This window comes from Larimichthys crocea, chromosome VII (assembly GCF_000972845.2).
Source record: "Larimichthys crocea isolate SSNF chromosome VII, L_crocea_2.0, whole genome shotgun sequence".
Taxonomy (NCBI): Eukaryota; Metazoa; Chordata; class Actinopteri; family Sciaenidae; genus Larimichthys; species Larimichthys crocea.
Window position 1 is genome coordinate 8457470 of NC_040017.1, and position 124520 is coordinate 8581989.

A 124520-nucleotide genomic window follows, 5' to 3' on the forward strand; every position below is an offset into this window, starting at 1 on the left:
TTGTTGAATTCAAAGGTTGTTCCAGAGGACCGGGTTGAGTTACACAGTCTGTGGAGAGTCCTGGAGATCCCCTTTGGTCCACAGCAGAAAACCCCGACTCGTTTACTGAAACCACAGACAAAGAAAAAGAGAGTCAATAGATGTAATAACAGTGGATTCATACTTAGCCCCTGGATATCCTCACTCTGCTTACTGCTTATTGGTCTTCCCAATCTCATCAAACAGTAACTTCCACCTGGGTCGACCAACTAGCAGCCTGGAGGTGAGTGGTTGGTACTTCTCCTCAGACATGCTCTGGAAAAGAGACAGATAACAACAGCGTCTCAGTTTTTATTAAGCTGCTATGACTAATTACATTTCAGAACATTTCCAGAACACTGATATACTGTAAGTCTGATGACAGATGAACTTGTTAGAAGTGTAATTCCAGCGGGAACAGCAACATTATAATTCATTTGGAGTCATGTTTGTGTCTCTGTATGGATTTGTATTCACTCTCTTATAGCGTCGATTTTGGTCTCATCCAACTTTTGAGGGAAATATCTGTCCCTTAAGCTGCTAAATGCTTCACTGTGTTCAACAGATAATTACTAACTGTTTCACTCTGCCATTTGGCGCTGAGCAGGTAGCATACAGTGGGTTTTTATAGCTATTTCACTGCCTGCCTCAACCAGCTGCCTGCTGTGGCCAAAAATGACGCTATTACGGTGGTGAGAGTGGTACAAAACAGTGAACAGCTAAACAACTCACTATAAAGCTGCTAAATCCGAGTGGTTCTAAAATGGTCATGTTACCATTGCCACAGGAAGAACATCCATGCTGTTTGCAATTGGCAATTGTTTTCTGACAAATCACAGATATAGTCAATTTATGGAATACATTTCATATCTTCTTTACTGGAGATATCTGACCAACACAGCAGCAGACTAATGACCAAACCTTTTCTGTCAGAAACACACTGTGGCATCAGGTCAAAAAGATCCCAGTGTGTCATGACAACAGGATCTCCATGTTCCTTCAGTTCCTCCACTTACCTACGCTCTATTGCCGCCTGTATTCTCTATTTAAGGGCCATTAGGGGCCATTATCAGCAAAGTAAATCAAATTCAGGGAGTGACAAGGTGAAATTAAGTAAAAATAATACTAGTAATAATGATCAGCTGCATTGATTGTTTGTGTACCAGCCAAGTAATTAACCTTTTTATTGTTTATCACAAGTAATTCAAATGAAAAGTATTTTAATTTGCCCACAGGAAACACTGGATCCAGGATAACTTTAATCTTTATAGTATATATTTTATCATATATTATATATATAGTGAGTGATTTCTTCATCATTAATAGTCATACATTATATTTTGTTACATGTTGTGTAAGTGACAAAAGATGTGTTGTAATGAAGGAGATTTTTACAGAAACAAAAGAATGTTGAAGAAGACTTTAAGCCTGCTGGTTTGTGTGCTAGAGACTGACTCATTACATATCTTGAGCCATTTTCACGGGACATGGGTGTGAAACAAAGGTCAGGCAAAGCGACATCTCACTTTCTTTTTGTGGTCTGATTTTTGTAGAGGGCTAAAGCATGATTCAATAGTGTTATTATTCCTGCCTTTATTAGGGCCTGTCAACCAAGATCACTAAACCTAGATGTCCGTTTAGAGTAAGAGCTGCAACCTTCGCAAATCAGGAACAAGAAAACAGGTGCGGAGTGCTTTGCATAGTTCACTCACAGTTGTTTTGCTTCCTTTGGCAGGCTGGTGAACCATGACAGACTGGTTTTACGGCTACTTGTAAATGCAGAAGTGAGTCTGTGAACCAGCAACGTGCTTTGAAAAGTATAACTCTCCCCGTCGGGGAATTGAACCCCGGTCTCCCGCGTGACAGGCGGGGATACTCACCACTATACTAACGAGGAGCTGCCCACAATGTATCACATGACCAAAAAAATACTCACACAGCCACACAGGCCATATTTTCAATAGAGGGATATGTATCTGTTTTTTTGTTGTTGTTTTTTTAACCACATATAGATCTGACATTATAAATAGTTTGGGATCTCAAGAGATCTTAAGGACATGAATCATTTTATTCATTCTGGACCTGCTTTTAATCCTTGTACAGATAAAATGTTGGTAGAAATAAAAACTATTGTACCCTGATACATCCACTGTCTCTAACAGCTGCTTGCCACATTAAGAGTGTAGAGAGATTGAACTTTATAGAGGCACACATAAACCAATAAAAAAAATAAATACTGTATAATTCAGAGAAGACAGTCAACACAAGAGCAGACTTTGGATTCAAGTGTGTGTGTCTCTGTCTCATACTGCCCTCTAGTGGGGTTTATTTTTAAAGCCTGACAAACTATGGATCAATAAAGAGAAGACTGGCTGGACAGACAATGAAATATAACAAAATAAAACACTAAACACAGAGTTAAACTGTGTGTGTATGTTTGGTGTGTGTGTGTGTGTGTGTGTGTGTGTGTGTGTGTGTGTCACCTACCTGCAGGCTGTCTGTGTTGCTGACGTACAGTTTCAGGTTAAAGTAGTCCGGTCTGTTTTCCTGCCAAAGCTAAATAACAAACACAGACATAGATGTTTCATTGTTTAGTGGTGCTGTGATATGTTTGGTCTAAAGTAAAGATAAAATGCCACGTTTGTTCTTTTGGTTTCCTTAAACTAGGAGCGGTATAATTACTAGTAGCCACAAGATGGCGTTAAATACAACAAATCTGAAACTGATAATTGTCTTGTTTGTCCAGAGCCTTGCATTTTATTATTAATCTGGAGCTATGCAGAGGTTCAACATCGTCCTAATGACTGCTTTTATTTCATCAATCCATATATTTTACACAATCTTTGTTTTAGTGCAATGAGACTTTAAAAGCACAGGTGCCACAGTACAGCCTCCCCTGCTCATCTGTGGACCTGTAAGCTTTTAACCTCTGACCTTTCTCTTCCCCTTAAATCTGGAAACTTTCTTTGACCTGGCTTAGAGCCAACACACACACACACAGGAATGGAAAGTTGCTAACTCCAATAGCCTGTGGCAAGTGGATTATCTTTGCTGGTAAACTAGCTTAACTTACTTTTTTTTTTTTAATAAAGTAGGGGCATGTACAGACATCCATAAAAAGTGGCTGAATGGCCAAATAGCTACTTAAGACTTCTCAGAAAATGAATCTTCTGTCCAGTGCTGACACTCGAGCAATCAAAAACACTGGATGCTGGTCAAACAATTACCAAACTCTGCTTATGAACAGTTTTAATCCAATTTAAATGGCTATAGCATGCAGACTTTGCACTGACCTTGTGATGCACGGCACACAGCAGCTCAGCAAACCAGTAGAAGGACTGGAGCTCCCTGCAGACCCACACAAAATACAACCTCTGCAACCTGAAACCCGTCCAGCCGTCACTGGGTGCACAGCAGGGAGGAAGGAAGGAAGAAAGAAAGAAACAGTCAACACTCAAACTTCTCATCATTTGTCAGTATGTGATATTTTTTTATAACTCACAGCAGAGCATGCAGAATGCAGGCAAATGGCGTGACTCCTATTCCACCCGCAACACAAACACTGACGTCATAGTTAAACACTTCCTCTGATGGACTTCCAAAGGGACCGTCCACATAAAGCCTGAACAATGTGGATAAAAACAGACAATTAGCCATGAAACCGGACAAATACAAACACATATACTTATACTGTCCCCTCAGGGTCAAACATACAAAAACAGATAAACATCCTGCATTTAAAATCCCACAGTCTGGATGTGTGTGTGTGTGACAGCTATCCCCCCAAACCCACACACACACACACACACACACACACACACACACAGCCGTCATCTTTACAACAGCTGCTCAAACACTTGTGTCATTGAGAAAACACACACACACAGCAAAATCACTACATGTCAGTCAAACCTAATCATTTCTCTGCATTAAGAAATTATTCCCAAATACACTCACAAAATGAAAACTCAAAAACGAGCCCAGAAAACAGTTAAAGTAAAGTTACAGCAACCCTTACACACCCCAACGCCGTCCACAGGGCCAAGTGAGGCTTGGCTCGGCATTGCTGTCACATAATCACAAGCACTGTTAACTCAGTAACACTTCAGATAATTTTTCATTCATGATCCAAAAACCACAATGGAAAAAATATGTATATATATCAGTTTGACAACTTTGCAATTCTTTTTTTCCAAACTGTTCCCCTGATTCTTTGTGCTAAGCTGGGCTAAACATGTTCTAAACCTGTTTCTGTGAACAGAGATAAAACTGGTACCAATATTTTTCAAAACGCCTGACTGACTTTCTCCATAAAAACATTTTGGGGTAGTTCATTTGTCAATACCAACTGTATTAATTTTTTCACTGGTAAATAGTCAGTACTTTCTGCTTTTATATTATCTTGTTAAAATAATCAGTTAAATGAAGAAGCTTTTTGCCTTTTTTAGAATTTATTGAACAAAATATGCACTGTATTGCACATGCATTGTACATTACTTGCAGTGGAAACTAACCGTAAGCCTTCTGACCATAAGTGGGCGGTCTTGCACACCTCAGCCCTCTCCACAGGAGGGAAAGTGGGTGTTAATAGTTTGTTTAGTTCTGGTTTACTGTCACAAAACAAACTCTCGTTTCCCCCGACTTCACATCTCCCTCTCTATCTCTGCCTATCTCTCTCTCTCAAACACGGGGCAGGAAGAGCAGAGGGTCAGAGGTCGGGAGGTCAAAACCTCTGACCCTTCTGTGATTCTGAACCTTCATGAGAAATCATGTCAGCCACATCACACAACACAAACACACACCGACACGTACTTGGGGTATCTCCTCTGTTGCACCATGGGAAGGATCTCCAAGTCTGTCCTTGGTTCAGGAAGTAACAGCTGCGTGAAGCGGTCTGAGGAGGAGAGGGGAGGCATGGCAATTTCCCAGCATGTTATCCACTGATCTAACTCTCTAGGAATGGACATGGTCATAAACATTTCTATGCATATGTTGGGTCTGTACTCATGTTTAGAGGAGCCTATACATTACAATTCAGTGTTTTCCTTACAACATGTGGCTATGGCAGAATAAGGGCCAACACAAACAAACCAACTTCCCTTCCCATGTTCTGAAAACGTGTGTGCATGCGTGGATTTCTACAGTAGCAAGTGGAAATGAGTGTACATGCTCTTGAATGTCACACGCTCCCAAAGGCCACAGCTTCCTCTTGCAGTGAGTTCCACTTTGAGTCCGCTGCATACAAATGCAACCGATACAGTGACACATATTGTCTGACATGATGTATGTGCACATAAAGCATGCATGCTTGTGTCTTTCACACAGCAAGTTTTGGAAGTCAAACAACAAAAATGAATCCAGTTTTCCAGCTCTTTAGTTTAAGTTAAATCCTACAAGCTCTGTAAATGTTAATACACTGTGTACCGTGTCTGTGTTTTCCAACCATAAACAGTGGGGAACATGCTATCCTTAAGGTAAAGAACACACACAATCACATAAACACATAAATGAAGATAGTAAAAACATAAAACACACACACACACACACATAAAAAATGTAATTTCCCAGAAATGTCTCTCCCTGAAGAGAATGAAGGGACAAAACAACTTCCATCCAGTCAACTCTGATAGGGGAAAAAAAAGCCCCCTATCTGTGTGTTTCCACGCACGTGTGTGTGTGTGTGTGTGTGTGTGTGTGTGTGTGTGTGTGTGTGTGTGTATGTGTGTGTGTGTGTGTACCCACCAGTCCAGTCTCCCACGACTCGAAGATGGATGCCAAAGGTTTCCTTGTTCTGTGTGGGACACTGCAAGGAGTTACAGAACAGACAGTGAGTCACGACAAAACATTCACACACACACAGAGACACATGCAGTACATGCACACTCAGTTGTTGGAAAGTACAAGAAAACACGTGAAACTAATACAAAGACACAGACACACACAACCCAGCGCACACATACAGTCTGTAGCTGAAACTCTTTTCATTAAATTTAACAATGTGCACACACACACACACACACACATAGACATGGACACACACAGCCTTCCTGTTGGCAGACGGCATTACTAGCCTCAGGGGTCTGTCTGCTCTCTGTCAGTGTGATTCTCTGCCCTCCTCTTCAAAACTCCATAACACACCAGCAAAGGCACGCACATACTGTAGTGTGTATGTGTGTGTGTGTTTTTCTGTGTGTGCGAGTTAATCCATGCTGTCTAAACATAAATTTGCTTCTATGTCGTCAGCTTTTCGTCTCATACAATCTGGACTAAATCTGCAAACATCAATAAACAATGTGAAACAGTATATCACTGGACAACGCAGCTGTCACTCAAGTGCCAGCCAGCAGTAGAAGGGGCGGGATGTTGAGAGAGACAAAGAACTGCATGTTCTTTGCCAGGAGGAAGAAAGTTTCAGAAACTATAAAAACATATGTGTGTGTGTCTGCGCGTGTAGAGTGTTTTTGCATTGTGTCATGCGCGAGGAATGCGTTGCATAAATCTTACCGTTGTTAGCGTGAAGGGGTGGTTCTCAAATGAAGAGACACCTGGACAGTTTAGAACAATATACTATGAAAGAGAGAGGGATGGAAAGAGATGGAGAGACAGCAGGATGACAGAGAGAGGATTAAAGAGGAGGCATGTGGAGAGAAACAAAGGCGGAAGCACAGGAGAAAGAAGTCAGCGGATGTTTAAGAAAAAAAAAACACAGTTTGTTACAGCAGCGGATTTATATTCTCCTCACAAACGTCATATGATTTAATACCTGTCCAGGACGAGCTTTGAAGTTCTTCTTCAGCATGCGCAACTCGATGACATTACACGGGTGCCTGATGACTGTCACTATGGTAACAGGGTCACAGCTCCGGATGTAGCGGTAGAAACGCTCAGCGCAGTAAAGACAGAGAGGACCGGACACCCAAAGCCATGTCTACAAAAACAAATGACACCAATTTGTTATTACACTTTATTAGACTTTCTACATCATTATGTTAACAGTTAATCACATGAAAAATTAAAGGTGGCAGTTCAAAAGGACAAAGTGATGTCGTGTTTGTTGCCCCGCTTGTAGCAATTACTTTGGTGAGTACATAGTTGCAGTAACCAATGGCACAGCTACAAAAGTAACCCAAGTTGTACCAAATCATAGTTTGTCTGCACATATATGATGTGCATGCACACAATGTAATTTGTACCGGCCATTCAACTTGTTTCACACGTTGAGATTTAGTTACCTGTAACACTCTCTGCACAAACTTGCAGGGAGGTCACAGTATTCATGGATCATATCCGCTGAAGTCAGGATGGATTCTTCCTCTGCAGATCGTGCAGACATGCCTCAGCGAGCGAGAAATTATTCCACATTCACGTCATTTTGGAAGGGAACACCTCTGTTTATTCAAATTGAACTCCGCCAAAGAGGATATATTCATGAGAATACATGGGAAATATCTCTCCTTTTCTATCACAATGTGTGGCGTCTCTGTTCTCTCTGTTGGCATTTACCTGTAGCAGACTAATTGCTCGCAGGTCCCATAAAGCCTGCAGAGCACAATCGGGTTTAAGGGGGATTTTATGGAACCAGCTCGTTGCTTAACGACCATGTGCAAACACATAATCACACACGCAGGAAGAAACACACACAAAAACAGGCCTTGATGTAGAAAGAGGATGCCTGCCCCTCCCTCATGGCACTACACCTCTAATAAACACGAAAAACTCCCTCCAACACTTCCCAAATACTCAACACACACGCCCACTACAACACAGACACACACTTACAGGCACGAACAAACATGCACACAAATAAATGTAAATGCCAAGTTACACGTAATAGACACACACCACCCACACACACACAAACACAGACCTGGGGGTAATGTGGTTGGAAATGAGCCTCCTCTCTGCATCTCCTCTCTTCATCCTCACCCTGCTCCAGCTCCTCACCCTGCTGCTCTGTGCCGCTCTGATTGGCTCTGAGGCAGCCAGGAGGGTGGGTCTCTATGTTGGTCTGATACTTCAAAGCTCCTCTGGAGGAAAATATAAAAAGCAAGGTGATGTCTGTTATTTTAGTGTAACCTTTAGGATTGTTGAGCTATGGTTACTGAAAAAAAGGCCATAAAGTACTGAAAGTATCCAATAAGAGTAGAGTAAGAGTAAGAGTATATAGTATATCTGTTTTTACAGCCACATGTACAAAAATACAGAAAAACCCACAATTGTCAATATTCTTGTTTTTAATGACACTGTGCATTAAAGGTCCAGTGTGTAGGATTTAGTTGCATCTAGTGGTGTAATCACTGCATTGTAATCTCCTCACATCACCCTCGCCTAGCTAGTGTAAAGGAGAAACAACACTTGAAAGGCTCTGTCTAGAGTCAGTATTTAGTGTATCTGTTCTGGACTACTCTAGAAACATGGTGTGTTCAAATGTGGAAGAGGACCCGCTCCCACTGTAGATATAAAAGGAGAATTTTTAAGTAACAAAAACAAAAAGATTCTTATTCAGGTGATTAAAAACATAGTTATGAATACCATATCTCATATCTGCCTTATTCTGAAAATAGAAGCCCCCAATATAATAAATAATGCCAATCAAAATGCACAAACGCATGCAGATCACGTGTGCTGGGAAATTTAAGCCTGTAAAGTAAAAGTACTTGTGTTTGTATGCTTTATGTAAATACAAAAGTAGCACAATAAAATAAAAAATACCATCAAGAAAATATCAAAAACAAATACTCAATAACTCAACCACACTAAATATAACAAGCAACAAGCAAACTCTGATTCTACAGTTGAATGTCAGTGGGTAGGTAAAGAACTTCCCTCTTCCTTCACTCTCATTTTGTCAGAACGACAAATAAAATGACACTTTCTGTCGAGTAAGTGATGCTATATTTCATACAGAGTAAGTCAATAGCGTGACATGTTTTAAATGAGGTCAGTGAGTAAAACTTTGCATGGTTTCTTGAGATAAAAAATGAGAGACGTGGACACGAAGAGAGACGACAGTGAGTCTCAAGATGCTGAGTGATATTTAGAGATGTCTCCAGTTGTCAGTGGGAGTCTTCGATATTTGCTGACATTCATACATGAAGCAGACTCTTATCTTGTCTTCTGGACTCACCGACTCATGCAGAGATAAACCCACATACCCATTTACACACACACACGTAGATTTAGTGCTGCCATCAGTGGTCTGACACCTACCCGACCATGTGCACCATCAGGATGATGTAGAAGATAATGAAGAGGTTGTGCGTGTACCAGAAGATTTCATAGTTGGACACTCTGAAAAAATGGATACCAAACATGTTTTAAAAGAGACATAATGTACAAAAATAGATTTAAAAATAATAACATGGTAATGTGATATAAGGAATCAAGAGAATGAGAGACAAAAATGAGAGCAGAGACAACAAAAGAAAGCAAGTTTGTTCAGGACCAGATGCTCAGAGCCTGAGTAAGCAGGACATCAGAGGTCAATATTAAAGGGGTCATTACACATGACGACCCCCACATAAATACTACAAACAGTGAACACCATCAAACCCTGTATTCATCCCCTTTGACTGCAGCTTCTTTCATGTTTTCTGGGGACAAAACATCGACTGAGAAGCATGGTTCATTCTAAATCAAAATATATGCACTGCATCATAATCCAGTGTTACCTCAGAAAATTGACAAAGATTTGCTGGCGATGTAATAAACAAACCAATAGACTTAGCCCAAACCTCAATGAACAAATATAGAAGCAAAAAAAAAAACAGCTTGAGGTGTTCATTTTTCTTTTGTCCATGAAGAGTTTCAATGAAAACACATTTTATGGCTTACATTGAAATCCCTTCAATTTATAACATATGTCAGAATTAAACCAAGTTGTTTGTACTTTGCTTACATGGTTTGAAGTGTTTTAAACCAACAGGAGACAAAGATTACCTTTAGCTGTCCAGAAAGCAACACATTATGTGTAAGTCATGAGTAAGTGGAGGGTAATTAATCTTAATGATGTTCTGTGGGAAACCTTGCCAAATAAAATAAAGAAGTTAGAAAAGGCTAATGTGATTTTGATTCATAGCATTTCTTCTTTTTTGCTGCTTTTTTTTGTGAACACTATGATGAAGTGAACCATTATAAACCAGACAGATAAAGCTATTACAGCTGAGAAAGATGAAAATGTGAACTATTGCAGCTCAATTTTCACTTTTTTAAAAGAACAGATGGATCATTTCGACTCATTATGTAGATATTCTTCTGGTGAGCGGCCGCCTTCATCCCACCACTCCAGCCACTTACCCAAACTCTTATCTAAAGCCTCAAGGGGTCTGGAAAAGCCTCTTATCTTCTGTTCAATTACTGAAGAAAGCAATAAGAGCACATGCACACACACACTTCAAGTCTTACACACATGCAGAGTGGGTGACCCACTACGACCTGAGTAATGACAGAGCTGTAAGTGGAACACTTAGTGGGGATTTGCTCTGTAACAGACCTCGGTTAGCATGTCTCCCCATGGTTTCCATCATGCATTTCTCTCTCTCTCTCTCTCTCTCTCACACACACACACACACACACATAAGATAAACACAGACAGAAAGACAAAGGCGAACAGAGATGACACAAAGAGAGACACATGGAGGCAGAGACACGTAAGCACAAAACAAAATTTCTATGAAGGTTGTTCACACAGCGATCATACCCAAAGGGTTTTCTCTCACATGCACATGCATCATTTAGATGATTTTAAACACATACAAATTGATCTTCCAAACTGCTTAAAGAAACTTTTACAGATGTCTGTGTATGTATACACCTTGCTTAATACATCCATGACACAACACAAAGTATGATGACTGTGATTGTGGATGCTGCTTTGGTTGGACCTACCGTACGCAGTGGGAGGAGGATGTGAACATCAGGAAGAGGATGAGAACCAACAGGACGCCTGTGACCCCTGGGACTGAAGACAATCATCCAATCAGAGAAGAGAGACAAGTTAACATCCCGGGATATATCTTCAAGGTGAAATGTCTACTGCACATTATACTGCCACTTAATTAAATTTAGAAATACTGAAACCAAACATTTAACTTCAACTGGCTTACTCACTAAGAATAGAAATACAAGGAAGATGTTTAAAGAGAGAGAAAGAGGGGAATAAACACAGCATGACTTCCTGCTCTCATCTGGGCATAAATTCACTCTAACCTGTAACACATTTACCACCTTCACTGCTGCACATGCAAACATACCGGCATACACATATGTACAAACACATCTGGTCTAAGAAAGAAATAGTAGTCCTTCTTACTTGTGGTCAAAATGATCAGTTTGGGGTCCTGGGAAGGAAACACAAGAAACAAAAAAATGTTGGTGTGTATAATCTATTTTGGTGAGGACTAATACGCTCAAATTAGTCCTCACAAAAATGTGATGATCAGGTCTCACAGCTGCAGCCAGATTACAAACTATGGAGAGAAAACAGTTTGCAGGCTTTGTTCCAACAAATCTCTTTAGCAGGTGATTTCATTGCTAATTTCCTCCTCCTCACTTCAATGCATGCTAATCTCCATGGCACATGGTTGGCCACCCGCTGCTTCAAAGTGAGGCCTTTTTTGGAAGGTGGGGACACTTTCCTTACTTCTTAAAGGGGGGAGATTGACTTTTAGGTTTAAGTTTAGAGTTAAGTTTAGGTTGAAGGCATTAGTATGAACCCTTCTCCCCTCACACCTGTCCAACTTCAATATAGGAGGACCTCTCTGAAATCGGGCAAGCACCTCTACTTGGGCAAGGTGTGCAAGATTGATACTGGGTCTTTTTTTCATACTTCAAACAGCTACTTAATTTACTCTGAGTGAATGCCTCTGAGGAGATTGTCCGGAGTTCTAACCATTTTTACAGCTCATCGCATCTTGTTTGGCTTTTGCCTTCAAGTGTTGTGAAGACTATGGCTTTCAGATGTGGTCAGATACGATGTTACAAGCATGTTTTAGTTTTGCTTCAAGCATATTTTAACATTAAGGAAAAATCTTACAGTTAGATATGACATGTATGATGGTTAAGGTTAGGTGCCAGGTCTTCACACAAGTGAAAAGTACAAGTTTGTGTCTCACCTCTCCTCTGTAGCGAGCCAAATTGAGAGCGGGAAAGTCGTCTGAGTAGCTTACACTGAAGTTTACGACATTCACCAGGTGGGCAGACACATGCACAACTACAGGAGAAGAGAAGAGGTTACACAATACTGATTTGAAATGCACATTTTTGTGCACAGACACTAGCAGACGCAGGGAACATCTAGTCTGCTTCAAGGACAACCAAAAACCTAATTATAAAGGTCAAAATGTACTGATAGAGGACACTCGTACAAATATCTCTTTGTCAATTCAGCAGAAAGTCAGCAAAACATCCTCCTGACTCATTGGCACGCACACACACACACACACACACATGCACACACTCCTCCCTGACATCATAGACTAACCACGCAGCCACTCGACAGCTGATGGAATTAGAGGGCGTAATCATGAGGCACAAGGGTCCTTTTTTTCTCACTCACATCCTTTCTCACTCCCACTGCTTCCCACCCCTCTCTCTCTCTCTCTCTCTCTCTCTGTCTCTTTCTTTCTTTCTTCTTTGAGTCTATGTCTCTCTTCCATATCTGCTGTCTCTCTTTCTTCACTGTCATTTGTTGTCTCAGGACTTTGGAACTCCGCTATTAGAACATGAGAGCTTTGCCCAAAGGGAAGAGGTGTGTGTGTGTGTGTGTGTGAGCGAGTGAGTGTGTGTGTGCACGCCTGGTGTTGAGAAGTTAACGCTATTGATGAAAGGGGGCTGAGAGCTGGAGTTGAGAGTTGGCGAGAGTTGGTATTGACTAGAGTTAGTTGGATTTGGTTTGCGAGTGGAATTATTGATATTTGGATATTATACATTGTTTGATAAATGCTCTTGTCAACGCTACCTAGAAGAAGTGGTTGTCCTCAATTTGTCCCCCAGCTGCTCAGGCAACTGAGAATGGCTTACAAATAATGTAATAGTTGTAATAGTTTACATATTAGGGCAGCCTGTGAAAACAAACGTATTATATCTATCTTCATAATGTAACATCAAGCCTGTGTTACCAACTGGACAGATTAAATAAGGGAATTCACCATGCAGATAGCATCGAATGAAAGAAGATCTAATGTTTTTGGGGTTTGCCCACATGAGAGTCTGGATGACATGACCTCTGTTGACTCACACACATGTATGGAAATAAATGTCAAACAGCAGAAGAATCCTGTTACCATGCTCTGCATGTTAATTCAGAGGTTCCTGTGAAAGATTTCAGACTGCGAATGGGCAGACAACAAAATGATTTGTCTCCACAGGCCACACTCATCAGACACTGTCACGATGTGACTAGTCAACAGATCTTCAGAACAAAACAGGCCTCTATACAATGACTGGATCCCTGCAAGGCAGAGCTCACAGGATGTGGTCATATATAGGTGGCTAGTGCTGACTTAGGTCGTCTTTTTCCTGAAACAAAGAGTCACGTGTTACTTGACTGATATGAAGCCAGACCTCTCAGATGTGAATGAATTAGAGAAAGAAGTGAACACACAGCTGCTTGTAGCTCCCATGATGTCATGAGAGGAGACTCAATTAGACAGAAAAAACACACATGACCAGCTGGACGCACATCACAGCTGGTACGCCAGGAATGCTGAGCCAGCCTCGATCCATTTAACCACACTTCACACGCACGCACGCAGACACACACACAGTGACACGCGCACACAGTGTGATACATAATGAGATATGAGCTGTGGTGATAAGTGACGGTTTTTACCAGAGAAGATGCAGATGGCAACTCCACAGGCCACATGAAAGGTCTTGCTCTTGTCCAACAGTCTGCGAGTCTTTCTGCTCGATACCTGCATGAGGGTGTGAAAACAGTATTATCTTTGTGGCCGGGGATCTTTATCAAAGCTGTTTTCTCACAAGATCACGTTTCTGAACAAATCCTACATTCAACTGTCTCTCATAAAACCTTCTACTTTACATCTGACATAAGAAAAAACTTGGTGTAGCTGCACATTTTTCTCTCCTTCGTCTAAAACAGCCTTGTGACCAAAGTTTTTTTTTTTTAAGAATATGAAACAGCGGCCAGCCTTTTTTTTAACTCAAACTTCAAATTCAAACCTTCATTATTCCTCAGTAGTTGATCACCAGTGAGACAAACATGACAACAAAATGAAAGTAAAACTGACAAATTCAATCTGTTCTTCCTCCCTCTTTTCTCACTCCACTCCCCTCAGTCTCTTTCTTACCGTGTGGGTTCCTCGGACAAAGGTGAGCAGGGAGCGACACATGGGCAACAAGACCAAGCTGCAGTTCAGGTTCAGTACAGACGCTGACGCCCTGCTGATGCACAGCCCCAGCTGGGAAAGAAACACATAAACATACACCCAAAGTTAGGCAGGTTGCAGAATTGCTGACTCAGTGGATGTAAACGGTCTGGTGGGTTAAGATACACACTTTTCAGTGAACAATTCAGTGAACAGACTGAGAGCTTGAGGCATGACTTCCCTGCTACACAAGGTTAATTAAAGCCATATTTGTCATTCTCAGTATGGAGAGATAAACATTTCTTTTTGGTGTCTCTCTGTTGAGGCCTTGCCGTTAAATAGAACACTTTAACTTAGTATTGTTAGCTATTTTTTGTTAGCTATGGGTGTACATTTTGACAGTGAACTCAAAAATGTGATAATCCTGGAGTTTTAAGGGTCTTTCAGTGCAAATATGGACATTTATACAATACGATGCAACATTAACAACATCCTTAGATGCTGCAGCTAATGAACATGTTGGTAAACAGGCCAAATCAGCAGGCCTAACTACCTTAACTAACTTACTGTTGTATTTACCTGTTACTGTTATCTCTGACACAGTGAACCACAACATCCTCCTGTCCACTATATCTGAACCAGGCCTCTCTGGTACAGAGCTACTCTGGTTTGAGTCCTTGAAGTCATTGAAAGTGTCATTGCACCACTGGGGTACCACAAGGATCTGTGTTTGGTCCCCTACTCTACTTTCCTACTCTCAATATATGTTACTTCCTCGGTCTGCATATTCACTCACATGTTTTTTGCTACATATGCTGATGACACCAAGCTATACCTGACCTTTCTGGCAGATAGTTGACAGCGTGCACAACAAAACCTGAAAATAGTGCAAAATGCAGCAGCATGTCTGGTCTTGATCAACAAGCCAAAAACAGCTCATATCACCTTACTTTTCATTACTTTCCTCAAGTCACTATTGTTCACCTACGGACTGGTTACTGACAGGAAACCAGCCTCCTGAATTCCTCCTCCTTGAAGACTTACCTCTTCTTTAGTACGTGCTCACTTAATATACTTTTTGTCGGTCTCTCTCTAACTCTTGACCCTTTTCTAGCTCTAGCTTTTATACGCCACTTCATGCACCTGCAAGCCTTGTGGCACTTATATCAGGTGTATAACGCGGAATTGAATATTGAGGCACTTATTCTCAATGGCTTCTTCTTGATCCACTGTGACTTAAACTGCACCTGATTTGCACATGCTTTGGATAAAAGCATCTGTGAAATGAATAAATGTAAATGATACATTTCTTCTACATCTAAACACACAGATGATACAGCATCCGGCACCAGGATGAAAAGAGTGCAGGCTACCTGAAGTAACATAGGAGGATATCTGATATGTAATTTGACTTTTATGCATCTCAAGCTATAGCTCAATAATCAAAGCTGTTTCAATGCAGAAGAACAGGATTTACTTAACTCAGCACATTCAAACACTTTTTTTGGCTGCCTCTGTGAGCACTGCTGGTGCCGTCTCTTGCGATTATCCAAAAGAAATTGAAAAAATGTGTGTGTGAGAGATGAAGGTGTGTGAATGTGTAGATCAAAGAGAAAGAGAGAAGGGTCCAACCTTTGAAAAGATGCACCACAGTCCACCCCAATTACTAAGTTATTAAGATTGCACCATATAGAGCAGTGGTTAACAAAAGATCTACATATATTTCTCCTCTCTAAAAGCACATACCATTATAATTGTTTCTGTTAACTCTCTTTTTGGTAATTTTTCCTAACACAGTGATTGAACAATGAATATTCAAAGTTCAAAATGGTGTTAAAATGGTGTACAGCTGACTGGAAAAAAGTACAAGTCATACTGCTCGGTTTCTGAATTAAAGTGAAAATCTACATATAGCAAGTCAAGGTTAACACAAGGTGTAACTACATAAAAGTCTGATACCTTTACCCTTCAAAAACTTCCCACACACACAGATAGAAAAGGAGCTGACGGCAGACCACAAGCATGAGATCTGATATCCTGATTTCTGTACATCCCCAAAAAACCAATCAACCAAAACACACACACAAATAATATGCACATGTACATAAACCATACATGTCAAAGAGATAAGATGCTTTTTGAAGTTAAATCTCAATTCCCTTCAGCAGCATGAAGGCTTCGAAATACATCTTAGTCTTGTATGTGCACACACACACACACATGCACACATAAACTTAAGCCCTCTGGTTAGGCATTCAGTCAAAGCCAGAGGCGTGCCCACACTTGCCCCTCTCTCCCTTGTGCCTCCCACTGTACAGGCTGTGCATGAATGGCTCACACAGGCTGCTCGCAGCCATAGCTTATTTTTTCCTCTTATTTCATACAACGCACATCTCTCTTTAAATCAATTTTAATATTGTATTTCACTGACTCTAAAGCTGTCATTTATATAAATACTCACTTATCATGTTCAAATTATCAGCTTGTGGTACACCATTTGCTATGTTATCTCTGCTGCTCCAATAAAAAAAATCAGATATCATGGAAATCCTCCCACATGGTGGCTGGTGACTCACTGCGCTCTTCTAGAATACTGAAGAGTTAGGATAGGATGAAGGATGTGCCGCTGTTATGACGCTGACAAGACAACACTTTTTTTCTGTAAAGTAATCACTTACATGAAAAATACAAGTATAGACAAAAGTTTGAGCGGTGCAAACTGTGACTTGCTTCCACAAAGCTGCCATTTACAGAATATGGTAGAAATGGAATATGATATAAATAACTATGTTTTACTGTGTAATCATCTGAAAACTAGAATCATTATGTTTTTGTACCTTAGAATCTTTTAAATCTCTTTTTTTTCTCTTTTATGTCTATAGACATCACAAGTCCTCTTCCACAGTATCTGTGATGTTGAACCGCCATGTTTCTACAGTAGCCTAGAATGCACAAACTAAATGCTGGCTCTAGATGCAGTGATTCACAGGCTTTGCAGCCACCAGAAGATGAGTGTGAGGCAATGGCAACTACACCACTCGATGCCACTAAATCCTACACACTGCCCCTTTTAATGACCAATTATGTGACAATAACCAATGAGGAGCCAACTACTGTGAATACAAATGCAGATTTTGAACATCAGGGAGTAAATAGTTAATTGAGAGCAACAGGGAGTGCCAGAGCTCAGAAAGATGTCTGAACAGTTTTGTCAGTAGCATATATATGATTTTCAAGGGAACTTTTCACTGGCACAAAAATGTACACACACACACATACACACACACATACACACACCAACATGAACTTGTGACAACAATTACACCAATGCTCACATGAGTCAACAAGCATCAAAATCTAATTCCTGATTTTCTATGTGTGTGTGTGTGTGTGGGTGCCAAGTCTCGTGTCACTAATGGCTGGCTGCTAACACACACATAGGTGGCTAATTGCTGTGACACAGTCAACTCAGACTGCACGTGACAGTCGACTATCCATCACAAAGCCTGCTCCGGTAATATAATATATAGAAGTTTCTGAAGCAAGAAGCAGCAAATTTCTGGAAAAACAACGCTGATTTAGTATCTGTATGATTGTTGTCATCTGAACAATCACTAAAAAGTGTCACATAACCACTTTTGCCAGATCATACATCAGGGTGCAACCAGCAAAAATCTAGTGAACACTGAATATATTCTTTTTCTTGAAGTGTGACTCCTCCATCTGAACTGCTATTTCATGAGTTTTTGTCAACAATAAGACATTACATATGCCGATGAGTCAAATCTTAAAGTCCCGGCACACCCACAACCATCTGATCAAGCACAGTGGGGGGAAAACACCTGTATGAGTGAATCACAGGTGTGCAGGGGCTTTAAGAAGTCCCAATAAATTACACACCATATGACAAATAATACTGTGTCCACAATCACTCCTGTGTTCATCGACCTAATACCACCTACAGTAGTTTACTCTATAGTGACTGACACTCGAGAAGCATTGTAATTTTGTGTCATCGCCAACAACAGTTGTTTCACACAGCTGTAATTTTTGCATCCATAAAAAGTTATCATGATGTAGAGTACATGCAGACATGTTAATAAATGGTGGAGGTTAAATATATAAATAGTATAAAGGCAGTGATTTCATGTCTTATTCACAGCAGACATGTTGATTTGCCTTGGCATAAAAAATACAGGTGTTATTAATAACATTATTGATGGCTTCATGCTATTCATGTGTCCCAGTTAGTCATGACAGTGTGACAGTGAAGCAGAATGCACAATAACAGGAGCTACATTAAATTCACTCATCAATTATTTTATCTTTCTCACTGTGACGTGTCAAAATGTCTGCCCTAAAAAGTTGTCTAAGCATCTTTTTCTTCAGCACTGTAGTGGAAGATACATATCAAATTGACATGAGAGGAATAAATGAGCATGACAAACAATATGGACTTAATATTTGAAAGCTTCCCTTCTCTTTCTAATCATACATGTTGATATTTAATGGTCCAAGTATTGTGTTGTTTGAGCATATTCACAAATATACACTAATGTATATACCTCTGTACAATATATTTTATTTTATCGTATTTACTATTGCTTTTTTGATATTTTATTATGTATAGTTTGCTTTATAGTATATTTTTATTCTTATGTTGTCACTTGTCACTTTGTATAATGCTGCTGCTGCACTATAATTTCCCAGCTTGGGATAAATAAAGTATATCTATCTATCTATCTATCTATCTATCTATCTATCTATCTATCTATCTATCTATCTAAAGTTTACTTTTTTGTCAATTTATCGGTGTAAACATTAGGCAGTAGATGACTCAGTGTGCAGTCTGTAAATGTGTCAGGTCTCACCCCGAGCATCTTGTAGAGGTAGTGATACTGCTGTCCAGTGGAGTACATCAGGTAGGTCTTGATGAACAGCCAGGTATTCACTCCCAGCCACAGCATCTACACAAGCACAGGGTGTACAGTATAGTCTAAGTTACAGCCTTGTGTTCATTATCAACAAATAAACTAAATAAAAACAGCATCTCTAATCATTTAGGTCATTTACATTTGTGTTTATCTGAGCCCACCAGCCTGTAAGCATGCTGCAGATTAACCAAAACAAACTCACTACTGAGCATTGACAAACTGATAAACAGTCAGTTCGTTTAATGCCTGTTTTAGTGACTTTTTTCTCTGGTGTAAAACTTCGTGAACAAACTTTTAAAGTTGTCTTTCACATGTAAAACAAACAAATGCATTAACAACTCACGATATGAGTGGAGGGGGAACAGCTTTTGAAAAAAAAAAGTCTCTTAACAAAAGTTTGCCCACCAGGATTAAGTGCTTCCCTCCCTCGTTGGCGACCCAGCTCCGCACCGACACAACCATGATGTCTTCACTGGCTCGGCAGCTGCCCAAACTTTTTTTTACGCAAAGCCCCGGTGTTGGAGCTGAAAGGTGAAGACTCGTCCTCCCCGCAGCTCTGTCTCTGTCTGTCTGTCTGTCTGTCTGTCTCTGTGTCTGTGTGCACACAGTGTCCGCAGACCGGCCGGTGTCTGCTCAGTCCTCCTCCGTTACGCCGCTCCTGTCTGCTCTGAGCGCATTTTGACTTTTCATCCCCCCACAAGTCTCCACGGTGAAGAAGCTCCGTCTGAAACACGTACCCATCTCTGCCTGTCTCCTCATGTCATGTCACTTTACCTCACAACAGGACTGGATGTTTAAGTGAGCAGCCCAGACAACTTGAGTAGTAAAAAAAAAATAAAAAAAACATGGGAGTGGATAAAGTGAACCAACAAAACATGCAGGAGAACAATAAGGACTGCTCCACCGCTCCGCACCGCTCCTCTCTGCCACTAGAGGGCGCCACAGTCTAACATGTGACGATGAGGAGCGCCTGTAACGTCTTTGACTTTGATTTAAGGTGAGGTAACACCGGTTTTAAAGCATCCTTTATAAAAGGGTTGCATGTTAGTATAACTAACATCTTTATTAATAATGAATTCTCTATAAATAGTCAGTTAAAACCCATAATCAGGTTTTTAAAAATGTTTTTTGACTGACTTTGTCTGTGTCCCAGAGGCCATGTTGATGCTTTTAAGACACACATTGAGACCCTCTTTTATCCTCTGGCTTTTAACTGCGTTTAAACTATATATTTTTTAAATATTTTCTTATGTTTTTATTTGTGTCTGTCTTTGTAAAGCTTTTCTTCTCTTCTATTGTAAGGTTAGATACATCCTTTGTTAATGACTTATAGACACATGTAAATGCAGATGTGATGAGAGAGAGACCAGTGAACATTTATTTGTATTGCCAACATTATACAACAACACAGTTTTATCACCAAATTAAAAGCATAAACTCCTGTCAAAGGGATTTGAACAACCTGCTTGCTCACAGTGAGTTCAAAACTGATCAATAGAGCATTATTAAATAATTTATGAATCAACAAATTATAATTTATAAATCAATTTAAATGATCCCACATTCGAATGTGGCATTAATGAGAGTACAATCAATGCTTCAATGTGATAGTGTTTATTTAAAAAATCAGGCATATGTGTTTATCTCTGATATTGCTGCAGAGCTTATAAATGTGTAGATAAATTATCTGATCTTTGGGGAACAGAGCCACATGACTGCAAGTTAAAGGTCCAATATGTTAGGTGAGTGAAATGTATATATACACATACTATGGGTCCTCTGTCACAGAGTGTTGCACCATCATGTTCTACAGTAGCCCAGAAAAGACAGACCACTGGATCTGGATCAGGCCACTGAACAGCCACCATAGCTTCTCCTTCACACTTGGAACAGGAGGGAGGTTTGCAATCCGCAACTACACCGCTGGATGCCATAAATCCTACACACTGGTCCTTTGCGCTAAGTACATCTCTCTGGAATGTCAACGCCATCTCGTGTCTTTAGTAAGAAATGCAGCTGAAGCTGTGTGAAAGATTTCTATTGGACCAGAGATTTATCTCACAAACATGAATAAACAAAATGTTGTGTCTACATGAAACCTCAGTCCAAATAAGTGAAGACATCTGGTACACTATATAACCAAAAGTATGTGGGCTCTGTACTGGATTCTTGTTCTTAGAAACAGCAATAGACAAAACAATCTCACTTTCAATTTAGTAGCTGTTTTCGAGCTTTTGATAGTATTACATGAAAAACGGTGAAACTCCAAAGTACTAAATTGACTTTTGGGTCAGACTGTTTTTTTTATCAATTTTAGCTTCCAACTTTGTGTCAACAGCATGGGGAAAGGTCCAAAAGGAAATGGTTTTCTGAGTTTGGTTTGGAAGGACTGGCCTGCACAGAGTCGTGATCTCAACCCCACCCTACATTTTTATGAAGCGAGCAGCAGACTGATCTTATCACCCAATGTACATCCCACAGACAGTTTACTTCATCCATAGAAAGTCTTCCCTGAAAAGCGAAAGCTTTTGTAACAGTACATTATTGCTTATGTTTTTTTTTTTTAAATTAAATGTGCCACAATCATGTCTTCACTGGTTATACTTGTAATACTTGTAATACTTGTTGTAATAGCCCCATTCAGCAGAAAGCCGACTCAGATCAGGATTGTCCCAGCTCTGCACTACTGTGTGTTTCAGAACTTTAAAACTTTATTGAGTCTTGAAGAGTTTTAATCAAATTTTACATTCAAAAAGGCTTAATCTATGAACAAGACGTCCTAAAAAACATTTTTTATCTTTAAACATTTCTGGATTTGTTTATTTCTCAGTGGGAAATAATACTGACAAGCACATAAATAAGTCAAGCATGAGAGGTTTTCCTACTGTGTCATGCCTAGATACACATATACACTTTAAGTCACACAGCTGGTATATCCTTAAACATCACAAAATATAAGTCTGTTGTTTCATTTTATTATTTAATCATTACCCCGAGTCATGGTCATTTGATTGTGTAAAAGTAATAACATCCAGCACTGGTTTTAGGACATACTGTAGATGAACAAACAACACATTTCAAATTAAATCAAAATCAACCTCCCTGTAAGGCTGCAGGTTTAATTGAAGTTGTCTCTGTAGATAAACAGTGTGTTAAGGATGAGGCAGAGCTGAGGTCTGTGTCCTCCCCACATTCCTCAGGGTAGAGATCCTCCTCCTTTCCGCATCATGCTCCAGCCTATCGCTTGAAAGAGCCGTCGTTCACCCGACACAGCTGTTCACAAAACCAAAAGAGATCAAGCGCGACCATGACCCACTTGACTTATAGTGTGGGAAAATAGATCACGCTGTCTATAGCGATATGCACCAGTGCGGTAACCTGAATTTCCTGAATTGAAACTGAGCTGAAAGTGAAGTGAACCAAGCTTTAATAAGCTGACTTATTCTATACTAAGACAATAGAAACACTGTTTGGTGTCTGTTTCGGTGGGTCAATTGAGGCTGCGGGGGCTGACTGGCTAAGTAAAGAGACTCTACAATATGTTTACCACAAAACATTTCAACTGAATTTAGTTAGTTAGCTATCGTTTAACTCAATATCTCATGATTTGAACTTACTGCGAGTATTCCTCTTATATTAAGTCTTTCGTGTTTTTTTTCTTTTCTTGGCAGAAATGAGCTTCCATACTTTTGTGATTAGTCTAATTTTCTACCTTTATATATAAATGAAAGCTTCTTTATATTATATTAAAGCTTTTATGCAGCTACATTTTAGTGTCACGTAGACCTGTTAACTTCAATAGTTAAGAAAATTACAACATATACAAATCGATCACAAACTAAAGGGTAAACAAACATCCAGTGAAGTGTTTTATTAAAGTTTCTATCCACCATGACCCACCAGAAAAGGTTTCAGTGACTAAAGTCTACTAAAGGGATGAACAAAAGACAAAAGTCTACCAAAAATATCCTCAGTTGGTATTTCGATGATAGTGGTAAGGAGCACTCTCTGTCATGTTGGTTAAAAATGTATCACATGTTCTGCTTACTGTGAAAGCCATTTCACATCAACATTATCATCATCGTCGATTTCATCCTCACCACATCACCCAGGATGTATGCATTGTTTTGTTTGTACAGTTATTTATCCTCTACCATGCCTGTAAATAGGATTTGAGCACCAAAATCTATCTGTCGTCTTTTCCACATGAGCTATGTATCTGCGGATCACATCTCCAGGCATGCTTTTGAAAAAACCTCTAAGTGGACTGTATTCTTGGCCATCAGGTTGGGAAATACTGAGTCAGCACTGAAATGACCAAGGTGCACAGTGCATAGTCATCGAGTCTACTGGCCAAACATAGGACTAATGACTAGCTTCCTCATTGTATTCCTCTCCAACATTTCACTCACTGCCTCTTTTTGTATCCCCCTCCCCTCTCTCTTTCTCTCTCTATCTCTCTCTCTCTCTCTCTCACACACATACTTTGTCTCACTCTGCCATGCCCCCACAGTGCACTACTTAAACAAATTACCCTCTATCTGTGTGAGCGTCGAGTCAGACGTGTCGTGTGTGAGGAAGCCTCTGGGACATACTGCTTTAAAATGAGAAAGGAGAGCAGGTTAATTCGGTGGATCTGGTGGATTGTGATTGTGACCGCTTTGTTTTTCCTGGGCTTCATCATAGGTAAGATAACGTAATGGAAATTTACACTGCAGAAAGGTAAATCAATAATCCGCAACAAGTGGCAATGACTGTTGTCTTGTAAAAATTAAAATAATAGGTGGTTGACCATGACATGAATGTAAAAGGATGAAGGCAGTTGCTGAAATAACATACATAGATACACGACATGTCTCAATATAATCAGTGTTTTTTGCATCACATCTACCCAGTGCTGTATCAAAGGTGCATTGCAGTGTGTGTGAACTTTAGTTTGTCACACCTCTGACACATTTCACATCTGTCTGCTCACAGCAGGTTGACACATGCTGTCCATAACCACAAGTCCATTTAAAATATCATCTCTCACATAATATGAAGCTTTTGCTAAGGTTTAACACAACCGGACAGTGAGTGACAAACAGATATTATGTATGTCCACCCTGTTGTTTTTGGTTGAGGTCAAGTTAGTCACAACATGAAGTCCAACGGTGGTAAGCAGTCTGAGAAAACTAACACTGTTTTTGTCTCTACTGTGTGTGTGTGTGTGTTTGCTTTAGGCTGGTTTGCAAAGCCCACATATCAAAACACTGCAAACAACAATGATTCCAAAAAGTATCTGAGGGAGTTTCTGGATGAAATGCAGGCAAACCAGATCAGGGAGCATCTCAGGTAAAACCACAATAACTGTCCTCTACATGAGTACAAATAGCCAACAGGCATAGCAACAACTAGTAACCTAAAACCGAAATCCCACTGATTTACTAGTGGGTGAGTGATTACAAAACCATTGCTATGTAGCCAGACATTGTTCAGATCCACGGAACTTTATTTTGTGTACTTTCCAGTGGAGATCCCAAAATTGTGCAAAGATTCAATGAAGATCTGGAATAAGCTGAAAGACAATATACATGACACTACGAGACAAAATTATTAAAGCTTTTCCTAAAGGGGATAAAAGTAGAAAACTGGGTGTTAACTACAGTGTCACACTGTCATGGATGACCTGGACGCTGACAGAACCATTGTCAGTGTTATTAGTCAAATGTTTCTTACTACTGAAAAAATAATATTCAGATATTCTGAACATTCAATCTGAATCCTCTCAGGTCTCAAGCCATGTTCATTCTGCAAGCAACTATTAACCGAGTCACTCACTGTTGATGTCCTCTCCTCTCCAGGAAATTTACACGACTTCCCCACCTCGCTGGTACAGAGCAGAACCTGAGATATGCAGAGCAAATCAAGACAGAGTGGCTTGAGTTTGGACTAGACTCGGTGGAGATGGTGCCCTATGACGTCCTTTTGTCCTATCCCAACAAAACACAGCCGAATTACATCTCAATAGTTGATCAACTTGGCAATGAGGTATGGTGCATGCACGCAGGAGTCATAAGACACAAGTTAGTCAATTGTTCATGAAATGTAGAGCCTCACATCCAGTCAAATGTGCACATCAGGTGAAGGAAAATGAACATTAAAGGTAAACATTTTTTGACCACATATAATTTCGACCTCTCTGTAATACACGTCTTGCAATAACCTCTGTACTTTTTGCTGGTGCATTATTGTTATTACTGTTTGCTCCCATCTATTATAGCATTAGGGTGGCAGTCATACCCTGTTTATTACACACCTAAAAGTTATATTATTTAACAGAACATTTGCATGCCTTGTTTTCACAGTGATAACCCCAGTTTAATGTATGATTTTGTTAATGATTCCCAAACATTTTTGTTATACTACTACACCCATTTTACCACTTCAAGCACTCTCCATTCACCACACTCAACCCCTGGTGACTCAAATTTCAAAGTGATATTGTGATTTTCTCATGGACATGAACAAAAACACTAATTCAGTCCAAACCCCAGGCTACTTTGCAGTCTGTTTGGGGAGATAACAAAGTTACAGTGTGCACATGGAGCTCACACAGATACAACACAGACACCAGCTCTGCACTTTTCTGCTGTAAGTTTACTCTTCAACATTGCAAGACAGCAGTCCAAGGTCCTTTTATAGTGCTTGTTGTGAGATAAAGCTGTAAATAGAGATAATGATACAGCACACAGGCAAACAAGAGAAAACAGCCCATTGTTGACTACATGGCCATACTGCAGGATGTTGCAATAGAATGCATTCAGGAACTTAAACGCAGTCAGCGTTTACATTCCAGCTAATTGAGCAATACATTTCCACTAATAGCCATTCACATAACAGCACACACATCGCGCAGTGTTGGCCTGACACATGCAATGATCTGGTGAGACATACCGTACATAGTAGTAATAAAAGAAAAGATAAGGTGGCCTTTGAAAATAGTTCATTTCATTTTGGTATATAGTACCATTAATGTGAAAATGTCTAAGCAATTGCAGCGTGATCCCATATTTACAGTGAGAAAATTTTATAAATACTGTGAAAAAATACTCAATTGAAACTAAGAGTCCTGCATTAAAAGTCTTAAATGCAGAAAAATGCCCCCTGTGACTGGAGCAGTATTTAACTTTAGTTGAGGTGCAACTAATTGTTAACACTTTTATACAGGGCTGCAACAAATGATAACAAGTAATAATTGTTTATTATGTATTAACCTGCTGATTATGTTCTTAATAAATCAATCGACTGTTCAGTTTGGAAAACTTCAAAATTACCCAGAGCACACAGTGGCACCATTACATTGCTTGCTTTGACTACTGGACAAACTAAAAATATAAAATGACCTGTAATATTTTATATAATAATTCATAATTCCCCATGTTTTATATGTAAAACCTTAACTTATAGCATGACTAGTAAATATAGCAGTCAGATAAATGTAATGGATTAAAAAGCAGAATATTTACATTTAAAATGTACTGGAGTAGAAGTATAAATGCTAATGTAAAATACAAGTACAGTATGTGAATAAAGTAGTAGTAGTTATATACTCGTGTTGTTTATTTGCAAGAGACTTGATAATGGATACATTACAAATAATGAGAATAAGTATTTCATTTCATTCAGTCTGACCTCATTTCATCTTCTCTCACAGGTTTTTAACACTTCCTTGGCTGAGCCAGTTCCAGTTGGTTATGAAGATGTTTCTAACATTGTGCCACCATACAGTGCCTTCTCTGCCAAAGGACAGCCTGAGGTACAAACACACCACCTCATCTGACAAGAAAACAGATGTTTAGACACGTTTCACTGCAGTAGTAAAAAAAATGACATGGATTTTAAATATTATATATTTAAAATATATATTATAAAATATTAATCTAGCTCGCTCTCTCTTTCCGTTTTTCTCTCCAGGGGGATCTGGTGTACGTGAACTATGGTCGTACAGAAGATTTTTTCCAATTAGAGAGGGAGATGGGCATCAATGTTACTGGGAAGATTGTCATTGTCAGATATGGGAAAATATTCAGGGGCAATAAGGTAGGAAAAGTTTTGGCTATATGTCTACACATTAAAGGATTTCTGACAGTCACTGAATATTGTGGTTAAAATTACTTCATGTGTGAAGCTAAATGCTAAATATATTTGTTAAAAAGTGCCCATGAACCTTGATCTTCTCCAGTTCATTTAGACATAGCAGTGGTAATAATTAACTAGTCATCACACTGTGGCATTTCAAAATATTCTCTCACAAATCCACCTTTGTTCACCATCAAAATAACCCACTGCTCTCTCGTGCTCTGTCTTGTTCCACCAGGTTAAGAATGCCATGTTAGCTGGAGCAAAGGGCATCATTATGTTCTCAGACCCAGCAGATTACTGGGCTACTGGAGTCCAGGTAGAGCATGTTTAACAATCAATGTTAATGCAGTGGAGGATGGATATGTTTTGGGATGATATTGACATTTAAACAAGCCTTGATCAAGAGCAAAATGCAACTTGTCAATTCAAATAAAGCATTTCTAATTCTGTGAGTGTACAGCCCTACCCTGATGGCTGGAACCTACCCGGCGGAGGAGCTCAGAGAGGAAATGTTCTCAACCTCAATGGAGCAGGAGACCCTCTCACGCCAGGGTACCCTGCTAAAGGTGTGTATGTCTTTATGCTTGTACATGTGTTAGAGCCTGTATGAGTGTATACATGTGTGTGAGTTTACCAAACGCAGTGCTGTCTCCTCTCTTACAGAATATACCTACAGAGTCAGCCCTAAGGATGGAGTGGGTCTTCCTAAGATTCCCGTGCATCCAATTGGCTTCCATGATGCAATTCACCTGCTGAAGTAAACTTTTCCACACTTTTACATGATGCTGATATGGTTTGTATCATTAAGAAAAAAGGCAAAATTATTGTATTTGCAAATGGCAATTCATCCCATCCCATCCCTATGTTGAAATATTTTAATCTGGAATAAGTGTGAATGCGGTGACATCACCCATTTGTTCGCGGATGAGCCTTAAGTAAGCCTTAACTTCTGAAGCAGGAAAAAATGGTGACCTTCTGAGTTATAGATGTTTTTATACAGAGTACAGAGTACACTAAAATATATATTTCTAAAAACATTGAGGCTAGAAATAGGAAATGCAGTAACAGAATTTTGATTTATATTTGATCAACACTGCCTAGTTATACAGTTTGATTTGAGTTTTATGAACCTGGTGTGTTGCGCTGGATGAACCAGGTTTAAGACACTTCTGCGTTGGCTACACTTTAGTTTAGGGCAATAAACTAAATTCTTTATTGGGATCTCTCATGAAATGAGCTGCTTATTTGTATTATTTACAGAATGTGTGAATTATTTTCCAGGAACATGGGAGGACAGATTCCACCCAATAACTGGAAAGGATCTCTGAATGTCTCCTACAGGATTGGTCCCGGGTTTATAGATGACTTCAAGAACCAGTAAGTGCTTACACTGAGCTTTTTTTCTTGTCCAATGTCAAAATCACTTCTGTCCACTTCAACCTGTGATAACATGATTCTCCCATCAACCTGCTTTTGTTTTTTTTGGGTTTTTTTTGTTCTTTTTACGCTGAAACTCTTTCCTCTCCAGTTTACAGTCTCTTCTCTCCAGCGTGTCACTGCTGTCGCCTGCTGCTTTTAGTGTTTAATTGTCTCTGTCCTTTCGTTGCACTTTTGTTGCTTTTGCTCAGCTTTAATCACCCAGTGGCAAGTAGCCAACGGAAGTACAATGGAGGCCTTTGTACCTCCAGTGTGTGAGACATATACACATCTACACACATGCAAGCTGCACAAAGTAAGAATGTAGTATGAACCCATAGACAACAGCAGTAACTGGGTCTTTTTGCTGTTGAACAAAAGTGAATGCTTTGGAGATTTTCTGGAGAAAAAATGTCCATAAAAACAAATAGAATCAACTATGTGTTATTTTCTTGTCGTAAGGACTGACATTTGACAAAGTTGGATCTCTATTCCCTGCCCCTCATTTCTTTTGTTTCTCTCTCTGTAACTACTGCCTGAAATAAACACAATGAACATGTCTGTGTGCATCACCTCTTCCTTAACCTGTCTGTTTCAGGACGGTGCGTATGAACATCCAGACTAACAACCAAGTAACCAGAATCTACAATGTCATTGGCAGGATTCGAGGAGCTCTGGAGCCAGGTACAGCCCAAAATGCTATAACCCTAAGCTTTCAGCAACATTTTACACACAACCAACACATGCAAGTTACACTAATGAAGCCAGTATGGACACTAATACTGATATAAATATTAGGATAGAAGAATAAAATTGATCAAATGCATTTCAGTCAGAAAATCTTCAAACATTCAAGTTCAACATCTTCACTTGTTTTTAAAGTACCTTTAATCAAAACTTCCAAAAACATTGTACCAGTCTCTTTGATACAATTCACTATTTTATAGTATTTGTATGTTAAAAAGAACAAATATCTAACTAGCTGACATCATCGTTAATCAGCATGTGTTGCTGGCTCTGTGTGGTTGTGTGTAGACAGGTATGTGATTCTGGGAGGGCACCGGGACGCCTGGGTGTTTGGAGGAATTGATCCCATGTCTGGTGCTGCAGTGGTCTATGAAACTGTCAGGAGTGCTGGCAGGCTGCTGAGTAAAGGTACGTCTCCTCAAGTGTGTGAGCAAGTGTCCGTTTACGTCCGCTCAAGGAGTGACCTAATATTTTCTGTGCTGTACAGCCCACAGAAAAGGTTGTCCTCAGAATGCATGTTAAAGTCTGGTGTCCTCACAGTGCGACAAAGACAAGAACATGTGTGTGTTTGTTTGTGTATCTGTGTAGGCTGGAGGCCTAGGAGGACTATAATATTTGCGAGCTGGGATGCAGAGGAATTTGGACTGCTTGGATCTACTGAATGGGCAGAGGTACACACAAACTAACCCATACACCCTCACACACACACACACAGACACACACACACACACACGCACACACTGACCACAATTTGCTCTTCTTAACAGGATAATGCCAAACTGCTGCAGGAGAGAGCTGTGGCCTACATCAATGCTGACTCTGCCATTGAGGGTGAGTGTGTTTGTATACAGCTCAATATTCTAGATAAAGTTACGTCATGTTAGTTTTTATATTGCTTATGTTTGGCTTGAATTCCAGGCATGTACACACTGAGGGTTGACTGCACGCCGTCTCTACACACTTTGGTGTATGACCTCACCAAGCAAGTGAGCAGATTTATACACACAAAAGGGTTGGTACATCTGAAACAGATTTGAATAAATGTGTCTTGCCTTCCCTGCTCACTCGTGCCTTTCCTTGTGTATTATGTTTGCATGTAGATAGCCAGTCCAGAGGAAGGAGAGGAAGGAGTTTCTCTCTACGAGAGTTGGCATAAGAGGGACAATTGGACGAATGACCGTGATGCACCCAGGTACAAAGCCTCACAATCAGAACCAGGGTGTACATATCAAACAAAAACTTTCAAATGTGAAATTTGCTGGGCAGTCTTTGCTAATAAATGAAATGATCAAGAAATAAATGAAACTGAATCAGTCTGTCCTCCACTCTTGTGTACTATAGGATCAGTAAACTCGGGTCAGGCAGTGATTTTGAGGCCTATTTTATCCGTCTGGGAATTGCTGCAGGCAGAGCCAGATACACCAAGAACAAGGTAAGAGATGTTAATTAATATTAAGACATATTACTGTATGTGCTTTATTATTTTTTATGTGTGTATCTGGCAGTGCATATGCATTGTTATTAATTATTATTAATTCTACTAGCAGGAATCTCTTAGAGTCTCTTTGAGCAGGTTTTGTCTGTGTTTATAGCTTCAACGTGATATCTACATTGTTTTGTCTTGTTTTTGTATTCATAAATCATTGTTTTTTATTTGCATGCTACAGTGTGGAACAAATGTTGGATTATACAAGGTGCCTGTATAATCAGAGTCAGACGATGTTATTTGACCGCAGTTGCACGCTGCATAATCAATTTGTTTTTATCCAAACATAAGGATTGAGTTAAAGTTAGAGCAGGGCAAAGGTGAGGAACTGTATGATAAATGCTAGTGTGGACCTCAATTCAGTGTAACTCAGTGAAATCTCCCCTGTGTGTGTTTTTTTATGTGCATTCAGAAAACAGAGAGGTACAGCAGTTATCCAGTGTATCACAGTGTGTATGAAACCTTTGAGATAGTGGAGAAGTTTTACGACCCTTCCTTCAAGAGGCTTCAGACCGTGGCCCAGGTGAGAGGCGGGCTCATCTTCCTATTAGCTGACTCCCAGCTCCTTCCTCTTGATGTCAACGAATATGCAGACTCACTGAGGAAATATGCACAGAGCATCTCGCAGCTGGCACAGAAGCACCCAGAGGAGATGAAGATGTATGAGGTGTCCTTCGGTGGGTTGATTTTGGTCACTGTGTGCTCCATGTGCTGGCAACCTGTTGACTTCTTCAAGAATGTCTGAGCATTTGATCTTTTTACCCCCTATATTTTTAGAGTCTTTGTTTTCTGCTGTGGAGAACTTCACTGTTGCAGCCAGGGACCTCCATGAACGACTACAGACTCTCAACAGAGCAGAGTAAGAGTGTGTGTAACATTATATGTTGGAGTGAATGCCCATTCACATACAGTATGCTTTGAAATGTACAATCAGTGGGAACTTTACCTTTAACTTTATAAAATACTACTTTTATGTGTGAAATGTGTAAATTCAATTCTATGTTTCTTACTGAGGTCATGGTTACAGGTGGTGCTGTGGTGAACTACATTATATTAAGAGGCGTTTCACATATTCACATACATTCCTCTTTTTATTCCTTTTTATGCACATCCGGTGAATTGTGGTTTAATTTTCACTGTGATATGTTCGAGAGATTGAATATCAGGAGCCCCTCTGAATATAATATAATCCAGTATTTTATCTATTGTTTTCTGCACATTAATACACATCTAAAAGGCTATTTTCCTGTAATGCTGGACAGATGTTACATAGTCATCCTAAAAACAAATAGAAGAACAGACGATTGTATGGGAAAACAGCTGTATTTAAATGCATCAGATGTGATGTGTGCAGGTGTACCCAACAAAGTGTGTGTTCAGTCAGTCAAGTGTACGTTTAAAATGCAATTTGTGTGTGTGTGTGTGTGTCAGTCCTCTGCAGGTACGTGTCATGAATGATCAGCTCATGTATCTGGAGAGAGCCTTTATAGACCCCCTGGGCTTACCTGGCAGACCCTTCTACAGGTTAGTCAGTCAGTCACAGACACATACATGTAAAGTAATTATCAGTTCATTTACATGCATTTGCAGGAGACTCATCAACCAGTCAAGAACGTGTGTACTATCTCAACTGAATGGCACTCTGCTCTGTATTTGACTTTGAATGCGCAGTAAGACATTATTCAGCGTCACTTGATTCATAGTTCGTAAAATACTTACTACTTCTTTACACATACGTAGCTTACTTCACACACACACATACAGTATTTCACACCTGGAAGCACTGGCTCATGCATGAATGATATTTTGCAACAGCAGCTCCCAAACTTTTTGTCTTTGACCTTTTAAAATGAAGCGAAAGCAATACTTGAACAACAGTTGCATGTCTCTGTTGGTTGTAACCAGAGAGATCCAATATACATTACATATATATTAGATACATTCTACTATACATGTCAAGAGTTGACCATTATGCTAGATAGCTATGTAGTTGTGGAAAACAGTTTGATTCCCTTTACTCCTTACCCATTTGAGTTTTAATTATGCCACATAAAGATAATTAATATCTAATACAGCCTGTACATTCATTAACTCAACTTTCCCTCTCTTCTCTGTTTCAGGCATGTGATTTTTGCTCCCAGCAGTCATAATAAATATGCAGGGGAGTCTTTCCCTGGGATCTATGATGCTTTGTTTGACATCGAGAACTCATCTGACCCAGAGAAGGCCTGGGAGGAAGTCAAGCGTCAAATCAGCATTGCAGCGTTCACCGTCCATGCTGCCGCCATGACACTAACACTACCTGCATGAAGCACACGACAAAGAGTCTAAACCCATGTGATCGAGCTATCTGTTGACAATTAATGTTATATGACTCGAGGGAATACACTACCTGCAACATGCACAGATACCTGTTGTCAGGAATGTCCAGAGCTCATTAATACACTTGGGAGGTTTGCTCTTCTGTGAAAAGGGTTTTATGTTTTGTTATGGTGCATCTGTAAAGAAATAATTTATGTTTTTAAAAGGAAGCCGAATAAAATCAATTCACACTTTATATGTGAGCAGAAAACATATGTCTTTATATATATATATTGACTGTAACAGATGTGGTGCTTCTTTAAGTGGTATTTACATTCATGTTCTTAATAAATGACTTAATTTTTGATTTCCTAAACGGCACAAAGTCCTTTTACACACAAAAATCTATCAAAATGTAATGCTAAACTTGAATTAAACACAATTTATGTTCATGTAAATACAATTTTAATCTTTAAAATGTTTGGGTGAGTTGTAAAATAAGTACAGTACATAACTTATCATAGCTTAACAGTTGTGCTCTAATAATCCCTTGAAAATGAGCCTTACTGACAAACACAATATATGGCAATGTTATTTAAAATTATGTGAAAATGATGTACTCTATGACGTTTACAGATGTACTCTATGACGTTTACAGTAAATGAAGAACAGACAATCCACTCTGGCTCACAGGATAGAAGAGTTTCAGTGTAAACATGTACAGTATATCGTTCAGAAGCATTCAGAGGTGAACAACAGTAATAGGCTCAACACATACAATAAAATGCACTGGAAATTCAAGTGTGGCCTGCTCCTACTAAGATGCTGTTTCTTATTTTACGTAACGACATTGGAATGGCTCAGAAAAACACTGAGGAGGGACACAGGACAGGAAGTGAGGTCCTCAGCAGCTGTGAGTGTTTGGCTTCTTCCTGTTGTTGACCCTGATGGAGGGAGGGCAGGTCCCGATGGACCCATGTGATCGGCTCAGCCTTCTTCAAAGACCCTCCATCTGCAGCCATCGGGTTCACTGGATTACTGTTCACCTCCATGACAGGATGAAGAAAAAGGTTAAGGCCTATGTCTAGCACCTGGTGTTTGTTTTGTATTTTTTTGTTCATCTTTTGTTGATGTTTTAACTCACAAGCCAGATTCAGATATGAAGAGAGGCAAGCAAAGTCCAGGAATCAGAGAGTTTGAGATGACATACACAAAGGTAACAGGCCATCCTTGAACAGGCATGCTTAAACATGCCGTGTCCTGCTTTCTGTCATTGCCCATATTACCACATAGGGGCGCCATAGTAACCTTAACTTTTTCATTTTCGTCACTGAATTGTACTCACATAAGGCAGTGAAAGTGAGAGAACATGCGAGAGAGGCAGTGTCTGAATGCATGTGAAAATGAGTGTGCTGTAACATTTGCATGCCTGTGTGTATTTTTACCGTGATAGCTCTGGTAAGCAGTTTATGACATAGATAGAGACGATGACCTGACTGCCTGTATGGTGCCGGTCAAACCAACTTGGCATCACCTTCATCCCATGGGGCAGACAGACAGAGACAGAGAAAAGAAAAGGAAAAAAAAATGTTTTGAAAATATTTATAATATCTAATTTGAGAGAGGAATTTATTCACCCATGACACCCAAGATCCATCCATTATCCGTAACCGGTTATCCTCATCATGGCCACTGGGCTGGAGCCTATCCCAGCTGACTTTGGGCGAGAGGCGGACAATTTTAGAGTCACCAATTAACATATTAAGTGCATGTCTTTGGACTGTGGGAGGACACTGGTGTACCTGGAGAAAACGCAGGCAGACACAGGGAGAACATGCAAACTCCACACGGAAAAGCCGAGGTTCAAACCAAAAACCTTCTTGCTGTGAGGGGACAGTGTTAACCGTGCCCAGAAGAGCATTATTGTCAAAAAAGACCATTACAACAATGTCGACCCTTAAATTTGCACTTTGACCTATGTTGTGGTATTTCCTGTCTGACATGGTCATTTTTCCTCCAGAGGTGACTTCCTGTAATGTATTCTTGCTGGGACAGAAATAGGTTGAAGTCTGACGTTTTCCTCCTGCAGCAGCTCCAATAGTTCATGCTGCAGACGCACACACACACACACACACACACACACACACTCTCTCCTGAGAAGCAAGACTTTTACCTGGTTGATTAAAATAAATGATATATGTGTATCAAAAATAAAGTACACTTGCTTAATACTTTGTTATTCTCCAGCTCTGGGTGGGTGGGGGTTGAATCAACTCGAAATTCAACCTACAACAAAAGAAGTATTTTCTCGTGTGAGCTGCTTACATAACCCAACACATTTACATGGTTACATGCATCTTCTAAAGAACATATATTTGCATCTTATATGACTAAACAAATATATCTTACTGTAAAGTATCTGAACTTGAATTTGCATGTGGTATTTCCTTTACAAAGTTTTTTTCCAAAGCACATTAAACAAACAACACAAAGACAAACCAAAACACTAACGTGCATGGCTACAATGTTAATTTGTGCACATCAAAAACTTTTCTTTCTTTTTTTTTTTTTTACAAATATGGTCAAACTGTAACTGTGTTTTTCTGTATGACTTTTCCTGATACATCAGACAAACATGAGGAAATACTAATCACTGTCAACGACAAGCACAACACTCTATGTTTCATTTGAGAAGAGAAATATTTTGAATTTATGCAGAAACTATTTTAAAGGAACACAAACAAACATTAAAATAATAAAACACTGGAAAGAGTTTTATTTTATTTATTTTTTTTACATGTTTTATATTCATTTAGGATGTGCTGTCAGTTTGCTTTGCCATATCCAATGTGGGCATATATTTACCATCCAATTCCATACTAATATACCAAAAGCTTCTCAGACTGGTACCCTACTAGTACTTACCTGTACAGTATATACACATACACAGTGTCTTTAGGCATTACATCATTATTCCCCTTTAAAAACAAGCGAACGGCCCTGTGTGGGTGTGTTTCTTTGGTTGAAAGAGGTCAACAGCTCTATAAAGTGATGTACTATGAAGACTCCTGTTCACATTTCCCTACCCATCCTCCTAACACATTTCAGAGAGCGGCAAGTCCTCATTTATTGGGTAAGTTTTTGATAAATTCAAACAGCATTAACATCATGTGAAAAATGTAAATTTGGTGTTTAATCCTGTATAATTACTTAATACAAATTTAGTCAAATAGATTTTTATATATATAGATATTTATTTTCATGTGGATAGAAACCTGAATAACACTGCACTTCTCTGAATAAGAATGCACATTTTTTTCTGCACAGAGAGTTTATGTGTAGATTTTCTTTTGTCTTCCTTTATAAGAGCTTATTCTATTTATACTGTAGTGCACTTTAAATTAATCTATCTCTAATCTTTGTCTTTTGTATATACTGTGTGCCTGTTTTGTGTTTTTAATACTTGTAACTGCTGCTGCAACACAAGAATTTCCCATCGGGGATCAATATCTATATCTATATCTGTAATCTTACTTCAACAACTTGTATGTTATTGTATGTATATTTTCAAATTGGTGTTTTTATGTTTAATGTTATAAAACTCAATACAGTGAAATAAACAGTACAGAGAAGCCTTTGTCAGATTATTTGACTGCCAAAACATTACGCAGATAACTGAGTCATACAAGGTCCGTCCTTTCAATATATGCAAAAATACTACTGGCTAACAGAAGGTAAATGACAGATATGTGATGGGTTATTAATGAACTTCCCATGCTGAGTTTAGTAATCTGCATCTTATATGTGGTGTGTTCTTCTTTCCTCAGTTTGTAAACTTTTGTATCAGTGGACATGGCTCAGTTCATGCTAGCACTGCTGCTAGGTATGTTACTGTTTTTTATATATATCACAAAGATTTTTTTTCTATGTATAATCACTGTTTATATTTTAAGTTGTGTTGTTCTAAATAAAATGTCATAAATGTTTTATATTAATCACAGTCTTTGTAATTCTTTGCAGCTAAACTTGTAATATCTTATTTTTTCACATTTCTTTCTGGTTTAGCACTCTTTCTGATAGGTTTAGGTTTTAAATAACATTTTTCTCTGTTTAATTAAATAAAAAAAAAATGTGTGGCAAAACTAATTCTCTAATATGTTTGCAGCAACAATCCAGCTACCATTGGATTCAACAGGTGAGCAAACAAATTCGAGCACTACAAACTCAAACTATGATATGGAAGGAGCACTACAAAAAAAGTGTTGCTGACTGCAGGAGATGTTGATTTTTCGGCACTATCTTTATTTGCCCTATGATTTTGCATTCATTCAGATGAAATCCGTTTCAACGAAGAAGCCAAAAGCTGGATTGATGCCTTGGAGCACTGTAAAAAGAACGGTTCCTCCCTGGTTGAAATCACCAACACCACCACGTGGGACACAGTGAACAGTGACCTTGCAAATGAGACCAACAAAATGGAGCATGGGGCGTGGATTGGCCTGGAGCGCTCAATCTTTGGCAACAACGGAATCCCCTGGAGGTGGGTTTTGAATGGAACATTAAAATCTCACTCTTGCTGGAAGGAAGGCTTTCCTACCGACGAATATAACCACCACTGTGGAAAGATCATCTGGGATGAAACGATGTTCATGTTGCTGGACGACGACTGCCATAGCAAGCGACCTTTCATCTGCCAAACATAAGCTTGTGTTTTGTTTATGGCCCAATCAGGCATTTAATATTCGTTTTTCCCCATTTCCAGGTAACATACCCAACGTGGCATAATGGCAAATTTTTTTCTCTTTTTTTTCCGGGTGATCCTACATATAGAAAGCGTGGCATTCTGGAAACTACACTCCACTACTAAATACTAAATACTGGTGTTGTGGGTTACTCACTGTTTGACTGATCAGCTTTCCTTACTTGTAAAATCAAATAAAGAATGTAATGCAGACAATTTTCTCCGATATCATTCATCCAATAATCAATGTCAAACATTTCTCCTTTAAAAAAAAACAACATATATATATAAATATAAATTTATAAAAAAATATTTTGAGTGAATGAAAAAAGACAGAAGTTTATTTAACAAGTACAAAAGCACATATGCACTTAAAGACACACAGAGACACAAACACGATGTGATTTAAAGCCAAACATAATTTAAAACATGAAGTTATCGTATACGTACACCATTTACTTCTCATCAGGATGCCATTTCTAAACCTACACCTCTTCCAAGCTCCTCATTGATAAAAAAAATTAGTGCTCACCTTAGGACATGACAGACATAATGTAGTATTGCATATACATAATCAACGCTACTATTGTAAGTTTATTGTTATTAAAGCCAAGCTGACACTGACTTGTAAACGTCACTTTGAGCTCTGGGTTTTCAGCATTTTGAGCGTCTCACTTTGATCTCTCATGGATTCTATGACAAAAAAAACAGAGAAACTTCTCTTCTCTGCATCAAAAACATGATGACGCTGATTTTCACGATGCAGTGTCACTCATCTTCCTGAATCATTTCTCTAAGGCACTCCTTTAAGTTTTCCACGCGGTCTCTATATTTTTCTTGAGCAGTCTGTATCGTCTCCTCCAGCAGCTCTTGCACCTTGTCCAGTCCTCCCACCTTTGGTGCTTTGTGGCCGTAGAGAAACCCGCTCAGCTGATTGTCGTGGCAGTCTGGGGAAAGCATGCCGCACAGAAAGCGCAGGAACAGGTCGTAGTGGCCGAACCGGGACTTGAGGGTTCGTTCCAGGGCGCACTGGACCAGACCTGCTGCTGATTTGGTTTGCTCCTTGGATGTGAAGATCTTGGGCATGTGCAACCCTGGAGAGTCGTTCCCCAGAACGTTCTTAGACTCAGAGCGAAACATCGAGAAGACATACATAGCAGCCATGAACTCCTGGAGGAGAGAAGACAAAAGATGGTTTTTAGACTCGCTGTTAATTCACCTCCCTGTTAACTCACCTGTTAATTGTAGTGTTATCTCTTGATATATGTAAAAACATTTATATAAAACTTCATCACTTTTCTACTTATTCAAAAGTAAAATATTTCTGATTACACATCTTGGTGTATGTTTGGATATCAGGAAGCAAAAACTTTGTTTTCACGTTCAAATAGTGTTCTTGAGGTCTCTTCATCTCTCCCAGTGTTGGATAGTAACTTATTAGATGTAATCAGATTATGTACTAATATTGCGAAACAATAAAGTAATATATAATTAGAAGAGATTCGTGCTAACCAGTCTGTCACACACATGCCCACACAGCCAGCCTCTGAATGGTCAACCCAAGGCAACACATCATGAGATTGTCATGGCGGCTTCCAGCACGGAAATAAATGGATAAATAACCGCAGAAGACGTTCTGTGTTATTTAGTTTTACCAGTGGAATGCTGAACATGCAAAATGCCTCTGAGTTATGTGAATGTTTTGAGATGAGAAAAAGCATCTATGGATTTTTGTGTCTGTCATTTCTTAAGTTTAGAGAGAAAATAGTACCTAGATTACTCATTTTCAAAAACAGCCACGTAATCTATGTTTGGTAACTATGACTACGTGTCAAACTACTTTGATCTAACACTAATCTCTCCCCTCAATCCAACATGTGTTAGGGAGGTGCAGGTGGAGGCTCTGTAACAAACTTTACTGTGCCCTCATGTTGTTTAGCTTAGAAAAAGCATCACATCACACTAAGGAAGCTAAAGATGCTGTAGCTTCCCTTTCAATGTGACTTTAAGTCATTTGTGACTTTGAGATGCAGCGCATGTTTCCTATGAGCACTTTGAAGGTTCAAAGTCAGCTCACGTCAGAGGAGATGGGAGTTTCAAGCATGCTGATAAATTAACATTTGACTAAAAAATGTATCCCGATAATTTCTGGTATTTATCACGGTAACGATAAAAATGACGATAAATAAACACCAATTCAGCCTAATCTATGAAGACTATAAATCTATCACCAGAATAAAAATAAAGGCTAGTGGAAGCAGATTTAGAAGCTGGTACATAAAATAAACAAAGTGAGAACACACACACGGGTAGATTATCAGAGTTTAGCCCGTGAATCCACCTGGATAGTCTCTGCTTCACAGACATGTCAGGCTGTCTGTGGAGGTTTGACCGCGTCAAACTCAAACTATGTCAAACTCAAACTATGGTATGGAAAGAGTTTCACCTGAAACGTGAAGTGTATAAAGCAGAAAGTCCTCTTCCCATCTGAGGCAGCAGGGAGCTCAGTGCACATGCCGGACAGCACCACCACATCCGTCAACTTCAGACCGTACTCCTTCAAGTCCCCTTCACAGAATACACTGACATTCTTCTCCAGCATCTTGAAGGCCATTTTGCCTATCTTTAGCACAAGGTGCTTGTCGTCACTGGACCATTTCTGAGTGGAAAGAGGACACGAGGAATGAGAAGACAAATACAGATGATGAAGTTAAGCTATCCATCGACTTTTAACAAACAAGACAAACAAGTCTTTAAGGATTAGATTATTTAATTTTTTTAGGCATTGATTAATATTGCAGTGTCTCAATAAAAACATTAAGATTTATAAGCTTTATAAACATTCATTTAAGGTCTGCATCCGATTATACAGGTGTCAATGCTATTGTATCCCTCAAATTTAAAATTAAATTATGGATTATCAAATATTTGCTCTTAGAAAATACTTAATTTTGATACATAATAAAAGTATCACATAATGAAAGAACTATCACATAATGAAAATAAAACATTACCAGCTCATTTTCCCCCTTGTTGCAGTAGAACTGCAGCTTGCGATTGGTCTGGACAATCATAATGCTGATGTAGAACGGTGTCAGCCTGGGAGGGTGCGTCCCGTAGCCCTGATAGCGGTAGCAGCGCTCGAACACTGTGGCCACCATCCAGCAGACGAAGGGTTGTCGAGTGAGTAAACGGAGCATTGGTAGGCGCTTGTAGTGTGCCACGATCTTCGCTGCCAGGTCGGCATCACAAAAGCGTTTTGTCAGGAATTCATCTTTCATCTCATCACTGGAGAAAAGAGGGAAGGAGAAAAAAAGGTTTGAACTCAAACAGATTTACCTCTGCTCCTACTGAACCATTACAGCAGCATTACCGTACACCAATAACACAAGCTAAAACAGCTGCAGATATAATAATAAGAAGAAGCTACACACATACCTGAAGCCCTGTATTTCTGTGACAAAGTCTATGTGTTGAGATGGTATTTGTGAGACAGCCGCTTGTCTCCCCAGGATCCAGATGCGGGCACCACGTAGCACGGTGCCTCGGATGATATTTACGATCAGAACATCAGGATGTGCTTGGGTGTAATTGTCATTTATTACCGGGGCATTCTGGATAGAAAAAAAAAGAGAAATATATAAATCTTGGTCATTATTTTATAGATGAGGAACCAGTACGTAGTGTTTAAAAACATGTCTGGATTGGTCACTTAACCCTGTCTTTAAATTGTTGAAAAGCCCTACCTATTACTGACATGAAGATATGAAAACATGCCAGCACTGTCCAGTTAGTGGATATAAATGAGATACAGGTTTACGTGTGCAGATGTGTTACCTCCCAGTCCAGAGAAGCTTGGTAACAGTCGAACGAGTCCATTATGACGAGAAATTTGCAGTCCTCTTCCTCCAGGTATTTCATGCCTTTGCAGTGATGGTTAGAATATTCTATCACTTCCATGGCAGATCGTGGTTTGTTTCGCAGTAACCACAATGTCCGGAAGGACATTTTGAGTACAAACTGCAGATCCTGAGCAAAGATGGACAGGGAAAATGGTAACAGTCAAAAAATATATGTTCAGAAACTTCAACTGACAGAATTACTTGTGAGGAAGAGCGGTTTGCACGTTTTATCTATGATGAGTTCCACATTTTATGTCAAATCGTTTGAAAATGTGCCAAAATGAAAGAAATAAAAAATATATTTAACCTTTACATTGATTTTTACTTCATTTACCATGTACAGTACACAAAGTACTGTAAAATGTTCAATGTTCAATATCTCTGAGGATTTTAAAGTTATAAAGTATGTCCGTAATCCATTCATGGATCCATATTAATCTAAGATGGATCAATACGAGGTTATCTAAGTATCTCACTGATATTTCCTTTGCTGCTGCTGCTACAACAAACTAAACATCAAAACACCATGAATGAATTTCAGTCGATAACAAGGTTAACATCACATAGATTTGCCGTATTTCAGCCTAATCAAGTTAATATGACTAACATATTGCCAACAGTTGGCTATTTACAACAGAAGACACTGAGCATCTCCATAACTTGTTTGTCTTTTCTGGTGATCTTTCACTCAAAATACTTTTACTATTAAAGTATAGGGATGTTAAGGTTGCTGGCTGCTTTACTATGTTCCCAGCTAGTCACTAACTTTATTATTATTATTATTATTATTATTATCTACTACTTGGTGCTGAGCAGGTAGCATCTTGTTTGTTTGTAAGAGCGTTTATAATTACCCTATTGGCAACCAATTCTGCCCAGTCCAGACAGAATTTCCCCACAGAGACAGTCATGCCTATTCCTGGTATCCCAGTGGTCAGCACCGTCCTCACGGGTTGGCCATCAGCCTTCTGTCGCCGGAACAGATTGTTCAAACAAACAAAGGTGTCGGGACTGGGGACTTGGAGAGGTGTCGGAGGGTGGGGTAGAAACTCGTGAGAGGGGTCGACTCCTCCATAACAACAGGTGGAAATCTGGGGCTCGACGTAGACGTGCTCTAGAAGATTCTGCTTTCCGGCTCGAACGACCCCCTCTCGGATGACCTGGTGTTTTCTGATCAAATACTGCTTCAGATTAAAACGGATCAAAGCTGATGGTGGAGACAGATAAAGAGGAAAGTAAGAAATCTATAGCCTATTTACGGTACGGCTGCTGCACACGTTGTAACTAGAAAAAACTTGCCACGGTCTACATGTCCTAAATTATTTAGCTGTGTACTGACTACATGCCAAGGATAGAAAAGCATTCCTGATAAGATGAGGATAAGCCTCCAGATTACCATTATCTGGAATAAAACATCCATATTGTTAGAGAATCTTCTATTATAGCATGTCACATAAGCGTTGCACAGGGTCACTGCAAGGATACTCTTAAATCTTAAATGTTAAATCTTCCAGATTGAGGCAGCATGTATTGTTAAATCTTCCATTCTTCGTGATCAAACTTCAATAAACCTTTACATGTATGACATCTTGGTCTCCTGTGAACTTTCTCTCCACTGTCTGAACTCACCATTGATCAATGAAATTCTCTACAACAATCAAGAGTGCAACATCCATGTAGTGTACTACGCCCATGATCAGCGAGTCTTAGTGTTTTTAAGTGAATTTGCTGAATGGTTATAATGGTTTTAAGTTGCACGGTTGACATTTTAATCGTTGTCTACCTTGAAACTACCCAGATGCATTTACTTTTGCACACCTACCATCCACAAAAGCGGTCTATGCTCTGTTAAATAACTTTTTATTAAAAAAAATGTGCACAGAAAATATGAATCATGTCAAAAACGCAGACACAACATTCAGAATAATACATATATCTGTAGATATAACATATCTCAGTGTTCACTTGCCTCTCTCACACTGTTTCCGGAGCTCATCTGCCGCTGGTTTATTGCGGACACTTTCTAGCGTGTTTATTGTATGCAACAGGGCACGATCCGGGCCTGCAGAACAGAATTTGGATACAATTTTCTAAATTGAGCTTATTTGTACAACTTTGGTTTACACTGTATGTACTAAAGATCTGTTTTCTTACCAAGGATCTCCAGAATCCTGTCCACAAAATCAAGCATGTCTCCCTCCATCACCTGTTGCAGTGTTATCTCCGATTCCCACTGGTAAAACCACATCTTGAAACTGAATAGCTCTTCCTTGGTAAGGGATGACAAAACATTCTGGATACTCTGCAGACAAAGACAAAGGCATGGGTTAACACAAGATTTTTTTCATTTATTAGCAGATAAATGGCAAAAAGACATGCAGTTATTTGTTAGCTATTAAAGCTAACAGTAAACAGATTAGAAATCATTTCCATGCTACACTGACTTGTAATCCAGTGAATCGTGTCTTCACACAACTGTGAAGCACCAACCTTGAATACATGGGGCAGGCTCTGTTCTGGGTGCAGTTTGCCTGGCTGGCTGTTCTCATCATCCTGCATTGAGTCATCTGGTTCAACAAACTCTGGAGGTTCGGGGGAATGAGTTACCAACTCTTCATCCATATCATCCTCATCGTCTTCCGAAGGAGGCTCAATATCAGACATCCTGAGAGACAATTAAGGTAAGAAAATGCTCAGCACTGTGTTTTTTTTCTACTAATAAACAGACCAACTTAAATATATCTTAAATGTTTTCACATATATACCAAAAAACTTGGTAAAAATACGAATATACAATACAAATATTTTTATATTATCTTATACAGATTTTATATAAACAAATAAAAAAGCTGCGTAACTGTTTCGTTAAGTTGTATTCTTTTATTTTATTATTTTTAGCCACGTATTTGTAGATTTTTCTGTCCAATTTCTACAAGTGGCGAATTTGAGAGCAACGGATATATTTCCACTAATATTATCAGACAAATTAACAACATACATATGCTATAATCATATAATACAGACATTATGACAGACAATTGTCTGTGTGTGTGTCTTTTACCTGGTGTCAATGACAACAGCCCCTGGTGGTTTGGTCTGCTCCGTGGTCATGGTGAAGAGGGTCTCTGGAGAATCTGAGCGAACCATCTGCATCCTGGCAAAAAATGAGGGACAGCATCAACCTGGTAACCTCTTATTAGCAGTTTCTAAGTCATTGAAAGCAATCTTGAAGTTCCAAATGTAACACAATGGACTGTCCAAATGTTTTGGCTGATTTTATTATTTGAAAATGAATAATGGTAGAATATTGGTGTTTACAAGATGATCCTCCCCTGAAAGTGTTGAATCCCCAAAACATCAGCCCTGATGGGGAACGTTCATGAAGCTTTCTGCCGTGATGCGCAAACCATTAGCAGACTGTGGTGCTCTGTGCACAAACACGCACTCCCAGTAGTAATTCTACTGTGTGCGTATGCACACAGCTAAAGCAATCTACAGTAATCTAATATTGGGTGTTCACATGTTACTGCTCAGCAAAACTAGTAGATAATCGTGCACCTTTGAACATGGAAAGAAATCTCCAGTATCGTGCTTTATCTGTTCAGCTCAAGCAATGTTTAAAATGTATTGAAACCAGGACAGTGTAGAAGGTAGGAAATTAAACTTGTGTTTGAATTTTGTGAAAATGTTGCGACTAACAGCCACTAACAGACTTGGGAGTAATAATGATGAAGAATTATGGAACTTTTAACAAGCCTGCTCAGGTGCAGGTAAAAACAGGGCAGGATACAGATCATGGCAAAAGTTAAGTCAGCAAAGATGTGAAGCTTCATGCCGCCTGTGCTAAAATGGCAAAAACACATTGGGAAAATGTTTAACTATCAAACCATGACACAGTACCCTGTCGCCTCCTGAGCACTCGAATTAGGTAGTACAACAGGCAATGGGGGAGAGAAGACTGCTGCTGCTGCTCCCTCCTCCTCATCCTCCTCGTCTTCCATCACATCACTGTCACTCTTCATTGATCCATAGCTGGAGGGAGGCCTCATCTTCTTCTTCTTCTCCTCTTCATCATCCTCCTCCTCATGCTCATGCCTAAATATCCTGAGAGTGACAAAAAGAGCATGTTAATCACCCCTTCTTGAGAATTATTACATAATAACTGCACTAATTCAATTTTTGGAAGTGAGAATTTATCTTTAAAGGATTTATATATATGAAATAAATATGATTTATGAAAATGCTTTGATCTGCTTTATTTTTTTTAACTCTTAAACTTGCCCTGTGCCAGAAAACACACTTGTGCCACACAAGAATCCACAACTTCAAACTGTTAAAAAAAAAATAATAATCACACTGCGTGACAACATAGATGTAAAAATGTACCACTAGCTAAATTTATTTAGTTTTAAAATATATTTTTATGAAAATAAAAGTCACCTCCATCAGACAGGTTATAACTATAATAAAAATGAATTTATGTCAATCAAAAGTTTCTATGGTACATCTGATGTGTGTTCTTTGCGTTATAAAGTATATCAGGGATGGGCAACTTAAATGATGGAGGGGGCCACCATTTTTCGTTGACATTACCAGAGGGCCACATAGAACCACACACGTATCCAGATATGATAAAATTGCCATTTTAAGTAACAACATATTTCATGCTCAAATGCATGTATAACAGTTGTAGTCCTTTTTGCATAAATTACCATATACCTCAAAGATGGAAGAAAGCTGCAGAACAGCAGACCAACATTAATTGTAAGAACTAATTTTGTTCATTTTTACTCTGCACTTAACATTTTCTTTTAATGAGAAACTTGTGGCTTTGCCTGCTGGTGCACAATTGACTGGATATCAATGTCCATCTTTGTGCATCCAATCTGTATCAGATGAAAAAGTGTGTCATCCGTGAGCCTGTTTCTCTCTTTTGATTTGATGTGCTTCATTGTTGAGAAACTGCTCTTAAAAATATACGTGCTCCCAAACATACTGGTCATTGAGAGTGCAAACTTTCTGAGGAGTGGAAAACGGGACTGTGAATGCAGACTCCAAAACTTCTCATTGCCCATCCCTTAGGTTTATCATACGTTGTTTATCACAAAGACAATAATATATATATATATTATATATATATATATATATTATATATATATATATATATATATATATATATATCTATCACATAAACAAGCTGTTGGAGACTTCTTTTTTGTGACCACAGTGTGCTGTTGTTTGTGTTTATGTTGGAAAAAGTGATAAAAATATTATACAAAAACACCCAAAATAAGGTTTTGTCCCAATTATCAAGAATGGATGTATTATATGATTATATGCAAGTGGCTGGTTTTAAATTAGTCTAAACTAGGGGTCTTCAACCTTTTTCAGCCCAAGAGAAAAACAAAACAGAGACCCCCTTGTATAATCATTTTTTTCAAAATGTGTCTATAATAACTTTTGTATTTGCTTTATTCAGATTTTATTTCGCCGTATTAACCTATTTATATACTGGGCTATTAGCCTATATGTGTTTATGATTGATACAAAGTTCATGCATCATGAATAGTAATAGTTTTTTTTTGTAAAAGGAGTTTATTATTGAATATTAATGCTTGCAGTTTACTCGATATCATTTTTGTTATATTTTTTTAATTCTCACAAATTATTTTGGTGAAAATTGACGGACCCACTAGGAGTCACGGAGCCCTGGTTTAAAGTATGATTAATGAGCAATAATATTTAACTAGAAAACATGGCAAAGACTGCAGATAAGACACCCTGATAATCCACGCAGATGATAAAAATAAAGTAGTATTTCAAACTGCGTTTTGGCCCAAAAGTGACAGTTTAACTACCATAACTCTTTGTGTAAAGCTGACAGATAAATAAATTAATAAGCAATACAGCTAATTAAACCATAGTTGGGTGCATTAACAAACAAATATAGATGGTTTAGTAAAAGTTGAGTAACTTCGTCATGTGAAGGTGAAACAGCGTAATTCAAGTGACAGCGGATTAAAGATGGCAGACTGGAGAAACCTGTTCAACACCAACCTTTCAACCTCAGTGTCCGGGTCCATGTCTGTGTGACAAACAGCCTCACACACCAACACCGACGTACCAAGCGATTTAAGTTTTATTTCTTGTACTTTAACTTTTCATCTAAAGCCTGAAAGCAGCACGCTAATGTTGCTGTAGCACGTAGGCGGTCACTCTTCGCGGTTACTAACGTCAGCGTTGTTAGGGTAAATAACGCCTCGTGCACGCATTGGGAATTCGTGTTTCCCAGAAAATAATCGAAACAAACGAAATAAACGATAAAATGTGGGATAATATTACTGGAAATCCATTTTAACTTCTTTGCGCTTCGTTATCAGCTCCAACTTTCGTTTTCGAGAGCAGCTTCTTCCGCCACTACTGTACTTCCCCAACACTCCCTTTCAGAATAAAAGCATGAACCAAATCCACTTATACTGTGTACCTTACTGTAGGATGTATCTTTATAGATTTTGAATCCCAGGGCCTGTCCTAGGTTTTTTGTGGCCCTAAAAAAAAGATTTCGTTTGTTCTTTGTGCAGTCAACAAATCGCACATATTGCTAATAATGATATAAGGAATGAGCGCATATGTACACAAGACAGATGGACAAATCAATTAACATCAAACGTTTTACTTTCTTTGAGGGGTTGGCAATTTAGCTACAAACAGTAACATTATGTGAAAAGTAAATGAAAAAAAAAAGACTGCGAAACCTGCAGGATCATTTTTGCCCAGACAACAAAGAAACTGACAAACAAAAACAAAAGAGGGATGGTTAGTTAGCTGAACTATTTTGTTTGGATTTGTCATAATTTTCTCATAATGTCTAAATAATGTGGTCACACATATTGCCTGTATATTTATTGATGACTACAGACAGTTCAACTTGTGTTTGCAGCCAAATGAAGATAGTAACCAGTGGCTCTGTGTAATCCATAAGAACAAGGATAAACATACCATGATGATGATTTACACACAGGACTATTTTACTTGTATAATATTTTCATGAAGGAGAGGTCTGAGGCTTCCCGTTAAAAGGTTTGATTTTTTCATGTTCACTTATGTTATAATACAAGATTTCAGCATTGAGAGCATCATGTGAAAGGGTTAATTATGTGAGTCTCATGGCCACAGTGTGAGAGTTGAACACATACTAACCCGTAGTCTAGTTTCATTTATTGGGTAAGGGCAAATTTGAAGCTACAGCAACACAAAATATTCTGCTTTTATTCTGAAGTCAGACAGTTTTGTTTCCCTCAGAGTCAGATCAATAAACCAGGGTTACATGACCTCTAAATGTATGAATAAATGATTCACGCTTGTATTTCTCTTTGTTCATTCCTAATAGATTTCTGGATGTCTATAGAACTATATGGTCACTGCCACAGCATTTACTGTTTGAGGGTTCACCTCAAAGGAAACTGAGTTTACATGATTTTTATGAAATTAGGTGTTTAAGTACTTTGATGGTATCTATTAGATCTAATGTACAATATATTCTACGTATGAAAATGGGTAATTTAGGTGGGTTACTAACAATTGGGCAAAAATAACCAAATTAATGAGCTGATAGAAAGAATTACCACTGGTCCTTAAAGGATATTGTTCAGAATTATTATCTGTAGTACTTGAACATATTTAGATACAAATACACTGCCTTGAGTTCAGTTTGTGAAACTGCTCCTTGCCCCCATTAACTCCTAACACCCAATTAACTAGATTAACTCATCTCGCTTAGTGTTTCAAAGTTAGTCATGTCATTTTCTGAACTCATCCGACTTGTTTCAGTTCGCTTCAAAATTGCTGCTCGACTGCTCCAACGAGTGGACATGGCTTGTGCATTCAGCAGACACGCCCCACATTTCTGGAGCTGAGAATACTCAGTTTTAGTTTTTAGTAATACTTGGGCTTTGGTCTCTGACTGTTCTGTGCCAAAACAACCCACAGTGGCAGTAAGCCTGTCACAACACCTAATTTAATTCAAATTTGGCTGGGTGGTTAATAACACTTTCTTCTTTGGCCTGACAAACCCAGAACACATTTATTTTTACTTTACACAGACTTTAACCAGTACCACAAATGTTGATTCTTATTCTGAATTGTGTCAGTAGTGTCGTGACTTTCCCATGGCTGCCAAAGTGGGTCTGTGGATGCTTGAAAAGAAAAGAGCTGCAACTTGTCCTGGCTTGAATAATAAGGACTTTATTCAAAGAAACAAGTGAGTTTGGGATCCTGATCCAAACGCGTCAAATCTTCATGCCGAATTTTCCAAATTGTTGTACCCCTCTTCTCCTGGGCTAGGTCTTGCTCACAGGAAAAACATGAATGAAACAGTATGAAAACTGTCCTTTTAAAAAGGAACCAACTTCCATCATTGTCTTCCCTAACTTACTTTATCATATCGGTTTCATTACCAAGAGATACAAACCCTATATCAGAGAAAGGTATGAAGTTCTGCAGAACCGCACACTGTCCTCCCAAGAGAGATCGTAAATACTAAATAAATTACTGCAAGTTCTTACAAATGCACTTTTTTTTATTTATTTATTTATATATATATAATCTATATATATATATTATATATATATATATCTATATATATATATTTATATATTTATATAATATATATATATATCAATATATATATCATTATCATATATATTTTCATATTCAACTGTAATTTTAGGAGATCAATGAAATACTATAGAAGGCTTATAAGAAAATACACTACAGTAGTATGGGAGGAACTGCTATTGAACTCCATCTATGTTACAATGTAATGGTATTTTCTAAGTATTTTAATGTTCTGAGTTCTCTCCCAAGATAACCTGGGCCATCCACAAGCTGCATTTAGAGAGTTCACAGACTTAACATTGAGAACTGCTTAAGGGCCCAGCTAGGAAATGTTCACACAATGTGTCATTTAAAAACATTTTATTAACAAACATGTAAATATAATACAAATAAAGAAGTAAAAATGTAGAAGATTGTAAAAAGTCCTGCAGGACAACATTAAGTCAAAACTTCATTTGTGAAAAGAAACTGAAGCGTAGTAAAAGCGTAGTGGGACTGTATGGGAACCAGTCTCACACCTTCATCCTGCGCATCATCTGTGGGATGAGAAAAAAATAAATCAGATGCAACCAACATATTTCAATGCAATATGACATGTAGTAAAAGCTGAAATCAAGTGCTGCCAGTAGTGCACTTTGACAGAGATATGACCACCGTGAGTTATGTCATAACATAAGAAACCAACAACCAGACAGAGTGAAGAAATAAACCCCCAGTTACCAAAATCAAAGTTAGTGAATCAATTACTTATTGAACAATATTGACCTTTGGCGACTTCCAGCAAGATTTTCTTCATTTACAGACATACGCTTCTGAAAGCAGTGTTCAGATTCAGCAGTTACAGAGAAGTAATGACATAGTTCAAATTATTTTTCATGCAGTCTTGTGCCATTAGTCAGATTACTAACAATGTATACCCACACATAATACATCTCTAGTAGTTTGTGCCTAATGAACTGGAAACCTTGCATATGTTTGGGAAGTTACCAGTTAATACGGTACTTTTTTATTTTACAATCTCATGCAAAGTAATACAACAGCTACAATAAGACAAGGGAGTTTAGTGAGAATTTACGAGTATTACAGCTCTAGGCTTTGGAACAGCTTTCGAGAGCACATCAGGATACGTCTATCACTTTTCTACCAAAAGTTGCAGAGTGGGGTTCTGCATCTGTATGCCTGTTTCTGCACTATGTAACTTTACAATTCATCTTAAAAATACAATTTAAAAAACCCTTAATGAATTTGTCTGTGTGTTAAATACCTTGCGAGCACTAGACGTCAGTCCAGGAGACTTTGCAGTCCTGCTGGTGGCTCGTGGAGACTTCCTCTGTGCTTTAGTCATCTCCTGGGGTGACTTAAAGCCGCCAATTTTGCCTGCCCGTCCCATTCCAGCACGAGAATTTCCTGAAGGTATGTTTTCCCGGGACCTGTGTGCAGATGTCTGAGCAGGTGACTTCTTTGAACTTTTGCCTGGAGATTTTCGTGTGGAACTGCGCAGTTTATTCAGCCCTTTCTTCAAGTAGTTGCTGTTTTTAGGGGTGTTCTCAACAGTGAACATCATAGACTGCCGCCGCTCAGCCTGAGAGAATAATACAAATGAAACTGTTAGAATATTCTGGTTGAGACTGTGACAAAATAGTGAAGCATACACAATGTTTCATTGTGTTCCATGACAATATGAATAAAACTGTGTGTGTGGAAATATTACACTCACTGGACTGAGGGCAGGGTGAAGCTGAGAGCTCGAGGATCCAGCCATCACGTTCTTGTTTTTGGGAGTGAGTGGACGGGGGAAGCAGCTGGCCTTAACCTTTTTCTGTCAGATGGACACAGTGAGCAACAAGTTAGGAAAAAGACAAATAAAGGGTTTCAGGAAGTTACAGTTGTGACTCATTGCAACAAGGATTACTCAATTTTGGCATTTATGATAGTGAAAAAGATTGTATTTCACAGTTGAAAAATAGACTTCATTTTCACTTTAAACACTTAACGTGAAGTTATACAGTATATGAAAAAAACGAAAGAAAAAAAAAAATGAAAACAAAAGTTAAACATTAAAAAGGTCAAATATACATAAAACTGTAGCCTAGTCAAACATCAAGTGTTAATAGATATTCCTGAGAATACTAATGTAAACCAACCTCAGGAGAAGTTTGATGTACAGACAATGTAGATGAAGACCGTTTTGTGCCTTTTGGACTTTTCAGCTGAGTGCTGACTGTTTTTGATGGCAGCTGGCCCGGCATCAAGGACATACGATGAGAACGAGTACCGGCTGCAGCACCTGTGTGTCCTATCATAAGGGAGTGCCGACGGGAGGCGAGAGAGTCTTGCAGTTGGCTAGGCATCATGGATGCCCGACGGATTGTGTCAGATGGGTCACCCATACGAAGTTCTTCGTCAGTCAAAAAGAAAGCACTATTACGGACAGTCTAGAGGAAGAGACAAAGAGGGATTTTATAAACCTAGTGGGAAATGAATATATGGCAGAAAGTGCAACATGGTGTAACAGTAAAATCACCCTTTACGGCTGCAATCATAACACTTCAGTATTGGGTAAGAGTGGGCAAGATTCGCCTGAGCATCACATTCCATATTTATCCCTGTTTTGACAAATAACTAAGAAAACCTTACTTTTACTTTGTGTACATGTGAATGTGTAACTGTAGGGTTGCCGTGTTCAGTGTGCGTGCAAACGTTCCTCTCTACTCACTTCAGACTCTACAGGGTAGCTGCTCTTTAGATGAAGAGGACAGGCCTTGTTCCTGGCCTGGAGCTCGGCAATCCTCATCCAGTCTTCAGGTGCACCATCTGGCTCGTTCTCTGCCCCCACACAGAATGTACTAGTGGCTAAAGATAAACAGATGTAGAAAAGATACATACACTGTAAGGTTTCAGTTTTAATTCGTGGTACACACCCTACCAGGTAAAGTTACCCGAGCACCAGTAATTGATCAATTGAGAAAATAGTTGATGAAAATAGTGGTTAGTTGCAGCCCAAATTCCAAATTTCCCACATGCAGTTGAAAATAAAAACAAAACAATAACTCTGTTTCTCCTTGTGGGTTCTGCATTAAAGGTATCTACTTACGCTGTGAATGGATTGTGCTCCGTCTGTACCCTGGAAGACCGACAAGCTGGTCGCCGGCAGTACCAGACGTTCTGACAGGTGTGTCAAACAGCTCCATAGACACAGGTCGTGCAGAGTGGGCACTGGGGAGGTTTGGATGGGAGCGAGCTGAGGTCATGCTGTAGAAAGTCTCATCACCTTCACCGCCGCCTGGGGTTTTCTACAGATCAGAGTTTAGCAATCACTTACAGCTACAATAACACTGCAGTGTGAGCGTGTACATGTTTTGAAAAGAAATTAAAACATCGGAGTTCAACCATTTGAATAAAAGTTAAAAGAACCAACCGAACCCTCAAAATGCACAAATAATTCCAACTTCAATCAGAATGATCGTATTTGAGAAAGAGTGAGAAACCACAGTGATTATTAAACTGTACAGGGATTAATCAGCAATGTGTGTTAATGTGAACATGCAAACACATGCAATAAGTGTGCAAGTGAGTTTCCTCCACCTTGGTCATGGTGATGTTAATAACCTGCGTGGTCCTGCGTCGTTTGACAGATGAAGTTGGATTTTTCCGCGCTGAATCCAGATCTATGTTATTCTCTGTAATGGTCCTGGGTGAAAAAAGGAAAACAAGCATCTCAAGAACAGAATTTTTATTTATTTTCATACATATTTCCATATATATAGAGTCTGGAGTGAGGACAACAATTGCCTGTTGACAATGTAATGTAGGGCAAAGAAGGATGATAAAACCAAGAAATACAGAGACATCTACAGTTAGTCTTTCAACTGTCAGATGTAAAACATACCTGTTCATCTGTCTGGCGTTTATAGGTGTGAAGTAAAGTGTTTCCAGTGATTCGGCCTGTAGACCCCGGCGCTTGGCGGCCAAACGCTCTGAGCTGCGAACAAGTGGCGTGCTTGATTCATCAGGTGCAGAAAGTTTCCTGCAATGGTAAGAAACATTGTGCAGTATTACAATCACAATAGATTTGTACTATGCCTCTGATGTAGGTTTTATGGATTTTCTGTCTCTCTCAAGTATTATTTCTTCCATTTACTTTGTTTGTGTTTGGGTGGACAATGAGACCTCCTTGGTGGGGGCAACCAGTCCATTTTATTTATATAGTTCACAAAAAAAAAAAAATGTGTATTACCTTGTGGAGTTCAGAGAGTCCTCCAGAGAGCTCTGGTCCAGGCTGTCAGAGCTCATGCTCCTCTTCACTTGGGCTCTAGTGTGAACACTTGAATGTGTGTTGGGAACCTCCAAGTAACACGACTCTGTTGTACTCCTTTCATTTCCATGAATCTTATTCTGTGCCCGCAGGTTGCGGTCAGCGAAGGCCAGCTAAAGGTAAACAAATAGTGATGGATATCTGGGTGAAATGCAGCAACATCATTAAACTCTAAATCAGTGGTGTCCAAACTTTTCTTTTTTTTTTAAAGAGGGCCAGATTTGACAATGTGAAGATTCCCAAGGGCCAATACCAACATTTTAAAAATGAAAAAATGAAAAAAAAAAAAAAAAAAAACCCAAACAAATCACAGACAAATGCACTATTCTGTAATAATTTTGTTCTCATTGTCACTATATAATTATAATATAATATAATATAATATAATATAATATAATTATAATAGAATATAATATATATAATATAATAAATAATATAAATTATAATATAATATAAACCAATTAGGCATGAACAAATCTAAAAACCAGTTCTTCTTTTCTTTCACATCTGGAGTCAGATAAAGAATAAATTGTATGGAACATACAAGTTGATACAAATCTTAACCTCAGGTTCATTCTAAACATGACTTATGAGTAATGCAAAGTCTGTTAACATTTAAGTTTAAAACATATCGCTCGTCTTTCACAAAATCATTCAGAAAGTAATATGTTGTGTCACATTTACAGATATAACACCAGCAGTTATGTCCGTAGAGGTTAACGTTTAGTTAACCTCTAATTCAAATGCTTCATTATATATATAAAAATACTACTGTATCAAATATAAATTCAATAAATTACATAATATTATGTCAATTGGAGAAGCTTCAGGTTTCGTGATTGGCCCCCGGGCCGTACTTTGGACATCCCTGCTTTAAATGTTTCATTACTTTAGTGTCATCTTAGTGACCATACATGTTCATATTGTGTTGTCATATTTCAAAATACAATACCAACCTGTGCTTCCAAACTGGCCACCATGTTCACAAGTCTCTTCTCATTGGTTTGGGTCTTGTCCAAATCCAGTTGAAGCATCTTGTTCTCCATGGTAATGGCCTTTACTTCACGGTCTTTAACCTCTAAAGACTGCTTTAGTTCAGCCACCTCCTCCTGGCTTTCCTGGAGAAGCTGCTTCTTGCTATTGTAATGACTCACTGCCTTGTCCATCTGTGGCATTGTGATAAATAAAATGAAAACAAATATCTTTAGCATTAATGTCTTAGTCCAGACTGACAAATAAATATACAGATAGTGCAGAAAAAAAAAAGAGAGGAGCCGACGTTTCTGGTCAATAACAAACAGGTAAAGAGCAAAAACAAACACTGAAAATAAGTTGTGAAACTGAAATGTGCTATGTTATGTGTTGATCGTTTTGTCACACGAACCTGTGCCTTGTAGTGTTCTGCAGCTTCTGATTTGGCTGAGAGCTGTTCCTGAAGGTCTCTCTTCAGAATCTCAATTTGTTCAGCTTTTTCTCTCCCTTTCAAGAGTTTCTCCTTCTCCATTTTCAGTATTTCCAACTCCTGTTGTAGCACTGATTCCAGTTTATGAGAGGCCAGGTTCTCTCTCTCTATGGTCTGATTGGCTTGAGCAAGTCTGTCCTTCTCATAGACTAAGGCTTCCTGTCGTTTCTCCAGAGCGCTCCGATCCTTTTCCACCTGGAGGATCCTGGCCATCAGTCCTTCTTTTTCTTGAAGGAGAGCTTCCTTTTCCTTAAATGTAGCAACCTGTAACTCCTGTGCAGCTTGGGTCTGTGCATTTACTGTGACAAGCTGCTGCTGGATGTGGTCTATCTGCTGTGCAGACTCCATCCGAGTTTGAAGTAACATCTGCTCTTTAGCCAGAAGATTTAGAGAAATTCTTTCCACTTCCTCTTTCAGATTATGGATCTCATGTTGAAGAACATCTGTCTGTTTGGAGTTCTCCTCCTTTATCTGAGCCAACATTTTGTCATTGACTTCAGCTTCCTCTTTTGCTTTTTGAACCAAGTTAGCTTGAGTAGCAACCTCCTCTCTGAGAGTATTCATAATTTGGTCTTTATCAGCTACGAGAGTATTGACAGCAGACAACTCAGTCTGGAGCATCTGAAGCTTCTCCTCAGCTTTGAGAAGGAAGCCATCTTTGTCACTCTGAGACTCTTTTACCTTTTGAATCTCTTCTTTTTGTGAATGAATCTGTTTCTGCAGAATCTCCACTTGTTTGACTTTCTCCTGTAGGCTTTGGAGTGCCTCCCTCTGTTGAGTATTTTCTTGTTGTTGTTGAGCCAGCAGATGTTCCTTGGACTGCATATCCTCCTCAGCCTCTCTCAGTGAGGAGCCAAGAGCCTCCACCTGTCTCTTTAAATCTTGGATGTCTTTATGTAGTATTTCTGACTGCTTTGCACTGTCAGCCTTGAGCAGTGTAATCTGTTCCTCTTTAGCTTGGATCTCCTCTTTCAACTTCCTCACCTCTCCCTCAGAAGCTGACAGTTGTTGCTGGATCAGCTCCTTTTGGTGAGTGCTGTCCTGCTCCTGTTTGGTGAGCATAACCAGCTGAGTCTGAACCTTGTCCTCAGCCTTTGCGAGTGAGTCAGTCATATTCGACAGTTGGTTTTTGAGACAAGTGATATCTTTCTGTAGCATCTCAGAGTTCATTGAGCCGTCTTTTTGTAGTGTGGTCAGCTGTTCCTCTTTAGCCTGGATCTGCTCCCGAAGCTCTCTTATCTCCCCTTCTGAGGTTGTCATTAAGATTTGAAATTGATCTTTTTCCTGAGAAATCTGCATTTCCTTCTGAGTCAGCAGGTTTTCTTTTACCTGTACCTGCTCTGTTACAGTCTTCAAGGATTCGTTCAAACTTTGTACTTGGTCTTTAAGAGTTTGGATCTCATTCTGTAGGACTTCTGACTCCTTGCAGTTCTCAGCCTTCAACAGGTTTACCTTGCCCTCTTTAGTTTGGATCTCCTCCTTCAACCGACTGATGTCCTCCCCAAGAACTGCACTGTGTTTTCTAAGTTCCTCAATCTGCAGAGTTCTCTCCTGCTCCTGCTTGGCCATCAAATCTTCTTTGGCTTGAACCTGTTCTTTGGCAAGTTCAAGAGAAATGCTCATATTTTTAATCTGTTTATTCAGACTTTCGATCTCCTGCTGTAGCGATTCAGAGTGTGTAGAAGTCTCAGTCTTTAACAGAATCAACTGCTCCTCCTTTGTGTCAATCTCTGCATTTAGCCTCTTCACCTCATCTTGAGATGCTACCATCTGCATCTGGAGTGCTTCCTTGTCCTGGGTGCTCTGTAGCTGCTGTTCAGCAAACAGGTTTTCCTTGGATTGCAAAGTGTCCTCAGCATTTCTCAGCGAGGAACTAAGACACTCAACTTGTTTCTTTAAATCTTGGATGTCTTGATGTAGTATTTTTGACTGCTTTGCACTGCCAGTCTTTAGCAGTGTAATCTGTTCCTCTTTGGCTTGGATCTCCTCTTTCTTCTTCCTTAGCTCTTCCTCAGAAGCTGACAGTTGTTGCTGGAGCAGCTCCTTCTGGTGAGTGCTGTCCTGCTCCTGTTTGGTGAGCATAACCAGCTGAGTCTGAACCTTGTCCTCAGCCTTTGCAAGTGATTCAGTCATATTTGACAGTTGGTTTTTGAGACAAGTGATATCTTTCTGTAGCATCTCAGAGTTCATTGAGCCGTCTTTTTGTAGTGTGGTCAGCTGTTCCTCTTTAGCCTGGATCTGCTCCCGAAGCTCTCTTATCTCCCCTTCTGAGGTTGTCATTAAGATTTGAAATTGATCTTTTTCCTGAGAAATCTGCATTTCCTTCTGAGTCAGCAGGTTTTCTTTTACTTGTACCTGCTCTGTTACAGTCTTCAAGGATTCGTTCAAACTTTGTACTTGGTCTTTAAGAGTTTGGATCTCATTCTGTAGGACTTCTGACTCCTTGCAGTTCTCAGCCTTCAACAGGTTTACCTCGCCCTCTTTAGTTTGGATCTCCTCCTTCAACCGACTGATGTCCTCCCCAAGAACTGCACTGTGTTTTCCAAGTTCCTCAATCTGCAGAGTTCTCTCCTGCTCCTGCTTGGCCATCAAATCTTCTTTGGCTTGAACCTGTTCCTTGGCAAGTTCAAGAGAAATGCTCATATTTTTAATCTGTTTATTCAGACTTTCGATCTCCTGCTGTAGCGATTCAGAGTGTGTAGAAGTCTCAGTCTTTAACAGAATTAACTGCTCCTCCTTTGTGTCAATCTCTGCATTTAGCCTCTTCACCTCATCTTGAGATGCTACCATCTGCATCTGGAGTGCTTCCTTGTTCTGGGTGCTCTGTAGCTGCTGTTCAGCAAACAGGCTTTCCTTGGATTGCAAAGTGTCTTCAGCATTTCTTAGCGAGGAACTAAGACACTCAACTTGTTTCTTTAAATCTTGGATCTCTTGATGTAGTATTTCTGACTGCTCTGAGCTTTGGTGTTTCAACAGGTTCATCTGTTCCTCTTTGGTCTGGATTGCTTCCTTCATGTTCCTTACTTTCTCTTCAGAAGCTGATAGTTGTTGCTGGTGGAGCTCAGTCTGTTGAGCACTTTCCTGGTCCTGCTTTGTAAGTATGACCTGCTGAGCTTGAACTTGTTCCTCAGCCTTTCTAAGCGAGTCACTCAGTCTGTCTAGTTGGTCTTTTAGACCTTTAATTTCTTGCTCCAGTGATTCAGCCTGTTGAGAACTGTCATTCTTTAGAACAATGAGCTGTTCGTTTTTCTCCTGTATCTCCTTGTTTAACTTCTGAACCTCCTCTTCACAGGCCACAATCTGTTGTTGGAGTGCCTCCCTTTGTTGAATATTGTCTTGTTGGGTTTTAGCTAGTAGATCTTGTTTAAGTTGTATTTCCTGCTCAGCCTGCTTAAGACATGAGCTATGGTCTTCCACTTGGGCAGTTAAGGTCTGGATTGTATTGTTAAACATGTCTTGCTCATTAGCCTTCTCCAGAAGTAGTTTGGCATACATCTCGTCTTTGGCCTGAATTTCATTTTTGTCACTTTTAGTTTCATCTGCAAGAATATCAACTTCTTTTCTGAGATTGTTAATTTGTTGGTCTTTATCGGCCAAAAGAGAACTGACAGCACACAACTTTGTCTCAAGATCTTTCATATTTTCTTCAGCCTGGTGGAGAAGGTCTTCCTTCTCTTTCTTAATGTCCTTTAGATTTTTAACTTCTTGTTCACAAGCAGCAATATGCTGTTGTAGTCTGGTCATCTGCTCCGTTTTCTGCTGCTCAACTTTCTCAAGCTGAAGCTTCAGATCCTGGATCTCTTCCTGAAGGACTACTCTCTGCTCATTGATCTCCTTTTGCAATTTGTCTAAAATTTCATCCTTGGCTTGAATCATTTCTTCAGCTTGGGACTTTTGTTGCTTTAGGAGATCCATCTGCTTAGTCATTTCTTCTTGATACTCTGCCAGGTGTTGTTTTTTGGCCTCAATCTCTACCTCAGCTATTTTCAGAGAGCTGACTGTGCTCTCCAGCTTATTCTTCAAACTGTTGATTTCAGTCTCAAACATTTCTCTCTGTCAATTTAAGAAGAGACGCAATTAGTAACCATCTAATCCAAAAGGCAGACTTAATATTATACATTTAAATAAAACATTTCTGAATTCATTTTCATGATACATTTGTGAGCTTTAAGATGCAATTATGGACTTTACCTCTATTACAGGCCCCATATTCTCTCCTACTTCTTCCATTGAGGCCCTGCTTAGTTCATCCTCCAAACAGGAAATCTTTCCCTGGAGTATCTGAATTTGTTCAGTCAGTAGCTCCTGAGAAACAATGAGGCAAAGTGTATTAAAACTAATCTGTGTAGAAAACAAAATGTTACATATAGAGTGTATAATAGAGAAATTGAAAAATAGAATGACAGATTCAAAACAACAGTGTGCTCTTCTTCTACAGTCAAACTTATCCTCACCTGACCAATCACACAAACAATTAAGGGTACAGAAGCATTACTATACATTGATGACTCCAGGGTTGAGGGAGAAAACGTTCAGCACAACTTAAGGATTAAGAAATTATTCAGTGAACCAAAAGCCTGGTGCTAACTCAACTTCTGTTGTCAGGATGCATCTACCTTTAGAGCTGTAGCTTTGTTGAGTTCAGACTCTAGGTGATTTATTTTGCTTGTCCACTCCTCCTGGGCAGATGCTTGGTTTTCTGTCAGCCTGCCGACTTCTGCCTCAAAGATGGCCAACTGTGAACACACTGCTCTCATCTGTGAAAATATAGAAAGAAAGCCTTTACAATCTGTATCAAGTGAAAGTTTTGGTTACACATTGACACGTGTAATGTGAAAGCATTGCTACTAGTAATGAACCCACTGAAATCACCAGCATACTCTCATGACCTAGTTTAAGAGGAAGGCTGTTCATGTTGAAACTTTCAAGGCTGTAAAAATTGCACATGACTGTTATTGATTGCCCTCCCACTTATGAGGTGATTAGCAAAGAGAATACATTTCACAGAGGAAAATTTACAGTATGTGTCATTACCTGGGAAGAGAGTGCACCATTTTCATCTGTGAGCTCATCCACTTTGCGCTCCATAAGTGAGGAGGTACTCTTTAAGTCTTTATTTTGCTTTAACATCTCATTAAAACGCATTTGTAACCTAAAACAGAACAAGAACTGTTAGCAAAGCAGTTTCACACCAAATGTGTAACATTTTAAATATATTTAGGTATTAAACACATTTGTTATGCATAGATAATGTAAGATTCATTCAACTGTATACATATACATGCCGTTTGTATACATAGAAAATCTGCTGTAGTCTAAACGAAATAACATTTTATAACTTATAGGCTACCAGTCCATTTTATTTTTATTTAATAAGAATGGACAAGCGTCATCAGAGAATAAGTAACAGGTGTCACACCCTGTAGTAGCAAATTATTCACAAACTCAAGTATTTACGTGTTGTTCTTGGTCTCAAGCTCATTGATTTGTTCCCTGATAACCTGCTCCTCATCTGTGTGTTCTTCTTTCAGCTTATCCAGGCGGTACTGTAACTGATTAATACAAGTCTCTGGAAAAAACAAAGTATAAAATATAGTTTAATTTGGAGAAGGGGGGAAAAAAATAAACAAAGTATTATGCAGAGTGTAAAACAAACAGCAAAATAGAAATACATATAATTTTGTGTCTCATCAAGCTCAAGAGTTATGTTATCCAAACACTTTAATGTGATACCTCTCTGTGCAATGAGTGTAAGCTTGCTGGCCAGTTCCCTCTCCAACCCATCTCTGTAGTCTCTCTCCTTGATCATCTGACGCTGCATTTTTCTCATCTGAAATTTGGGTGTGTTCATGATATCCTGCAGAGGAGACTTGCTGTAGGAATAAAATCAGATCATGCAAGGTAAAGATTTATCATCAAAATGATAGCATCCCGTGAACTTACAAACATACATGGGTATGGAGTAAATGAAAGTATGAATATTTTGATGATATGCAACTACAAAATTAGTCATTTTGTTATGGTGTGAAAACTTAGTTACTGCAGGTTTTTATTACAATGCAAACAAATCTGCTTATCTTTATTACTTAGTCAGGCTGAATGTCTTTCAGAAAGAGAAATGCAGCTAATTAAGCCGAAAAAGTCTAGTAACAAGGTTACTAGGTTAATGACAACAGTGAACTTTATTATTTCTCTCCATAATGCCAAAGGAAAACAACTCTTACTTCCTCTTAATGTTTGTTTATCCAAACTGTACTACATTTCTTGAAATGTTTCATGAACATGCATAAACTTTGGCTGTAAAATGTCCTTGTTCACATTAGAGGAATACAATAAGCCTTATGTTCGATAAAATTGAATCTTCAAAATACCTGACTGAGGAAGAAGCCACAGTTTGCATGTCGAGAAATGTGATTTTCTGTGTGCGGTGGAAGATGGGGGGGTCATCTGAGAGTGGGGACATAGTTGACACGCTGGAGCTAGAAGTGGTTGTTGATTGCTCAAATATTTCACGGGCAACAGGCAAATCTGAAATTTGGTGTTTTGACAGATTTTACAGTTTGCATGTTAAATTTAAACCAGAAATCTAGTGTTATACAGAAGCATTGCATGTGACACTAATGTCTGTTAATATGGCATATCATGTGAAAATGGAAGATTTAAAAAAATAAAAATAAACATGTGACTTACGTCTCCGTGCCAAATATGAATCCAGGCTACTGTTCAAATAAACAGAGTCCTCGCTTTCCATCACATAGCTTCCAGTTAGGGTGGCAATCTCTCGCTAACAGATGAGAGTAGGGATATATACAAATTGGCACAGAAACAAACAGTAGCAAAATACAAAACGTAATGAATGAAATGTGATGCATTTCTGTGGTAGACATGAGACAGTTCGCCAGAGATCACAGGACTCTGCTTACCTCTTCATCGATTTTCAACATGTGTACAGTAGAACGCTCATTCATGAGGTCGTGGTAAATGAGACACAAAAGCACCTGGTGGCATCACAAAGAATAAATCAGAATGGGTATATTTCTGTGTTTCTGTCTTTTTTTAATTGATTTCTTTCTCTTATGTATACCTTTGCAATTTCTACTGTTAGGTTGATGCCATCTCTTATGTTGTCCCACGACAACAGAGTGCCTTGGGTTGAACTAAATCTGCAGTCCCCTAACAAACAAAATAGACAGAGATAGGTTAATTCACAAATGACAACACTATTCAACATCCATTTGCCTGTTAGGCTTAAAAAGCAGTTTCACATAAACAGAAAAGTTGTAGTCAGGGTGTGTTCTATCCACTTTGACATCACTATCTGGGATCTTTACAGGTGCAACCAAACATACTTCAGACCACACCCAACAGTGGTGCAGGGTGTGGTCCAAGGTGCAACATTAGAAAATCAGAGGAATCAGTGCTTTTAATCTAATTTAAAAAAAAAACTATTATCAGTTTCAGAAACACAGGTTTTTGCAGACTTAATCACAGTCAAATGAGAATATCAGTATCAATTTGATTTACATGCAGTCAGTACAGTGCGAGGACATGTTACTTGCTTAGCACAAAGACTACGTCAAATCTTAGATAAAAGTGAAGACTGTCACATTTTCAATAAACTTGGGCTTAAATCACACTTAAAAAAAAAAAGCAACAGGCCTATTAGGTAAAAGGTGGAGAAACTTACTTTCCACAAAGTCTCTAATGAGCTTGAATCGATCCTCAATGCCACTTGAACAGGGGATGGGCTCCTTTTTCCTTAAAATTAAAAATACAAAAAAATAAAAGGTGTATTCCAACGAATAAGGATTTGTGTTCTTTCAAGGAGCCAGTAACAAGATAAGCATGTTGTATGTCGTAATGTAGTTCAACAGTCATTGACCGTCCCTTGTTTACACAGTGCAGAGATTTTACCATTGCTCCTACTTACAGCATATGAACAACTTTAAGTAAGTGTGTCCCATCTTGTAAATCGTCAATGCGTATTTCTCGGTCGGACAGTTTAATACTGTTAACCTGTAAAAAGACAGTTAAACAAACCGGTTAAATAATACTGCAAATATACAATAAGCCCTGCAGGAGTTAACATATTTACACTCAATAAGCACTATTATCAACTTACCCAGCCGAGAAGAGCTTTAACACCCAAATTCATCGCCATCGTGGCGGACCCTTTATCTCAAAGGGATTTCAACCTGAAAGCTAAAAAACAAAGTTTTAACCAACAAGTGCATGCAGCTAGTGCTGTCATATTTGACACATTTGTACTGATTTAACAACGCATTTTCATCGTTCACCATCTAGACTTAGAAATAGATAGTTAAAGTTGCTTAAACAGTTGCTCTGAATTAGTTCAGTGTCAGGTTGACATTAGTGTTAACCTGTATTCGTTGGCTGACAGTTACAGTAAGACAAACAGTAATTTAGCGAGTGTTGTTACTTAAAGATTAACGGTAATAAAAATGTTGCTTCCGAACAGTGACTCACCTTAAAAGCCGAATAACTTCTTTTCTTCTGTGTCGTATTCAGTGGTTATCTGAAGAGACGTGCAGCCTCTCTGTCCGACTACATGGAGCCACTGCTGCGAAATAAACAGTCCCACACACAATTCAAAAAGAGCTGCTCAAGATTGAACCAGCCAATCCGCTTCGACGAGCCGACGCATCTGAAAATGGACAATGTTGATTGGTTTAAAAGCCGGAAGTCAACTGAGCGCCGCGCTCGTTTTCTACGCCCGGGTGCTCGGTTTCGAGATGGGCGGGGAACTTACTGTCAGTGGCGGGGCATAGCCGATAAAAAAAGTCCCATGTATTCAAGAGTGCTCATCATTACATTTTTAAATTTCGTTTTAGGTTCTTTCGCGTCAGCATTAGTTAAGTTGCAGCGGGTAAAAGCCTTTTTTTTAACATGAGTGCAAACTGCTGCTTCCGCAAACCCAGATGAATTTCGGTGTACGCCGGAATACAATTCAAAAACAGTTTCTAGAAAGCCAGAGAAACACACCAAATAGTTTCAATAAACTCATTCGTGATTCAGTAAAAAAATTTTAAAAAATAAAAAATTGTGCTAGAAACTGGCGATCAAGCGCAATCAACGACAGTATAAAGAACAAAGCAACTCCGTTATAGATAGACTAAATAGATAATATAAAACTACAAATCCCATAGTGTATCTGTTCGTTTCCTTAGCAACGAGTTGTTGTCTTGTTGACAGTTGAACCCATACAGACCGGAGAGGTTTCTTAAATTGACTTAAATAGCCAACAAGTGTGTTCCTATTATTAATATTAGTATATTATACGTAGTTTGTCGGTAAGTGTACGATATTTGTCACAGGTCAACAATAAATGGACGTAAGTAAATAACTAAAAACCCGCTGTAGAAATGTATTTTATAGCCGCTGCGTATGAAGTGTGTTTGGAAAATACATGAAACGTAATGCAAGCTAATTATAATTACTACAATTAAAATATATTTGTGTTTATATTTAACTGTTTAATTAAATCACTGGTGTTTGATGGGTCAAATTGTGACGTCACTGTCCTCCCACAGGTGAGTGTATCTGTTACAGGTGTGAATATGTATGGAGCTCCAGTGGATTTATCTTTTAAACATATCAGCAGTTTGGCAGGTAGTACACCCTATCTATTATAACATGTTAGTCTCTTCAGTTTCTCCTTGTGCTACTTTACACTATTGTTTATTTCCTGTATTATCACTATAACATTATTGTTGGGGACTAACTGCACTGTGCTAAACTTATTCATAGGCTGTGTTATTCTTTTATTCTCTTATTCTTGCAAGCATTTGATCCTTCAATTAATTGCATTTCCCAAACAGCTCAGGATAACTTAATGACTGCAATGCATCATCATAATAAGCCTGAAACATCAACATCACCATCAACAAGCTGGTACTTCATATTCTCTGTATTTATTTTATTTGTTTCTTTGTTTTTTTAGACTGTTGGAAAGAGGAACCAAACAGCGGTCTGCGACCTATAAAGAGAAATTCAGAGATGAAGTACTTAAGCCGGTCCCTGCGTCTGAATAACAACAACATCACTGACCTTTGTGACCTCCAGAGGCCTGTTAGTCACTTCCTGGCTGAGCCATCACAGCTCGCCTGGCTGGACCTCGCGTTCAACAAAATCTCACACATAGATGAAGTAAAGTTCCCCTCTCCATGGCTTGTTCGCATGTTTGCTCGCAAAGTGGCTGTCTCACTTCTTTCTGTCACAGTAAACATGTAATATGTTTTTGTGTTCCAGGTTTTGTGTGAGCTGCGTGAATTGCGCGTGTTGTATCTACACGGCAACAGCATTTGTATTTTGTCAGAGGTGGACAGGCTGGGAGTGCTACCACATCTACACACCGTCACTCTGCATGGAAATGTCATAGAAACCAACAAAGCTTACAGGTGGAAGAAATTTACCCCAAACACTAGCACACACACATCCTGCCTAGCTGTAAAATGTTTGGATGTGAAACACTCTTAACTCTCAGCCATGAATGAGCATAGATGCTCATGGGAACCTAGAACTAATCAACAACTGTTGGTACAGAAGTAAATACAGTCAGATTCAGCTCCTTATACTGTCAAAGAGAGGTTTACTCTCATGCTACAAGAGTCTACGTGAGACACGAATGCTTGGCAGGCATGTAGGTGCATAATATTCTAACAGGTGCTTGAATGCATATCAAGCTCATATTACATATCCTAGTCTGCGTAGCAACACTGGTCACACACACTCAGAGAAAGAGGTGCTGCTGGTTCAAAGTCTATTCCAATGAACTAATTTCTCTTGAGTTTCTCACGATACTGGTGTGTGTGTAGCAACAGTAGCGAAGAACTTTTCGTGGAGTTTGCATAGCTATACACTGCTTCAATATTTAGTTTGTATTTTCTGATGAATAAATGAATGCATGTGTTTTTTTGGGCATTTAGGAATCGTGTGATTTCTGCTTTGCCCCAGTTGAAGACAATGGACTTCAGTGCTGTGACACACCAGGAGCGACTATTGGCAAAAATTTGGCATCATAAGGGAGGACGAAGCGGCAAGGAAACTCTCTAGTGACTGCTCCATTGTGGTTTCACCCAGACGTTCTGTGCTCCACATCCAGTGTAGGAAAACCTGAAAAATACTAAACGTATCATCTGTGGTGAAGTCAGCACTGTTTAATGCTTTAGCCCTCATTTGGTTGAAATAACAGGGAGGAAAATTACATACTGTAAATTCAACATTGTTGTGTGTCTACATATTTGAATATTGTTATGGATTATTTTATTATAACAAAGTTGTGCACCAGTTATTAATGTTAATGACCGTCTCTTTAGCATTACTGAACCAAATGATTCACAGATATGAGACGGTTTATGTTTTATTCAGTAAGACACGAGTGGTTCTGTTGAAAATTTTTAATGAATTAATTAAACCAAAAACAAACAAAAAAAACTTAAAACTTTTTGGTACTAGCCTAAGATATAACAAACATATTTCAGGTAGTATAACACATTTGAGTAACAAACAAAAAAGAAAAAAAAAATGCCAAGAACCCATTGCAAAAAGCTCAAATCAATTGTGTGGTTGAAATAATCACAGCCTTGCAGATCATCCCTTTAGAGACTCAAGAGCGGCTCACCGTGCTCCCTGCCCACGCGAACAGTCTCGTGCTCTCCTCTGAAGAGCAAATATACAGTTTAAAAACACAAATAAATAATCACAGCCCTAACCTCAGGGATCATTTTATCTGCGGTGGTACATAGATTGTTAACGCTCACCCACACTGCTACAATGGTTAGTTTCTGATTAATATGAACAACTCAATCATATTACAATCTGCAGCGAAAAGCTTTGTTTAAAAGCTGACAAACGCAAGCCTTGAAAGTGTTCTTGCGTTTCATAAAAACGTTCGTTATCACCACAAGATCTTAGCCAATCTTGACCAATGCGCTGTCTATGAAAAGAGGAATTTCATACAATCCATCATCAGTTTTTATACTCAATCAGAAAATTCTGTACAAAGAAGGCATCAATACACAATATCCGTCCCTGGACCATCCACCCACTCCCTTCATCTCTGTATCTGTCTCCAAGGCTATTGAATATGTGAAGTTCTGGGATTTGATTTAGAGAGTTCATTTTGTTAGTGCTAGAAAATTGCAGAGGACACATTACTGTCTGTAAACTGGAGAACTTGTGCCCCAAGAAAGCTTCATCTTCTCCCACCCCCAGTGACATAAGCAGGCTCACCTGGCACCCTTCTGCTTGTGTTTGCATCCTCACCCACCAAAAGCCACCCACTATGGACTGGTCACTCATGATTTGGCCTCAACTGGAACTGATTACACACTGGACAACAAATAACCGGCCAGACCCGTTTCACTGTCAGTTTTTAAACGTTACAGTGAATTCAATTTCGTAAAGTCAGGTTGGTTTAATGGTTCATGTTAAAGTTGTGGTAAGACGTGGTTCTTGGTGCAGGTTGCCACTAGATCACTGTGGGATGTTCATATCTTGCCAGCATGCAACAGGACTGAAGTACAACCTTCTAAATTATAATCACATCTTTAACCTCAAAGAGGAAACAGTCTGTCTTTTTTACTTTTCCCTTTTTGCTGTCCAAGGAGAAAAACTGACTGAGGCATGGGCAGAGTTAAGGACATATGAAGTGCAAAATATAAGCCATGTTGCAAGTTTTTAATCCAGGTAAATGGCTAAAATATGGCACCCGTTCCAGGTGAGATTATATCAAGTATAATGCCAGCTCTGTTCCAGGTGAATACAATGTACATTCGTCTATGCCTTTGGAGAACAGTCTGGTGTGTGGAGTTATTCTTGCTTGCCTGAGTATACAGGCTAAGGAAAAAAAAAATAAAGATACTGACACAGCACTGAAAACTGTTAAGAGATAAGATAGATCACCAAGAAGGATGAATGATGATGATTTTTCCACAGCTGCTTCTGACAAAGCATGTGATTCACACATTAAGAGGAGGCCTTGTTGTAAAATATGAGACCCCATTCACACCCCAATGGCCCATCTACAGTAAACCATCCTTCCACAGCCCATGATGACAGGCAGTCACTGACCCATAACTAAATACACTAAATGACATCCATAGGGTGCATTCCTACATCATCTCTCTCTTTGTAGCTGTTAGAGGCATAGCTAAGAAGCACAAGGAGCAAGATGTTTTAATAAAGGGTGGGCTGGAGGGTGAGGATGCAGAAGTGACACAGAGAGAGCAGGATGGGAGGAACAATATGCAGCCAGGGTCACTGAATCAGGGAATGGCAAACTGGACCACTAGTTCTTCTTTAGCATCCACTTTGATTTGCGAGATTGCACTGTAAGCATACGCTGCTATCTTGGACACCTGCAGAGAAAGAGAAAGACAGTTAATGTTAAGTTCATGAGGAGGAGTGTGCAAAACATCCAGTATTCACAATTTAACTGAGTAAAAAAACAAGACTAGTTGAAATAGAAAAACAGTGTCAAGAGAAAAGCAGAAGATATCAGCAAGATCTATTTTAAGCCACACATTGAGTCACACACCCCCACACACTGAAATACCACACAGCCACACATGTCGCATACTGTTTCCAAAAGAGTCGCTGATGTTAAATGCAGCCAACATGGAAACAACACATGCCAACATATCTTCCGTGTGCGCGTGTATGATTACCTGCTGAACATCTGAGTACGGCACCAGGTCACTTGCAAGCACTTGGTGGGGCTGGCTGGTGAGGGAGGGCAGAGCAAGTGCTTTCTTCTGGGGCAGACTGTTGCTCAACACAGCCAGCTTTGTACTTAAAAAACAACAAAAAAAACAACAACACTATATTCAGTATCTGTTTAAGTTTAAAACAATTTGTCTCTTATGTGTTTTAGGCTAAACATAGCTGCCACTAGGTGTCATTGTATCTGAGATTTAAGGGAACGTTTGAGGTAGTACACCTAAGCTGTTGCAAGTTTGTTTTAGTTAAAATCACTTTCCCAATCACGTTCTGGAGTTGCTGAGTTAGTGTTGAAATTTCAACCGTTTGCTTGCAGTTTCATTTTCCCCAACTACATTTAACCTAACCGCAACCACAGGTGTCCCCACCAACCAGTACATGTCCTGGTGGATTGTGATTGTGACCGCTTTTTAAGTATTTCAGTCATTTAAAGATCTCTTTCCCATAAGCTTTAAATTCGTGAGATACAACCAGGCAACACTTGAAGTACCGTACAGTCCACACACAATAAACATAGCAAATTTTATCATTTTATGGCTCTAGCAACTAAAATACCAATGCTATCTTTACAGTTTATAGGCAACCTGTGCATGAGTCAGCTGGTCAATGACAACTATCTTCAGATAATACAGACTGATTCATCAAATTTAAAAAGCCAACTCTTACATAGAGACCCACACCCTTTCCATACCCATCCACAGAAAACTGCAGAAGAGCAACAACCTCCCATAACAAATATCACACAACAGCTCACCCACATACCTGTATTGTCGAGCTTTGTCCATATATTCATGCTGCTCCATCATGACAGAGTCAGCTGCTGAGACATCAATGATGTTCCTGATAAGAGAGAGAGGAAAAAATAATGGCACGTGCATTAAATAACAGCACGAATTACTGCTTTATTATGAAGAAACACACAAGCTGGATCTGGCTAGTCTATGCATGCATGCATGACTTACTGTGCCGTCTTCGTGAGGATGGATGTGAGGAGAGCCTGTTCATCTGTCCGCGCTGAGGGGACGTTGGTAGGCATCCAGTCAGTTCCATTCGGGGGTTTGCTGACAGGATTCGGAGGGGGGATTAGCGGCTTACTTTCATCAGAGTCCTAGAAAAGATCGATGAGAATATAAACACACGATTAAGTTTTCACCTCATGACAGTTTATAAAATGACGTCACAATTGTGACAGCAGAAAGAAAAACACAATAGAATGTGCCTAAACTACAAAAATCTTTTTTAATTGATCATAACATTACAAAACAGGATTACTTAGTCTATGAGATGACACAGTTATGTACTGTGTGGACTATTAAAAGTGGCTCCTCCACTGGAAACTAAATATTAAAGCATTGTGTTACAATATAACATTAGATATGGTGAGAAAACCTCGAGGTATCAGCTCAACAACCATAGCATGCTTTTTTTAACAACACAACACTTTTAGTTTTACTTCTTTGGACCCTTTTCACAATAAAACATAAAGGTAAACATAAACACTGGATCTAACTACCCACCCTTACAGCTAAAGCTGACACTGGTGTACTCCTTTCCAGTAAAACCGGACGTCTAACTGAATCACTAAAGCTAATAAAGTTCACACTGATTTGAACAAACCAAACTAATTTGATTAGGTTCATCTGAGACAAATGAGACTAATGCACGTCATAACACAGACAGAGAGATGTGCGTTTAACTTCATATAAAAGGAAGCTATTGTGCAGGAAGGAAAAACGGAAACTTTCAACTAAAAATACCCAGGGATCATGAGGGTCACATGACATGAAACACATCAAGACCATGTTCTCAAAGAAATCTCAGTCTCTCTGCTGGTGCTGTGCATGTTTATGTCAAAAGTGTGTATTTAAATATTTGCAAGTAATCTGTACAGATTACTTTAAAATATTTTGATTGACTAAGCCACAGTCTTAAGAGTAGCTGTGATTAAATTGCCTTGTGCACAGTTCTCCTCGCCTCTTATCGCTTTACATGTAGGTGCTAACTTCACAGCCTGTCTCTGGGCCAGGCCTTTCCCGAGCTAACAAGCTAAAGCTGCTATTCAGGTGTCACTTTCACTTTAACTACTAAAAAAAACGACCACTCGCTGACGTGGTTACACATAACTCAACTGTATGACGTGTATAAAACATCCTAGATACATAAAGCAACACTACGTGCTTTGTTTCTTGATAAAATAATGTAAACATTGCATGCATCGGGACGGATTTAGCCGGCTAGCGGCTAACTACCTGCTCTGTGGTCTCGTTCTCGCTGCTGTAACAGCAACCCATGACAGCGTCCGCGGGGCCAAGCTACACAACCCCACCGTCCCTGTTCTCCGTCAGAAACCAGCCGTGTTTATCTGCTCCGACACACATAAAACTTCTCTCCTGCTCGGGTTTGCGTTAGCTTCATCTAAAGGTAAGGAAGCTACTGTCAACAGCAGCTCCTCGGACGAGCTATCACATGACAGCAGCTCTGGTGCAACAACACAAACGACCACGTCCGGTTTTTGAGAAGCGGCTGCGGCCTCCGTCACGTGACGGGGGAGTTTTTAAACTTTGTACAAAAAAAAAAAAAATTAAATCTAAAACTAAATATTGGATTGATCAAAATAATAATAATGAACCGTCCCTTTATGATAGATTATTTAACTGTAAATTTGACATTTTATATATCTTCTTTTCTTCTTAATAGATGGTTACTTGTTTATAGTATGTTGTTTTTGTTTGTTTGTATACCTGGAGTATGTAACAAAAATAATTTCCCCCTGGGATTATTAAAGTATTTCTGATTCTGATAGATAGATAGATAGATAGATAGATAGATAGATAGATAGATAGATAGATAGATAGATAGATAGATAGATAGATAGATAGATAGATAGATTCAGAAAACTTACAAAATAGGAATGATGGTTACCTGAAATAGTTGTGTAGCTGACCACTTTCCTTTGTTCTGGTGAGTTCAAGGTGAGTGGAAGTTGGTGGAGTTTGTTGTGTTACAAAATATGTAACATTATATCAAGTGGGCATAGGAGCGAGCTGTAGAACACTCCAGAGGGTCATCAACACCGCTCAAAGGACTGTCGGCTGCCCTCTCCCAGCACTGGAAGACCTACACAGATCCCGTTGTCTTAAGAAAGCCCAGAACATCATAAGGGACACTTCACACCCTGGTCACCCCCTGTTCGTAATGCTGCCTTCAGGCAGACGATACAGAGCCATTGGTGCAAGGACAAATAGATTCAAACACAGTTTTTATCCAAATGCAATAGCCACTGTGAATACTGCCAAAAAATGTTTTAATGTTTTACGTAATGGGTGTATGCTCCTTTTAGCATATTTAGTACTTATTTTCATTTTAGCATATGTTTAATTTTATTTATTTTAGTACATTTTAATGTCTCAGGTATCTTTATTCTTATTTATTCTAGTTATTTTAACACTCACTAGTCACTTTAACGCTAGGATTTTATTTATGTTGCACTGACTGACTAGAAGCACTTTCAATCTCGTTGTACCTGTGACAATGACAATAAAGATCTATTCTATTCTATTCTACATCACACCTACGGGCAAAAGTTATTAAGTGCCAGCATATTAAGTGCATGTCTTTGGACAGTGGGACCCACGCAGACATGGGGACAATATGCCACACAGAAAGGACCCAGCCAAGGTTTCAAACCATGCTGCCCAATATACAAAATATACAAAGAAAGTATACATAAACTCTGTACAGTAACATGTGAAAAAATATACAATGAGTCAGTGCAGGTTATGTGTCACCTGTCTATATCCAAATATCAGCTGTCACAGAACGAGTCTCCTCTCCCTACACAGAGGGGAGTCATTATAAAGTGTTATGGCAGAGGTTTTGGTCAGGTAGTGGATATTTCTAAGTTGAACTGTGTTTGGTTACCAATGAAATATCTATGCTGTTTGGCCTCTGTCATGTCCCGTTCCTATTGAGTACAGGGCACATAGCAGATTAACCATGGCAGTGTCATTATGTACCCAGAGCCAGAGTATATAGAGGTAGGTAGGAGGGTGCCAAATCAAATCAAATCTTGCCCCAGGGCCCTAACAGTTCAGTTCAGCCAGTAGAGTTGTTAAATCTCTATACTATTTACTTTTTATGATCTTGAAATAAACATAAAATACCTTGTTACTCTAAAAAGTTACCAGCTACAGTCATTCCTGTGACATGTACATGAGTACAGTGACAATTCCCACCTGCCCAACAGGGTTTTTTTTCCTTTTAGGTAGCAAATCTCAGTGAAATGCTAAAGTTTAATCAAGTTTGAGCTGTCTTAATTCATAACAAACTATTATTGAGCAAAATCAAATAGACAGCAGCAGGAGAAGAGAACAGGACGAGGCTTGTTTATCCCTGGAAAAAGATGAAAGCGTCTCTGACACCCTCTGGCTGAGTATAATGATAGAGAACCACACACACACTTTGCTGACTCACTACAGTTACATTTCATTTCCAGTCATTTCACAATACTTGAAAACATACACCACAGGTCACAGCATCATGAAATGATTAAATGAACCAAAGGAAATAAAAATAAAAAAAGATGTGTAGCTTTCTCTAATTCATAACTGCACTGTTTAGTGTATGCCATCTTCAAACTGCTTAAATTATTTCCTCGATAATACATAAACAAATGAGCAACTGATGCAGAAATCAACATTTCAGTAAAAATGACCATTTGAAAACGTTTTAAAGTCTGTCTTTAATGAAAAGTGGTGTTCGGTCTACTTGTGATGCTGTGTCCACCATAAAGTTTGCAGTTTACAACATAGACGCCAAACTAATGAAACATACAGTATGACTGTGAAAAGTGGAGGCAGACGGGTGGGATGATGACTGGGAGGCGCCTGCCCTCTCATTAACCCCCCGTTTCCTCCACACCTCTTTGTTTACACCTACAGGTCGGTGAAGTCAGGCAGGAGTGTCGCCGCTTCGTAGACTTCACTCTGTCCTCTCTGGAGCAAAAAAAAAAAAAAACTACAATGTTTGTGTCTGTGCTCAGCTGTGTTTTGTTGTTTGGACTTTCACATGCTTCTGACACTGTTGTTCCTGCCCAGCTCGGGCCGCCGTCGCTCGGCTTCAGTTCCTCGGTCCGCTCGGTGTGTAAACCCATCCCGAGCACCCTGTCTCTGTGCCACGGGATCGGCTACAGGCACATGCGGGTCCCCAACTTGCTCGGCCATGATACACTGAGGGAGGCCCAGCAGCAGTCGGCGGCCTGGCTGCCCCTCATCTCTAAGCTGTGCCACCGGGACACCAAGAAGTTCTTGTGCTCGCTGTTCGCTCCCGTGTGTCTACCGGAGCTCAGCGGTCCGGTTAGCCCATGCAGGAGCCTGTGTGAGGCCGTGCGGGACGGCTGCGTGCCGGTGATGAGCGCGTTCGGGTTCCCTTGGCCGGAGATGTTCAACTGCAGCCGGTTCCCGCGCGGGACCGAGCTCTGTATCCCGGCAACCGGGGAGCACGAGGGGCGGACAGCGGAGGAGGTCAGGCACGAGGAGGCTTTGAAAGGTCAGTCGACGGATTATTTGATGTTCACTCCTCACTGAGCAGAGTAATGATCAGGTGAACTGTCAGCTACACACTGCCCTGCACAAACCACACAGTGACACTTATTTCAGACAGCCTATAGTTTCATGTATGGTTAAGTTGCATTCATAACTATTATTATGTATTACCTGCACTACAGACTCCATGTAAAGTCACAAAACTACCTCAATCAGAGTACACCACTACACTATTGGCCAGGCATGCTTTTGTACTATCGAGAGTCACCTGATATCAGCATGCCGATATCATTGGCCAATAATAACCTTTAGTGTCGTATCTCACTTATTTCTGCTAATAAGTGACAAGAAATGTAAATATGCAAAGATATGTTTGAGTTGTGGGTCTTTTGTTATACTCCACCTGAGCACTGATCCAAAACTTTCACCAAAGATATGTACTTCTCAGTAGACTGCATGTTTGGGTCACAATCCTTGAATCTGTTGAACAAATTTAAGGGATCCCCATCAAAAATGTTATATATTATATGTATTTCTGTGAAAAAAACAACTACACACAAAACAAAATGTTGATATCGGTCTCAGTGATTCATAAGTCAGGCTGTGAGTCGAGTACATATATGGTCTGAGGTATTGTGATGTATACATGCATCTTTGGAAAGTCAATTTTTATTTTATTTTGTTTTATTTGTTTAATTTGAAACAATTTTGTTACTACTACTTTATTTTGGTGTGTTTCTTGTGCTGCTTTAGGAACTGAAGTTCTCCCTCTGGAGATCAATGAAGTTTTATTTTATCCTCTCTAATCCTAATCTATCCTAAAAAATCGTTTCACTTGCCTTGATCCCAGAATTCCTGCTCAAAGACAACAGTCCCACTGCTTTTATGATTTCATTTCACATCCCCACTGCAGACAGTCACAGTCATCTAATCCCCTTTGTTTTCCATCCCACAGGGAGTGTTATCTGTGATGCCTGCAGCCTGGCTACTGAAGGAGAGACTGACATCAAGGAAAATTTCTGCCACAGTTCATATGGTGAGCATAACAAATTGCAGACAAATGTAGAAAATGTAAATGTAGACAGTGTAGGTTACAATATATTTTGAGTATCGAGCAGAACAGCAGAATATAACAGGCTCCCAGAACTGATGATTTGATCACAGAGATGAGAGAGAGGTTGTTTTACAACGTGTCTAAAATGGCACCTGCTAAAGAGTATTCTTTCCGTCTCTGTCACAGCATTTAAGATGCGTCTGGGCAGTGTGTCGACAGTGGGAGGGGACCGTCAGCTGGTGCCTACGGCCCGCAGCCGCATCCTGAGGTGGGCAGGGGGAGGTGCAGAGAGGGCTGAAGGGATCGGAGGTGTAATGACCCACAGTGCTTTGTGGCTGCATGAAGGAGGCACGTGTACTTGTCCTGGCCTAGATTCTGCAGAGGTAAATGAAGACAGAGCGTTAGAGGAGGAACAGGTAGATAAGACACAAGCAAAAGAGGGGGGAAAGGAGGGAAATGGGGCTCAGGGTGGATGGTACCTGGCCCTGGCTCAGGCTGAAGAGGGAAGACTGGTGCTGACTAGACTAGTGAAGTGGACCAGAGGGGATAAAGAGCTGAAGAAGTTCATCAGAACTCTTCTTAAACAGTCTTGTCCAGAGATGTAGACCAGGAGTCCTCAATAATTGCAGTCCTGCCTCATGGATGTTGCTTTGTGGCTGTGTGCAGTCTGTAACTATGGGGCTGCTAACAGCCTCACTTAACAGTATAGTGACCAAGAGAAAGGAACAGATTTTCAGCTCACAAATAGTTTCCAAAAAACTCAGAATAAATCTCTTGAATGCAGATTGTTAGATACTAGCTCAATAAATCAGCGTTTGAAGATTAGTTCAAAGATATCTGTAAATCTGCAGACTGGCCACTTAGTTGATGGATTGTTCCTGATAAACTCTGAATAACAAAGCAAATCTTTACAAAGTACATATTATTTTGTGTCCCATATTATTAGGTCATGACTGACAAAAGAGCTGGTGTTTGTGTGCCTCATTGTATTTACCAAATTCCTACAGAATTCCGGAAATCTTGCACACACAGTGATGACGAGGCATTGTTATAAAGGTTACTACTATACATGGCATGCAGAGGTTGATATAATTCCAACTGGGGAAATATTTGTTTTTGTGTACATTTGTGTATATATAAGAGACAAAATGTAACCTTTTAATCAAAGTAGTTTTAGTACTAATTGCAGGGGTGTGGGCTGATCTCATCAATGTAATTGCTGTTATTCTTGTAACGATAAAATGTATTTTTATTCTTTATATCTTATCACAAAGTTGTAATACTTTTATATATATATTAAGCATACACCATTAATATAACAGACTTGAAACAACAAACATGTCAGGATGCTTTAGTCTAAAATCACATCAAAAGAGAAGCACTGAAAAGCAAGACAGGAACTGCAATGTGAACAATAAATCATTTACATTCGGGTTTGGTCTTATTTTCACATTTCATGACATTTATTTGTACCTAACACGATTCAACTAAAGCTATAAATGAGTTTTTCTGTGTTTGTGTTTTTCTTGATCTTTCTACCATGACTAAGTAAAGAAGAAATTGGATTCCACACAGACACACACCTGTTGATGTTAACTTGATATATCAAATGTCCGTTTTAACGCTGCCTCTTTCTGTCTCACTGTCTCTGCTGCTATCCACAGTATTGGTCCCTTTTAAGTATCTGGACAATAGGGTTATCTGTGTGTGTGATCAAAAACTGACATTAACAGCTATGGAGTTGGGTTAGTGTTAACTGTCAGTGTCTGTTAATTGGAAATACTTACTGGACATATACTATCATGCACATGATTCGTAAATTATTCATACCCCAGGTCTGTTACCTTCTCTTACACACACACACCTCCGTCTTTCTGCCTTCGTCTTAGCTGAGGTGCCACTTTCCTCTTCGTTATCATCAGTGCTGCTGCTCTTCTTCCGCCAAATTTTTTGGAAAACAGGTGAGTACGTCCGTTTTTCATTGGACAGTAAGAGAGACTTGATTTCGATGCAAGCATTTTGTTATTCCATCTGTTGTGTCTGTGGAGTCTACAATTACCTGAGGCAGCAGAAACATCTAGAGAGGCGCAGCACTTTCTCTCACATCTACCACAGGACTACAGCATGAAACATCCTGTGCTCATCTTGAGGAATTCAAATCTAGGATAGTTTGTCTCAAAATGTGTTTAATCTATTTGTAATTTCAAGACTATCTCACTAATAAAACTCATTATTGTTTCAGACTCATAATAGCTATATTACTATATACTTATAATATAGACCTTTTATCTTTGCAGTAATTAGTGATTTTTCTGTAGTTTTTCCTCAGTTTATTCTAGGTATTGATGATTTAACACTTGGCACCAGACTAGCTGCAGAGCCTCAAAAAAGTGATGTTCGTGGCGTACTGCATGTGTGAACAAATGCTGATAATGATCAGCAGTGACACTGTCAGCACAAACTTTATTGCACCTAAAATACAAAATGGTAGTGTGTGCCTGTGATAATTACAAAGCTTAACTGTCTCAAGTATCAGGAGGAATTTGTTGTAACCCCCTTTTTAAGAAAGACATTAACATTCAAGTACAGAATGAAAAATATGATGTTGCTTAAAGAAATAAGGTGGTTGCCCAACACTGTGGTTCTTTATCCTCATATTACCTTCTTATCTGCTGTCAACAGAAAATGATAAAATTCCAGTTTCAGACAAGACTGGACCTGTTACTTTCTTACACTGCAGGGCAGCACAGTTAGACTGAAATTACAGTAAGTCAATGTCATTACAGTCCATGAATACAGAGAGCAAGGCAGAGTACAAAAGTCCCACACTGAATAGCTGGGAGAAAAACAATCAAGGTTCATTTAAAGGGGCACATGAAGACATGGCATTATTGAAATAAATATTCTTATAAGTTGATATAAACAACACCTTTTCCTTAAACATGACTAATAAATCTGCTCGTGTGTGTTTTTCTTAAAGGATTTAAAGGATGGTGTCTCCTGCTATTGCGCTGGCCTTCCTTCCTCTCTTGCTGACACTGATTATCAGATACCGCTACTACTTTGTGCTGTTCTATCGGGCTGTCCTAGTCAGGACATGGAAGGATTGTGTTACTGGTCTGACCCGAGAGGAGCGCGCCTACCAGTATGTTCTCACTCATGCCACCCCTGGAGACCCTGAAAGCATCCTGGAAGCTTTCGATGTCTGGTGCAGCAAGGTGGAGTACATCAGCAATATTGGGCCTAAAAAAGGTGAGGAGGTACATTTACTTTAAACAATACTTCATCTGTTTATGAAAATGATTTTTACATGTTTGGTTCATCTGTGTGTAGGTAAGATCCTGGACAGGCTGCTGATGGAGAAGAGTCCTCTAACAGTGCTAGAGCTAGGTGCCCACTGTGGGTACAGCACTGTGCGGATTGCCCGGGCTCTGCCCCTGGGTGCTAGACTCTACAGCGTTGAGATGGACCAGAGGAATGCTGCCATCGCTGAAAAAATCATCCGGCTGGCAGGGTTTGACGATGACACGGTGAGAACATGTGACCTATTTACAACATTTCACTATATATCCAATCCACTAATAAAACCCCGAATGACCTACCACCAAGCCGTCACTATTATTTGTTTTTACACAAATATGCAACATTTGTATTTCATGCAATAAATATGGAGAGTATTATAACTTAATTTGTGTTGTGTGCTCTCCAGGTGGAGCTCATTGTAAATCCATCTGACGAGGTGATCCCTCAGCTGCGTCCTGATTTTGGTCTGGAAAGGCTGGATTTTGTCTTCATGGACCACTGGAAGAAATGCTATGCCCCTGATCTGCAGGTGACTAGAGCCATTAGAAAGGGCATTTGAATATTAAGTAAAATTGTTGGTAGAGCTATGAAAATGAATACTTTGTGTTTACAAAGGTACAAAGGTCTGTTTCTTTATTAAGGTACTTTAGTGCTGTGCATGCAGCTCGAAGTTGTACTTAAATAAATAAGTTATATTGGTAATCTTTTCCATTGTTACCTTGTATTACGTGTGCTGCAGATGCTGGAGGGCTCTGGTCTGCTGGGGAAAGGAACTATGATTGTGGCCGACAATGTGGTGTTCCCCGGGGCTCCAAAGTTCCTCAGACACATTCGCAAGAGCGGCCTATATGAGTGGAAGGTCCACCGGGCCACACTGGAGTATAGCAAAGGGATCAGGGACGGGATGGCTGAGCTGATCTACCTCGGAATCAAGTAGACATTATTTAGACTTAGATATCACACACTATTACACGGATACACAATTTAGGAGTGGCAGGGGATGGATTGGTGATAGTATATGAACAAAAGTAATTTACATTCACCTTAAAACTCAGTATGTATATGTATAATACCTCACTGTGAGCACCTTCTCTTGTAAATAAAAGTAAGGTGTCAGGGATACAAATTGTCATGTACCAAATTTAATAACTCCATGTGCACAACTCCAATCTCAATATAAAAAGAATATCTGCCATTTGATTCCTGCTCATCTCTGTCCCCTGTCTCCACCCCGTCATTCTCTTCTGTCAGCTATTTAATACAAATAAAAATATCTTTAAAAAATCTTCAGAAAATACCTTTTTATTCTAAACATAACTGCCAAATTTGAAAAAAGAAAATTCAAATTCAATAAAAATGCTATCCAAATCAAGCCCAATGACATGTGATTTTTGGTGAAATTATAATAAATGTCTTATGTACAAGTTTAATTCTGAAAATTACCTGTTAAACACTTTCCTGATATTAAATGTTGAATTGCATAAAATAAAATGTGGACCACTAAATTCAGATTACCCTTTATCCATCTGACTCTCCTCACTATCATGTTACTTTTGTTTTATTAATACGAAAATTAAAATGTACAAAACAAAAACACATGGCTTCATCAAAATTATTTAATTTAATACAAATAGTCACGGCTTCTGTTCATTTCAGTACAAATAATCAAAGCCTTTCTAAGCAATCCATTCAGTAAACTGGATAGACACTGTGTGTGTTCCTATTTAAGTTTACATTCTTCAGTGGTAATGGCTGCTTTTATCTGTGATGTAGTTAAACAATTAAAAAAAACGTATGCACTGTCTGAACATAATATTATTTCACTGCACAGGTTCTTTATGTAAATTCTGACATCTGTAACAAACGATAAGCTATTAGATACAAGCCTGCTTAGAAACAGAACTGGACGATATGGTGAAGTCATCTCCATAGGTAACAAATTATTTTGCTGACTGAACTGTTGCATGTGCTCAGTCAGCTGTTTGGAGAGTCTCTGAAACGTGGCACATGACTGAACATATGACAAGACCAAAGTTTAATGAGAGATCACTGGGCTGATGCCTGCTGTTGCCACTGTGTGTGCGTGTGCGCCCAACTGGTTACAAAACAGACGACCTTCTGTGTGTAACATTGCCACTTAAAGAAAAGACAAACAACAGGAAATGTGCACAAGTGCTCAAACATACAGCAACACTCACAGCGATGTGGAACGACATTCAAAGCCTTCAAGTTCAAATGCAGCTTGACATACATGAGACAGTGTTGGATTTACCCGAACTCCATCTGAAGGATATCATGGTATTCATCCATACTTCTCTATTTACACGAATAAAAAAATATATCTGTGTCTTAGACTGAACAGACAGCAGTTGAGTTTTAAAGTAGTGTCTGTGGGGAGGCTGGGTAGAAATCCAGACAGCTTGATGGAGACTAAAATTGTCTTTTGTTTTAAATCATCCACTGGTCTTGGTCTTGGTCTGGGCCCTCCATGTCCACCTGACAGACAGAAAGAAACAGCCACATTAAAGACTTGTCATTAGTCGGGTGTATTTTATATATTCAGTAAATCTAACAAATTCAGTTCAGTGTTGTTAGAAAATGGCTTCATAGTAGTCGACCTCAGTAATTCACTGAGATTTTCTACAAATCATACATTAAAGCACCTCATTGATCTCCCCATCATCGGGCGACTCATTGTAGTCATTCATCTCATCCATGTCCTGCATGTCTTCTTCGTCTTCCGAGTCTTCCTCGCTGTCCTCCTCGTCCTCATCATCCTCCTCTTCCTCTTCTTCGTACCCCGCCTGCAGCCCAGTAAAGGCAGATGATATAAATAGGGACGGGACTATGCAGCCGGTGGAAAACTCAGCATAAAATGCAACTACATCACCTCAAAGATCGGCTTCCCAATGGGCATCAGGTTGTTGTCTTTCTCAGCAATGCTCTGCAGCTGAGGCGGACACACACACAGAGTCACATATTAAACTTTGAGCACATGAAGGGAGGTCGTGTTTCAAGCAGAAGCTGTTTAGTTGTACCCTCGCCTCTCGCAAAGCGAGGTCACTCTAAACTCTTCTCTGTGGTTGTCCCCAAATGGTGGAATGACCTACCAACAAGAACAGCAACATCCCTTTCTACCTTTAAAAAACTTGTAAAAACCTTTCTGTTTCGAGAATAACTAACAAAACTAACAACTACTCTGGGCTCCTTTACACCCTTCTCAGCTTATGTCCTCCTCTGTAAGTCGCTTTGGATAAACGCGTCTGCTAAATGCAATGTAATGTAATGTAATGTAATGTAATGTTTACCCAGGTTTGGTGCTGCTGCTCCTGCTGATGCAGCTCAGTCTCGTCCACGCAGGGTCGGTCCAAGTTGAACCACAGGGACTCGGTTATCCGGGGGAAGAGATGGGGGAACAGCGTGGACATGTCTGCCTCCACACAACAACAACAACATCAACATCAACAACAACAACAACAACAACAACAACAACAACAACAACAACAAACAGCGTCAAGTAGCAAGCCTGTGTGCAGGTTTTACATAAAAACAAAGCGTTAAACCCGGGAAAGAAACGGAGCCATGAAGTGTCTCGGTCACTATTTAAACAGGCTGAATTACCGAGTCACGTCTTTCTGTTTCGTTACGTATAAACTACAAACTAACGTGCTGCCACCGCGAGTGTTTTAGGTTTAAAAACCAAACAATGTAATGTGATATTTCTACCCACAGTCCGCAGTGAAATTATGGAGTAAAGCACCTGCTAAAGTCTGAGTCCAGATTTCAAATACTTCAAAACAAATCTAACCGGAAACCATCGGAGCTGTTTCCGGAGTCCTCTCGTCCACTTCGCAAAGGTTCCGCTTGAGTCGCAGAAGTAGAGTCAAGAAATGATAACAAATAATAATAATAATACATTTTGTTTCATAGGTGCCTGTCTGTCTGTAGACAGAAATTAACAGAAACAAACAAAAAGAACCATAAAAGTATATCAAATACAAGAATACAACATTAAAAACAGGTTAGGACAGTGCAATTGAATCAGATGGAAAAAAAGGTTATTATAAACAGGTGGGTTTTAAGTGCAGACTTGAATTGTGAGAGTAAGTGTACAAATATCCCCTGGTGCATTTAGTAGCATAGATACTGATACATATATCAATCAGCAGCGAGAAAGAAACAGAGAAAAAATCGTTTCAAACCTTTATCTAAAATCAAATTTTAAAAAACTTTATTCAGTAACATAAGTTGAAATGAGATAGTTTTATTTCTAGCAGTAAATGCAACTTATTTAGAGTGCAGATCATCCTAGGCAAAACTAAAACCAACTAAACCAGGGGTGTCCAAACTTTTTTTTTTTTTTTTTAAGGAGGGCCAGATTTGACAATGTGAAGATGCTCGGGGGGGCAATAATAATATTTTAAATACTTGCATTAATTTGATACAAGTCTTAACATCATAACAAGCTCATGTTCATTTTAAACATGACTTATTATGAGTAATGAAAAAAGTGTCTTAACATTTCATTTTAAAAACATACCACTCTTGCTCTTCTCTTTCACAAGATTATTCAGAAAGTAATATTTTCTGTCACATCTACAGGTACATACCACCAGCAGTTATGTCCTTAGAGGTTAACGTTTAGCACATTCAAATGCTTCATTATGTCAACCAAAAAAGCCAGATCTTCCAGCCATACAGTATCTGATAATGATAGCAGGCCATATACAATACTCTGTAGATAAATATTGTAAGTTAACAGTTAAAAATCTTTTCTAATATCTAGTTAAACTTTGTAACCCAGAGAGAGAGAGAGAGAGAGAGACTGGCCACAGTCACACTGAAAATGTTGAACATGCTTGTAATGTTTAAGTTAAATCATGTGACTTCACTAAGACAGATGCAGTAAAAACTTATCTTAACTACCAACTTTTTACTTTTCTAATTGCCTTTCTAGGTCACGTTGCCATTTCGGACCAGATGTTCTTCTCGTGTGTGAGAAAAGTCAGGGTAGACCTTGAGATAAGACACACTTCTTTCCAGCAAGACATAATAAAGCAGATTATCACACACACACACACTGCCTCCTTCTCACTATCGCAAATTCACATCAGACAAATGTGGCAGACTTTGGACTTTTGAGACATTAATAACAGGACGCTGCACTTGTGACAGAAAGCGACCTTATATTCAGTCACACTCCATCGACACTGACACTCACACGCACACGCATGTGCAGATGTGTGTTTTCTAAACCTCATTTGGTCTTGTTTGTGTGTAAGAGGTCACTGGAGATATAAGATTTTCTTCAGGAAGGAGTCATCACAGAATCTAATAAGGTAAAGTAAATCTGTTCATTATTTCTTGTCTCCTCATTGGTCTTTCAGTGAATTGTCACATTTAGAAGTTGTTGTTATTATGTACTTTGGAGTGTAAGACTAAAAAATTTTTAAAGGAGAAACAAAAAGTACAGCTGTTTCACAGTGTCCTTGTAGTTGCTTTCCATTGTTTCCATTTTTTTAGGTTAGACCTTCAGAAATGTAGTTTATTTTTTACCGTGCCTCGGTAGTTGTTACATATTTCTGACTTTTGATCATTTGCCATATAAAAGCTAAATGAAGTGCTAGAAAGGGGAAACAAATACAGTGAAGTCAAAACAACAGTTGTTGACATGTATTCATTCCACATAGGTTACAGATTACAGTAATACATTAGTGTGTGTTATGTCTGAACCTGAATAAGCCAGTGCCCATCATTACTCCCAACACTAATCAAAGGTCAACCTGACACTGTAACTAGGTTTTCGCTTGTCTTATCTTGTACCATCACAGTAAATATGATACTAAGTAAGGCTCTGTTCCATTTTTTGCTGCAACTAGTATCATATTTACTGTGACAGTTCCCTGGGTAATTTGAATGTGTGTTTCCATGCCCAGCTGATTGTAGATGGAAATACCTGGGAGTATAAAGCTCCACCCATTAACTTGTCTTTCGCTCTGTCTTACCTCTCCAGGCTGCCTCATGGTTTTTTGGTTTCTTTCTTTTCATGGCACACAACACCTCTCATCTACACATTTTCACTCATGCATACATGCACCTTCACCACTGATTGACTGATGAATACACCCCATTGTTGCTTTGGTTTGTTTTTGGTAAAAGTTGTTTGTGTTGTTGAGTTCTTTACAATGAATTACTTTAATTTTGGCCTTCAACTTCCACGTCTAACTTTGTGTTTGTCATGGCTCTAGAGCCGGGTCATGGCATTACTATTTCAGGTAAAAAAAAAAAAAAGGTAAATTATCTTTCAAATGTAATAGCAAGTGTAACACAGGGCAATAAGGTGGTACAGTGGTTAGCACTGTCGCCTCAGAGCAAGAAGGTTCAAATCCCAGCTGAGGCTGTCTGTGTGGGTTCTCTCCGGGTACTCCAGCTTCCTCCCACAGTCCAAAGACATGGGACATGAACAAGGTTAATTGGTGACTCTAAATTGTCCATAGGTGTAAATGTAAGTGTGAATGGTTATTTGTCTACATGCTCTGCAGTAAGCTGGCGACTTGTCCAGGGTGTATCCCGCCTCTCGCCCAAAATCAGCAGGGATAGGCTCCAGCCCCACTGTGACCCTGATGAGCTTTATGACTGATTTTACTGTATGTTCTGTTGTACTTCAGATTGAAGGCTAGTTTTCATAAAGTGATTGTGAAAAATAAAAAACAAAGGATAGGTAATCTTATGAAACTTTTTTTTAGGAGTAAGGTTGGTCGAAAGGAGGTCATTAAGTTTAAGTTTTTTGCATCTGCTGACAAGGAACCATTTATATGGTACTGTATGTTGGCTGTCATTTTATTCAAACTTTGCTAAAATGCTTCCTTCTTCCTTGTTGCAGAGTCATGTGGATCGTCCTGACCTTGCTGCTGGCCCTCTCCAGTGGCGTTCTGTCTCTGGACAAACTCAACATGTGTATGGATGGAACACACCACAAAGTAGAGCCTGGCCCTGAAGGAGATCTTTACTCTCAGGTGATGAATAAAAGATAAAAAGAAATCAAATGGTGAAATGCCAGAAGATTCAAATTTGTGCAATGTCTTTTAATCTAAAGCTTCTGTTGCCACAGTTCATCCAGGCACAGGGCTGGAAAAATGTTTACGGTTGAACAGCCTAAAATGACCCTTTTCCTCTTTCCAGTGTACTCCATGGCGTGACAATGCATGTTGTACAGCCAACACCAGCTCAGCAGCCCACAATGATAACTCCTACCTGTACAACTTCAATTGGAATCACTGTGGTGTCATGAGCGCCAAGTGCAAGGAACATTTCATCCAGGACACTTGCTTCTACGAGTGCTCACCACACTTGGGACCCTGGATACAAAAAGTGAGTAGTGTGCATTTGTGCTTGTTTCTCTCGTATGTGTGTATCAGGTGGAAACACTAGGTGGCAGCATACAAAAGTGAAACAACAGAAAGGGCATGTCAGGATAGTGAAATCAGCATTATAGTAATAAAAAGATATAATTACATTTTATAAAGACAGACTTTGTAAAGTGACAGCCACCTGTCACCTGACAATCACCTGACAGATCATCGTAGCATAACAACGGCAACTTAGAACTCATAGAGAACTTTAATTGTAGAAATAATGTTTCACTTGTGTTGTGAAACTATTGATCATACAAACTAATCAATTGTGTATGTGTAGGTGGATCAGAGCTGGCGTCGCGAGCGTATCCTGAATGTGCCTCTGTGTAATGAGGACTGCCACAAATGGTGGGAAGACTGCAAGAATGACTACACCTGCAAGACTAATTGGCACGTAGGATGGGACTGGAGCTCAGGTAAGTACACACACATACACACATACACATATATGCATACGCACTCAGACCAACAAGTGCACACAGACTTGCTCACTTGTTTTATGTAACTGCAGGAAGCAAATTCACACCTTTGCATACACACAAAACAAATAGAATAAAGATTATATCCAGATGATATCATGCACTCAGTCATAAACACATAGATCTCTTTTACTGGCTACCAGCATTTATATACAATTTTATTCTAGATAGTTGTGTTTGTGACATGGGCTCTTTCTAATCTCCTGTTCCCCTACAGGTACTAACAAATGCCCTACAGGCAGCAAGTGCCGAAAGTGGACTGATGTTTACCCCACAGCTAAGTCCATGTGTGAGGAAATCTGGTCGAATTCCTACATCTATACCACTTACTCCAAAACCTCAGGCCGCTGCATGCAGCTCTGGTTCAGTGGGACAAACCCTAACAAGAAGGTAGCTGAGTACTACATTAACAACGCACCGCGACACCAAAGCTTTGTCATGACGGCCTTACTTTCCCTGACCTTTGCATTTTTCTCTGTAATGATGCACTAAATTACATCTTTGACCTTTCCTGTATAACCTTGAAAGTACCAATAAAACTGATTTTAAATGCTGTCCTGCCTCTGTTGCATGTCTTGTCCTCTTTTGAGTCAACAAGTCTCTTAATTGTAGTAGTACAGTTATGCATCTAACTGATATTTTTAAACATTAAAGTACAATATATACACACAAACATCTAGTAGAGTATAGTTTGAGGCACAACAGCAGTTTTGTGTCTAGGAAAGTACTGTAGATTTTAAAATCTCTGTGGGTAAAGAAAATAAAACAAAAATAAACTTGTGCATCTGGACAAGGCATGAAGGGAAATGCCACATACTGTATTACTGCACAGCTCTGGGATGACGTTTCACTTAAGTGCAAACTATGGGTAAGTTTAATAACCCCTTCATAACCTCAACCACCAGTGATGAAACAGTAAAACTGACCCAGGATCTGCACTGAGGGAAAATGTTTCTCTACACTGGGCCCCAGTGATCACACCATCACATGACCACTCTGGGCCAGCTAGTGGTTAGTGGGCTCCAGTGCTTGGTAATTATGAAGTTCCAGTCCCTTGTGTGTGTGTGTGTGTGTGTGTGTGCGTGCGTGCACATGCGTGGTGTGTGTGTGTGTGTGTGTGTGTGTGTGTGTGTGTGTGTGAGAGACAGAGAGAGAGAGAGAGAGAGAGAGAGAGAGAGTAAGGGTGTGTTAATGTCTCTCTTGCTCCCCCTATGTTTAAGTGTGTTTTTGTGTCACACACAATCTCTATGTGCCTGTGTGCATGCGTGACTGTGAGGGGCACACGTTTGTGTGTGTGTGTGTGTGTGTGTGTGTGTGCGTGTGTGTGTGTGTGTGTGTGTGTGTGTGTGTATGCCACGTCTGAATATGTTCTATCTTATGATGGTTAGTTTGTCTACAAGATGATGTAAACCGTGGAGGACTTTAGCTGATCAGAGCAAGTCTGAGATATTCTGTACACTCTGTACTTTTTACTTTTATAATATCTAAGATAATTAAACAACTGATGCAGCCAGCAGTGTCTTACTGAGATCAGACGTGTGAAAGTGCTGCCTAATTTCTGAAGCTGATAATGACATCCTTCCTGATGATACCACCACATAATTTAGCACTGCAAGTTCAGCTGTGATCACACGAACAGTTTTTCCTGTCTCTCTTCTCAGCTGTACACACCAAGGTCCTATACAAAGAAAGAGGTAGCCTTAGAAGGAAATTTCCAATTTCAGAAGTTTGATAATACCAGCCATGACTGAACCAAATATGAAATATGAGTTTAACAACGCTCCAATATTTTCTGTGACCAGAACACCAGAAATAATACTTAAACTGGGTTTGAATAATGTTTCACCATCATTTGTCATAATCCCCTAAATCTACATAATGCAATTCCCACTTACCTCTCTATGCAGATATGTAAATCATAACAAGTTCAATTTACACACTAGGTCACAATGCTAGACCTAGCATGATATGATTTGGTCATAAAGGCAAAAATACTGTGCATTTACCATATTAAAATTACATTAATTTATAGTAATAGTTCACTTTTCAGTTATATCAGATATCATTGAAAAAAAGCTGCCATCCACAGATACTATTAGGATGTTGATATGATGTACAGTATCAACATATAGTATATTCTAGTCATACACTGGAAAATGCATCTTCTATAATGACATACAGTGATAAAGGTTATGCTATGCAATTCAGTAGGTAGCTGAGTCTAACTGGAACTGGGACCCTGAGCCTGAGTCTGACAAAGTAAAGCTCAAGTTGCCGCTGTGTTCAAAATTAGAAGAAAAGCAAAGTTGTCTATCCATTGTTCATCCAAAAAGTTTTTTTCTGGAGGATTTGTAATGAGCATTACTGCCTTGTTCTACTCTTAATACAGTCATCGACGATTATGGGAAGATGCAAACGGCGAAAAATAAATGAATATCCAAAATTAGTTATTTTAAGATGTATTGCTGACGAAGTTGTTTTATTATGATGTGACATCTTGAGGGACACTTTTACGATCTCTGCATGCAGACATATTGTTCAGCCGCATACTTTTACAGTCTTTTGCAGTCAGCTCACACACACAGACACACACAGACACACACAGACACACACAGACACACACACACACACACACACACACACACACACACACACAGTATGATGCCATAGCCAGAAATAGCTATGGGATGGCTGCTGTCCCTGTGGCTATTAATACTCAGCTTTTCTGAGGTCATTGGCAACACACCACCCTGCCCAACTCTCACCCTCTCTCCCTCACTTTAACTCTACCCTGTCTTGCTTTGTGCGTGTGTATGTGTGTTTATACCACATTTTAGGAGTCAGACTTTTTGTGGGCAACTTAAGAAAAAAAAAAAGAATGGCAAAAGTCAGAATAATGTGCAATGATCTCTAAATGTTGGGTTGGCTGTTTCCTATGTTTTGCCAGTCTGGATGACTTAGGTGGACAGTTACACCTTGTGGGAGTGTGTGTGTGTGTGGTCTGGAAAAGAAAAGGATTGCATAACTGGATTGGAGCTTGTGTTGAAATGACTGCAGCCTGGCCTCCTCTGTGACTGCAGGTCACACTGATATTCAAAAAAGAAATCCCTAGACTACAACTTAAAGCTGTGATACAAGAGTAAAGAGGGAAATGCAGTTTGTTAGGATTTGTACAAAGAGAATGTGAGGTGATATCAATAGCTGCAATATCTTTTAAATCCATATGAGAGAAAAGTGGATTAAATCACAGAAACATGAGCTCATTGCTGGCACCCACAGGATACAGGACTGGTTATCACTCCAACAAAGGGGGGACTGAACTTTATTCCCCTTCTTCAGAGGTGGAAGAGTACTATACTTTACTTAAATTGTTATAAAAATTAGGATTGTACTGGGCTGCAGATGTTTTAACTCTTAGAGGGAGTGTGAGTGTTTTGTCTTTTGGATATCTCGTGTACTTCCCTTCTCTAGCATGTGTTTGTTGAAGCTGCCAGGGAAAGGTAATTAAAAAATGTTCAAGGGCAAGAGAGACAGATTAAGGGAAGTGTCATTTTGGACAAGAAACATAATGCTGATCACTAAGGGAAAACCAAAAAAGGAAATTGTTAGTGGTAAGGTGTTCGAGACAGCCCATTTTGAGAATGAATTGTATAAGAACCACCTGACAGAGCTCCTCAGAGAGCCTTTTTCTTTGTAACCCTCTTGTGTGTTGCACTGTTAAATGCTCCTTCTTGTACAAGAACATTAAATTCAACTTAAACTTTGATACTCTGATTCCTCTTATTCAAGGGTTCTTCTTTAAAAATTCTCGTAACATAAATAAGAACTAATAAATCCTGCATTTAAAGTGTTACCTTTGTAAAGGTACATAAAGAAAATGACTCAAAGTATCAAAAGTAAAAGCACTCATAATAAGCAATGACCCCTTACAGGATTTTATATATTGCAGATCATATTATTGGATTCTTATTAAAGATGCATTAAGGTGTACGAAGCATTTTAAGGTTGTGCAGGTAATGACAGCTACTTTGGTTTCAACTTCCATCTACACTGTTGGGTAGTTTAGTCTCTATCAATGCATTTTGCATGCAAAGTAACCAGTAACTAAGGCTGTTGGATAAATATAATAGAGTAAAAAGTGGAGTAGAAGTATGAAGTTGAATAAAATGAACTCATAACTGCACAGTAAATGTATAAATGTAGCTACTTTCCACCATCTGTCTATTAGTATGTCCATTCCTCCTCTCTTTCTCTATTCATCATTCCCAGTATCTCTTTATCTCTCCATCCCTCCTTCCCACGGGGCTCTGTCAAGCTATCTTAGAGATAGACTTAACAGGAAACAAACTTATGTCGACTTTGTCCTTAAAAATAAAATATCTCACTTGTACATTTGTGCGGGGCTGTTTTATTTTGAAATTCACAACCGGAACTTCTGTATGTTGTCGGGTTTGCAGCGTCCTCGCTGTTGCTCCCCGGTCTCCAGCGTGGATTTACATACCCTGATTTCCGTGGGACTGGAAAGAGGAGGGTGTTGAGCATTTCAGGAACTGAGGGAACAGCCTAAAGCGGCGTAATTTAACTAATTTACAACTTTTTTTTCCAGCCCTCGGTCCTCTCGCGCCTCCTAACCTCCGTCTGCTGAACCGTTTACGCCACTTTCCGTCTCAACGGCTCTCTCACGGGATCACCTCTCTGCTCTGGAGGAGTTTTTATTTTTATTTTTTTTTCGGAGAAGTCTGGAAACAGCTTGAGTTGAACCCGGTTTGAAGGGCTGTGGCCATGGCCGGGGGTGGTGGTGGTGGTGGCGGCGGCAGCAGCGGAGGAGGCGGCGGTGGGATTTCTCCGTTGGGGCCCGCACCGCCGATGTGGTATCACCGGGACCTGAGTCGAGCGGCGGCCGAGGAGCTGCTCGCCCGAGCCGGGAGAGACGGCAGCTTCCTGGTGCGGGACAGTGAGAGTGTCAACGGGGCTTACGCTTTGTGTGTACTGTAAGTAACTATATTACTGTATGTATAAACCTTCACCTTTGTGTGTGTGCGGCCTGTTTTTTTGTTTTGTTTTTGTCTAGCAGGAAAAGTTTGGGCTTTGTTAAAGGTATATTTTAAGGTAACAGCTAGCACATGCCTCCAGGGAGTCTTTAAGTGTTCGTGTTGTTACTAAAGCTATACAGGCTTTATATATAAGCTGCACGCAAACGTCCCTGCAGCGACAGAGAGACATAATTTGCTGTTGTATGAGCTCAAATTGTAGCTGAAGCCCACGTACGCCCGTGTTAAACACAGTTTTCAGCCCTACGCATTTGTTTACTTTCTCCTGGAAGTCAGTGAGTGGGAGAAAGAGAGAGAGAGACTGTCTGCCCAGCAGCGAAGCTCCAGCATGGCACACAACTTTAGGGCTGTCCCTGTCTGTCTTGTGTCTGATGTGGTCGCCTGCAGCGCCGTTTTTCTTTTTTTTTTTTTTAAACAGGGCACAGAAACTGAAAGGTGGTGGTGGAGGGAAACATAAGCATCTATAGGCTGGTGAAGCCCTGCTGCTGCTGCTTTTTAATTTGAGGATGTAGGATCAGTGCAGTGGTGAAGCAGCTGTGGAGTTACACACACACACAGTATCATCACAAAAAGACAATCCTGTGTAGTCTCTCTGTTTAGTGGAAGTTTGCATCACTGAAAGAAGTTACGAAATCACCACCTTCATTTACACAAGGCAGATTTTGCCACCAGCTACCTACTTGTTCAACGTATCAAGCTTCAGTAGACAGACACTACTGTACGCCAGTATTGTGCACACTTTGGCGGTGACTCAGGCAAGGCAAATGAAGCATGTAAAAAACTTACGAATGACCAAAATGACTCACACGCCCCCCTCCGAAGCTCTCACACACAGTCAAACAGATTTAAAGGCTACTGATTGTGCTGATGCAGGGAATAAAAAAAGGCCTCTGCCATGTGACGCGATACTCTGACATTGACTCGACCTACATCCCCTATCTAATAGTTTACCCCATACTGAGTTCACTGTGTGTGTATACAGCCTAGACAGGCTCACTCATGTAAACACATTACTCCTCCCCAGGTCTGCAACTCATTTCAGCTCCTGGCCTATTAAAAAAGACACAAAAAACTGGTAACAATATCTATTTTTCATCCTTTGCTGGATGCACTTGTAATTCAGTAGGTCACACTATGACCAACAACATTCCTCACATCCATGCATCATCCGTTTCCGGATTTATTCCCGCCTCCACCTCTCCCTTCCTCTCCCCTTTCACCTTTCACATCATGGACTTTGTTTAATCTCCGAAAGTTTCCTTTGTGATTCCTAAAGCTTGTTATGGTCAGGCTTTAGCCAAACTGTGCCGCACAAACCACGACATGGTCGCAGTTACTGTTTATGGAGCAGGATTATGGCACAAACTGCTGCAATCCTCTAATGTGAACATTTTATTATTCCTTTTATTACACCCGTCATTTTCTTCACTGCCCGTTGGTCGTTATAGGTGGTAGTAGTACTGGCAAGGGTGTGCTGTGTGCTTTTGGGTTAACTCTAGAGTTAACTATATAGTCTATATATAGAGTTAACGAATATATCTAGATATAGGCCAGCATATACCGATATAATCAAAGAATTTTAGAGAGTTTTAATGTGAATATATTATATCAAACAAAAGAAATGGTAACAATATATATATGCAGCCTTTTAAATATCTGAATTTCAGTGATTTCAGAGCTGTACAGCTGTTCAATAGTGTGATCTGCTCTTGACACGGTTATTGTCATTCAATACTCACTAATCCAGGCTGAATTCAATAAACATTAGAGTATTAATTATGTATGTTGATTACCTCTAAAGGGATACACATGTGAGGATAGCGGAAATAATAAACTTTACTATATCTTGTGTTCATGAATGTATCAGTCAACCCTACTGTTTACCAGAGGCCATGTTTGGGAAATTGTAGGCTTCCTCTCGTAAAAAAAAAAAAGCATCTCAGGGACAGACCATTTTCTCCTGAGTGCAGAACGTCAGTATGTAACACTTTGTATCCACATATCTGTGATTATTTTTAATTTAAAGTTGAAACTAGCAGGCGTTGGAAACAAGCTGTCTGTCTTCATAAATAATATCTTTTAAGATATAGTTAAAGAACGGGTATATCAGTGTTTCCTAACAACCCACAAAGCCGTAGAGGAAAAGATGATATGGTCAAGCAACCACATTCTTGTTAACTGTTAACTTGTGCTAATATTTCTGCGTTTAAAAAATGCATTTCCAGGAAGTTAAAACTGAATCACCAGAAGCGTGAAAAGGTTCCAGACTGAAGAATGGCACATCTTGTATTTAGTCATGGCTGCAGTGCGGCATACTGGAGGCTCAGCGCTGATGTTTATACCAGATCGTCTTGTTCTTATTTTCTTTGTCTCTTATTTGTCTGAATAAACTGTCTCCTAAAGCAAACAAATTAACAACACAAGCGTGCCCTGTTGGTGGAAGTTGTGTTTATTAAGCGATATCTTCTCCAAGCTTAATATCCTTTTTATGCTACAGTGGAAAGCAAAAAAAAAAAATCGAAGTATTAAACTGAACCACTTGACGAACACGGTCAGATTGTCTTTGCCCAGAAGACTACAAATGACAGAGTGGTGGCTTGGCTCACAATCGCATCATTGTGGTGAGTGAACATAGAAACTACCTAATTTTAGCTGCTCCAACCAGGTGATCCACACACACAAAACACATACATTTACCTAAGCATAGCTACCAGACATGACTTTTTGTTGAGTGACTCAAGTACGCAGACACGCACTTCCTTTTTGAGTGTGTTTAGGATGTGTTTCCACTCTGCTGTTGTCTGAGAATAGACTGGAAGAGTGTTTGTGTTGCTGATTTACAGAAGCTGCACCAGTCAGCGACTGACTCCAGGGCCTGTTCGTCTCCAGGGCTTTGCCTTTCACTTCCCCTTAGTGTGGGTTTCATTTACAGACTTTTGGTTTTGTGCGTCTGCATGTGTTTAGGTGACACTCTGATGGTAACGTGAGACAAAAGAGGTCGTGTTTAATATTAGTGAGAAACCGATAAAGCATCATGAAAAACAAAGTTTTGTCACTGCCACACAATATTTTGAAAAATATTGCAGCTATAGTGCCACATTTTTACTTAACAAAAGAGCTCAACTATGAGGACCATATGTTTATCAATTGTGCGTTTGTGATAACTACAGAATTGTTTTTATACTTCCTGTTAGGAAGATATCAGCGGACCACATCTAAACATGTCAGGGTTCAGGCCCTCTGTGTTTGAAACCCAGAGGCTTCACCAGACTTTTAAAGCTGTTTGTGCAGCGTCAATGCAGAGACTAAACTGACCTGCTGTACTCAGTGGTGACTGGATGAGACGGAGGTAGAGGGGGTGGCACTCACACACAGGACAGAGGGAGTCAGTGGGGCAATCATTACCCTCAACCCCTCCACACATACTATTGTTGACAACACATACACTCTGTATGCTTTGGGTCTTTGTCTGTCCCATAATAAACCTCTCTCCTTCTCTGTCTCCCTCCCCTTGTTTTAACTTTGCTGCTACTGAAACAATAGTATTTACTCCGCAGACCCACAGAGAATCTCATCAGCTGCCAACAGGAAGACAAACACGCACACACACGCACACACACTGTACAACCAATGACTGTTGTACTGTACCTGGATTTTGTGTCACTGGACCTACAAAACATTGTTTATGATGTGACAGAATTAAATGCAGATAAAGTTTCAGAAGCCAGGCAGACGAAAGGACCAGTTCATCTCACTCACTGTGTTTACTGCTGCTATCTTGAAAGGCAGAAGCAAATATTTCTAAAGTTTCGACTCTTGGTGTGACCAATATCTGGGTGACATGTGGAACTGTGATTGGCAACAACCTGATAGATATGCTGTATATAAAAAAGAGAAACTTCTGTTTTCAGTATTCTGGTGAATTCGTGCTTCATTAATCCCTAAAGAGGAAATTCTTAACTCTGATACTTATGGGTTCACATCTGTGCCAGGACCTCCTCCTCTGTGTCCTGGCAGATAAAAGCAGGAATAGCAACAAAACAAAAAAAAGAAATCCCTTATGTTTTTAGTATCAAAAATGCTACAGCAGGAATTGGTGATAAGCAGCCTGTGAAAACATAATTGACCTCCGTAAGGAAATAGTCCAAATGTTTAAAGGTTAGTTTAATTCAATCCAACTAAATTAAGTTGTGTCTGCTTTTTTTTCTGTGGATGAAAAGAAATAATCGTCTTGCAGTTTGTTGTTGTTTTAAAAACCCATTTGAATCCAGCCTGTGTTTTAGTTGATGTGAGACACTGACCTGGAAAGACCGGACAAACAGCTGAGTGGACAGGGGGGGATGAATTCCCGACATGGATTCATCCCTGCGCACATACTGTAAACAAGCAGAGCATAAGCAGAAGTAAAAGTAAAGGCATTGAATAAGTGTTTTGTATAGGCTGCTTACCCCCGCCTCTTCTAAACAGATGCGCAAACCATGACACACACCAACAGGCATAAACCACAGCATTTGTTAGGCAAATTGAACATTTTGTATCCGGTCCACTGAGCAAACATACACAAGCACAGACGGATGAAAATCGTTAAAAGTCCAGCTTATGGCTGCAGGCGTGCAGTCACGGCTGTGCGATCACAATGTCAGAGCATTGATCTGTGAATGGTTGAAAAAAATACAGTTCAGACTCTGAAGTTTGATACACAGTTGTTAACTGAAGGAAACTCTTCTACAAATTGGCGGAGAGTTTCAAGAAAGTTAGAAACATTCTTTTAATCTGCACCCTAGTTTACAAATGATTGTTTTTTTTCCTCTTTTATTTTGTGCTTGTCACTGTAACTTTACAATATAAACACCAGCTTCAACTCTGTCTAAATCTATCATGCTACTGTAAGGATAAAGCCCGCTCACAACTGTGACAGACAGCAACAGGTTGAAGCTCTCTGCAGCGTCTAAACCCCCCTCGTTCTCATACATGCACACACGAACAGAGCCCTATCCGCTGAGGTCAAGCACAAGAGTGTATAAGTCAGGCTGGAAATGTTTTTGTTTTTTTGTGTTAAATCAAACAATAGCTGTAAAAGTTGTCTCTTCCTCTCTGATTGTCCTCTCTCTTCCTCTTTGGTCTCTTTTACCTCCTTTTCTCTCTTTCTCTGCAGGTTTCAGAAGCATGTCCACACATACAGAATCCTCCCAGATGAGGAAGGATTTCTGGCTGTACAGGTACAGAGAAGACACACACACACACACTCAGCCATAAACACACAGACAGACACTCCGCAGAGGTTAAGTGTATGTGCATGTGTGAAGCAAAAACTGTATTTGCTTCAGTAGCAGCTGGCAGGCAGAGATGCTTTTGTTGGCTCTGAGCTCTCTCACTCACACACGCACACCAACAGCAGCCTCTTTGTGCGTTGTGCCCAACAGCTGTGAAGTCCCCACCGCACACACACGCTCTGTCTCACACACACACACACACACACACACACACACACACACACACACACACACACACACACACACACACACACACACACACACACACACACACACACACACACACACACACACACACACACACGACAACATGCTTCAGACTGTCGTGTGGCCACATCACAGACATCTGTGGCCCTGCTGTATGATTTTTTTTGGGGGGGTCTTAGCTGTGGTGTTGAAGAGAGTCTAATTTAGCTTCCTGGTGCTGAATATGTTTGGAAGCAATGTTTACCAAAACCGTTCTTCCTGGTTTGAATTATATTTAGAATACTGGCTCTTATTTGCTTACACAACATTAAATGTGGAACAATGGGGGCCACCAGAGATTTCAGTAACATGACTGCTTGTAGCCAAGGAATTGTTATGTTCATACCATGTAGAAAATAGCTTTCCTTCTTTTCCTCTGTCTCTTCCCTCCCTGATTGTCCTCCCTCTTTGTCTCAGACATCTCAGGGTGTGCAGCCTAAGCGGTTCAAGACGTTACCAGAGCTGGTGTCGTTGTACCTGCAGCCCAGCCAGGGTCTGGTCACGACCCTGCTTTACACTGTGGACAGAGAGGAAACCGCTATCAGCGATGACAGGGACTATTCAGGTATCTGTAGAGCCCAGCACTTCTTAGTGAGTGTTGCCCCTTTTAATCTCACGTTAACGCTCCTTTTTCTGTGATTGGTAGATGGAGAGGATGAGAAGCCACCCCTCCCCCCTCGCTCTGCCTCTACCTCCACTCCCCCTGGACCAGACACACCCACAGACAGGTACAAAGTCTATATTTGGATTCATTTTGTAGTGTCTAGGTCACAATAACTATATGTAAGAGAATCAAATCACAAACTACCTGCAGTGCTTCCTAACCAAACTGTTAACCATCATCATATTGTGTTAGAGCACAACATGCAACCACAACACACACACAGAGGAAGGATGTTGTTTCACTGCAAATGCAATTATGTCATAAGCTCACTCACAAAAATAGTAAGCAGAGATATGATTGATTATATGAGCAAACAAACCCACTCACTTTCACAGTTTCTGTCTACTTACTAAAGTCACTTTTGCAGACACGGAGCCTTAACTTACCCCTTATCATTTCCTGGGGACTTACCCTTATGTCTTATTCAGACCAAATCAGGCATTGTGGCAAATTGCCACAGGGTTGTGCAGTGGTGTGTGGAGGGTGGGTGCTAGGTGTGTGTTCATTTGTGCTGAACGAAGCCGCTCTGAAACCCCCGCAATGAGCTCCACTTGGATAATGCTCTGTTTTAGTCACTTTTCAAGCTGACAGTGGAGGAGTGTGATCGCTCTGATGTCAGGTTGTGTTTTTCCAAATGTTGAATCTGGCTCAACCTCTCCACCACTGGTTACTGTGTTTTCACACAGGTTCAAATAAAATAAAACTACTATGTTTTACCTAACCTCAATCTAATCTTAATCTTTATTTAACCCAACGTTAACCTTAACAGCCGACTCAAAAATCAGCTGTTTAACCGTCTTTTGTCTCCGATTGGACAAGCCGACTCCAGTTGATTGGTCTTCAGTCTGAAATGTGTCCCTCAGTGTAGCCTAAGTCAGAAACACACACACACACACACACACACACACACACACACACACATATATATTAATATCCTCTGCGCTCCCTGTGAGCCCTCTATTTGTCTGCATAACGAAAGAAAGCCACATCCTGTTGAAAACCACATTGGTTACATATGTTGCAAGGCTTTAATAAAGTAGGGGATCTAACTGACTTTTTTTAAGGAAGTAATATAGAGTTATTCTGTAAAACTAAATAAGGAAGCTACTCTCCTCGTATTCATGTCAGAAATAAATGGTGGTACAGTAGACTGTACTTCACTGCAAGGTCACACTCATGCTTTGCAGGCAGTTCCCTGCTTCTGATACAGAAGATGTACTTTATTTGCATTTTCAATATCAAGTATCAGCCGAAACTTTAAAGGCATATGTGTGACTGAAAAAACAAGAAGTGGGAAAAAAACAGTGAAAATATACAATCAAGTGCTAAAAAGCTTCAAATAGGACTTTGTTGTGAAATCTGGTACAAATTAACAATTAAAGTATAACAATCATGTTGTTTTTGATTGTAGTTTCTTTGTACTAAAATCTCTATATTATTATATTGTAGAATAATGTACTCAATAGTGAAGATTATAAACACTCACTGGACTTTGGTCTTTATTTGAATTTGTTTTAGTGCTCCAGCGGCTAATGGCCTGAGCACTATCTCCCATGAGTACCTGAAGGGCAGCTATGCTCTGGACCTCGAGGCAGTCAAACAGGGAGCTTGCGCCTTGCCTCACCTCAACAAGACACTAGTGGCATCCTGCAAACGCCTTAATGGGTAAGACACACACTCTCTTGTCCATGCATACTCTGTAAAAAGCAGTTCTTTTTATACATGTGCTCATCACTGCTGTGAGAGAGCATTTATGTACAGTAAGGATTTACAGCCTGCAGAGCTGCCTGCTTCATCGACTCCTCTCTTGTTTTGGTCACAGTGGAACATGTTGCACATTCAAACATTGCCAACTTGAATTAAAAAAAATGTAACAAAAATAACTGAATCACGTGGTTCTTAAACATCTGTGATTCATTGTGCAGCCCCAACATGACACAAATATCTGTTTCCCATAGATAGATCTAAATGACAAGGAATACATTAGAAGGGTTCATAAGCGTTGAGACAATGAAGTTGTGGGTCTCGCTTTGTTTCCCCCCAAATAGGGAGGTGGATAAGGTTCTGTCTGGTCTGGAGATCCTGTCTAAAGTCTTTGATCAGCAAAGTGCCTTTATGGTCTCCAAGATGATCCAACAGGTATGCATCCTTGCCTCTTTGTATTCATGCATGCAAGCTTCTTCAAGTGTTTTAATGTCCTTAAGTAAGTCAACACTTCTGTTTAAGCCTCGCTAAATAAAAAAGCTCCTTGTGTACAGAGCAACCAGTCAGAATAAGTGACATGAAAAACAGGAAGGGGATTTATTGGAGGGGACTCTTAACCTATAACCGATGCACACATGCATAGAGTAGCCACATGTAGTCGCACACACACACAAGTGGACAAGTGGGTGTCATGGGGAAAAGCTTTTTTGTTGCTTCCAGGGTCTTCTTTAGACACAGTTACAGTCAGAAGTAATGAAACACATGCACAGAGTAGTTAGTCTGTCTGAAGCTTTCACACAATGGCAGCAGAACATAATATGTCATCCTTCCTTTTTTTTTTTTTTTTACATGGTTTCTAATTGTTTTGTTGTTTTCTCCATCAGTCCGTGAATCAGGGTGGAGACCAGGAGTTGGAGAACCTTGTGACCAAGCTGGCAATTCTCAAAGACCTGCTGTCCTCTATAGAGAAGAAGGTACACACACACACACACACACAGACACATAGTTGTAGGTGGCTAGTTTAAGTAATGCTCCCCATATGATCTTTTGGCTTTGACACACAGATGGAGAGGAACTGGGTGGATTTTAGGACAGAGCAGCCATTCGTCGAGCTGTTGATGCTATCCGTTAAAAATATTTGCATACGGTATAATATTAGGAGAGCCACATGCAGTGGGTGTGCCATGTAGGTCACAGCAGGGGAATATTTAAAGTTTTTTTTTTTTTTTTTACAGTTCAGCCAGCTCTGCCATGCTATTAGGTAACTCCATTTCTACTTGGACTTCAGTTTTTTAAGGAGGGGCTGTAGCTGCCTGGGAAGGAAATAGCTTCAGTACAATCAAGCTACATGTCCTAACTCATGTGATGTCACTGGCTCCACCTTCTCTGCTCCTGTTAGATCACATCCAGGAAATGGGGAACTGTTTCCTTGTTGACACCAGCACCAAAGCTGAAAAACAATACAGTTTATCTCTTTGAGTTGGTGTGTCTTTTCCCATGTGTGTGTGTGTGTGTGTATTTTCTGTGTCTTTGATTTTTTACTTTTTCTTTCTTTTCACTGTTTCTCTCCCCTCCTCTCTCTCTTTTTATTCCCTCAGGCTCTGAAAGCTCTGCAGGACATGAGTTTGTCCTCTCCATGCTCCCCTCCTCCTCTCTCCATGCGTCACAGCAAAGCCATCCCCGTGCAGGCCTTCGAGGTATGCACATACAACAGACTCACAAACACACTCACACATCTTATTTGTGGTTGCCTCTCTGTATGGTGTGGGTGATGTGAGTACGGTATTAAAGCAGTTGTGACGATCTGTTCCTAGTTTGTGGACTTCCCAGGAAGTATGTCAAATAGAAACTCAAAGTTCTGCTTTTATTTTATCATGGGAAGGGTATCAAAGTGAGCACATACATAAAATACACTCCAAAGCTAATTGGGTCATCCAAACTCTTCTCTATCAATTTATAAATATGCTTTATAATCAAAACATTCCTGTTTTATGACAGGAATAGGAACCTCGGGTAAGATAGTTTTAATCGTGGTGATTTCTGTCTGGAGGAAAACCTGAGGTCAGATTTAATTTGTTAAATGCTACTATCAGTGAACGCTGGTTTTATTTCACAGAGGACAGACTGAACCTCAATTACAGTAAAACAGGCTGTGCAGTCATATATTCCTAAACACACTGCAGGAGGGTTGTCTGCAAAGCTGATGTGAGACCATAGGAATGTAATGCACTTCCTGTTGCATCATCAGTGGCCTTGTCATAGTATATGTCACTTTTGGTGTCATATTCCCACATGCAATGAGTGCATAGAAAAGTACGTGGGTTTAACTGAGATTTTGCACATTAGTCATATGGTTGATTTATTTTGATTAACGTAGGTTACAGACATAGGCTGTGTTGAGGAGTGAGAGAGCTAAAAAAAAGTCAAATCAGAAGAGATTCAGAGTAAGGGTTAAGAGGTAAAGAGGAAATAAAATAGTCGATGAATAATAATCAGTGGGGAAAATTCTAATACAGAGAAGGAAGAAGAGATGAACAATTTGAAATATTAGCTGTCAGCCAAGTCTGCATCCTTTGTTGTGACCTCCTTTCAGCAGTTTCCTGTTGCACAGGAACAGAAATGTTACGATGAGGAGATCAGTTTAAGATGTGGTACCTGATTTGCCCACTGACACACTAAGTGAACCCATTGACGTTTTTGCACAATAAATGTGACTCTATGTCAGACTACATTGTGGCCTCTGTTTTGTATTTGTTTCTTTTCTGAGAGAGAGTTTCATGTTCCTAGCAACCACTGTGGATTCACACACCAAAGGCCTACTTGGTCACAGAACAGTCAAAAGATTTCTGAAGTATACGATGAACATTAATTAGTGAACTGGCTGATTTAATACTCTGTTAATGCCACAGAAGCAGCAGGGTTTGTTTTGTATGTAATAACAATAGAGGGAGAGTGCGCTGAGTCTACTATTTTCACTTTGGAGACCCCTGGTGGTGTGAGGATTTGACATCATTTGAAATCTGAGTGCTCTGTAGACACACAAATTAGTTTCTGTGTATACGTACGTTTAATCCTCCGCTTTTGCTCCACTTCAGGTGAAGCTGGATGTTTACCTGGCAGAGCTGACAAAGATAGGAAAGAGTCAGAAGTACACCCTGTCTGTGGACGTGGAGGGAGGACGACTGGTAGTGATGAAGAAGGTGAAGGACAGCCAAGAGGACTGGACCACCTTCACACACGACAAAAGTAAGAATTACACAAAGACCCCAGTATTTTCTGAACAGGCGGACGAGTAATCAGTGTTTTCTCCAGGAATTTATTGAGCAGATATCTGTTTAACAGAGATAATAAGCACCCAGATAATGACGCATCTCGTCTTGTGATCAGTTTAGTTTGTAGATGGCAGCCTGAACAAGAGACACATTCATTAAATATACATCTTTCTCTGTGTTTACTCTTTTACCTGACAGTTAATGTTTTAAATCATTACAGTATATTAATTTATTGTGATGTTATTGGTACAGGTGGTCTGTATTTTGAACGAGGTGAACTGTCTCGTCTCTGGATTCCAGGGCAAGAGATAGAATATATTTATGGATACAAGCCTGTAATAACATCAGGTTTTTCATGGTTTCTGCTTTAGACGCAGTTGAGGTAAAGACACAAAAACTTATATGAAAACATTTCTTAACTTTAACCCTCTTCTCTCAATCTATTCCTTGACCTTGCATCCCCCCTTCCCTGCCTTCCTTCCCCCCTCTCTCTCTCTCTCTCTCTCTCTCTCTCTCTCTCTCTGTCTCTGACCTTCTGTCTCCTCTCTGTCGGCCTATTTGTCTGTCTCAGTCCGTCAGCTGATCAAGTCTCAGCGGGTGCAGAATAAACTAGGCATTGTTTTTGAGAAGGAGAAGGACAAGAGCCAGAGGAAAGACTTCATCTTTGCTAGTGCCAAGGTCTGCACGCACACACACACACACACACACACACACACACGCACATTGACTCAAATGTAAATTTGTAGATACAAGAAGCACAGTCTTTATTCAATAATTCAAACAAAAAATATTTATCTTTGAATGAAGAAATAATGATGGAAAATGCCAAAGAGAGTATTTAGTATTAAGTGGTAACTTCCACTCACTGATCCGTGTGTGTGTGTGTGTGTGTGTGTGTGTGTGTGTGTGTGTGTGTGTGTGTGTGTGTGTGTGTTTCAGAAGCGGGAGGCATTTTGCCAGCTGCTGCAGCTGATGAAGAACAAACATTCCAACCAAGACGAGCCAGACATGATCTCCATCTTCATCGGCACCTGGAACATGGGTTAGACACAAACACACTCAGTGTTCTTCAGATTACTGACATATGCTATACTTTCATACATTGCATTTAAAAGTAACACAAATAACATGTATTATGTACGATTTCGCTCTTTTCGTCTGTAGGCTCAGTGCCTTCACCTAAATCAGTCGCCACATGGGTGTTGTGCCGCGGCCTCGGGAAGACTCTAGACGAGATGACAGTCACCATCCCGCATGACCTTTATGTGTTCGGAAGCCAAGAAAACTCTGTGTGTGACCGGGAGTGGGTGGAGTCACTGCGTGCCATACTGAAAGAACAGACAGAGCTGGATTATAAACCGGTGAGGAAAGCAGGCAGAAAGAAAGATTAGATAGTAAATACATGTAAGACCAATGATGCTTAATCGGATTCTTTGATTACATTAGTGTTATTTTCCATTTACGTCATGGGGAGGAAGAATAAGTGGAGGCAATACATTTGAGATGATGATGATTAAGCAAAACAGGGCTTTTTTTTCTTTTCTTTTTTTACAGCGTGAGCACAGAAATGATGACTAAAGCTTCCTCGTTGTCTTTCTCGTCTGTCTGTTTTGTAGATCGCAGTGCAAACTCTGTGGAACATAAAAATTGCTGTGTTGGTAAAACCTGAACATGAGAACAGAATCAGCCATGTGGGGATGTCAAGTGTCAAGACGGGCATCGCCAACACACTGGGTAACCACAGACTCGGCCTTTATCCCTCATGTGCTTCACTTCCTGGTCAAAATGCAAAGAAAATATGAAGAATCGAAACACTGAATTTTTCTATGAACTAAGGGGCAGTTAAACTACTACTACTGCCAAATACTGTAATGTATTTAATTTGTATGTCTGTTTTGATGGTTTCACAGGTAACAAAGGAGCTGTGGGTGTGTCCTTCATGTTTAACGGGACATCTTTCGGCTTTGTAAACTGTCACTTGACATCAGGGAATGAGAAGATTGCCAGGTACTGGCCACAGTCCTACATGCAGATTATGTGTGGTTATTTTATTTTAGGGTCTTACATTGACTCACATTTTTTATTATATACTTTGACAGTGAAAACAACATACACACACCTTACTCTTTGACCTCTTGTTACCTGTGAAACATGTGACCTTTCATTCCTGCAGGAGGAACCAGAACTACCTAGACATCCTACGCCTGCTGTCTCTAGGAGACAAACAGCTGAGCTCCTTTGACATCTCACTGCGCTTCACACACCTCTTCTGGTTGGGAGACCTCAACTACAGGCTGGATATGGACATACAGGTGAATGCGGGAGACACACTTCCACAGAGTGATGAAATGCAGCAGATTTGGATCACACCTCATTCTGTTGTTCTGTCTTGTTTGTGTGTTTGTACAGGAGATTTTAAACTACATTAACAGGAAGGAGTTTGACCCCCTGCTAAAGGTGGACCAGCTCAATCTGGAGAGGGAGAAGAACAAAGTATTTTTACGCTTCGGTTAGTACACCTGTGTTTCTACCAGACCTCTGTTTACCTTGTCTCTCTTTAGTTATTAAGACCAGGTTTTGTTTTGAATGATAGTTAAAATATATTTAACAGAAGATTACTTTACTTTAGTGTCAATGCATCACAAAAGCACCAGATCACCACTGCTGTTGTTGTTGTTGTTGCTTTTATAGCTACATCACCACCAACGGAAATATCATATATAAAGATAAACTTAAAGATTAAGGAAATGAGAGCAATATGAAAAATAACCAATGAGAAAGTGCAGAGAAATGTGCATATGTGTACTGTATGTAATAAACAGTAGAGGTAGTAGATGTAAAGGTCTAAACACAAGTAATGACAACAGGAAATATTTATTGAAAGATGCAGTTCAGATATTATCCTTATTCCTAAAGCCTTTTCAAAGATTTTATCTTGGTCAAATTTATCATCATCTGCAGCAGTAAACAAAATGCTCACCCTCTGTCTCCTGTCACGTGTATTGTTTGTGCCTAAGTTTCAAAAATTAGCACCATTTTCTCCAGATGTGACACCCTCGCTTATTTCTTCACGAAAGATATTGCAGCACTCAGCCTTTTTGCCATCGTCAGAGAGTAGACTCACATCGCATGAACTGTACTTGAAGTACAACCTGCTGAGTGTGAAAATTATTCTCCTCAGCCACAAATACTGTGAACGTGTGAACAATGTGTCAATGTGAAACAGCAGTCTGCCAATGTGTACGTTCATGTTTAATACAGTAATCAGTCAGCTCTGCTTACAAAAAGTAACTCCGACCTGATGTTGTCCCAAATAAATGTTTCAATTAGATTTATTGATATTATAAAATGCAAATGATTTACATGTACCTACTACAAGTTTTAACAAGCAAGTGTGTCTGCTTGTGTGCAGCGGAGGAGGAGATCTCTTTCCCACCAACCTACCGGTATGAGCGTGGCTCAAGGGACACATATGTCTGGCAGAAGCAGAAGGCCACAGGGGTATGTTTACTCAACTAAAACAGCACCACAGACAGTCTTACTCCCAGTCATCTCTAACAAATACTCACCTCTTCTTTTAAAACATAATTATTCTACTTTCTGTCTGATCCCAGATGAGGACTAATGTTCCGTCCTGGTGTGACAGGATCCTGTGGAAGTCGTACCCAGAAACACACATTGTCTGTAACTCCTATGGTGAGACATTTGTTTCAGTTCAGTGTAACCGTGGTCCTTTTTTTTAGCATTTAATATGGTTGATCACCAAGAAGACTTGCCTTTCTTTTGTTTTTCAGGCTGTACAGATGATATAGTGACCAGTGATCATTCCCCTGTGTTTGCTACCTTTGAGGTGGGAGTGACCTCCCAGTTTGTTTCCAAGAAAGGTACAAAAGGTTTGACTTAAAGTCTTCAGTGAATACTTTTGTTTGTTCCCTTTCTTTATTTCCTCTTCCTGTTTATCGCTCTAGCTTCAGACTCTTTCTCTCTTTAGTCAGTTTCCCAGGCTGCAGATAGACTACATCATTTTGCCATAAACAGTGGACTGTAAAAAAATAAATAAAAAAAATACATTGGACAGTGTGCAAGAACTGGATCTTTTCTGATCTTTTCAAATCTCGACTGTTTGTGATGTATTTCTGTACTCTGGTCAGTGACACACAGCTAAACAGAGAGCGAAATAGGTAATGACTTGAGCTGAACAAAGTGGAAAAAATACAGCAGCCTGTTATTCATTCTCTGTGTTCATTCATACTGCAAAATGTCACATTTACAAGTAAATTTCTTATTCTGTTTCCGTCCTTTGTGCACATGACTCTGCGCCACCTACTCAGATCTTTCCCTCTCTCTCATCACCCCCACCCTCATCACCCCTGACCACCTGTTTCTGTGTAGGTCTGCCGAAGTCTTCAGAGCAAGCCTACATTGAGTTTGAGAGCATTGAGGCCATAGTGAAGACGGCGAGCAGAACCAAGTTCTTCATTGAATTCTACTCCACTTGTCTGGAAGGTGAGACAGATATCCACCAAGATCCACCAGGAGTTACAAGCACAGCCAGGGTGGATTTAGTGGACTTAATAAAACTGTATCTGTTTCTTCTTTTCACGTCTTTCTCCCTCCCTCCCAATCTCAGGCAGTCAGTATACCTTTAAGCCAGAATCCATTTTTGACCTGTGCATTCCCACGTCCTGTCCGCCATGTACTTTTGAATGAAATGCAATAGAAACATCTCCCTCCTCTTCTTCCCTCCTTGTTCCCTTTGTCTCTCACCAACCCGCTTTGCCCCGCATTTCTCTCTCTCTGTCTCTCATCTGTAGAGTTTAAGAAGAGTTATGAGAACGACAGTCAGAGCAGTGACAACGTCAACTTCCTGCGTGTCGGCTGGTCCAACAAGCAGCTAACGACGCTCAAGCCGCTTCTGTCGGAGATCGAGTACCTGCAGGACCAACATCTGCTGCTAACAGTGAAATCACTGGATGGATACGAGTCCTACGGTATGAAGAGAATCTTTATGTTTTTGCTCTGGTGACAAACAGATCTCGTTTCTTTTTAGTCTGACAAACAATCGTGTTTTTTTTTCCTTGATAGGAGAGTGTGTGTTGGCTCTGAAGTCTATGATCGGCAGCACAGCACAGCAGTTCCACACTTACCTGTCGCACCGTGGTGAAGAAACAGGAAATATCAGGGGGTCCATGAGGGTCAGAGTCCCCTCTGAAAGAATGGGAACCAGGGAGAGACTCTACGGTAACACACTGTATATGTAACTCACACTATTTCTAACCAGTAAAGAGGGAAGATGTAAATGAAGAAGTCGAGACAACTGAACATTTAACCTGCAGAGATGTTAATTGTCCAAATGATGCACTTTGACTCATGTCTCATGTTTAATTGTACAAATATTTTTTTCAGAGTGGATCAGCGTGGACAAAGATGAGACAGGCGGACCTAAAGGGAAATCCACTATGGTATCCAGAGTGGGACATGAATACGTCAAGTCAGTACACTCAACTCTTTTCACTTTTCACTTCATGTATTTTTATAGTAGAAAGCTGTATCTGTAAATTTGCACACATTCTACATATTGGATACATCTCAATGCTGTGGACTAGTTTACAGATAATGTTTTGTACTCAATAAACAATAGGGCTTAAATACAGTTTGGTGTTGCACAGGTATTTTGAGAATGTGTTAAAACTTTCCGTCAGTCTTTATATAGTTTAATACAACATGAACACCCTCATTGTAATAGTGTGTTTAAATAGTAATCGTAATATTGAGGTGAGAAAATGCTCGGTTCCCGAGTGAAAGTTCTCTACATCAGCTGCGTGGCTACAGAAGCAGCACAAACATGCTGTCAAAATTTTATTTAAACTTTGAAGTGCGTTTATGTTTTCTATGCTTGCTGTTCTGTGTTTCATAACAGAGAATGAAACTTGAACAGGTCTGAAATGAAACCCAGTATAGTTGAATTGTTCCTTTTTTTTTGTCCCAGTTAAGTTTTAGGATCTTGAATCTCGTGTGTAGATTCTCCGTTTTTTACCTCACACACAGACACCTATATGAATTCTATTTTTAGCCCCATTTGCTAACGCTTTATGATTTGTTCTCGACGTAGGCCATCTGTGGTTCGTAAACAGCTTGGAGAGCTGGGGAAGGTCAGCGAGGAGGGAGAAAGGAGCAGCAAGGAAGAAACGGCTGCAAGGTACAGACACACTCATGTGCTTTATACACACTGACAAGCAAATACACAGGTCAAGTGAACCACACAAGAAGAAGTTAAACTCACGTTTGTGTCGACAGAAAGTGAAAACAATGAAACATAAAATGGTAAGCCATCAACCATCTGTTCTGTTTTTGTGTGTATTGTGAAGGCCCAAACAGGATGCACCAGATGGTGATCCATCCATCAGCAAGAACAGCTACAATAATCCCGCCTACTACATCCTGGAGGGCGTTCCCAACCAGTCAGCAGCCGCGCTCTCGCCTGAGCTCCTCCCATCTCCTACCTCAGCAAACCCCCAGGTAGCTAAAGCCCCTCCTCCCTGCGCTGGAGCTCGAACCAAACCCCCCTATGTGGGCTCAGGGCAGTCTCACCCACGCAGACCCATGACAGGTCACCCGGTCCGTGCTATTAGCGAGGAGGGCTCATCAGAGGATGATGGAGGCGCCTCTGTAGCAGGAGCGCAGGGAGGTGGTGTTGGAACAACAGTTGGAAGCACGCTGAATCGACCTCCTCCCGACTTCCCCCCTCCTCCTCTCCCTAAGGGAGCCCTGGAGATGGTTGCAGAGGCCCCCTTCCCTAAACCTCGCCCTCTTTACCCAGACTTAGCTGAGGTCAGAATCCCAGCAGCCAGTCCTGCTGCTCCGCTGGCCCTCGGAGAAGGTTTTCGACGAGGAGGAGGAGGAGGCGGAGTTGGCGGAGGAGGAGGAGGGCCAGGCGCACTGGATGACCAGTCGTGTTCTGTACTTCAGATGGCAAAGACACTGAGCGAGAGTGAGTTTCCTGGGCAGCCTCCACGTGCTCCTTCTGCACCGCCGCCTCTTCGAGGGCAGCCGATGGGTTTAGGTCTGGACGCCTGCCGCACCTTCCCACCCAGAAATCCCATCACAGAGAGTATCGCAGAGGACATGCCTGAGGAGGTGAGGTTAAATGTTATATGTAATACAGTTATTAAAGGAGATACAGTAACTGTTTCTGTCATTTTTAGTCTTTAATTGATCCTGTTTCATTCCCCCTGTGCAGGCACTTTGGGGCAGCAGTAGCTCATCTCTGTCTGTTGGGGAGTCTTCAGTGGGGGAGTGGCTGCAGAGACTGGGACTGGAGAGGTATGAGAAGGGTCTTCTACACAATGGCTGGGACGACCTGGAGTTCCTCAGGTACATGTACTCACACTCACGCTGACATTCATGTAACATAACAGAGCTGTTAGTACAATGTTTCTCACAACCTGTACTGTTTTTTCCAGTGACATCACAGAGGAGGACCTGGAGGAGGCGGGAGTGCTCGACCCGGCACACAAGCGAATCCTGCTGGAGAGCCTCAGGCAGCAGCAGCAGCAACAGAAATAAACTGTATCGAACTGGTTTGTAACCGGTCCAAACTGGCCTGGTGTCCCACCAGGTCCCAAGCAGCGAAAACTCAGCTGAACTGAACTGAACTGAACTGAGCTGGAACGTGCCAATTAATGCCAGACTGTGCCTTCTGAGAGAAATTGCACTCCATTTGTACTTTTCAAAAAAAAACAAAAACAAAAAAAACACTTGTTGAATCACCATCCTTTTTCACATGTACTGTATGTGTCTTGTCGTAGAGGGGGCCTTATTTAATGAGAATCATTTCAGTCCTTCAAGCATCACTACATAACCCTCGGCTTAACAACCTAGTGAGAAAATGCAAGATGAGATTTTTCTGTGCAGACTGAATCGGAGATACAACTCACTAGTGGAGCAGCTGATGCCTTGATGTCATTTTGTGTGTCATAACGTCAGTTCTGACTTGCAGCTTCGAGCTAGCGTTAAAGCTGGTTTGCCTTTCTTTGTCCTGAGAAACCTTAACTGAGACAGAGTTTAAGACTCCTGAGACATTTCAGACTTTTCAAAGCAAAATGAGAGGGCTTTTTGTGGGGAAACTAGAGGCTTGAAAAATACGCTGCCTGTGCCTTCTCCCCCACTAATGTTTCTTGTTTAAATGGTGGTGTTTATTGTCTCTCATGTATTTATAGTTTTATGTTTGTTTGTTTTTTTTAATGATAAAGGGAATATGGAGCAAACCAACCAAACCAGTCCTGCTAGAGCTAAAAGTGCACAATTCAACTTAGTAGAACATTTAACATTTAACACCAACGTGTCAGCTTTTTGTCTCTGTGACACTTCCTGAAAGTGACACACACGGCACGCGGATTCTCTGCAGTCATCGTTATTGGGTTGATTGGTAGAGAAAATGAAGTAGATAAGGCAATTTAAAAAAAAAAGTGAAATATCACTTTGAATATTTCCCATGTGCATACTGTGTCTGTTTATATTTCAATTTACAGAAGAATCTCATTTTAGCATCATATGACTGATGAGTCACGGCTTTTACTCGTTTGATTTTAAACTTTGTAAATGGAGCAGTGTTCAGGGAATTGGTTAATACAGACAAATAGATTGACTGACTAATGGTTATTCTGAGGATTTACTAAGACATCATTGTCTCTGAGAAATCATTTGTCACCAAAACATTTTTTTTTCCTGTAATATATTCTAGAGGTTTGTCTTATTTTGCTGATTTTATTTCTCGAGACGTGGCCTAGTGGGAGCAGATGTCACCTCTCATGATGCATTAAGAGAAAAGTCAGGACACGGGGTGGTTTGAGGGATGTTGTTGTTTTCTGTTTAAACCAGTAGGTGGTGCTGCTTCTCCATTAACCCCCATCAGTAGATGCTGACTGAAACAAAATAAGACATGTCCAGAGTAACACTTTATAGTTCTCCTCGATGCTGTGTTTATATGTTATTCTTAAGCAGTTAAAGAGTTAAACAGTACCTGTTAGTGGGTCTGCCTTTATTTGTTCTTAATTTAAATCCTGCCTATGAGACTAGAAACCAAGCCTACAAGCCTGTTGATGTTTTTCATTTTAAGAGACACCCTTTCTTTACCAAGGTGGACCACACCATCTCCAATTAAGCACACACACCTTGCTCCTTGCCATGTCAACAGCTTCTCTCGAAAGCCAAACTCTAAATGAATGTGCCGTCGCATAATTGGGACTAAATCTGATGATCTGATATTTAAGGATGTAATTGTAGCATTTTTATTTCATGTCATGTCTGAAAAAGATTTCTCCCCCTCTCCTAATTTCTCTGTGTCGCCCGTTATGTTGCTTCCACACAGCCTGTGTTATGTGTTGTACAATGTTGTCTAACCTTTTTAACAGCCAAACAACCATAATACAGAGAATGTGGATGTTCAGACACGTTAAATCTAATGTCTTTCAAAGCCTTTCTGGCCTTTCAGTGTTCTCAGTTATGTGTGTGTGTGTGTGTGTGTGTGTGTGTGTGTGTTTGTATTTGTGTGTCTCTGTGTGTGTGTGCATGAGTGGGAAAGAGACTTTGCCATTGTTGTTTTCTCTGACACACTCCATGTTATCTTGTTCCTTTCATGTAGTCTCCTCTTTTGGTTATGTTAAATTAATGTAAGTTGTTCGCCCATGTCATTTTTATTTCAATTAAAATCTAATATCTAAAATCTTTTCCTTATTTTATAGATTCACTCATTTCCTTGCTGTTTTTTTTTGTCATCTGCAGGGAAAAGCTGACAGGATGAAAGAGTTATGCTCCGTGAGCTGTAGACCTGCATCATTAAAGGAAAGGGAGAAAGTGTACGGTAAAAATTTAAAATAAGTGACAGTCAGTTACATTTTTATTTAACCACGATTTCAGGAGCTCGTACCTCAGTGTCTGAATTTACACGTAACATACACACACACACACACACACACACACACAAACACTTACTTCATCACTCCGTTCGCCACAAGAAAGCAGATCCTTAAACTCGTCACGTAGTGCTTCCATAATGTAGATTTATTAGAATATTCAGAGTAGTGCTATAACTTCTCATTCACTAGAGCTTCTGTCGATTCATAGTTTTCATGGAACGTGTTGGTCTGTGAGACAAGATGCTCTGCGATGAAATAAATCTGTAAAGCAACATGAGAGAAATAAAACCAAAAAAAAAAAAAAAAAGCTACCTAATATTTATATTACTAATTACGGAATTTACAGTCACAAAATTTCATGGAGCAGTTCAAAGAAATATGTGGGTTTCTCATTGACATAATAAAGAATATTAATAAATACATGTTTTTTTTTTGTTTGTTTTTTTTCACCTTTTTGAGTAGATTTCTGGATTAAACCCTCCCACCCCCCCTGGAAAAAAAAAATCAGCTCTGAAATCTTCCAGAAAAAGTTCCAGTAATTTGCAACAAAATAAAATAGGGATGATACACACAAGCCAACTTTGCAAGGTGGAAGAACGTACAAACATCATGTGGAAGGGACAACAGGAACAAAATCAGAGTAATAATGAACACACAGTAGAAAACTCCAGCAACTGTCTGCATCGCTCTCTCTCTATATATATTGCCAACATTTCAACCAGCTTGCGTTGCGTTTCTGAGAAAGATCGCCCCGTATTTGTCGGCCGAGGGAGAGTTAATGAAAGTGATTTAAGAGTCAGAGCAGGTGATGAGTTCTTAACGCCGACTGAAGCACTGCCTGCTGAACAAACTCCTTTCCCATCCAATCCAGCAGGAGAAATCATCAGAAAAAAACTCTCCGGTCAGTGATGACGGAGAGAAACCAGTAGTAGTACCATGATGCCAACAGCACAAGTCAGTTCTAATTAGGTTGACGGTTTTGTAGGTTTACACTCTGCTCTCGTCACCCAAAGAACAGGGCAGGAAAATGCACAAAGTCTCAAGCTGTCTTTCCTTTGCTGAATTTGAACAAAGTGCCCACTGTTTGATGGAGAAAGGCATGATGGGGACAGAGAGTGTGAAGGGATGGGACCATAAAGCCTGGTTGTGGTGGTTGTGGTAGGGTAGGGGGGGTCACATTGAGGATGAGAGTAGGGGGAGTCAGGACTTGATACAGTAAAGGAGAAAGAAGGGATGAACTGGGGAGGTGTCTGGTCTGGACCCGGCTGCCTTAATTGGATTTTGGGGTGCTCTGCTCTGCTCGGCAAAGAGATTTAAGGGGACCCTGTTCCCCCTTCTGGTGGGAGTCTGTGTGTCTGGGGGCTTAGAAGAAGTTGTGCTTGAGGGTAAAAGTTAGTTTGTTTCGTTTCCCAAGCAGAGACTGGAGCGTGATGTTTAGTTTTCTACTTTAAACTCGTACCTGACCACCATGCTCATCAGAGCCGCCGCCGCTGTGGCTGTCCGAGTGCACGACAGGCTTTGTTTGTGATGCAGTGAGTGTGGGAATGTGAGTTGAAGGGTGCAAGAAAAGATGCAGGAAAAGCGATTTGTGTATACATATCTGATGTGTTTACCAGTCAAAGCAGTTCTGAATCAGCTGCACACAAACATCCTTTTGACACTGTGAGCTTTAAGGGCCTGTACATCTTTTAGTTTTATCTGAGGAAGAGTGATTTCTTGTATGAACAGCTCTGATTTAAAGGTGAATCTGAAGAGTTACAGTCATCGTAGGAAGGAATCTGACCATGTCCAGGTATAATGTGCAGTTGCATAATAGTTTGGATCAAGAGAAGGTGACCAGACCTTTGACTTTATTATCTGAACTTTGAGTTTGACAGTTTTTTTCTTTAAGAGAAGGCCTCGCTGAACTACAGCAGACTGCACCGGTTGAATTCAGCCTTATTATGGACAAGTCCTGACTCTCCCAACCAAAGCTATAAACTCCTCACTGTTCCAGTACACCACACAATGTCTGTTTCTCGTGTTCTCTTCCTCTGTGCTTCAGAACAGATTCGTCTTGATGGTGGGGTTGGGTTTTCTGTGGAAGGAGGACAGGACTCCGGCAAAGGGCCCGGTCATACTGTCCGCCGGCTGCCAGGCCTTCAGAATCTCCTGAGTCTGGACGGCAGGCTGGGCCACAGCCGGGTTGGATGGCCCCAGACTGGTCCAGCTGGGTGGCTTCAGCCCCTGGAGAACCGGAGAGCTGGAGTTGTAGCCGCTGTTGGCAGGAGCAGGGCTGGGGCTCAGGCTGGCGGGGCTGCCCAAATTTCCATTGCCCGAGCCCGGCAGGGAGGCCGTGCTGTCAGGTGTGGGGCTGCAGGTGGACTCTTTAGACTCATCATCGTCTGATGAAGATCTTGGCTCTCCGCTCTTCTTGCCTCCAGAGCTGGTGCTGCTGGTGCTGCCCGGGGTGCCACCAGAACTGTTGGCCTTGGCGTTGGCTGCACGCTCCTGCTTGCGAAACTTGGCACGCCTGTTCTGGAACCACACCTGTTAAACACAGACAGAGGTCAGATTAATATTGAATTAGAGACAGATGAAGAGGGATGGATGGATGGATGGATGGATGGATGGATGGATGGATGGATGGACAGACAGGTGGAGTCACAAATTAAAATGTCAGATAACATGATGATAGCAGACAAATGGTGTTTTAAGTATAAGAATGAAAGCCTGCTCCTCTCACCTGTACTCGGGCCTCGGTCAGGTCTATCTTCAGCGCCAGCTCCTCTCGGGTGTAGATGTCCGGGTAGTGCGTCTCGGCAAAGACTCGCTCCAGCTCCTTCAGCTGGGAGCTGGTGAAGGTGGTCCTGATGCGCCGCTGCTTCCTCTTCTCGTTCAGGCCGGAGGGGTCCGAGAAAAACTTGTAGGGGACTGAGACAAAAATGAAAATCTGTTTAATGGCCGAATAGCAACATTCAGGCGGAGTGAGCGACGGAGGCCACGTTATAAACGCAGAGAGGCCCTGCGTAAATTTACCGCGTCGGGTTTATCAGGAGATCTTTTTTTAAAAAAATCATTTATCGATAATTTATAATCAACTATTTTCCGTCAGGCGACGAGCGATTAATTCATTGATGAATTAATTGCATTTTGCTCAGAGCCAATCAGAACCGACCGAGGAGTAAAATAAAAAAGACACATTTATAACAAAATGTTGAAAAGGCAAAATCCTGCTGTAGTCCATTCACAACTCTTTTGAATTTCCATTTTATTTATCTTTAAATACATTTTTTCTTTGTTGTTGTTGTTTAGAATTTTGTTTTATCCCAATTACTCAAATGAGTTGTCGGTTTAAAACTAAGGTAATTTGAATTTATAAAAATGTCAATGTTCAATAAATGTGAACTTTAATCAGTATAAACAGAATTTGAGTTGAAGATGTAATGAGGTTATTTTTTGAGTTATAGACATGTCACAACACGCAAAGCAAGTGTTTAAATCTGTGTCTGTCTGTAAATCTGTCACATGAAGTCAGTCAGAGTTTCACTGCTTTAAGAAAAGAACGAACAAAATGAGATTGAGTTTAAAATTTGAATTTAACTTAAAGAATAAGACAAAAGAGTCAGGTGTGAGGAGGCCTGTATGGCTAACAGGCAGGTGTTAAGTTATATTTATTATTATTATTATTATTATTATTATTATTATTATTAAGATTGGGGCTGTCATAATTGGTATTATTATCATCATTATTATTATTATAAGCCTTGTAACAGTGCTCTGATTTATTATGTCTGACGCATGCATATATGATTTATTGTCCTACTCATTTATATAGAAATACAATGTTTCACCTTTAAAATTATTTTATGGCTTTTCATCACAAAACATTTAATAACATTAACATGTTAATTATTGCACTGATTCGGCATGTTAATATGCATTTAAATATGTTTAATAAGATAAAAAATAAAATCATTTAGGTATGTAATAAACTGTAGGTTTTATTCATCTGTAATGAAAAATAGAGCTGACAATTGAATATTTTATTTAAGTACATTGATTGAAGCTTACACCAGAGGAAATGTGGGATAACTCTTCTGTAATCTTTTCTTGCTTTAAAAAAAATAATTTCCTACTCATATGATCTTTGTTCTAATCTTTTTTTCGTCCTATTCAGAGATCTGTGCACCCTCAGCAGAATAACACGGAGGCTCCTGTACCTGAGGAGTAAGGAGTGGGCTGGTGCTCCCGCAGGGCTCCCAGGGTGCAGCTGGCCGTGCTCAGCGGAGTGCAGCCCGGGTTGGAGAAGGGTCCGCTCCGGATCGGGTTGTACTGGAAGGAACTGGCCTGGCTGCAAGAGCTGAAGTCCGCGTAGGCCGACGCTTCCATGGCCGCCATGCAGGAGTCATAGGAGTTCAGGTAGGAGTAATCCATCTTATACATGGAGATCAGCCGGTGCAAACACCGGGCTGCTAAAGAAACGACGAGGGGGGGACTCTGAGCTGGAGAGCTTTGTGGTGCCTTTTAATTTCAGGGGGATGTTAATGTTCAAAGCGGGCAGAGATGTCTCTCCAGTATCTCCAAGAGCTGTTGGTGCGTCTCTCCCAAACTCCCGTCAGCCGCGTGCGTATATCTCACAGTTTTTACGCTTTTCTCGGTGGATAATCCAGATGTCTCCTCTCTCTTTTTCTCTACAGCTTCACTCTCTTTTACTTCACTTTCCTCCTGGTCCTCTCTCTCTCTCTCTTTCTCTCTCTCTGTCTCTCTGTCTGTCTTCACTCTTCCTCCCGGGACTGCAGCTCGCTCTGCTCTCGCGCTCCGTTTGACAGCGCGCTGCGGCTCGCGCGGTGTTTATAATAAACTTGGCAGAGCGCGAGACAATAGCGAGGCGGTGGTCTAGTTTCCATGACAATGCCACCAGTGAGTGAGCGTGGACACGGACTGCCCTCCTCCTCCTCCTCCTCCCATCTCTCTCTCTCACTGCACCGCCCACGCGCTCCACAGCATCGCGAGCTCGCAGGTGTCAGCAGAGTTAAATCACGAGCCTAAAAACCAGCAGCTCCTCAGTTTAAAACAATTATTCCCAACAATAATCCTTCCTTATTTTTATTTTTTTGGACGCTTCTAACTCTGGTGAGTTCAGTCTCTGTTCCTCTCGGCACAAATATGACCAAAACTGAAGCGTCACTATTTTTTTCTCACAACATATCATATTTAATCAGACCATGAAGTCCGCAAGTACAGATGTAACACGCTTATTGTCTCCTATTCATATTTCCACCCTCTAATGCTGCTGAACTGAAGTGATGCTCCAGCTGTGATTCAACCCTCAGCCCGGCCTAACAGGTTTACTTTATGCCTTTTTAAAATAATCTTTATATTTGGACATAAAGCCTGGGACTGAATGGGACATTTGAGGGTTTGAATCCAGCAGCGTTAACACAGGCCTCCATTAACATTTAAAGATTTAAAAATCTGAATAAAAGTGACAAAACATACACCATCCTTCTCCTCTTCTGTGATAATAATGTTTGATTGTTTTTTTTGTTTGTTTTTTTTTGCAATATCATATAAGATTAGTTTATGCGTAAACATTATAATTAATGTATTATCATGTGACCAAAACGCAGTTTATGAGCTGCTGCCGCAGCGGTAAACCCCACCATGCACCTCCGTACAGCCCCGGCCAATATTGTTTGAGTGCCCCCTCAAACGGCTCGTGGAAACCGACTGCAGCTCAGCCACAGAAGTCTTTATGTGGGGGGAGACGTCCAGATGTGACGGTGATTGCTGAGATTAAAAGCTTTGATTTGATTCCGATCACTTTTACGGAGATGTCACCAGAGTGAGCGTCAGTTTGATGTATAGGACGAGAGAGGGAATTGGCTGCGGAGACAACTGAGCAACCACGACAGGCTAACCATAAACGCATTGACGCTTCATAAATTGGTTTAAGTTTATTGTTCGGTGTCATACAATGTGATAAGTCATATCCCACACGGCCTTCATCACACACACACACACACACACATACACACAAAGAGGGCAGGAAGGCGCGCGCTCCGTGCTGTTTCCAAATCTGTTGCTATTTAAAAACCTGACGGCTGCATCTCAGCCTCTCTTCATCCAATTAACAGGCTTTTTATTAGTGGATAAATTTCACTAAATAATAAAACCACAAACCAACAACAACAACAAAAAAAAGTCTCCTGCGCGCATGCGACAAATTAATTAAGTTTGGCTCTTGGCGCGCGCAACAGGGGCTCAAAGTGCGCGCTCTTATCTGTGCTTGACCAGAGGCTGCACATGATGATGCTCCTTAATGTCATTAAAGCAAGAAAACACGCGTGCGCATGCGTGCGTTTTGCACTGCGCACTGGCTGTACTCACTTCAGCTACAAATAAGTATTAATAATAAGATCTGCTCGGAGCGTTTATTGTGCGGTTGGTGAGAAGCTTTGGTGGATGCTTTGGGGCGGGGCGCGTTGATACAGTTGTGTGACGTTCTGGTTGAACATCACTCACAGGAGGAGATGTGTCCGAGTCCCGAGGCCACACACAAGAGCTCCGAGTTTAATGATATGTCGAATAAAAATACAGCTTTTAAACTGCGTGACACTTTAATTTGATTTAGTTGTAATGTTGCAGATAAAGATGTTTTATTCTGGTTGTGGATTTTAGCTTCAAATAGACCTTTTTCCACAGCAGCCATTTTGATATAAAATAGTAGGGTCAACACAGGTGTTGAGACTCTCCTGTTTGCGTCACAGCAGCACCCTGACTCTGTTTGACCTGAATGGAACGGGGCCTTAATTAGTATCACACCTGTGTTTACCTATTACTTAATGTCAAAATGTCTGCTGTGAAAAAAGGTCTCTAACAGGTAATTATTATTTCTGCAAAAAGAAATCACCCAAATTTTATGATCCAATTTAGAAACATCGGTTATGCACCATAGATTTTCTATGCACCTGTCTCCATCATTAAGAGCCACCAAAAAAAAAAAGTGCTGCATGGCATCAAGTACTGTAAGACTCATTAGAGGCCTACACGTGTTGCAGGAGCCTGTAGTTAAAATTTAGACTAATGCAATATATCTTGTATATAAAAAAATCCCACTGAATATAATCCCAGTGTGTGTTTCCACATTAACCAGTCAGCTCCCAGGCCTCGCCGTCTGTTGTGTGTCCTCTCCCCGTCTGCTGGGTTCAGAGGTGAGTTTACCGAGAAACTTAAACTGTTTCAAAGTTAAACTCTCCAGGCCGTTTTTTTTTTTTTTTTTTACCTCCCCCTGATGAAAAAGAGCATCCAGGAGCGACCCTATGCTCTCCCGCTTTAAAGCATTTCAAACTTTAATCCCTTCAAAGAGGGGAGCGGTCTCTTCCAGGCCACTAATCCGCCCTATAGAGCTCCACGCAGCGCAGGGGGAGACTTCTCTGCGGAGGCTTTAACTTTGGACTTTTACATTCATGGGGGCGATTTGACGGAAACAGTAACGGGGATCTTTGGCATTCATGACGTCTGAGTCAACAGAGGGGGGACACAATGGTCCCCTAGAGACTGCTGAAGGCCCCTGAGAAAGGAACCCCGACTATAGGGATTATAGGCCCATGGAGGACTGGATTATGGACGCATTTAACATAATGCTATCTGTTTCTTATCGGAGTTATGATAGATTGGACATTTAAAGGATCAATTCACCTTTTCAGGGATTAAAAACAACAACATAATTAGACAAAAACTGTGAATGTAATTAAGCGATTAACATCATTCAGTAAATAACTTAATTAAGTTCCTATATGGGAATAATGCAGCATATATTCAATGAGTATGAAGAATAATTCATAGGATTATATTGTTTTTATTATAAAACTCTATGTAACCAGGTTTCTTTTTGTCGTGTTTCATGATTAATTAATTTAGACTCTTTGTTCAAACATTAATCAACTCTGGTGCATTATAAATAATTCTAAATAAATCTTCTATTAACAGGTTTTATGGGCACGGTGTAAAGTCTAACCTAGAGATTTTATGCTGAGAGACGCAACATTTATTCTTCCAGTGGAAAAAAAAATCTGCCCAGCTCTGGACCTTCTCTTCAGACCCCATTAATTGTCCTGTCCGCCCGAGCTTATTTCAAACACGAAAGGGCCATGATCTGTAGAGAAATCTTAATTAAATTCCCAATATTTGTTCCCCCTCTGCTCCCATCTTTCCTGCCACTGTAATTGTTTGTGATGGTCTTCCTCCGGCTGCAGATCCGCGGGGCTGAATGCAGATTGTAACTTAACGAAGCAGGCTGGAGGATGACTTGTGTGTGTGTCAGAGAGACTGGCCTCTGATGGATGGATGGATTTCTGTCTGGTCTTGATGGGAGAGGAGTATGGATAGAGACAAGGGGTTGCGGGACGGGTGAAGGATGGGACAGCGGCGACACTGATGTTAAAAGAAAAGCCACGCGGGAGGCCCCAGTCCGGTATCTGTCCCGCAACACGCGGTGGTGGTCTGAAGACCAAGTGAAGCTGTCAGTCAGAGAGAGAGCCTGCCAGGTCCATCCATCATGAAAGCTCAAAGAAGAACATGTCCCGTGTGCCGAAAGCCGTTTTCCTGCTTCAGACTGAGGCAGCTATTGATCCTCAGGTCTGGATAGTGTCCTCTTCTTTGTCGAGCTTTGTAGGAGGAGGCGTAAAATCCGCCAAAAATATACATTAATTAGACTGTTACTATATTATAGAAGAGTTAATTGAAGTCATTGGCCCTAGTATGGTGAGCATACGATGTTCACTGTGCAGCTGCTGCAATAAAATGCAACAAGAAACGAACAGACTGTGGCCTAAGGTTTGGTGAGACTGTGGTGTCTCTCTCTAATAAACACTCTTTGTTTTCTACTTTTTGAGATGATATAATCAGTTGTAATACCTTATCTAAAGTTACTCGTTAATTCCATTTACTTCCAATCTAGATTATGCCGTTAGTCATTTTAGATTTCATGGCCTTCATATCTTAATTTTTTAATCTATAAATTGATAGGTTAAATTGATTAAATGCTTAAAAAAATATGGATATATTTTGTTTATCGAATTATTAGATCAATAGTCAGTCAGGATGGATGGATCAAAACAGTGTACAGTCTGTTTTCGTTGCACTGTCTTCTTATAAATGAGTCATTTTCATTGACGCATGTGCGTATTTGGCTTGTGCGCAAATTACGCACGAGTCTGATTAAATTTTCTTTCTCTCTCACACACACGTGTCCATAATTCACCGTGATCCTTAATTTACTTTTTAATCTTCTATCAACAGTTGATGTTTTTGACAGTCAATCCATAGTTTTGAGCATAATGAGTGTCTCTGTAATTTAATGTAATTATGAGGATCAAAACTTAATTCTCATTTGCTACAACTTCATCCTTAACTGGTGACTGTGATTCCCACAGCAGCTGACTCTCTACCTGCGGTGTTTCTAAAATGTGTCGTGTCATCGCCCCTCTTAAGATCCCCTTTCCTCGGAGGTGGATTTGATTGCTGCATAAAATAAAATCAAAAATCACAGATCCTGCCGTTAACATCGGCCTGCGTCTTTACAGAAGCAGCAGCAGCAGAGGCTGGCGGTGCATTTGATTTGCCCGGTGATGGATGAGAGACGGTGGATGAGGGAGGAGGGGAAGTGGGACGTGTGTGTATGTATTTGAGTGTGTGCGGTGGTGGGCCCGGGGCCGGGAGGGTCCCGTCGGTGAGCCTGTCCCCGCATTTCAATCCCCAATTACCGGAATGTACCATGGCGCTCCGGCTCGAGACGACGACGCGCATCTAACCGGGTTAGAGACAGAAGCAACAGCAGCCGGTGTCTTGTAGGAGTTGCATTCAACTCCTCACTGAGGTAGTGTTGATACACATGATCAACATCAACTCCACAGGACCACTGATAAATATATTTTAAATGCCTGAATCAATTTCAGCAGCTTTACACGCACAATTAGTGTAAACATCCTGATGAAATAGCAGAGAGGTAAACATTCATAAAATAATCAGAAAGGCATGACATAAAAAACTGCTCTGTTGTGCTTTGTAACATGTAAAATCATATTGCACCAATTCTTCATGCGTAATTACAAAAAATGTGCACACAAGTTCAAAATATCATCACTGGGACCTGTAAAAACGCCTGTAGAGAAACTGTCCTCACTATAAAAATAAAAAAAAGCATCATATTGAGTTTGGCTCAACCTAAGTTCAGTCATAAATCCACAAATTATAACACAGACTAATTAAACAAAATAATTGTCCAGCTCAGAGGCTCATCAGACCATCCGTGTTTTTTTTTTCTTCGTAAAGATTGGCTCAAAATGTGGCCATTAATTTTAACCCATCAAATTACACTCATCGTAATTAAAGTCCGCTCTAACATCAATTCAGCATGCGTTCACCTGCCAGAATATGACGCACAGCAGCTGCGGTTATTCACATGCTGCGTACATCTCTCCA

At 40.1% G+C, this 124520-nt stretch overlaps 13 protein-coding genes and 1 non-coding gene across 20 annotated transcripts in view; 7 read left to right on the forward strand and 7 right to left on the reverse strand.

Annotated features, from left to right (window-relative positions):
• nox4 (NADPH oxidase 4) overlaps nucleotides 1-20204 on the reverse strand; it is a 21835-nt gene extending 1631 nt beyond the window's left edge. Inside the window, exons 1-18 of the mRNA XM_010732277.3 lie at nucleotides 19688-20204; nucleotides 19220-19315; nucleotides 14331-14441; nucleotides 13850-13934; nucleotides 12132-12229; nucleotides 11330-11357; nucleotides 10906-10978; nucleotides 9229-9309; nucleotides 7886-8045; nucleotides 6782-6946; nucleotides 6523-6585; nucleotides 5761-5821; nucleotides 4831-4912; nucleotides 3521-3640; nucleotides 3312-3420; nucleotides 2506-2574; nucleotides 194-294; nucleotides 1-105 (exon numbers count right to left, since the gene is read on the reverse strand). The exon at nucleotides 1-105 is cut by the window's left edge and continues 1631 nt beyond it. Coding sequence (XP_010730579.2) covers nucleotides 1-105; nucleotides 194-294; nucleotides 2506-2574; nucleotides 3312-3420; nucleotides 3521-3640; nucleotides 4831-4912; nucleotides 5761-5821; nucleotides 6523-6585; nucleotides 6782-6946; nucleotides 7886-8045; nucleotides 9229-9309; nucleotides 10906-10978; nucleotides 11330-11357; nucleotides 12132-12229; nucleotides 13850-13934; nucleotides 14331-14441; nucleotides 19220-19315; nucleotides 19688-19744 — 1664 coding nt within the window. The 5' untranslated portion in view covers nucleotides 19745-20204. The remainder of the gene's footprint in view (nucleotides 106-193; nucleotides 295-2505; nucleotides 2575-3311; nucleotides 3421-3520; nucleotides 3641-4830; nucleotides 4913-5760; nucleotides 5822-6522; nucleotides 6586-6781; nucleotides 6947-7885; nucleotides 8046-9228; nucleotides 9310-10905; nucleotides 10979-11329; nucleotides 11358-12131; nucleotides 12230-13849; nucleotides 13935-14330; nucleotides 14442-19219; nucleotides 19316-19687) is intronic.
• On the reverse strand, nucleotides 1844-1915 carry trnad-guc (transfer RNA aspartic acid (anticodon GUC)). Its single transcript has one exon. It is a non-coding gene; the product is annotated as a tRNA-Asp (tRNA).
• Nucleotides 20205-23811: 3607 nt separating the features above from the next.
• On the forward strand, nucleotides 23812-34160 carry naalad2 (N-acetylated alpha-linked acidic dipeptidase 2). The gene is made up of 20 exons (XM_010732278.3): nucleotides 23812-23968; nucleotides 24505-24616; nucleotides 25126-25312; nucleotides 26979-27080; nucleotides 27239-27364; nucleotides 27642-27722; nucleotides 27867-27972; nucleotides 28070-28163; nucleotides 28688-28783; nucleotides 29421-29506; nucleotides 29858-29977; nucleotides 30158-30240; nucleotides 30337-30400; nucleotides 30488-30555; nucleotides 30670-30761; nucleotides 30911-31001; nucleotides 31468-31732; nucleotides 31833-31914; nucleotides 32487-32579; nucleotides 33176-34160. The coding sequence occupies exons 1-20, from the start codon at nucleotides 23887-23889 to the stop codon at nucleotides 33363-33365; spliced, it is 2220 nt and encodes a 739-aa protein (XP_010730580.3). The 5' UTR covers nucleotides 23812-23886; the 3' UTR covers nucleotides 33366-34160.
• A 2279-nt stretch (nucleotides 34161-36439) lies between these two features.
• Nucleotides 36440-38341, forward strand: LOC109137153 (perlucin-like protein). The gene is made up of 4 exons (XM_019254740.2): nucleotides 36440-36489; nucleotides 37184-37239; nucleotides 37522-37551; nucleotides 37689-38341. Exons 2-4 carry the CDS (start codon nucleotides 37209-37211, stop codon nucleotides 38057-38059), a joined length of 432 nt encoding a protein of 143 aa, XP_019110285.2. The 5' UTR covers nucleotides 36440-36489; nucleotides 37184-37208; the 3' UTR covers nucleotides 38060-38341.
• A 79-nt stretch (nucleotides 38342-38420) lies between these two features.
• nlrc3l (NLR family, CARD domain containing 3-like) lies at nucleotides 38421-48440 on the reverse strand. The gene is made up of 12 exons (XM_010732303.3): nucleotides 48057-48440; nucleotides 45900-46103; nucleotides 45061-45153; nucleotides 44490-44664; nucleotides 44154-44301; nucleotides 43969-44061; nucleotides 42854-43206; nucleotides 41935-42126; nucleotides 41536-41711; nucleotides 41112-41385; nucleotides 40544-40756; nucleotides 38421-39267 (listed from the first exon to the last, which is right to left on the reverse strand). Exons 1-12 carry the CDS (start codon nucleotides 48080-48082, stop codon nucleotides 38866-38868), a joined length of 2349 nt encoding a protein of 782 aa, XP_010730605.3. The 5' UTR covers nucleotides 48083-48440; the 3' UTR covers nucleotides 38421-38865.
• Nucleotides 48441-50958: 2518 nt separating this feature from the next.
• Nucleotides 50959-65039, reverse strand: LOC104920124 (nuclear mitotic apparatus protein 1). 3 transcript variants are annotated; one of them, XM_019254731.2, is made up of 25 exons: nucleotides 64880-65039; nucleotides 64515-64594; nucleotides 64323-64408; nucleotides 64080-64150; nucleotides 63477-63565; nucleotides 63316-63390; nucleotides 63083-63176; nucleotides 62764-62920; nucleotides 62126-62265; nucleotides 61850-61961; nucleotides 61427-61544; nucleotides 61009-61149; nucleotides 60584-60697; nucleotides 56315-60445; nucleotides 55887-56096; nucleotides 54853-55043; nucleotides 54505-54642; nucleotides 54225-54306; nucleotides 53710-53908; nucleotides 53332-53468; nucleotides 52760-53050; nucleotides 52333-52434; nucleotides 51880-52197; nucleotides 51381-51427; nucleotides 50959-51151 (listed from the first exon to the last, which is right to left on the reverse strand). In XM_019254731.2, exons 2-25 carry the CDS (start codon nucleotides 64551-64553, stop codon nucleotides 51148-51150), a joined length of 7086 nt encoding a protein of 2361 aa, XP_019110276.2. In that variant the 5' UTR covers nucleotides 64554-64594; nucleotides 64880-65039; the 3' UTR covers nucleotides 50959-51147. The 3 variants fall into 3 exon arrangements, with proteins under 3 accessions (XP_019110276.2, XP_019110275.2, XP_010730585.3); XM_019254730.2 differs by having other exon boundaries at nucleotides 54201-54306; XM_010732283.3 differs by lacking the exon at nucleotides 51381-51427 and having other exon boundaries at nucleotides 54201-54306.
• A 540-nt stretch (nucleotides 65040-65579) lies between these two features.
• Nucleotides 65580-69266, forward strand: lrrc51 (leucine rich repeat containing 51). 3 transcript variants are annotated; one of them, XM_027280618.1, is made up of 5 exons: nucleotides 65580-65744; nucleotides 65944-66022; nucleotides 66354-66559; nucleotides 66662-66810; nucleotides 67367-67476. In XM_027280618.1, exons 1-5 carry the CDS (start codon nucleotides 65739-65741, stop codon nucleotides 67368-67370), a joined length of 444 nt encoding a protein of 147 aa, XP_027136419.1. In that variant the 5' UTR covers nucleotides 65580-65738; the 3' UTR covers nucleotides 67371-67476. The 3 variants fall into 3 exon arrangements, with proteins under 3 accessions (XP_027136419.1, XP_010730587.2, XP_010730588.2); XM_010732285.3 differs by having other exon boundaries at nucleotides 65582-65744; nucleotides 67339-69266; XM_010732286.3 differs by having other exon boundaries at nucleotides 65590-65703; nucleotides 67339-69266.
• On the reverse strand, nucleotides 68479-72651 carry lamtor1 (late endosomal/lysosomal adaptor, MAPK and MTOR activator 1). The gene is made up of 5 exons (XM_010732287.3): nucleotides 72382-72651; nucleotides 71095-71240; nucleotides 70895-70972; nucleotides 70081-70204; nucleotides 68479-69771 (listed from the first exon to the last, which is right to left on the reverse strand). Exons 1-5 carry the CDS (start codon nucleotides 72421-72423, stop codon nucleotides 69679-69681), a joined length of 483 nt encoding a protein of 160 aa, XP_010730589.2. The 5' UTR covers nucleotides 72424-72651; the 3' UTR covers nucleotides 68479-69678.
• Nucleotides 72652-74531: 1880 nt separating this feature from the next.
• Nucleotides 74532-78234, forward strand: sfrp2l (secreted frizzled-related protein 2 like). Its single transcript, XM_019254739.2, has 3 exons — nucleotides 74532-75679; nucleotides 76631-76711; nucleotides 76916-78234. The coding sequence occupies exons 1-3, from the start codon at nucleotides 75154-75156 to the stop codon at nucleotides 77332-77334; spliced, it is 1026 nt and encodes a 341-aa protein (XP_019110284.2). The 5' UTR covers nucleotides 74532-75153; the 3' UTR covers nucleotides 77335-78234.
• Nucleotides 78235-78306: 72 nt separating this feature from the next.
• tomt (transmembrane O-methyltransferase) lies at nucleotides 78307-81277 on the forward strand. Its single transcript, XM_010732305.3, has 5 exons — nucleotides 78307-78690; nucleotides 79710-79981; nucleotides 80063-80259; nucleotides 80439-80561; nucleotides 80772-81277. The coding sequence occupies exons 2-5, from the start codon at nucleotides 79720-79722 to the stop codon at nucleotides 80967-80969; spliced, it is 780 nt and encodes a 259-aa protein (XP_010730607.1). The 5' UTR covers nucleotides 78307-78690; nucleotides 79710-79719; the 3' UTR covers nucleotides 80970-81277.
• Nucleotides 81278-81634: 357 nt separating this feature from the next.
• anapc15 (anaphase promoting complex subunit 15) lies at nucleotides 81635-83890 on the reverse strand. Of its 3 annotated transcripts, none has more exons than XM_010732288.3 (5): nucleotides 83793-83890; nucleotides 83341-83462; nucleotides 82923-82982; nucleotides 82696-82836; nucleotides 81635-82528 (listed from the first exon to the last, which is right to left on the reverse strand). In XM_010732288.3, exons 2-5 carry the CDS (start codon nucleotides 83458-83460, stop codon nucleotides 82481-82483), a joined length of 369 nt encoding a protein of 122 aa, XP_010730590.1. In that variant the 5' UTR covers nucleotides 83461-83462; nucleotides 83793-83890; the 3' UTR covers nucleotides 81635-82480. The 3 variants fall into 3 exon arrangements, with proteins under 3 accessions (XP_010730590.1, XP_010730591.1, XP_027135721.1); XM_010732289.3 differs by having other exon boundaries at nucleotides 83763-83882; XM_027279920.1 differs by lacking the exon at nucleotides 83793-83890 and adding an exon at nucleotides 83654-83772.
• Nucleotides 83891-85195: 1305 nt separating this feature from the next.
• Nucleotides 85196-88471, forward strand: folr (folate receptor). The gene is made up of 5 exons (XM_010732290.3): nucleotides 85196-85371; nucleotides 86916-87048; nucleotides 87215-87403; nucleotides 87728-87863; nucleotides 88144-88471. Exons 2-5 carry the CDS (start codon nucleotides 86920-86922, stop codon nucleotides 88416-88418), a joined length of 729 nt encoding a protein of 242 aa, XP_010730592.3. The 5' UTR covers nucleotides 85196-85371; nucleotides 86916-86919; the 3' UTR covers nucleotides 88419-88471.
• Nucleotides 88472-92343: 3872 nt separating this feature from the next.
• inppl1a (inositol polyphosphate phosphatase-like 1a) lies at nucleotides 92344-113866 on the forward strand. The gene is made up of 27 exons (XM_019254748.2): nucleotides 92344-92917; nucleotides 98133-98196; nucleotides 98914-99061; nucleotides 99143-99224; nucleotides 100679-100825; nucleotides 101209-101299; nucleotides 101749-101838; nucleotides 102463-102561; nucleotides 103960-104110; nucleotides 104708-104814; nucleotides 105076-105178; nucleotides 105301-105497; nucleotides 105753-105870; nucleotides 106047-106143; nucleotides 106310-106448; nucleotides 106546-106645; nucleotides 107549-107637; nucleotides 107751-107832; nucleotides 107931-108020; nucleotides 108529-108642; nucleotides 108951-109127; nucleotides 109222-109377; nucleotides 109543-109627; nucleotides 110249-110335; nucleotides 110505-111273; nucleotides 111377-111510; nucleotides 111600-113866. Exons 1-27 carry the CDS (start codon nucleotides 92709-92711, stop codon nucleotides 111700-111702), a joined length of 3828 nt encoding a protein of 1275 aa, XP_019110293.1. The 5' UTR covers nucleotides 92344-92708; the 3' UTR covers nucleotides 111703-113866.
• Nucleotides 113867-114568: 702 nt separating this feature from the next.
• Nucleotides 114569-118985, reverse strand: phox2a (paired like homeobox 2A). Its single transcript, XM_027280083.1, has 3 exons — nucleotides 118256-118985; nucleotides 116779-116966; nucleotides 114569-116582 (listed from the first exon to the last, which is right to left on the reverse strand). The coding sequence occupies exons 1-3, from the start codon at nucleotides 118476-118478 to the stop codon at nucleotides 116094-116096; spliced, it is 900 nt and encodes a 299-aa protein (XP_027135884.1). The 5' UTR covers nucleotides 118479-118985; the 3' UTR covers nucleotides 114569-116093.
• Nucleotides 118986-124520: the final 5535 nt, after the last annotated feature.

What these genes read in the sequence shown, in the direction of transcription:
- naalad2 (XM_010732278.3), top strand. Translation starts at nt 23,887, where the DNA reads ATGAGAAAGGAGAGCAGGTTAATTCGGTGGATCTGGTGGATTGTGATT. An exon ending in GCCAGGGTACCCTGCTAAAG is followed by an intron (nt 27,973 to 28,069) that starts GTGTGTATGTCT and finishes CCTCTCTTACAG; the next exon opens with AATATACCTACAGAGTCAGC. An exon ending in CCTGGCAGACCCTTCTACAG is followed by an intron (nt 32,580 to 33,175) that starts GTTAGTCAGTCA and finishes TCTCTGTTTCAG; the next exon opens with GCATGTGATTTTTGCTCCCA.
- LOC109137153 (XM_019254740.2), top strand. Translation starts at nt 37,209, where the DNA reads ATGGCTCAGTTCATGCTAGCACTGCTGCTAG. An exon ending in CATGCTAGCACTGCTGCTAG is followed by an intron (nt 37,240 to 37,521) that starts GTATGTTACTGT and finishes ATATGTTTGCAG; the next exon opens with CAACAATCCAGCTACCATTG. An exon ending in GCTACCATTGGATTCAACAG is followed by an intron (nt 37,552 to 37,688) that starts GTGAGCAAACAA and finishes GCATTCATTCAG; the next exon opens with ATGAAATCCGTTTCAACGAA.
- nlrc3l (XM_010732303.3), bottom strand. Translation starts at nt 48,082, where the DNA reads ATGGACCCGGACACTGAGGTTGAAAG. An exon ending in CCGGACACTGAGGTTGAAAG is followed by an intron (nt 46,104 to 48,056) that starts GTTGGTGTTGAA and finishes TGTCACTCTCAG; the next exon opens with GATATTTAGGCATGAGCATG. An exon ending in AAGCTTCTCTGGACTGGGAG is followed by an intron (nt 41,712 to 41,934) that starts GTAACACATCTG and finishes TTTTCTATCCAG; the next exon opens with AATGCCCCGGTAATAAATGA.
- LOC104920124 (XM_019254730.2), bottom strand. Translation starts at nt 64,553, where the DNA reads ATGGCGATGAATTTGGGTGTTAAAGCTCTTCTCGGCTGG. An exon ending in TACACTCATTGCACAGAGAG is followed by an intron (nt 61,962 to 62,125) that starts GTATCACATTAA and finishes TGTTTTTTCCAG; the next exon opens with AGACTTGTATTAATCAGTTA. An exon ending in CAGAACACTACAAGGCACAG is followed by an intron (nt 56,097 to 56,314) that starts GTTCGTGTGACA and finishes ACAATGCCACAG; the next exon opens with ATGGACAAGGCAGTGAGTCA.
- lrrc51 (XM_010732285.3), top strand. An exon ending in ACATATCAGCAGTTTGGCAG is followed by an intron (nt 66,023 to 66,353) that starts GTAGTACACCCT and finishes TTGTTTTTTTAG; the next exon opens with ACTGTTGGAAAGAGGAACCA. An exon ending in GAAACCAACAAAGCTTACAG is followed by an intron (nt 66,811 to 67,338) that starts GTGGAAGAAATT and finishes TTGGGCATTTAG; the next exon opens with GAATCGTGTGATTTCTGCTT.
- lamtor1 (XM_010732287.3), bottom strand. Translation starts at nt 72,423, where the DNA reads ATGGGTTGCTGTTACAGCAGCGAGAACGAGACCACAGAGCAG. An exon ending in ATCCTCACGAAGACGGCACA is followed by an intron (nt 70,973 to 71,094) that starts GTAAGTCATGCA and finishes CTCTCTTATCAG; the next exon opens with GAACATCATTGATGTCTCAG. An exon ending in CGTACTCAGATGTTCAGCAG is followed by an intron (nt 69,772 to 70,080) that starts GTAATCATACAC and finishes CTTTCTCTGCAG; the next exon opens with GTGTCCAAGATAGCAGCGTA.
- sfrp2l (XM_019254739.2), top strand. Translation starts at nt 75,154, where the DNA reads ATGTTTGTGTCTGTGCTCAGCTGTGTTTTGTTGTTTGGACTTTCACAT. An exon ending in GCACGAGGAGGCTTTGAAAG is followed by an intron (nt 75,680 to 76,630) that starts GTCAGTCGACGG and finishes TCCATCCCACAG; the next exon opens with GGAGTGTTATCTGTGATGCC. An exon ending in TTTCTGCCACAGTTCATATG is followed by an intron (nt 76,712 to 76,915) that starts GTGAGCATAACA and finishes TCTCTGTCACAG; the next exon opens with CATTTAAGATGCGTCTGGGC.
- tomt (XM_010732305.3), top strand. Translation starts at nt 79,720, where the DNA reads ATGGTGTCTCCTGCTATTGCGCTGGCCTTCCTTCCTCTCTTGCTGACA. An exon ending in CAGGGTTTGACGATGACACG is followed by an intron (nt 80,260 to 80,438) that starts GTGAGAACATGT and finishes TGTGCTCTCCAG; the next exon opens with GTGGAGCTCATTGTAAATCC. An exon ending in GCTATGCCCCTGATCTGCAG is followed by an intron (nt 80,562 to 80,771) that starts GTGACTAGAGCC and finishes CGTGTGCTGCAG; the next exon opens with ATGCTGGAGGGCTCTGGTCT.
- anapc15 (XM_010732288.3), bottom strand. Translation starts at nt 83,460, where the DNA reads ATGTCCACGCTGTTCCCCCATCTCTTCCCCCGGATAACCGAGTCCCTG. An exon ending in TTGGGAAGCCGATCTTTGAG is followed by an intron (nt 82,837 to 82,922) that starts GTGATGTAGTTG and finishes ACTGGGCTGCAG; the next exon opens with GCGGGGTACGAAGAAGAGGA. An exon ending in ATGATGGGGAGATCAATGAG is followed by an intron (nt 82,529 to 82,695) that starts GTGCTTTAATGT and finishes TCTGTCTGTCAG; the next exon opens with GTGGACATGGAGGGCCCAGA.
- folr (XM_010732290.3), top strand. Translation starts at nt 86,920, where the DNA reads ATGTGGATCGTCCTGACCTTGCTGCTGGCCCTCTCCAGTGGCGTTCTG. An exon ending in AAGGAGATCTTTACTCTCAG is followed by an intron (nt 87,049 to 87,214) that starts GTGATGAATAAA and finishes TCCTCTTTCCAG; the next exon opens with TGTACTCCATGGCGTGACAA. An exon ending in TGGGACCCTGGATACAAAAA is followed by an intron (nt 87,404 to 87,727) that starts GTGAGTAGTGTG and finishes GTGTATGTGTAG; the next exon opens with GTGGATCAGAGCTGGCGTCG.
- inppl1a (XM_019254748.2), top strand. Translation starts at nt 92,709, where the DNA reads ATGGCCGGGGGTGGTGGTGGTGGTGGCGGCGGCAGCAGCGGAGGAGGC. An exon ending in CCAGACACACCCACAGACAG is followed by an intron (nt 99,225 to 100,678) that starts GTACAAAGTCTA and finishes AATTTGTTTTAG; the next exon opens with TGCTCCAGCGGCTAATGGCC. An exon ending in GGGCATCGCCAACACACTGG is followed by an intron (nt 105,871 to 106,046) that starts GTAACCACAGAC and finishes ATGGTTTCACAG; the next exon opens with GTAACAAAGGAGCTGTGGGT.
- phox2a (XM_027280083.1), bottom strand. Translation starts at nt 118,478, where the DNA reads ATGTATAAGATGGATTACTCCTACCTGAACTCCTATGACTCCTGCATG. An exon ending in GCCCACTCCTTACTCCTCAG is followed by an intron (nt 116,967 to 118,255) that starts GTACAGGAGCCT and finishes TTTTTGTCTCAG; the next exon opens with TCCCCTACAAGTTTTTCTCG. An exon ending in TGACCGAGGCCCGAGTACAG is followed by an intron (nt 116,583 to 116,778) that starts GTGAGAGGAGCA and finishes TGTGTTTAACAG; the next exon opens with GTGTGGTTCCAGAACAGGCG.